The following is a 135467-nucleotide window of genomic DNA, read 5'->3' on the forward strand; positions in this document are numbered from 1 at the left end:
CTGCTTTATGGAGCTGGCCTGGATTATTTAGCTGGATGGAGTCCTGCCCAGAGGAACAGCTGAATGATGTCATGCAGCACACACACACACACACACACACACACACACACACACACACACACACACACACACACACACACACACACACACACACACACACACACACACACAGACGTTGTGTTTTTATCACTTGTGGGGACATTAAATAGACTTACATTCATTTCCTGGAGCCTTACCATAACCCTAACCCTAACCATAACCACCATTTGCCTGTTCCTAACCCTGTACCTACCCTAACCTTACCTAACCCGTAGCCCTGTCCTCAGTCTGCACCCTAAAATTTAATGATTTACATTAAGGGGACCTGCATTTTGTCCCCATAAGGGAGGTGAGTCCCCACAATGTGACTGTGTAAACAGATTTTTGTCCCCACAACATGATAAATACCAGGTCACACACACACACCCACACACCCACACACACACACACACACACACACACACACACACTGTTTGTCCACACAATCAAGCTGTGGACGTGCTGTGGAAGTGTTGTTCTGGTTTGCTCTGCAGTTTTTGAGTTGTTTGAGGGTTTTTACAGCGTGGGATGCTGGGTAATTGGGAAGGTGAGTAGAGAGAAGGTGGGTGGGGTATACTAATAAGGGCCTGGGTTGATTTCACAGAGGGTGGTGGTGGCGGGGGGAGGACGCTGGGGAGCAGATGTGTTTGGAGAGCGAGATGAGAGATGGAGGTGGGTGTTTTCAGGGGGCTCCGGGTTTGCCGGTAAGCTGACCTCACGGGGCATATGGTTGTGCAGATGTGTGTGTTGGGTGCTCACATGCATGTTTGTTTGTGCATGCGTGTTCCGTCTGCACAAATCAATGTCTGGCTTCACTCTTAATGGATAGAATCAGGTTCTCCCCTCCTCCCCGCTGCTCAGAGACGAGCACGTTAGCATGCAAGGCCCTCTCCTCTCTCCTCCATATAAGAACCTAAATATGGAAACAGTGATTGGAAATTGTTTAGACAACCTGAAATGGTTTATCCCGGGGCTGTGCACAGCTCGCAGATCAAAGCAGAGGAAACATGAATCATAGAGAGTTTCTGTACGGAAACAAACCCTTCGCCTTTCTTCCTTTTGACATACACACTGGCACAAATAAGAATGTTAAGGAAAACAAAGAGAAAGAGGCAAAGACGTGAGAAGAGCTGGCCTCTCTGAGTTCAGTGGTACTGACTTCTTTGTTTGATCATACCGTATGTAACATCACATTGCCTGCGACTAAATAGTCTCACATTAAAGAGCCCCCCACTTCTGAATTAACCAGCCGAGGAAAGTCTCAAGAGACGAAGCTCTTCGGAGATCACCTTTCTTTTCAACTCTTCACCTTTTCTTCTTTCTCCCCTCTCCATAAAGATCAACAGCAGCGATCACAGGTGCTGCCTGCTCGGCTCAGCGATAACTGATCCACTGCCTAAAGAGCATCACTCTCCTCCAGCCATGTCCGCTTACTCTCTCCGGGGACGGGCCAGGAGAAAAAGTGCACAGCACAGACTGAAAACTGCCGAATGATGGCATCGAGCTCCCGCAGACAATCCAAACTGGCTGAACTTTCTTGTTCTGCCTCAAAAAATACCTTTCCTTCCCTTTCTGCTCAGTGCAGCAGTTTAAGGCTTTGATTCTAAACCTTTTTTTTCCCCTCTTATGTCTCACCTTCACCTCTCTCACAGTAGTGCTGCGGTCCCATGCAGAGCCCCCCGGGCCTGTGTTCAGTCTGTCTGATCTCCTGCATCAGCTCTCAGTTTGACATTCATGGAGAATTAGTAGCAAGGGGGATTAATGGAATAAAGAGAAAATCTTATTTCTGCTTGAATTAAAAATGAAGTTCTGCACATCAGGCTGTGATAAACACATTTACCACTGTCCACTGACTGCTCTCACACTCCACCTCCTGTGTTTCTAAGCTTGCCGGATGGGCCCTCCACATTGCGTCCTTTCCTCCCCTCTTGTCAAACGGACAGAAGCAGCTGACTCACTCATTTCAGGGAAGTGAGGCTGCGTTGATGTCATCTTGACAGACAGAGCAGTCCAGTAAACACAGCAGGGATGGCGTCAGACATCGGACGCATCACTCTCGGCTGACAGAGGTGCGAGGTGATGTCAGCGTGTGATGAAATCATTATGTGGGCACATCTTCCAGCCTGTGATGTCAGCACGGCGCTGGCATGACTGAGCATTGTGTAGCTATTTCCTCTCTATTACTGAAAATGGGGTGAAACCTGGAAATACATGATGTAAATACCTTGCTTGCATTTTTCCCCATTACACATGGTGCCCTCTCACCATCAATTTGCTTTACTCACATATTTTAATTTCATCAGGGAGGGAAACACCATGGAAACGTTGTATTTTGGCCTTTTATTAACTTCAAATTATGATGATGACAGTCTTTTTCAGTTTATTTCTCATGACCACAATCTTTTCCCAAACAGAACCACAGTCCTGGTGTACATGAACGGTCTGGCAGAACCCCGTTTTGAGGTTGAATTGTGCAAAAATACATCTGGAAACCCATTTTGAATTAATAGCATTTGAATAAACTGTCAGGCTTAAAACTGCATCTATCAATTTTCCTATGAACAGTGGGTCACATGATTAGAGGTAATGTAAAAGGTGACAAACACAAGAGAATTTTCACCCAACTCTGCATTTGCCCACAGCTCTACAAAGCATTTTACCATCTTCTAGCTCCTTGCTTTGGTTTCATTTTTTTGTCTTCAACCATTCACATCATCCTCTTTGTCTGCAACACAGCAGGTGGCTGTTTTCAGCATGAACCCAGTGTACAGGTAATGTACAGTAGGTTTATCGAGTCAGACGGCAAACAGCTGACAGAACAATCAAGATATCACAAAACCAAAATAGAAGACTCTTAGAGATTTGTCAGTGTTTACCGCTTGTTGTGCTACGGAAGCCCTGAAAGGCCATGGATCAACATGTTTTTTTGCTCCGTTTTACCGTGATAACGAGATAATATTCCACCGTTTTATCATTATAACGACATAATATTCTACCGTTTTATCATTATAACGGGATAATATTCCACCATTTTATCATGATTTTATCATTATAACGAGTTAATTTTCCGGTGAGGTAGGATGTCAAATCAACCCGCCAAACCGGACGGTGCTCTGCTGCCCTGAACACCACCGACTGAAGCCAGGCCTGGACGTGCTCTCCTGCAGCTGCACACTCGGTAAGTTAAGCATGTTCATGTGTTTGTTTGTACTTTTGGCGGGTTGGTTTGACATCCTACCTCACCGGAAAATTAACTCGTTATAAGGATAAAACTGTGAAATATTATGTCGTTATCACAGTAAAACAGTGGAATATCATGTCATTATCACAGTAAAACGGTGGAATATTATGTCGTTATAACGATAAAACGGAGCGAAAAAATAATGTTGATCCATGGCCTTTCAGGGCTTCCATATTGTGCTGCCCTCAAGTGGCTAAAAAATCCAGTTAATGAAGATTTAGTGTAATTGGTCTGAAATTAAACAGGGGCTGCATCCAAAACATTTGTCAGTGTATAAGTCACGGCGTTCAGTTGCCTCTACGTATTGGAACTGAAGTATAGAAGCACAAATGCACTTTGTTGAAAAAGAGAAATGAGCACAGCGGTACATCTATAATCTCAATACATTTTAACAGCCCTCAAGAGAGCACAAGAACTCAAGAACTTCCTCAAGTGATACACACAGTGCAGAGAGAAAGAGGGAGGTAGGCAGCCAAGAAAAGAAAAAGAAAAAAAAAGGGGCTTTAATTGGTGGCTTCAATGCAAAGTTCACACTCACCACTGCAGAGATTTAGGGTTCACTTCCTGGTACTTTCAGCTGGTAAAACACTGCAAAAGAAGTGGGCATTCCCACGGAAAACACACTGAATACTGAGATACTATTATCCAGCTACAAATCAATTAATTACAACCATAGCACTTTTTTTTAGCATCAACTGCATGAAGCAGCCTCTTCCAACGAAGGTGAAATAAATCAAACATGGCGTCTGTGTGAATAAGGTGAGCAGGTGAACAGTGCACCCTCTCTTCATATTTACTACTGAAATCAGGTTGCACCTCTCAGACAAGCCCTCTCTGTGATCAGCACCTCAGACCATATCATGTGTCGTCTTAAATATACCTCTGCGGATGGTTCATTTCATGGTCACTTGAACATACAAGGCAAGCAGGATTTAGCGCCTGATTGTGTCACTTCCCGTGTTGCTCAAGTGAAGCAGTTTGAGCTCTAACCGGCTTAGCATGGGGAAGAATTTCTCCTTTGTGTCCTCACGGCGGTGGCTTGATGTGGCTGAGCCTCACGAAGTCTTGGCCCTGACCCTTGGCAGGTGTGCGGACCACCCCCACCCCCTTCCCCCGACACTCACACACACCTACACACATACTGTACATACTCATGGAGGTTCTCAGGTTCCCCTGAAATGAGAGACCGGCAAAGGATCTATCAACAGAAAAATCACGAGGTAATGACATACTTAACTCCTTGGTGTGTATGTGCATATGTGTTCTTGTATGTGTGTGATGGCATATTTGCGTGTGTGCTCGCTCATGTTCGCATGTGCACAAAATGCGGGCAGGGCAGCCCCCTCCCTCACAGCTCTCCTCAGCCACTCGGCAACTTTTACCTCGCCTCATTTGCTTCATGGTGAAGGGGCTGATTAAATATTTAAAGTATGGAGTAGTTTCCTTTGGCATCAGGTGTAACTCACTCCTGTAATCTCAGATAGCCTGGTGCATGGCGCAGTAATTATAGTCGAGTTAACCGTGTGAGGCAGAGAGGGTCCACGACAGGCGAGGCTTTGTTGTTTATGTCTGCTTACAAGTTTATAGGCCTGTTTTCGCTTTCACTCGCTCCCGTATGCAGACAAGTGGCCTTTTTGCATCCATTGTTGTAAGAATTATGATATTGTTCTGTTTCCAGATGCAAGAGTTAGAATAATAGTGGCGTGGGCATTATGAAAACATTGGATTCGGTGTATTTTTCACTTCACCACAACTGATAATATGTGAAGATTCCAAGGAGGCAGCATTTATTAAGGGTTTACGAGTTCTAACTATGGCTATTGGTGGTTAATAAATCATAACTAATGCCTTATACATCAATTATAAGCTATTAACAGGCATCGCCTTGTGGGAGCATTAATGACATGCCTGTCTGACTCATTGGTTTGCATGATATTTTGTCCATAGAAAAAGTTGTTAATACTTGTGATGGCTTTTGACCTCAATGCTCTGCAATCTTTTTCCGGACAGTGAGCAGTGAGCCACTGAAGTAGTCTTCCTAACAAGTTAAAGAGCTAAAAGACAGCACACGTGTCCTGGTGAAGGAGGATGAACAGCAATTTAGAAGAACACCAACTTAAAAAGCTTATAAAGGGGGTCTAGTTAGAAGGTGTCAGATAGCGTTTTGTACTATGAAACCTTTTCTAAGCCCAGAGGGTGAAACACGCATCCTTATGGATGCTCAAAATAAAGCTGCTTTTCTAGAAAAGCTACATTAGGGAGGTAAGAAGTTGTAAAAAAAGAAAAAAAATAGTAAAAAGTAATTGATACAATCCTATAATCCAACAGAAAAGGAGTGAAAAAAGTTAAGGCCCAGGTGAGATGCACTGTTACATAAAAGTACTTTTCCCTCAACTTCTACCCTGTGCTGTGAAGCCTCGTGGACAGCCTCCTTTAATCTTCGAAAACAATACACTTCCAACTGTGAAGCACGACCGAAAAGCCTTTAGAAGAAGAACAATAGATGGCAGTGTTATGCACCTCCAAATGTCTGAGCCAAAGCTCTGCTGAACAGACAATTCAGGAGCTGTAAGAAAGTCACAGTGGGCGGCTGGTTGAACATCAAAGCATACAGTCACAAAGACACAGTGAAGAGGATATATGCCTAAATGTCTGTTTTGTACGTGGAGTGAATTGTGACTTTAATCCATTTAGGTGCGTACCTCCTCCAAAAAAGATCCCTTGAATGTAAGATGAGTAATAAAGCAAAAGGAGCCACATCCATGCTTTACCTTAATCCCACACACTCTCATTTTTGTCACTAATCTGACAGATTTACACACTTTTATTACCTGAATGTGCCGCCCTCTACATATTTCACCTCATGGAGAATCCTGTTGGAAAATGTTTAAATTGTAGGAGCATTTCTTCAAGGTTTTTGAGAACACGTTATCTCAGACAACAGCTGAATAGGCTGTGCGGAAAAAGGTGAAACGCTACCTCATGTAAAAGCAAAAGGCCTTTTAACTTTTAGCTGCTGCCAGCTGTTCAGCTGCAATCCTAAATAAAGTTTCTTGGATGCATTTATTATTCCATCAGGACTTGAAATACAAGGCCCGTAATTACCCTTCAGAGGAGCTAATGTTGTAAGTTTAGGTAAGATGACAGTAATAACCTGCTAATGCATGAGCCTCACAGACTTTATACTCATGAGGAGCAGAAAAAGGGAGAGTGACAAATTGCAGTTACTCATGTCATGTTCATAAACCTACTCCTGCAGGCATTTAGGTTTAAATATTGCTCTTTTTCCATTACAAAACGTAGAAGGTCTCTCTCTCTCTCTCCGCTGTTCTTGTTCTGCAAACTGCTTTGTTAATCTGTACTGTTGCCAGGGATATTTATGAGTTTTTGGCTAGTGATTCAGTCAAATAAACAAACTTCTTCACTGTTTCCACAGCAGGGAGAGTGCGGCTCCACAGTGACTGTTAAGATCAATGAGAGTTTCAACTTCTGACTAAATGCAGGGCCTCGTCCTGTTGAGATGTGCTGCGGGGCCCCTCCGAAACACGGCTCGTGTGGTCGCATTTGGAAACAGCCTAATTTCTTACATGTGTCTGCGAGGGTGTGAATTCACAAACTGTGATTCTCGTTGGCTTGTCTGCTGCAGCTTTTATCATGCGGATTGATGAACTGATTTTAAGGGAATGAATCTGTCGAGCTCAGGCACTTCGGTGATGTAAGTGTTTGACTCCAGTTCTTTCCAGCGGGAACAATGAAGAAGCTCTCCTTCAGCGTCTTAGTTGCACCCTCACTTTCTGCATCGCCTCGAATGCACTCCGAGTTGTATTTTCACAAGTGTACCAAAAGATGATAGAAAATCTCCCAGGTTGTATTGAGTGGGTGGAGGTGAGTTTTCGTGAAACGGCTGTGTGAGAGGTGCTTGTTTTCCCACAAGTCTTCAGGGGATTCCCCTCTCCTCTCTCTGCTGTAAACCAGCATCACCGAACCGCTGATGGACGTCTCTGTTTGGCAGGTGCTCATATACTTGGCGCCTACTGTTGCCCACAGCGATGAGGCTGTCAGGGCAGAATGCTTCCAAGAGTGCAGGGGAACATTATATTTCACATTATCTCAGAACAATAGGCCATTTCCTGCTCGCTGCAGGCCAGAGAGGCTGATCAGGGCCTGCCAAGCTCCAGGAAGGGAGCACAGACTGCAGGAGAGGTTGGCGTCTAAAGGGGGGAACTGTATGAAGTTGATGAATTGTTAGGTAGGTGGTTCCAGAGTGGGTGCGAGCTGAACTAACCTGCCAGTTAGTGTGAGCAAGAACAGTCACAGAGTGTATTTCAGGTATGATTTGAACAGAAACGTGTCTTCAACTTTACAGCCAGTATGACTTTTTATTGAATTCTTTTTTTTTAGCCCTGCTGGAGACATGGCTCTATGGATTGAAGTGTCAGTCTGTCAGTAGATCCGTCTGTCAGTCCACCACTCTAGACTGAAATGTCTATCATTTGATTGAATAAATTGCCATTACATTTGGTGCAAACATCCCTGGGACCCAGAGGACGAACCCTAGTGATCCCCTGATTTCGCCCTCTCGTGCCACCACCGAAACATCTCAGCGCTCTTGATGGACTGGCAGACAGTTCGTACAGACATTCGCAGCTCTCAGGCGATGAATCCTAATGCCTTCAGTGATCCCCTGACATTTGCGGTGTTGAGTGAAATATCTCAACAACTGTTGGATGGATTGCCATGAAATTTATTCATTCACGTTGCTCTCAGGATGAATTGTAGCAAGTTTGGCGAGCCCAGAACTTTTCATCCAGTGCCATCATCTGGTCAAAGTTTTGATTTCTTATGTTCTTTGGCTCAAAGAACTGAAGTCTAATGACATTCCCATCAGCCTCAGCTGACCTTTAGCGATGATTGTTATCATATTATAAACTAAGATGTTAATCTCAGTAAACATTACCTACTAAACATCAGTATGTTAACATCACCACTGTGGGCATGTCAGCATGCTTCACATTTAGCTCAAAGCCCCACGTTACCTGAGTGCAGCCTAACGGAGCCAATAGCCTGCCAGTAGACTGTATAACAAAGTCATTTTTGGAGCTGCTGGGCTAGTTGGTAAATTTCACACATTTCAACTCGCTGTAGTCACATGGAAAACAATTGGCAGGTCAGTCGAGGTCACTGGCTCACCCTCTACTCCACCCAGATCCATCCAACCATTTAGCGCAGGCGCCAAATGCTTCGCAACCTCTGGAAATACCTTTTCACTGAGTGCTCTTTCTCTCTCTCACACCCCTTTCTTTGCGTTGCGTAACTGCTCTTGTGTTGTATTATTGAAACGTTTGGCTCTGATTAGTGCAGCAGATGAAACGGCTAAATGCTAATGTGTGATTTCCCAGGGGGCCACCCGGCTTCATGGGCTGCAGGTGTTTGCAGGGGAGGAGGAGGAGGAGGGCTTTTAAAGTGCATCAATGCCAATTACGCCCTGCATTGTTTGTACTTTCTGTTACTCATCGGGGCAGGTAAACACTCCAGGTTTGCTTCCTAAGTATTTTCGTGGTGCCTGTGGAAGCCCGGTACAGTTGGTACTGTGTCCAATCCCTCCTCCCCCTGCCCATGGTGTATGAGCTGTTAAAATCACTCAGGCAATAAATATGAGAAATGCTGGGAGCTCCAGAACCTCTCCTTGGCTGTACTCTAGCGAATAACATGGTATTGATTATCTTGATGGGCACGAACCCTCCCACATATCAGCCCTAGGTCATAGATCTATTGTTTTCTTCTCAATAAGATCTGTGATACCTGAGCATTTATTTCAACAGCTGAGCATTGCAGGTCTAAGGTGATTCTGCTTTGCATTTATGTTGAAAGATGTTTTTATAGCTCTGGCTCAGGAGGAGCGTTGAAGGCTTCCAGCTGTCTGATATCCTGCGAGCAAACTCAGCTGCCTTCAAGATCATGCATTCAGAGCCCAAGGTGAGTAACTCTCTTTTACTGTCCCGTTTCACCCCACCACTCCTCTTTTCAATCCCTCCATCTTCATCCTTTTGGGATGGACTGTTCTTTTTTTTCTGCTGTGCTGAGCAGACAGGCAGCAGCGCTCAGCCTCCCGGCTTTCCTTCTCTTCTCCTCCATTTAATTTTTTTCTACAGTACATCGCCACAGATTTATCACCTCATGCCGTTTTCCTCCCGAAAATGTCGGAAAAGGATAGGAATTATTCCTGGGTTCTGACAGGGGGGCCTCAGGGTGGTGGGGATAGGTGGGGAGGTGTGTTGTGAAGCAAGAAGGGAAGGAACGAAGGAAAGCGGAGGCTTGAGACGGGGTCTGAAAAATGTGACTCATGTAAACGCTGCCGAGGAGAAAAGGGGATGAGTATAATTGATTCTGACGACCTGAGTCGGATGGCGGTCTTCCCCAGGGGGGAGACGGTGAGCGGATCCCAGCCAGAGTCACCGCTGTGGGGGAAGGGACAGGGGATGAGACAGGGATGGAGGTGGAGGTGTGGAGCATATCTCTCTCTCTGTTTCACACACACACACACACACACACACACACACACACACACACACACACACGCACCCATACTCAACTCACTTACCATGTAATCCAACACATCCCCTTGCCATCAGGCTTTGGACAAAATGTACTGAATCTAGGCCGCCCCTGTTGATCTAGTCAATCTGTAGTTAACTGCATATGACATTACATATGCATGAGCTAATTAACCTATCAAATCAGTGACAAGAATTTCCCCACTTGTCTCTTTCTTGTCTTAATTGCAGGTGGGGGTGACAAGAAACAATGGGTGGATGAGGCTCCGGCTCTTAAATCAAAACCTCTCTTTCTCTTTCTCTTGCACACACACACACTTGCACACAATCCTGTGCAGAAGAACCCTCATCCTCTTATTAGCCCACGCCCACGGCTCCCTGGAGCCAGACTAAATAAATAAATTACAGATTCAGATGCCTGCTTACTTGCTAACCTTGTTAGCTTTTGCGCTACAGCAAACAGAAACCTTGCTTGTTTGTGTTTGTGTGAGAGCAGTATGATTGTATTGATGACTATTATATCTGTGCCTGTATACTCATATTCAGGGTCCATTCGTCCTCCAGCAGGCCTGATTCATTAACCTTATGTGTAAGACTGCTCAGTAAATGTAGGTTACTGCTCAGGCAGACATAATTCCCCAAAGGCGAAGAGCGGCATTAGCATCCGGTTATCTCGCCACATTCCCTGGAGCTAAGATGACTCCAGAAAGATGCTCTCTGTCTCGTTTGAATTCTGCCGGACACCCACACACACACTCATACAGTATGCTACCACACACACCGGTAGCAGAAATAGAAGCTGATGTGAGAGCAAAGAATGAGGACAAGATAGGGGTAAAATAGGCCCATCATGACAGCACGCTGACAACTTTTTCTGCTCATTTTCATCAGCTCCTGGTACGCTCGTGCCGATGTTTCGATCTCAAGGTGAGCTGTGCTTGATTTTATTTACTCATCAGTCAAGGAGAAACACGGGATGGGGCAGATTCAGGCCTTTATCCTGGCAGATCCGAGCCCTTACGCTGAGCGGATGGAGGCTCAGGGAGTTATACGAGAAGAGAGGAGAGGATTGGAACAGATGGCAGGAGTCCCCCTGGGCGAACGGCGCCTACCCTGCTGAACACTGGGAGCTCTTGACCATCTGGACCAAAAGGCAATGAGCAGCACCCCGTAGCGGATTCCCCATTGAAACAACGTGGTAGAGGAGAGGCAGGCTCACTCGGAGCAATGTCACCAACATACTGTCCGTCAACTCCATGTTGTTTGAATAAAGTGTCCTACATACACACTGAGTGATCAGATCTGTTGCTCTTCCTGTACAGGAATAAATGAAGTGCATTCTGGGTTGGAGGCTGCAATAAAACGCATTTGGCAATAATTTCAACCCATCAACTGCTTACTTATCCCAACACAGAGAAAGCTTGTCTTGAAGTCCACATAGTCTCAGTGTTTACATGCCCAGTCTTGGAGTGAAAAATCTTCTATTTCTAAAGCAGGAGAGATGTAAGGAGGGTGGAGACCTCTTCGATGCTCTTTGAGCTGTCCATCATTCCATGTCAGGTCTTGCTGGAATGTATGAAGTTAAAGCAGTTGGTAAAACTTGCTCCTTTGGCAGAAATAAGGTCTCCTACAAATCAAAAGCATATTTTTGATTTGGCTTGGGTAGCCGTGCAGTCGTCTCTCATGCTGAAGAGCATGGGACTATTGGATCCAGACTGGGAACGGAGCAGGAGGGAAAGATTCAGTATGTATTTAGTTAACGGTACTTGATGTGAACCAGTGAATTGTTCAAAATCTGACCTTCACATGGAATTTTTAGTCTTAAGGGGGCTTAGTTTACCATCCAAATATCCCTGCCACTCACTGACATACGCTGACATTCAACGTAACGACAAATTGTTGGTAGCAAGTAGTGTCAAAATGTCAATTTCCAAATGTTTGATCCGACCTGCCCCCTAGTGGATTTACTTTTGAAACGGCACTTAGACTGTCTTCAGCCTCTGTAATATGACATGCAGTATTTCTGAGCTACATGGAATATATGGGTACAGGATAATTATGAGAATTATTGAAATCAGTTTGTTCAGGTTTCATTGGATGACTCAAAAGTGGTCGAGTTCTAGCAAATACAGAGCAATACAGAGCAAGTAGAGGACCATTGCCTGCCACTTGGCAGTCTGTCCAATCAGGAGGAAGACAGGGAAGAGGGAGGAATTAAAAAATGGGACCTCAAGCACATTCTCCGTAAATGTCAACAAGTTTTTGCTAGCTGACATCACCTACCCACAAGCTATCATTGCAGTTTTATATGATGGCTGGGATAAGCTGGTCCCCCAAATTGCATCTCATTGGATACATCTATGCATATGCCCCCAAGTTCAGGATGAGCCATCAAATATATGAGAAAAGAGAGCTTGTCTATGGCTTGCATATGGTAAGTATATTCTCAGACTTTGGTCCCTTGTAAGGTTATGGACTTTTATACATTTTATTACATTAAATTATTATTTCCAAATTGCATCTAATCATAATTCAACATTTCACTGACATGAGCAAAGTTCCATCATCTGGGGATCTTGATGCTTGTTTCTGAGACCAATCGGAGAGGCCCTCATCCTCCAGAAGTGGCTCTTTATCCTTTTCCTCTTCATGAAACTGACACAAGCACTGAATCTGAATCCCAATCAGCCCATCCAGCAGAGTGTTGCAGTGATGTACCTGCGCCTGCTTATCCTCCTGAGGTGTCTCCTTCCCTGCTCCATTTAGAGCCACAGCCCTGCTCGGATCGATGCCTTTCTCCAGCCGCCCGTCATCAATTATTCACCTGATCAGCCCTGCTGCTCATTAGATGACTAATCTGGGAGGGTGAGGAGAGATGGGACGCTTTGAAACCTGAGACCGAGAGGCAGCAGGGAAGGGAAGGGCGGATCACATCTCCAGATCGAGAGAGCGATGGAGGGAGAGTTCATAGATGTGGGATTACCGATTTGTACATCTAAGTCCCGACATCCAGGAGGGTTTATAAATCTTTGATGAAACCATAGAATCACTTTGATGAATGTGCACACGTATCACCAACATATTGCACGTGCCGACAGCAGCTTCACAGATGTTAGCGTATTAAGACAGACTGGCAACAGAGCGTCAACAGTGAGATGTGAGAAGGTGGGAGTGGAGCTTCCGTCAGCCCAAAGATTGCATGTTGCACTCACATTACACCCCACCTAAGTTGTTCTCGAGAACATCTGTGGTCAGTGTGGGTCACATTTTTACTGTCCTATAAATCTCCCCCGGCATTCTTCCAGTGACGCCAGTTTTGTTATTCCACGTCTCCCTGCATGTTGTTTAGCGGTCTTGTTTCCTCCCTGCTAAGGTCTGTGCATCAGGGTCAAATGAAAGAGAGACAACATGCTCAGAAGCAAAACGGGTTTACACGCTGAGTACATTTTCATCTGGCATAGATCAACAAGTCCAACATCTCTCTCTGAATGAGAAGAAAAAAAAAGCAGTGCAACTGTTCGTCCCTCACTTTTCCTACTCAATCTCAACACTTCCAGGGCCACGGATGTGTTGAAGAGGGTGCAGCTCAGAGACCCAAAGAAAGAAAGAACAAGAGAAAAAAGAAAGAGAGCAGCCCCCAGTTCTCCTTCTTTCCCACTGATCATGTACAAGCGGGGGGGTGGCTTTGATCTCCCCTGTCCCCCTGAGAGCCACAGTGAGGTAGGAGTGCAGTGTGACGGCTGTGGTACACGTTAGCTCTGATTAAAGGGAAATATGCATCACCGTATAGCGCTTTCCTTTTTATCTGCGCCTGCGATGTGGTGCGATGGCGACGCTAGATTGGGCCCCGATATGTACTGATGTCGCAGCTTTATCTGTGTTCCACCGGAGCTGAAAGCCACCTGAAGTTGAGTCACTCTCATTTGAAACCTTTGAGTCCTCATAAAGAGTTTGAAGAACTTGAGGAGTTGTCGTAAACGTAGCTGAGGTTGTTTTGTGTCAGGGAGTTGTTCTCTCGCTGTTTGGCTGTTTGAGTAGCAGTAGAAATCACACCAGCAGTGGCCTTTGACCTTTGATACAGGGTCATGTGCCTCCAAATCAATTAGAGCTGTGGACTTGCATTCCACACTGGCGTGGCAATGACTACCAGGGCTGGGCCTGCGGCAGAACAGAGAGCACTTGGTCCTGACATCAACGACTAAAAGAAAAAGCATTCTCTAACATGGTCCTTCAAATGTTTGTCCCCGTTGTCAGTGAAGTTGATAAGAGTGGTTTAGTGTGTTTTTTCCAAATGCATTTTGCAAAGCAGAAAAAAGACAAGCAGAGGGAAAAATGGAGACCAGCACTGCTGTCATCCCCCTTCATTAAATATGAAGCCCTCACAAGCAGACAGCTATTGTTTTAATGCTCCTGTCAGAACATGCAAACCTTACCTTTCTTCTTGGTCTCTCAACCAACTACCATGTTGCATTGTAAGGCCGGTTTTTGTAGAGTGGATCATGTGTGGTCTATTTAAAACATTGTAAAGGAGACGTATTGATGTGCATTAAAACCAAAGGGTAGAACATTTGCACACATATCTGTAGGTTTGATTATGCTGAGGCAGACAGATGGGAGGTCTGTTGGTGGGGGAGCACAGAGGTAAGGCATATATAGGCTCTTAAAGCCTTTGGGCTAACCCACTTATATGCTGCACACTTGCACACCTTTCCAGAGTGAAACATCAATTAATCCTATTCTTTCAGTCTCATCTGATAAATACACAGTGACGCTGCCTTCCTGTCTGCCTCAGCGCTGCACTCAGTGTGCTGTATTTGCTACAGTGGGTGCAGCGGTCACATCTGCAGGGTATTAAGCATGTACAGTATGTGGATGGCTTTATTCTGTATTTCTGCTTTTTACTAGACCTGAAAAGATTCATAGGCTGCTATTTGTTCTAGTAACTTATTTATCAAACCTTTTTATAGTTCCAGCTTTTGAAAAGTGAGGATTTCTTGCAGCTTTCCCTTTTCAGTGCCATCATTTATCCAATACTTCATGACAAAACACTGGCAAAAATGACATTCTCATCAGCATCAGCTGGACTTACTGTCAATGCTAATTAGCAGATGTTAGCATGCTAATATGTTCAACTAAGATGGTGAACATGGTGGACATCATGTTAGCATGCCTTAAATATCCAACTTTTCTAGACCCATAACACTGTGGAAACATGCGTAATGGCCTTCTAAGACCGATATTTGAGTGTCCCTGTTCTAAGAAAGCACAGCAGTCACAAAGTCCTCAACAAAGCATATCTTTATTTTCATAAACATCAGATTCTTCAGGTACACAAACAGTCACAAGCACAAACAGTTTCAGTCTTTTTTTCTTTTCTTTTTTCTTTTTTTGGACACAGTTAACATATTAAGTGAGCCAAACACATTATATCACCAAATGTGGGATTTTTTCACTTTCTGACTTGTGCTGACAGTCATGTTTGTTTCTCATCTGAGGAAAGAAGAGTCTGAGCCTTAATTCTGTCACTTCCTGGTTTGTGTTGAGGGCTTGAAAACAAAGGACAGTTCACTGATGAACACCTGAACAAGGCAGTCAATGAACTGTAGTTCTGAATAATTTACCCACTCGGTGCACATCAGTGCTTTGCCCTTCATTCAAAGCCCTGTGTTTTGTGTCAGAAACTTAAGGACAGCTCTACATGGCTTTTGTTGGTTGGTTTGTTTGTTTGTTTGCCAGTGTGGCAACGATATATTCATCTCATTTCCTTCCTCCACTGTGACAGAACAAAGCAGCTGATTCACTAGTTACTCTATGTAAATATATATATATTTTTTCTCAATATATCTATATATTCTATCTATAGAATTAGTCTATATAGCATACATATACTTTTGGTAGGGTTTTTAAAACATTCAGGTACATTCACTTGACCCTGTGATGTTTTTTTTTTGTCCATATGAAAGATAACCACAGACAAATGTTAGCAGAGCTACCCGCCATGTAGAAATGTAGCCTCCCCATCAAGAAACAAGACATTAGGCATCGCCCAAATTAGAAGAAGCAAACAAACAAGTGTCTCAGCGCTGGTTCCTCGAGGACCAACAATGAGCGGAAATACTAAAAGACCTCTGTATTAATCTAGAGTATAAAATAGCATATTTTTCTGGACTTGACAACAGTTTATATTAACTCTAATAATAGAGTCTGGGTGCACACAATTCCACAGGTGCGTACATGAGCTGGCAACAACAGGTAGGCAATTTGATGGTTTCCTTCGCGTATTTACTAAGTCAACAAAAGGTATTCTGTCAGTGGTTAAAATGCTTAAATGCAAAACTCACTTCTACAATCACTAGTGTGAAAAGACCCTTGGCATATCACAGAATACACATATAGGCATTAATCAACAAGTCAAGGAGATAGAACTTGGCCTACAGAGGACCACACTGACGATAAGCCACATTACGCATGAACACCGATTTTCTCAGAAGGCCACAAAGATGTCACTTGGGTGCTGGTTAGGAAAGTGTTCCTTCATGGGTCCAGGTTTCACAGAGGACCCTAATACTGCCCTTAATCAGACTCTCAAAGTTCAAGTCAGGAAAATCTGAAAATATTAATATTCTATTACAGGAGCAATATTTCATCACATATTTGTGTTCACATACTGATTTCTTGTAACATGTAATAATCCAAGGCTAATAGATAAATTGTCAGCCAGTGTGATAGTAGACAGTGTGCCCTTGTTATGAGATTTACATTTCTCAGCACTGGAAAGGGTCAGTCCACACAAATTGAAAAACATATTTTCTCACTTTCCAATGGTAAATAGTGGTATATAGCCATGCAGATTTGGTCATTTCAGTCTAGATTTCGTAGTTGAGATTTCTATCTTTATCACTATGAAATGGAGCTGAATGGAATTTTTCTTGTGGTGCGCACAATATTAAACTAGAACAGTGTGCTCAGTAAAGTGCAGATCAATGGCTTTTGTTTTTCAAGAAAAAAAGTTGTGGTTCTGTGCTTAGGAGTAGGGGTAAAAGAAATAAATTTGCAACATCCAACCTACCACTATTTTATTGGCTTCAGATGAGGCTTTACATTCACTCAGTTCTCCCTTCATATTAAATACGCCAACAATGCTTCAGCGTGTGTGTTTACAATAGATGCTACTAGCCACAGTAGCTGCAAAATGTGCTAACGCCAAATTCAACAGGCTAACCAGCAAAGAAAACAGAAAAACAACATAAAAATCACAAAACTGCCAGTTTCTAAGTTTGAAGATGGGAACGATCCATCCTTGAGCTTCAGTTCTGAAGTGAATCTTACTTTGCAATGGCCCTCAAGGTAGTGTTAAGTAAAATAATGAGTGCATACATGTAGCCTAAGAGTTTTTCAGCTATTGTTGTGCAGACATTTCCATCAAGTTAATCACTTCCTTGGTTGATGGGAGTAGATAAAGTGTTGGTTCTTGTAACCAACAACAGAGAAATTGCTGTGGTTGCTTGTAATGTTACCTTCCACATCTATATGTTAAAAGAGTTACTGTTAAAGCACACAGTAAAGCTCATTATATTTAATAATGGCAAAACTTTTATCACAGTAATGACGGTATTGCAAAATCTATGAACATACAGTAACACTGGTGACAGTGATGAAACCAGTATACTGCCCACCCCTTCTTAGGGGTTAAGACAGCAGCCATGAACTGGAATGTTTCCAGGTTGAAATTTGGCTTATCACTCCCTCCCTTATGACCTGTCCTCTGGATAATCCATAGAATAACAGGGGCAATGCTAGATGTTGTTAAACTTTTAAAATGTAATTTTTCATTGGGGGGGACAGAAACCTCAGCGCAGATATTTCAGAAACTGAGCACATAAACCCAAAATGATCTGCATGGCTAGATATCACAAGAGGTAAGTGTTTGGGTGAAATGACCTTTTAACAGTTTTACTGTGTCAGCTGGGTTATAAATGACCCTTTTAATAACATTTAAATAAGATGTAGAAAAAAATCCAACAGGATATTAAATACATACCTCCAAACAAAACAAAGTCCAAAAACAGAACAGTGCAATGAAAATAACAACATGAAAAATAATATTTTCTATAAAATTGGATTCTCTGACCAAGAGAGAATATACCTTATGAACTGTAACACAAAGATCAATTTTCACCATTGGCTTGATGTTCTTTTCCTTTTTTTTTCTTTTGGACCACATCAAATGCTTCAACTGGTGAAAGATGAAACTAGTGCTAGAGAACATAAGAGAAACTCTCCATCCCTGTGCTGCTGATTATTAGAATTGAGTGTGTATGAGGAGGAGCCACAGTGAAGGGCTCCACGCCCATGCAAGGGCTAGGCTGGATAGTGTGGGCTTGGAGCAGGTGTGTCCAAATCCTCGTCCGCCTCACCCTCTTCCTGGCCAGAGTACGAGCTCAGGGCGTCCCACAACAGGTTGGGCTGCTCACAGTGGTGGCGACTCCTCCAGTGCTCCATAACTCTCTCTTTAGTGTCCAACACCTCGCTGCAAAGCACACAGTTAAAGGCTGCACCTGCTGCAAGGACCCCAAGACCTCCACCGCTATCTGGTGATGAGAGGTTCCCGCTGTCCTCCCCCTCCCTCTCACGGTGGTGGGACATGATGTGCCTCTTAAGCTTGGAGAAGGAGAGGAACTCCTCATCACAGCTACCGCACTTGACCAGGTTACGCTTCTCATTGAGCTGCCACCAATAGTGAGCAGCATGTTTTACCAACTCATTCTCAGCCTCACGTCCGGCTCGTGGGTTTTGGCCATCTTGAAGTCTTACCTGGACCTCCTCCCCATGCACATACAGCAAATGCATCTTCATGTCGGCGAAAGTTGGAGTGATGGCCTGGCAGCGGCCACATTTAATCTGCAGCTCCACAGGGTCTTCACGATCCTGCTCATCTGACAACTCTGAGGAGTTGGCCCTGGTGAGGAAAAGAATGAATAATATTTAGAACTTTGTTTTAACTGTTTGGAAAAAGCTGACTAGTAAGGCAATTGGTCAGTGGCTTAAGCCACTTAATCTATACTGTATGTTGGCATGTGAGCATAAAACCTGCAATAAGAGTATGGTCATGAAGTAGGTGGACATGTGTTCATGAGTTATCTTGATTGATAATAACCTCACCCCTCTACAGACACATTGTCCTCATGATGGCTGATGGATGGCTCCACGGTCAGCACCACTTTGTGGACCTCTCTCAGATGACTGAAGTAAACCCCCACATATCCAAAGGCCTTCTTGCAGAACTCACAGCCTAGAGAGCGACGTGGGCGTACCTCAGAGTGGTGAAGCTTCATGTGGGTGCTCAGGCTGCCAGAGTGAGCGTACGCTTTACGGCAGACTGGGCAGACGTAGGGCCGACTGTTGGTGTGACTGTTCATGTGGCTCTGGAGGTGATGCTTGAACTGGAAACAGCGGCTGCAGGTGGGGCAACGGTGAAGTGGACGGCTGCCTATGAACACTCTTTGATGGGAAGCACCTCTCAGGTGGAGGGTTACTGGGGCTGGCTGGGAAGGACAGTCCAGGGCCTTGGTTGTGGTCGTGGTGGGGACCTGATGACCAAGTACAAGCTCTTGTTCTTGGCCATCTGGGGTAATGGCAGGCAAACTAACCAGTTGAGGAACTGTCTCCATAACCAACATGGGTTTGGGTCGGATGCTGCGATACTTCTTTGAAATGTCAACTTCCTTTTGTTTGGAGCCTGGAACACCTGCTGGCTGTTTCTCAGGGACCCTTCTACGGAAGAAAGACAAGGACCTCTTCTTTCTGGCCTCAAATGCCAAGATATCTTCCATTGTTTTTCTCTTCCTTCCCCTCTTCTTGCCAGGTGGTTTCTGGAGGGTTCCCAACACAGGCATGAGTGTGGTCTTGGCCTGGGGCTGTAGAGTGGAGTTTGGCACCTGGTTGTTACCCAAGGCTTCAGTTGTATCAAGGGTTTTGGATGAAGAGTCTAAGGGGCTGCTGAGTCCTGTCTGACAAGAGAAACCCTTCTTTTCTGGGGACAAATTGCTGAGCTTAGTTGCTGGGATGAGGGTGCTCTTGATTTTAGAGTAGGGCAGGATGGGCAGTTTACCCTTAGGTGGAGATGGGATAATCTGGACTGTTTTGCTGAAGATGGCTGGGGACAGGACAGTGATACTGCTCTGGGGCTGGGCTGCAGCAGGCTTAGACTGGCACAGCCTCACTGCAGTCTTACTTTCGTCTGGAGTTTTGCCATGGGAGCTTTTGACAGCAGCAGAGGGGTACTGGAGTTTCTGAATAAGGCCAGTTGTTGCAGGTCGTTCAGAGCCATCTGGTGCTCGCTCTAGCTGAGATCCTGGGTACAGGACAGCATTGTCTGGGAGTAGGGCAGTGACAGAGATGTCAGAGGAGGCTGGGTCAATCAGAATTACCTGCTCAGAAGGCTCCTCTTTGGGCACTAGGGTGTCCTTTGTGTGCTTGGACTCCTGTTGTTTTTTCTTCATCACTGTTGGTGCCCCACATTCCACTGACTTGGTCTGTGCTGTCACAGCAACCTTAGAGACGGTTTTCGCCCTGGCAGCTAGTGGTGGTGATTTGACCTTATCTGTCATTCCCTTGCTCCTCACTGACTGGTATCGGGGAATGGGCAACTTGAGGTTCTTTGGAATTGACTGGGATTGTTGCTGTTGTTGCTGTGGTGTCTGAGAGGAGACAGACGGGGGCAGTGCCACCAGAGAGAAAGTGCCATCCTGACCAGCTATTTGCATCAGTGCATAGTTTTGGGTGGGAACAATAATGGACTTGGGGCTGGAGGCGGTGTTAGCCTCAGGGAGGGCAGAGGGAGGCTGGCAGGACAGGACCGCAGGGGAGGGGGAGGGCACCACAGCTGGGGCCTTAGGGGCGATGCTCCGGAACTGAAGGCTCTTCATCTGAAGGGCTGGACTCACTGGCTACCAACTGAAACAGAATCAGAAGAGAAACAGTTTGATTACTTAATGCTGTGAGACTATCACACTGGCTATCCTTGAAAACTTGAACTTGCCCTTTCACCCCTCCAACCTCAAGTTTCCATATGAACAATCCATCCTACCATTTTCTATATCGCCGATCCCTTTCGGGGTTGCGAGGCTGGAGCCTATCCCAGCTGCAACGGACGAGAGGCGGGGTCCACCCTTGACCGGTCGCCAGTCGATCGCAGGGCAATTAACCTAATGAGCATGTTTTGGTCTGTGGGAGGAAGCCGGAGTGCCCAGAGAGAACCCATGCGTGCATGGCAAGAACATGCAAACTTCTGGTGACCTTCTTGCTGTGAGGCACACACACTACCTGCTGCCCCACCGTGCAGCCCCATATAAACAATAACTCTTAAAATCGCAACACCATGCATGACTGCATGACCCTTTAATCAAACAAAACTTAATAGGAATAATTCAGATGACTACATTACTTCCTGTGGTCTCTTCTGAAAGCTGCCAAGATCATAAGTATAAATGTGACCTCACTACACAAGGCCTCGGTTTTTCACGGTGCCATTGCTGTGCAACTCTAGCAGGAAAGAAGTAAACATACACCATCAAAAACACAGGCATCTGCACAAGTGTGACAAGCTGTCCTATTACCCTTGTCTCTCTGGTCACACACAGCAGACTCACGCTCCCCCAGGCTAAGGACAGACTGCCCCCTTTGATTTGGGCTCAGCATGCAGCCATAGTACATGCTGGGGCTCTGCGGGGGGGTTCCTTATACCACCCCCAACACACACCCCCACCACAACCCACTTCCTGGAAGGATCAGCCAGTAGAGCGTGAAAGCTGCCCAACGGCAGGATCTTTACCAGATGAAGAGGGACTCCCTTCTCATCCCCCCCTCCACTGTCCAGCACTGCAACCTGGCCAAAGGCAAAGAGGATGCCCCTGAAAAAAGCCCTGGATTTACTTTATCATCCCTTATTCACAAACAACGTTTCATGGTTATCCAATGGGGATAAGGTTGTTCCAGTCTGTGGATCACCATTCTGACTGCGCTGATTCAAAATACTGCTGAAGTTTATGGGGGAAACTACAACCCCAGAGTGAGGTTTTAAACAAGTCTATATTATCTAAATCTACCAGACAGTTTCCATCCATCAATCAAAAGCCACAGGTATGGCTTCAAAAACAAAGTTAAAATTCCCTTCATTTATATCAATACTGTATCTTCATATCAAAAGGCGGGAGAGATTACAGTGGAATGCTTCAAAGGGCCTAATTGTAAACAGACTCTGAAGTTTGAATTTCACATTATGACCTGACTTTCAAAAGCAGCATCTTGTAGAGGTACCAGAGTTCCAACTCCACTCTGTAATACTAATCAGCGTAAAGTGCAACAATCAGGTGTCACAAAAGGCAAATATTCAAGAACATAATTTCTCAATATAAAAAAAACGCTCAGTATTCATTTTCAAAGCAGTCTGGGCAAGAAGCTTTATATACTCAAAAAGAAAGAGAAGAAAAGAAAAACTGCAAAGGGCATATTGTTTAACAGCTGGAAGTGTTTCTGTGTGGAGAGATTATTTATACAGTACCCCTACCGCATTACGACTCCATAAAACTGGAGATATTCCTTCTCTGTGTGGATAGTTGACTCCAGTTTGACTGTGACTTTGGCTGAACACCGAGTGGAATAAAACCGTGGGATGTGTGTTCCTCTGGGCATTTTATGTGGCTATAGAAAGTGGGAGAACGGGATAGAAGCTATGCTTGGCGAGTCTACCATGTGAAAGTTTACAGATGGACATGAGGGAGAAAAAAAGGTGTGTATCAACAGCTGGAGAAGCAGCCAGCAGGCCTATAATCCTTTTGTCACAGATGATTCAGCAGACATCACCTGACACCAAGTGACTCCACGCAAAAACAAGTTCAGCTTTACTTTATCTGTTTGTCTCATTCCACCTGGAAAACTATGAATAGCACTGGATCAGCACAGTCATCCATGTCTTTGAGCCATCTGAACTTTTAAGAAAATCAGTGATGTTAGACAATAAGAGCGCACTGGATTTATCACCATCATCCTGAGAGTTTTGCTCATTCATATGCAAATGTGTTCAGCAAAGTGAACCAACATATAATGTCTGATCATGTACACCAAAGATCCTCAACTGCACTGTGGAGGCTGGACTTTCAAATAAAACAAAATCAAATGTATCTAGTCCTAATTATCCTATTACTGTTTAATATCTTCTCTTTCTAAAAAAAATGTATTATTTTTACTGGCCCATATCAGTGTGAACAGACTCCTAAAAACATGGAAAATCCATAATGATGGCAACATACTTAATGAGAAAATGTTCTCAGACCTCCGCCAAGGAGGCAGTGAGGCTCAATATAAAACCCACAGTTCAACTACCAACTGTTCAGGATCCCAGGAAGCGAAAATACTCAGTTTGACAATGAGAAGTGACACACCTTTTTGCATTGTGAATGTATCCTTGTATCCTTATATATGCATATGGCACTGTGACAAAAAGCAAGGAGGGCTGTCAATCAACCTATGTAGGGTAGTGAAAATAATTTGAAAGCTTCACTGAAACATGTAAACAAGACAAAAAGTCTACAGGAGGTCGCCGTACCGGTGAAACTAGTGTTGTCAAAAATACACTCCAATGTCAACATCAGTGAAGCGTTAAACTGGATGGCCCAGTAAACTGTTGTTGATAAGTATGTTGTCTTGTTGGCTCAACAGACATTTGCAAATCTCAAAGCTAAACTAATCCTCCTCACAGCTGTCAGGCCTGAGGAATCTCCGACAGCTGAGTTTCAGTTGATTGACTATGGTGAGAAGTTAATTAATGTAGATGCTGTTGTGCTTAAGACTAATATTCAGATTATTCACATAAAAAGTAAGAAAGAGGTGAGCCATTCCTTAAGCGCCCTACTAATAAGGATAAAAATAAGAAGATGCTGACCAGTCCTCTAACTTCTACATCTATAGGACAGTCCAAAACAGGCCTTATGAGGGAGCACTCTAACCTTTTCAGAACCATGGCAATGCCATTCTGTTCATTTACTACAAAATGGTGCTTTCAAGGTCAGGATGAGATTTTCAAATTGGTACAGGAGAGGGTTGGACAATGGTAAGAAAAGCTGCTAAGACCAAACATATCTATAATGCAGTAGTACAGCTCTGCATTGATCTCTAGTAGTTCAACACACACTCATACTCTCTGCGCTCTGCTACAGGAAGTACACTGATGCAACAGGTGAGTGTGTGTGATGATGATACAGCCGAAGGCCATATCTATTTATTTACTATACAGAAGCAATGACAAAGTCTCTTTTACTGGTATAGGCTGACCAATTTTACTATTTGAAAAAGCACTCAAGGCCACTCATTTCTTTCTATTATTCCACTCTACAGTATGAATCATGGACACTCCTCTCAGCGTGCGCTTCCATCTGCATAATCAGCATGTTAACAACTCTCTCCTGCAGGTCTGCCACATGGGAAAAGGTAGAGAAAACAGGAAGACAACAGAGGATGGAGGAAGAGAAGAGAAGGGGAGGGTTTATTCACTTGTTGATGTACCAAATGTACCAAGTGTCAGTCAACTTGCCCGGTCATCATCGTTCTCCATTCTCCTGAGGTGGTTCTCGTGGCGTTTAAGGACAATCAGAGACAAAGGAAAGAGAGAACTGCCTTGAACAAAGGCCAGAGAGCTACAGATGCTTAAGAGCCTGACCTGTAAAGCTGCATGTGATCATGATGAGTTTGACCCAGCTGTGAGAACAGCAGAGACACTGCGGTCAAAGGCAGAAACAATACAAAGGCTAGAACTGTCAAGACAGTGCTATCACTCCATTAATTCATTCCAATTGTTTTTTAAATCCATTTTCAATGCAGGGACAGTTGTTTCATTCAAAGAAAACAGGCTGCAGTAGTTGAAGAAATTATAATTTCCCTCAAGTTAAGGAAACATAAGAGATGTTTGTGCCATTTTCTGTATTTGTCAAAGCTACACAAAGCCTTTTCCCCATGCTCCCCGAGTCCTTTAAATGCAAACTCCGGGCATGTTGTTATACGTCTTCTGCCAGGTTTCTCCCATCTTTGTGGAGGACTTCTGAAACCCGTTGTTCTTCTTCAATTCTGTCATCAAGGCCCTTCATGCCTGGTTATGCCCACACTTATAGTATGTGATCAAAGGCACATTCAAAGCTTTAGAATTGGTTTTAGAACTATGCCAAGATAAAGGCATCAACATAATTTAACTGCACAGGTCTATGGAGAGCTCCTTGGACTTCATGATTTTTGGTCCAACAAGCACTGTGCATTTACCAAATCATATTCAATCAATTGAATTTGCCTCCAGTCAAATTCCACGATGTTAGGATATAGAGTCAGGATAATAAAAGAAAGGATGCACACCTCAGAGTGCCATATCAATGGGAGATCTCGTGTTTTGATTTTGAATGTGTTTGCAAACAATTCTAAAACATGTTTTTACTTTTAAATTATGGGGTATTGCGTGTAAACTAGTGCTGTCAATCAATTAAAGTATTTAATCGCGATTAATCTCATGAATGTCATAGTTAACTTGTGATTAATCGCAAATTAATCGCACATTTTTATCTATTCTAAATGTCCCATTAATTATCATTTTAATACTGTTATCAACATGGAAAAGTGGATGGGCTTGCTTAGCGCAAATGTTTTTTATTGAAAACAATGTGTAGTGTTATATTTCACATTAACATTCTCACTTTGAGCAGTCATTCACATTTGAATGAATCAAATCTCACACAATTTAACACTGTCAATAAACAGATGACAAAAAAATAAATTCTTAAATAAAATACAAAAAAGCCCCTTCAACAACTCTTTCTAAGGGATCAAAACAGGGTGATACAAAATAAAGTTACAAAGTGCACATCGTTGTAAACTAGGACTCAGGCTACAGTGCAGTTAAACCATGGCTGAAACTTTCCTTTCTTAAGTTTCCTTTGAACATAATAGCATCCATATGCCTCTGTCGAAAGCCATCCATTGTCGCCTGGTTTTGACAAGGAGGCGGTGGAGAATTCGCATTCGCTGTGTGTTTGGCCATCAAGTGGTATTTCAGACTGGATGTGCTACAGTGACAACACACAGAGATAACTTTGGTCATGTCAGTCGACCCATCTGGCCACTTTTCAAAACTAAACTTTACATCCAGAATCTTGTTCGCATCCAATTAGGCATTTCGTGCTTGACATCCACACAAACCGGTAGCCTACTCCTTTATAGCTAGCGAGCAGACAAGACTAAACACGTGCATGGGGCATGCCTATTGTTTTGTTTCCGGTTTACAATCGGATCCTGTAGTTTTTCTAACATTACTAGCAGTGGCTACAGCTTATAAAAAACTACAAGTTCACTAGGTCACAAAGAGCGTTAATCTCGCGCTAAAAAAATGACGCCGTTAAAATTGATTTGCGTTAACGTGTTAATAACACGTTAATAGCGCGATATTTTTGACAGCACTAGTGTAAACTAATGAAAAAGTACATCAAATGCAAAAGTGATGAGGTTTGAATACTGCAAATCACCTAGACAAAGCTGGCCAACATGGCTGAAGGCACGCATTAGCCTATTAACCGATGTATTGTCTCAGTGCCTGAAAATGCCCCAAACTGCAAGCCTGTGTCTCACTAATTGTTCATCAGATCTGACTGGCCTTGTCACAATTCTAAGGGGCATTACACAGCAGAGCAAGGGGAGAAATGCACAGAGAGGTCACAGACGCTACTCAATCTGCTGCTGGATTTGAAACGCCAACCGCTCTAATCTAACTGGAGTCAGAGGTCAGGGTTAGGGTGACACAAAAACCTGGTTTCTGGAGAGAATCTGAGAGACTGACAGAGAAAGAGAAGAAAAAAAAGGTGGGGGTGATCCACAGAGACAGATTATCAGGTAAAGCCAGAAGGGTGAGAGGTGAGAATCTGCTGTTTATGCTGGAAACAGGTCAGGGTTGAGCAGGAGGGCAGCGTGGGGACGGGCCAGGCATCCACCTGGAATGGAATGAAATGGTGTGACGTGGACTGCACAAGCTACACACACTCAAACTTCAGCTAGCAGCCTCAAACCTGGACCTGGGTCACATGTAGAGGTGGTCCAGCCAAGACCGATTGGCTAACCAGCCAAAACAACCTGCCTATTGTTAGCCAGTAATGCAGTTTAGTGAGAGGTTAAAGCGCTGCTCTGTGAAATGTCAAAACAAGGAGAGTGCTGTGTTTTGGTAGCATCCCCGATGCATTCTCTGATTCTGTTTTGTCTCACTTTTGGCCAGCTACTGTTTAAGCTGCAGCTGAGTACAGCATTTGACTCCCAGTCTACGAAGACTGTCCAGGATCCAAAAATAAGACAACCTAAGATGGATTTTAAAAAAAGTTAAGCTACTGAAAATGTCAGAGTGTGGACAGTGTTTGTTGATAGGATACAACACGGAAAGAGAGGTAGCTTCTTTTTCCTCTTGTGGTGAGTTTTAAAATATCAAATCTGAGGTGTTCTGAGGAAAGCAGAGCAGGGAGCAGAGTAGTGTGAGGTTTGTTATCTCCCTCGTAGGTGAGAGCAATGCTCATCTGGGACTCACAGATAGAGCCTGTAGATGGAGGGGGTCTGGAATGAAGTGTGTGTGTGTGTGTGTGTGTGTGTGTGTGTGCGTGTGTGTGTGTGTGTGCGTGCGTGCGTGCGCGCGTGCATGCGTGCGTGTGTGTGTGTGTGTGTGTATGTGTGAGGGAGGGGGGGTGAAAACCCAGCAGAGGCCAAGCTCCCCCAGGTTTTAGCCCAGATGAAAGGCCAGGATCTAGCTAGATAAGAGGGCAGATCATGGGGGGTCGGGGCCAGCCGGCTGTGAGAAGCCATGTCCAGCGGCCATCTTTCACCAACCTCCAGCATGTGGGATTAGTGAACCCGAGAGAAGCAGTTAAAAAAAATTTAAATTCACTCTCGCCTTTTTCGGGCCATTGTTAAAACAAAATAAAAGGACCAGTCCCTGAATCCTACAGTCAGAGAGGAAATTAGATCATTCCATTTCTTTCTTTCTCCTGAGTGACCATAAGCGTCATCTGTGCTCGATTGCTTCTTCCTGCATGCATGCTAACTGTTCATCTTGCTCTCCAGGCTAAGGTGTGTGTATGTGTGTGTGTGCGCAGGGGAGCTAGGGTCTGGAGCGAAGGCAGTCATGAGGAAAATGAAATCAGTGTTTGCAGAGGTCCTTGTTTCATCTCGGAGCTCCGCTGAATGAGAGGGCCAAGGAGCGGGAGAGAAGACGCACACAGAGACAGAGACACACACACACACACACACACACGCACACACGCACACACGCACACACGCACACACGCACACACGCACACACGCACACACACACACACACACACACACACACACACACACACACACACACACACACACACACACACACACGCACACACAGCTGCTTCTTTTATCTTTTCACTGGACAACAAGCAGTGAAAGGTGTTGCAGGAGAGAACATTACAGCGCCATATGGTATTCATGCCATGCGCGCAAACACACAACCGTATGTCATCCACTGTCACCTGAGCAATCAATGCAAGGGAGAAATCCATTCCAATTAGGATCCCGCTGCTCCGCCCTGCATGTGGATGTAGATGAATCAATATAGAAATCCCATTGCTAACCCACCGTTCCTCTTAGAGAACAGGCTGAGCTGAGAACTCTGGATGTTTCACTTTGATTGACTTGCATCTCAAAAATAAGAACATTCTCTGATCACTTTCATTTCTATGTGAACTGTTTTCTAAGTATAAATCTTTCAGGGTAGGGCCCTACACGGTGTAAGGATTTCAGAATTGGTGGTCACTACAGACAAGCTGGACCCTCATTAAAAACGAGGCACTGCCCTTTGAAGGCAGGATGCTGTAAACCCCTGACAACCAATGACCTTTGACCCGACGTCCAACAAGGCCATGTGTCATCCCCGGGAAGCTGCAACGTCTTCAATCATCCGTGCTTGCAGATGAACCAAATGAGCATAAGAGGGCACACACAAACACACCCTCACAGATGACATGGCTGCTGGCTCAGAGCTGAGTGGCATCGACGTGGAGTGGAGGTGACAGCAATGTGTCCGGGTGCATGTGTGCGTGTGGAGGTGTGTGTTCAAGGGCTCAAGTGTTAACGTGCTCCCCCCTCAGGCAGCCAGCACTGTGCTGGCCATCCAGACTTTGCTCAACACTAAACCTTTACCTGACCTTTCCCTCTGCCGTGACATTTGGACCCTCGTGAATAGGTCAAACAGCACTAAAGAGTGGTGGAAAAATGGAAGGGAGATGGAGGAGAAAATAACTAAGAGAGGGGTAAGGGCTGTCAGTGCAGGCAGGCGACAACGGTGTGTGTGTTTGGGAACGTGGAAGGAAGCATTTGAGTTAAGATTTTACTCTGCTTGACCACATGAAGTCATGGTGGGTTAGTTGTTTGGTTGTGAACAGCAGAGGGCCATCATTCAGTGTGACAGCACATGAGGACGGTCAATTTAATATGCTACTCTGCTGAATTCAAGTCTGTGAAAATGCACAGGCAGTGTCAGATGCTGTGTTTCAGGAAGTACATTTTGCTGAGTGACCAACAGGAAAAGGGAGGAAATGACGACATGCGACAGAAGAAGACAGGCTACGTGAAAAAGCAGATAACAGTAATTCGTGACAGACAAGGACATAGAAGGTCCTTGTGTGCTGTACCGATGCAGATACAAACATGGTGAACTCAAAAAGGAGGACACAGTCGATGCAACAGGACACAAACTGTTCTAGTGTGCAAGTACAAAAGTAAAGTAAATACATGGCACTGGTCCACATAATAATATATTTCAACCAGCAGACTTCCACAGCGTGGACCTTAATATCAAGACAGTGTTCAATCCCAGCTGGACAGGAAAGTACAGAATACAAATTGTGTGTGCACGCCGGCTGAGTCCAACTGTCAGTCATCAAAACAAAGCCAGAAGCAAGGAGCTTCATCAGACTATAGACCAGTGTGTTCTAAATGTGGAGAGGCACGCACAGGTCTATGGAAAGCCACAATTATGTAATTGTGGAGGTTTGCAGTGGTGTGCACAAGAACGCATGGAGTAGGCATGTGATAATGAGCCATTCGCAGTTTCACCGTACTGGCCGTGTATACTTAGAGCTCGGCCTCGCTGTGCTTCAGACAGATTACTTTCCATTTGGAAAGTGGGGGTGTCATCTGAGATGTTTTGTAACTTTCCATAGGAGACAATCCAACACTCACACAGAGGTACAGGGGTATGGAAGTGGACATGGACATGAGACTTAAGACGTATCAGGTAGAATGACCACAACAGGCTGAACACTGCACACAAGATTTGTGCAGTCAGACATCTACAGTAGACCTTTGATTTAATCAGGTGATTTCTGAAACCTCCACTGCCTGCAGAGGCCAACCCCAGGTCCATTTCAATCCAGCTCCGTCCTCCTGTCCTCTCCCTCTGTCCTTTATTTATCAATCTGCTCCTCCATCCCCGCTGACAGACGTGCAGTGCACAAACAAGTAGAAAACCTGTTCAGACGCACAAATACTCTCACAGGTGACGACTGCAAAGACTCTTTTGCTCACGGTGGCCCTTGCAAGGAAAAGTGATGCTGCTGCAACCTCGACTGGGACACTAAGAAAACACCTGCGTTCCCGGTCCCACCTTAATGATCACTCATCGCAATGGGAGAACTTTAATGGGGGCCCTGGAAGGAAGGAAGCTGCCAGCTTGCTAATTTTAGGCACTCTGCATCTGAGATGAAACGCTGGAAAAGGCAGCGAGGAGGCGTGGAGAGGCGGGAAAGTTCTCTGTCTCTGACTTTCTCGACTTTCTGCATCATGTCTTTTTCTAACTATCATTACCCCCTGCATCCGCTATAAGAGAGAGTCTCATAGCTCTTTGATTCTGTGAATCATTTCTCCCTCTCTTCCTGTTCCCAGCCCTCCCTCTCTCTCTTCCTCTTCCTGGCTTTCTCCGTCTCTTTCTCCCTTTTTCCGACTCTCTCTTTCATTCTCACCTCCCTCCCCTTTCTGTCGGTACCTGAGTAAATAAACAGTGTTGTGTGGGATGCTAATTAGAGCAAGTTCAGGGACGTGACGAGCCCAGAGACAGATAAACAGCAAGGTGGGGAGGAGAAGAGATGAGACGGAGGGGGTGGGGGTGGAGGTAACCCACCCCAAGGGCAACACAACACAGACACAAACATGTCAGCTTAGCGGTGAAGGACAGACAAGACCGGTTTTGGCTTTCAACCCAACTTAGGGTGGCTTTGAAGCGAAGGGCGGTAGCATGGTAGAGGACTTTGAAGGAGCTGCCATGGAGTGAAGGGCACTCCAGAGAGAGAAAGGGGCACGTGATGGAGCTTCAGCCATGATGAGATGAGCAAGAGGGAACATCATGCAAACTTCTTTAATGACGCACTCCTAGAGACCCGGTGTGAGATCAAAAGAATATGCAGATGATCCCAACCGTTCTTCTCGTGTTGAGGTGAGCTCGGGCTTCTGAAAGCAGGTCAATGTGAGACAGCTTGTTTTTGTAAGGTGGCCTTTCTGCAGGGAATACGCTGCTGGATGTGCAGGTGAAAAGGTGATGCTACAAAGGCAAGGTGAACACAAACAAATACGCCCGGTTGTAGCTTGTGTCTCTATACTGTCAAAGCAAAAACATAATTTCATTGGACAGGCAGCCGGCTGACTTTGAAATTTAATTGTATTATCTTTTGAATCACTTCTGCTGGGGCCGGAACAAGCGGCTCGGTGGTTAAACATGGCTTCCAACACATCTCACCACTTTGTAACTTTTCCCTGTCTGCTAACAGCATCACCTACTGAGCAGCGCCGGAATTCAGCTCCAGGAGCTCGTACCCAAAGTCGGTGGAGAAGAGTGGAGACAAAAGCAGAATTTGTGAGTGATTACAGTTCACGTGGTGAAGAAGGGACACTAGCTGTTTTTCAGACTTGTTTCTCTAAAGACTTGACTTCAGATTTGAAAGCCCAAACATTCAAAAGTCAAGTTGGGCCTGATGAATTCCCTGAACAGCATGGCGACATTCCCTCAACATTTAATCATGAGGTTATACCTTAAAAACAAACAAACACCTCATAAGGCTCCCAGCAGTGTAAAAAAAAAAAAAAAAAAAAAAGCAGTTTTAACACAGGTTTGAAATGAAAAATGATGAATACTTTGTCTTTTATTGAATGAATGAACTGAAATTTAATGGAGTGCCTTTAAACTTGACTTCAGCTTGCTCCAAAAGGAGCATTCAGGGTGAAATCAGTCCGGCGCTGAAGCAATGCAAACTGCTCTGTCGCTTCAGGTACCAGTGAGACATGAAATAAAATCCAGGAAGTCCAGTTTAACTTTTCTGTGAATCTGAGGGCTACTGCACAGCGGGCATAATAGAATTTTACAACTCTGGACAGCTATCAATGCCCCAATTATTTCATCTTTTGTCATGACGATCATGAAGTACACAGTATAAATATGCCATTCACGTTAAAATGTAATGCACTTGGAATGTGCACCATAGCAGTGCCTTGCCAGATGCAGTAATGTGTGTTGAGCCTGGTTCAACTTCTGTGCTCAAATCTTCTGCGTATATCTCAAAATCAACCTTCTTAACTCAGTGAACTATGAATCCAGTCACTCTATTACACTATCAACTAGTGCTGGTTATTTGTTATTAGTAGTAGTTATTTCCCTTTTTACTTCTTTCCTCTCAAACAAAAGACTCCATGCCCCCCAAATTAGAAACCAATACCAGCCTCCCCCAGCTGTCTAATTACTGTCGGTGCACACTTTTAACGATTTTTGAAAACTGTTTATTGTTATCTCTAATCATTTCCATTCTTCTTATCATTTGTGCAGATCTTCAGTGCCCTGAGCTGCTCCAGTGGTGAGGCTCGGTGGCCAACAGTGCTGCGCTCATATGAACAGCTCCCAGGGGTGACCGTGTTTAACAGTGAATGGAAAGCAGGGCTTTACTGAAAAAAAAACAGCATGAATGCTTTTTTTCCTACCTAAATAAAGTCTTCAGAAAAGAGCTTTTGTTTATCTTTCAAAGCTATTCTCATTCCTGAAGATTTGGGGGATCCTTCATGTCTGTCCGTCTTTGTCTAGAGTCCATAAATTGAGCATCTGCTAAGGTGTCTTTGTTGGTTTATTAAAACCGTAGGAAACAGTGTCTGGCAGGATCAAAGCCAGCCTTGGACTGTAATGATCACTGATGCTGCTGTTAAATTAACCAGATGTGAGTGCTGCTCACTCTAATGGGGGGATTTTGCTCCACGAGCAGAGGAGGTGAAGAGAGGCAGTGGACCAGGTACAAGAGAGGAGAGGTGCCCGTGGAACAGCTACCATCACAAGACATGATGTTAACACATAAGGTGAACATTGTCTTAAATGTTACTCAGAGATGTTTCACGATTAAAAGACATCTTATGATCCCAGATTACGGCCAGATTGGTAATGACAGGTGCAGGGGAAACCTTGCCGTTGCAAGGACTTGCGTAAGCTTTTAATCTGACGTTAAGTCCGGCGCAAACACTGATGATGAGACGGAGAGGGGAAAGTGGAAGGTAGAGAGGATCACAATATATCTGTGAGATTGCGGAGGAGAGGGGAAATGAAGGGAAATGTAATGACTGGATAGATGAGCTATTTTTATAATGAGGTCAGTGTGAGCTGTGGGATTTCATTCTCCTGGGAGACACACACACAGCGCACACACATACACACACACAGACACAAGGGAACTGTGGCGATGTATCACTCCTGCTGAGTGGGGCTGCCTCTGTCCACAGGAAGGAGAAGAAAAGGAGGAGGAGGAGGAGGACACGGAGGGGAGAAACAGACAAACCCAGATGTCAGAGAGAGAATCTTGAGGATTTTGGCAGTAACCTGATTGGTCAGAGCAGTCTCGTCCCCCCCCTCCAGGGCTGGAGCACAATGACTGATGCTTAATTATTGAACAGGATTGACATTCACTCGTCTTGCCTTTGTTTCCTAACAAACAAACATATTCCTCCCCTCCCATGACTCCCACTGTTTCTCAGTCAGCACGTTTTGAAAACATAATGACAGAAAACGCTGCGACAATTTTTTGCAGATGACACTTCACCCTCTCCCAGTTTCTTCCCCCTCAAGTTCAATTTCGGATTCAAGTGCATTTTTTTTTTCAAAAAATGAAAAAGAAATATTTTTTTCCTTCTCACTTTTTTATAACTATCTGTCTCAGTGCACTTTTTAGTTACTATTTAAGATGGTACAGAGTATGTAGTACCTTTAATTCACTTTCGTCATGCTTCACTTGTAGTGGCTCTTCATTATGTACAGTATGTAAGACTATAGTTTAAAAAAGTTCTGCTGCGGCACTTTAATTTCCCTGCATAGAACTTATAATAAGGTTCTATAAGATGTATTTTATCTCATTTTAAAAACTACTTATACAACCAAGAAGTGTTTACCGATTGGATGATCCTTCCTCCTCAGCTCCTCCCTCGCTCCTCCTCTTCCTAGGTGGTGCCCGCGATTTGGTCCTGCCCCCCCCTCTCCACACTCCCCCTGCAAAGACATCAAACATTCAAATAAATTGTAAAAAACAAAGAAAAACCATCATAAGGCAAATTCCATAACAGATCTGTTATGCAATTAATATGGAGCCTGAGAGAGTTAAATAAATAAATGAGACATTATGAATAATCATATGAATAAACCAAATAAAATTTTAAAAAATCTTTAAACTCTGGTATATTTCAATTAATGTTTAAATTCAAATCATTACTACAAAGGCTTAAGTCCTCTGTATGAAATGGTTCAGGCCAAATGGATCTCACTAGCTTGCTGGCAGTTAGTTCGTCTCCTGGGATGCTGAGGGCAGATGTGATTGGCTGAAAGGTGAGAGGGTGGGCACTGGTGGCAACTCCATGTTCATGAAACGTGACATTATGACAAGAATATCACTGTGAAAATGACATAAAAACAGACTTTTTCAGTTATTGGCTATTTATTGTTTTCTGAATATATAGACCTTTTTTTATAAAACATGATTATTTCTTAATGTCTTATTTATCTATTTAATATGAACCAACTTGGGGCTCCATAGATAAGGACCAAAGAGATGGCATCTGTAGTATTTTTCCATCAGATGAGCATTATTCCATAAATTCCTGGAAGCATTAAGAAACAGGTGAAGGGTCTCTCAAATGATCTGTCTATAGGGTTTGAAGTGTAACACGGTGCAACGACAGAGTACATTCAACAGCGACAAGATTTGCACACTAACACGGCTCAGCATGGCCCGTTTCACAAGCGCACACACAAACCATCTACAAACTCTCTCTTGTGCACCCCCTGCTCTTTCTAAATGCCTGTCGCTTTGGCCCTCCATTAAGCCAAGCGAGCGCTCGTTTAGCCAGTGTCTCGGCAGTTGGGAACGCAGGCTGCCCACTCAGTCAGATCCAGCCGTATTAAATAAATAAGGAGCGCTCTTCTGTGTAAATTATTCATTTAACACGCCTTATCCTCTTCCAACAACCTTGTTAGAGCAACTCAGGAGTGGAGAGGGGGCGGGGGGGGGGGCAAACGGAGGGGAAGCAGAGGGGAAGAGGCAGACACCGCGGCTCATGTGCGACTCAGCAGAACCTGTGGTGCATCTCTAAGCTCTCTGGGCGTTCAGTCGTGGGGGGGCTAATTCGCCCTGACACCTCCTTTGTTTCAGGGGGGAAAACAGCCACACACACACACAGCTCTGCGCTTGCTCACATGCACACACACTTGAGCACACACTGACATGCACAAACTTAGAGAGAAAGAGCATAAGAAAGGAATTTTTAGTGCATATTCATAGAATAATCATTCTACTTGTCTGGATAAATTATTGAGAAATGTGAGTCCGGGGCACGCGATGCTGGAATGCCGGAGCTGGTTTTTTTTGCGCTGCCTGAACTTCAGTCAGACAACACAGCAAGTCGTCCACTCTGAGCGAGCTGATTCTAATGAAGCGGGATGTGGACGGATGGAAAAATGCTTATTGCGGAGAAATATTCACCTGGAGAACAACTGCACAGAGCACCTAACGCTTGTAGAATGTAACTGTACTCATGGCATGACTTAGAAAAAACCGCGTGAATTAGGACGCAGAATAGAGCTGATTGGCTTGAGAAAAATATCCCATTGCAGTTATTTTGACAGATATTGTGATTTGAAACATGAGCCATGATTTCAGGGGGAATGGTCATTTTTGCATTTTACTTTCATTATGAAAAACATAAAAATGATGAGAATATAATTTCTCTGTCGCGCTTGCAGCTCTTGTGAATTGGTCATATTGCGATTTTGATCAAATTTCAATAGCCCTGGTGCACAACAATTAAAATGATTCTCCAGTTATATTATATACACACAACTTTTATTTAAATATTGAAGAGGGTCTTTACTTTCAAATCTGCCAGACATGTCAGAAACCAGACTGCTTTCAAATGAAACCTGAAAACTCCCATGATGCTCAAGTATTGAGCTCCAAAGTGCAGTGCAATTCAAGGTCAGCGCAAGTCTGAATTAACGTGATTTACCTGGAACTGCAACCTCGAGTGTGACCATGTGTCAGAGTGAAAGCAGTTTGTAGAGAGTAGCATTTAAATCTAAAAGAGAAATTGAGTTCCCTTTTCTCTAATACCACATATTAGACACGCAAAGCAAGCGAATGGGCAAAACACGGCTGAATTTCACTGGGAATTTCAAGGGTTCAGTCGCACATAGTCCCAGGATCACAGGCACAGACCGAACCTGCTCTCTCTCTCTGTCTCTCTCTCTCTGTCTGACTCCAGTGTTCAGCCCCAGAGCGGGAGGTTGTTATGTCAACTCTGACAGTGCTCATTACCAGCCTCTACGCTCTGAATTGGAGTTAACAGGCTTTGGCCCAGGCAGAGGCCAGCTAGACCCGACTGCTACAATGGGATCAGTGTGTGTGTGTGTGTGTGTGTGTGTGTGTGTGTGTGTGTGTGTGTGTGTGTGTGTGTGTGTGTGTGTGTGTGTGTGTGTGTGTGTGTGTGTGTGTGTGTGTGTGTGTGTGTGTGTGTGTGTGTGTGTGTGTGTGTGTGTGTGCATGTGCTCTGAGTTAATCACAAAATGCTCTTTCATTTCTAAATCACACCCGAGGCCACTGTACATTACAGAGGGACTGATACACAATGTACAATGACATCTACTGCTTATTTTCATTTTCACTCACAGGCTCCTCTGATCACAGCATCTTGCACCCAAAAAGCTTCCGTTGGAGTCCGTGCGTGCACCACCGTGGCTCGCATTTCTCGCTGAATTGTTATTATGTTAGGATTAGCTGGAAGTGATCGCACGCTGGGCAGTTTGTGCCTCAGCCGATAAACACAAATACTTCTATGATCAGTAACGTGTGCCTCAAAGTGACGCACATTCTCCTCATAACGTAATGTGATTTTGAAGTCTTAACTCGATCACCTCATGGAACTTGCATGTCGCTCCTATGCAAGCTTACAATCTCACAGCTTCATCGCAAGGGAATTTTTTTAAAGTCACCTATAGGAAAGTAATAGCAGCAGTCAAGACCTGCAGCTGATAAAAAAAAAAAGATAAAACATGCAATCTACACCACTGCAGTGAAAAGAAAAAGCACAAGGGGCTGAGTTTGGAGGCTTAAGAAAAACCAAAAGACTGCACAGCCTTTTATAATACTTTAAGACAGGATTTCACTGCTCTCTTCAGTTACCACGGCACCACTAGATTCACCCTCTGTCGGGTCGTGAACTTAACACCGCTGAAGTTAAAAAGCTGCAGAAGCTACAGAGGCGGTTTACAGCTGCTTCGCAGAGTGAAGCTCCAGCCACACTACCTCTGACCTCTGTCATGATGTCACTGTCCTCTGAACAAGATGTCCTGTCCGAGCCGTCCAGCACACCTCCCGACGAGGTCTTCACCTTGTTTTTCGAGGCGACCACGTGGCTGAATTGAATGAACTGTGCTCTTTACGTTTGCACTTTCCTGAGTAAAGTTCTAGCTTATCTTCTTGAGAATTATACACACGAAGAAAACAACTTGGTGTTTACTTACTGACTCAACTGCTTCATTTATTCTGCTCTCCATAGTGCTATATGACAGTAAATCTGTGGGCTGTGATCAAACACTAAATACAGCATTAATAAATTGTAGACATTTGTGTAATTTGACAGCCTACACAGACTGACATATGATGTGCATGTCTTGCGGGAGGTGTGAATTTCTACATCTATTAAAAAGACGGCATGTGCTCGCCGAGAGACATATGACGGATATCAAGTGGACTTTTGTGAACTGTTTGTTAGTCACTATATATCTGACAGTTTCTAAACAGCTTAATTATAAAACTGAGAAAATGTGCATGACAGTGGTTTCGGCATTAGCAGCTACTTGATCCTGTAGTATTGCTGTCAGAAGTAAAAAAAATAAATAGCAAAATTAAACGTCCTCTAGTTTCTCTCCAGAGACAGAATGGAACTGTCATCTTGTCTCCTGCTGCTATCAGGTGTCTCCACAGGCCTTCTGCCCCTCCTCTCTCAGGCCAGTAACTACGTAGCGCTGTCAATGAGGACGCTTGTGATTAAGGCTTTCCACTTCAAACAGGCCTGATGTTTACACAGGCCCTGATATGGCGGATGGGATAAAGAGCAGGTAGAGCTCTGTGTTTGTGTCGGTGCGCGTGCATTTGTGTGCGCCTGAATGGGAGGGTGAATGTCATTACGCCCAGGCTGTGTGGACATACAATCATAATGACACGCTGAATGCCATCCTGCATATTACAGCTGCTTCTTCCTCACGCGCTTACTCCTCCACCACCTACGCAGGCCTAAAGAAACCACATTGTGTTGCGCTGACATATGTTGCCTTACATTCAGGGGTTCGGTCTTTAGGCAGGAGGTGGTGGGAGGATGGATTTATTTCTTCAAGGCTTACTCAACTTTGGTGGTTTTGCAACAGGCGCTGGAAACAATATTGACGAAACCTTTTCAAAAGCCCAATTTCCATTCTATCTGTTCTACGGTCAGTGTGGACCAGGCCAAGCCCTTTACGTTAACTTTGCAAACAGGCTGCTTTTCTCATATTTTTTAATCTCTCGGCAGAACGAGAAGGACAAAAGTGTGAGGTGTCCCACAGCTGCAGCACTGCAACCTAAATTAGCCCAGACCACATGAAAAGCTGTCGTCTCTATTCCCGGCCGGGGCGGGAAAATTACAGCCCTGCTCTCTCTACTCTAGCATTAAACCTCAATTAGTGCACAAGTACACCAATGATGTCATCACCGAGGGACCCAAGAGCCCTGAAAATAAGGGGTGCCTTGCTTTACAGAGACAGACACTCCACCTCAAACTTTCAGGTCCTCTCGGAGTAGCTCGGCAGCTGAGGAAAGTTGTTTATTCCATTTTACTGGCAAGAAGTAAGGTGTTCTTTTGATAGGGCCTGAAAAAACAAAAGCACAAGAAACCTGTGGCCTGGTTTGGCTAAATTTACCAGGAATTTTAATCCGGAGTCGTGACTGGAGTTTTCCCAAGAGAACGGAGGTCAGTAAGGTAGGACAAGAAAAACTCCTGTTTGACCTCCAGTGACCTGGCAGGAGAGAGAGGAGGAAGATGAGGAGGTGGAGGGTGACGGGGCCTGGCTCTTATCCAAACACTGAGAGTGTTTCTGCGGCCCATTTGGCAGAAAAGCACTTATATCATACAACAAACTCACATAATCATATGCTAATGAAATTTCCCTCGTTGCTGCAGACATTGAGCTAAACCTGCAAAGTCTCATTTTACTACAATTTGTTTTCATGGATTTGGCCACCATCCTTTAGAGGATAAAGGATGAGTACTGAAGAAGCATTAAAAAATGTGTTTCATACTTTGCGAGGTTGCCTTGTCAGTGTAGGAATACTAAAAGGAGACCATTTCTAAATGAGAAAAAAAACAGTATTTTGAGGTCATCTGTCTATACTGCGGAAACCGAGGAGTGAGATAAGCATTGCAATAAACATGGTTTGGTGTCATTTTTGGTCTTCCGCTCCACACACAGTGGGCAGTAAAGCAGAAGCATGACAAAAATGGTTTAAAGTGTGGTTACATTTTTTGCAACATAAATTTGCAGCTATAAGACGTGTTTGACTGCTCTGCCCACAGACAACTCCAAGTGCCAGATTCATCTGCAGCTGCTAGATTTTACATTGCCACACGGAGCTTGTTAGGCTAACAAAGCATTGTTATAACCAAGCTAAAAACAGGAGTTAACAGAGTGCTCAGGATGCTCCAATCTAACTTTTTCTATGGCGATACAGATTCTGTTACAGTGACAGACAGCACAGATCTGATAGCCGTGCACTCTTTTCCTGGATGTATCGATGACAAATGATAAGCTTTCCTCAGTACAATGTCAGCGTAACCAATAGGAATGATGGCCTTACACACTAATATGAGACTCAAGTTGCAATAAAGCAGAATTATCCTTTAACAGTGCTCTAGGTTTCCAACAAAAACACAAAACCCTGGACACAGCACTCCCTGGTCGGTTATTCTGTCTAATGTAGTCCCTCTAGCTGCAGGGTCACTGTTCCTTCATGTCGTACAAAGGAGGGAGCACCTTCAACACAGCTCAGCATGGGAACGCTCCCAGGCACCACCTCGTACCTTTCTCCTCTTTGTAACAGAGAGAGCCGTTCCCCACGCTCTGTGAATTATGCATCGAACCTCCCAGCAACTTCTCACCAGTTGTTCAAGCAAGCTGCCCGAGGACCACGAGTCCTCTTCAGTGTACCTCCACCTGAAGAGGCGGACTGCTCTCACATCTTCAAAGAGAAGTCAATCACGCCATAGATTGTTAGTACCACCCAGTGGGTTTACAAAACTTTTACTTGGTCTCTCACAGGTGCAGTGAAAGGGGATGGGGCCCACATTTCTCAGAAAGTGGAACACATTTTTTTTTTAGAGCCAAGCTCTGACAAAAACTTCGAGCAGGGGTGGGTGGGGGAGGTGAGGGAGGGGTTGGTTGAGATCAAAAGCCTGCAAGTTCCTGGCGAGCGGACCCAATCAGCCAAGAGGGCCAAGGAGAGGAGGAGAGACAAGCGCTTCCTTTTTAAATTGATCCCACTGAGACCCTCAAGGTTCCCCTCGCAGGACTCACAGAAAAGCGATAAAAATCTGGCCCTGTGGATCTGACGAGGAACTGGGAGGGAAGAAGGAGAAGAAGAAAGATGGTTTCGGGGGGAGAGAAACAGAAAGAACAGAGGGGAACTGTGGGGGGAGAGGAGCCGGTCGAGGCAGATCAAGGGGAGACAAGGGAGACAAGAGGGGTGGGCTCATTCTCCGTGGGTGCATCCAGGCAGCGCTACGTGCCAGCAAAGAGCCAGAGCAGGGAGGACTGGTGCTATCAGCTATCAAACCCATGTTACACGTCTGATGATGTGCTCAACCAATCAACCATGGCTGTATCTTTATCCTGCCCAGGTCCTGGCAGCTGAAATGCTGGATCGTTTGGTGCTGGCCTGAGATCAGACTCTGGATGAGGCTGGTGTCGTTATCCACAGCATGTTGGGGCCTCAAAGGAACAAGCACTATCAGAGCAACCCAGAGACCCCACAGCCTGCCAGACACACCGCAGACCTGCCCAGTCGACTCCGGGAGCACACCAACACACAGCGAGCTGGTGTGTGCGTGTGTGTGTGTGTGTGTGTGTGTGTGTGTGTGTGTGTGTGTGTGTGTGTGTGTGTGTGTGTCCTCCAATTCCATGGATGTATTTTATACAGTATAATATGAAGCCACTATCACCAGGGCTCCACAGTCATCAAAGAGGAAAATTCAACAATACATTCACTCTTGTGCTGTCAAATGTCACAACTGAAGCCAGTTGAAAAAATAAAGATCCGCACATGGTATTTATTCATTGAGTGACATCTGAAAGTGCATTTTCTCTTTTCAGTCACCGTGGATCCAACGGTAGTCTTAATCTTACAAATTCCCAAATGTTCATGAAGTCTTTTTGATTTTTCAAAACAGGGCTGAACAACTTCGACAGCCTCGTCTTGTCGACTGGTGTTCTCTCTAATACATTAAAGGGGTGAACAACACTTTTCTGCAAAGGGAGCTGTGTATATCAATAACAGTTGTAATACACTGATACACTTTCGATATGACACATTACATTTCAGAAATTCAATTACAAAAAGGGACAACATTTTCCATTTTTATGAAAGAACAACATCCAGCATTCACACTTTTCACAGGGCGGTCTTAGAAGGTCAGAGGTGCAATGCCACTGTTTGTCCTCAGCCTGTCATGGTAGTCCTTGACAGGTATGTCACTGCAAGGCCTTGCTGATAAAACCATGTGAGGGCTCTTCACAGGTTAGGGCAGAATGTCTCATTAAGATGGATCACTTTACTGGCAGTGCAGACTGAAAGCAGCACAGTGTTTCTGGTACTTGTGAGACAATGAAAAAAGATTTGGGTTTGAGTAATAGAGCCATGATGGTTTATCAGATGCTAATGCACATATTTGATTTGCCAAAACAGTGCATCGTTAATGAGGTTACATCGTGTTGGGGTCTTTTTTTCTGTGTACAATTAACTCGAAAAGAACTAGAACAACAGAGCTTGGGTAGCTTCATTGGGCAGCATCCTGCATGAAGCTACGATGGCAAGGTATTTGTACCACATTCACCTTTGGACAGCTATTCACACTTTACGTGGTCAGACACGTGTTACAAACTAGACCATCTCAAGCATGCCGAACTAGCAAGAGGGAGCGAGAGGAGGAGGAGGCAGGTGGGAGGTGAAACGAGAGGGAACTGCTACATCAAGAACAGCAGGCAGCATTCCTCCACACCTCTGGTAGTGAGGTAAGTGAAGAAAGACTAAAAAAAAAACCCCCCAAAAAAACCATTCGTTTTGCATTGTAGCACTTGGTCAAGAGGAGGACTGGCAGGCAGCAGCATTGTAATCCTGCACTATGATCTGAATGACTGGATATTAACTTAATGCATGAACAAAGTATTTGATTATTTGATACTCTGCTAGCAGCACGACTTAGCTCTGTGACTGCTGCAGACTACAATAAACCAACTTAACTGTGACGGAGAGCCAGTGCTGAGCATGAATAACTTACAGCCTCATAAATAAGCAGATCTCTACTAATATCATTAAAGTGGCCCTGGGGCTGACACGCCCCCATATCCCTGTGCAACACCTCCACCAACCACCACCCTCCTCTGCCAATGACAAATGCCCGGAAATCACCTAACTATTCAACATCAATATTTTGACATTTCATTCAGCTGACTCTTCAGACGGAGACATTTATTCAACTAGCTGAATAAAAATTGGCAGGAGGGGTGAATTTACGTGACCGGGGCTCAGTTGCCACAGGTAACCTTTTTGGAGGGACTTACTGTGGCAAATTGATTGCTGAGAGCGCAGACTCATCATGAGTGCTAATTTTCAGCAGCAGCGCACAGCGGAGCGGGGAAATAAGAGGCTCTATTTATAACAGAAGGAAACGGGAGAGGGGGATTAGCTTGTCATTAGAATAAAGAGCACAGAAGAAGAATCAATTTCAGGGTTTAGAAAGCTGACAAACACAGTTCGCTTATTCTTTCTCTCACTCCCTCTCTGTCTCTGGCTCTCAGCTCACCTTTCGACTGAACAGCCCACGACCCACAAGATATGGAGGTGAGTTTTTTGAAGAGGCAACCGACCATCATCGACACCACTAAATCTCTGTGACATGATCCACATTGTTTGCAAATTTGAGAGACTCAATGCATAGTCATTATGAGAGGCACTAATTCATTCATTCATGTAGAGAAGATGAAGCCCTGAATCTGTCAGAATGAGAAACTTTAAAATGCTAAAGACAGCAACGCTGACTGGCTTTACTGACAGTTCACACAGGCGGGAACAGCAGCAACTACTCCTGAAACTAATTCTTTAGATGAAATGGCATTTAATAAAAAGCCTGCAAGCATGACTCCTCAGAACTGATATGGCAGGAAGTGAAAGAAAAGCAGTGAACCGCTCGTACTGAACGTGATAATGGCACTTGTTTAGAGGTGGGTGGTGCATGTGTATCAAAACAACAATTGAATTGAAAACAATTAACCACATTCTTCAATGTAAAATTAGATATTGTGTTTCAAGTGAATGATTTCATGTGAAATCTATGTTAGTCACCAACTAAAACAAGTGCATGTCTTTTGAAGTTTTGTTGTTTGTCTCAAGGCAAAGGCAATTTTCCACTTTGTGGACAACAATGTTCTAACTGACTTGCCTGTGGGTGTTGCAGGGATGGGTGAGACTTTTCTAAAAGAAGATTTTACACTGAGGTGAGGCTCTATGGGTCTATTCCAGTCTCTGAACTCTACCTTTGGGATGAAAAAAAGTCCTTCATTTGGTTTTAATGATGGTGGTGGAGAAAGTTGTCTATATGTCGCTCCAACAGCTCACACAGGTGTTCAGTTGGGTTGAGTCCTGCTGACTGTGAACACCACAGCATATGATTCACATCATTTTCGTGCTCATCAAAGCATTTAGAAAGCCCCTGTGTGGGCTGTGGATGGGGGAAATGTCATCCGGGATGAGTCCACTTCAGTCAGGTTTTTCCTTTAGTTTGTCACCCGTCTGTATGCTGCAAATGTGCTCCTTTTCAGTAATAGCTGAGTGTGAGTTTGATATTCTAATTTTCATCATAGGCAGTCCACCAGGTCTCGTTCCAGGTGTGCATAATGGAAAGGTCCCTGGAAAAATCAGGTTTCCCAGCATGCCTTTGGGAACTAGACCAGGAAGGAAGCTTGGGGCTGATGATCAGGCAGACAGGCAACCCAACCTGGTCATCCTACCAACCCTCACCCCGTGACCCGGGCCATCATGTCCCCGCTGTCTAACCTGGACAAATTGTGGGGACAGGAACCACACAGGAAACGGTGTAACTCGACACGAACAGGAACTCATGCGGGGGGGGTGGTGAAAACAAAATACCACAAAGTAAACTTTTCCACCAACGCCATATTACAGCTAAGGCGAGCTTAGCAGGGCGGAGGCACTAGCACATTTCTCTTTTCAGCCCAGGTTAGGCCCACATAGAGGAGCTAAGCTGGCTGTAGGAGGCAGCAGTGGAGGGATTTATCATTCATAAGGGATTGCTCAAGCAGGCATCAAAAGCAGGGATGAACTGAAGACAACCTCCCAGTGTCGCCTGTAGATGCTGCCAAGACTCTTCATATTACTGATACAGTAGCAGGAAAACATATTCAATTAATACACTAGAGCAGACAGCAATACTGGACTCTCCAATCCAATCCGCTTATGGAGCATCTAATAGCATACGAGGAGGAAGGATATTGTGCTAATTTGTCTTGTCTGTGGAGCACTCTGACAGGCCCATTGATGCTGACATCTCTTTAACATGAGGTTAGTGGGTGTTTGGCCTCCCCTCCAGTCGTTTGTGAGCTGCAGAGCCTGGAAATGATTAGGCCTGGGAGGGCAATTAGCCTGAGCATCGCTGGGCTAAATATAGTCCGGCTTGGCCCAGCTCTGCTCCTGGGTCATATCCACACCGCAGCCTCCACGCAGGCATGTTAGTTCAATCTGGATGCCGTTTGTTTTATGACTGATGCGAAGGCTCCGCTGACTCAGACGAGATAACATAACTCAGCCGTCGATCAGGTGTCTCGGGGGGGAAGGAAGTGAGTGGGAAGGAGTCGTGGAAGAAAAACTAAAGGGATGACGTTTGAAAGGGAAGCACATGTTAACCTCAATATCCAGAAAATATGAGCTGGAGAAGCATGTTCCTAAAGTTGACTGACTCATCTTTATTTATTCCATCACACTTTATATGTGTCTACCCGCTGTGTCCTGCTTTTCACGATCAAACCTTCAGCTTGAATGCAGCCTTCTTTCACAAGAAACATGGTCTCAAACAAACCATGGTTGGGAAAACATGCTTTCCCACAGCCTTACACAAACTAAACGGAATGCAAAGAAAGAATGCTTTCCCATCGCACGGCTCCCTGCCCCTCCAGTCCCCATATCTCCCACCCCCTGTGAGAGATTTTATCCTTAAAAACAGGAGGTTCGCCCACTCGTTCACCTGGGACAGCTCTTGGATGGCGGAGGCAAGCTAGAAGGTTATAGGAGCCTGGGAATGTTTAACATCAAGAAAGCAATCAGAACATAGACGGCGCTCTGGGAATTAGACAGGAAACATGGAGAGTAACCCCTTCCTGCCTGAGAGGAAAGAAAAGAGGAAGTGATTTGGGTTATGTGGCGAACTTCTACTGTAACCTGAAAGCACGCGTGTCGGCATTACAGGAATACTAGGTTTTCAGAAAAGCTAAATTTAGCCAATTCACATCAAGACTTTTTTAAGAACTTGAAAAGAACCAGTTTCACTTCTCTTGGAAGTAACACTTTTCAGCTGATCTCTACCTACATCTGTGTTGAGAAAGGTGACGTGTGAGAGACCCAAATGTGATACAAGAAAAGCACTGAAAGAAAAGGCAGTGGCCTCAAACTCAACATCGCCTCAGCTTGAATTTCCCCATCACTGGCTTGACCCGGTGTGTCTTTCGGCAGTGTATACAGACGGAGGTGAAACACAAGTGGAAATGCTCTGGCGCTACACTGAGCTCAGCACAAATTGCACAAGACAGCTCAGGAAACAGGGGTTGGCTTTGTACCCGAAGCAGAGAACACTTATCAAGCAGTAAGTCGCACTGTAAGAGGCCTATTCCTACGCTGTCCTGTGACCGAGCTGAGCAAAAAGAGTTACACACAAAGACATGTACACAAGAGTTTACAGCCACATCAGGGGACCATGTGATGCTATGCTCTTTGTAAAGGAAACCACACTGTAAGACAGACAAAAGTTGAGGTCCAGACTTTGAGCAGTCGTCGTTGTTTACGTGCACTTACATAAGTAGCCGGGCACATGCATACTTAAAAAAGCCAATTAGGTTTTAAGTATGCACGGACATAACAAAAGGCTTCAGACAGAGAAGAAAAATGCTGTGACAGCAGAGTGGCTGGATGAGATTAGAGATAATTAGAAACAGGAAAGCATCAAGCACTCAAAATAATTCCAACAAATAATTCTGATGCATTAAAAACTCAGGCTCACACAAAGCAGCCTCTACAAGTTGAAATAAAAGTGTTCCAAGTAGCACTTATAGAGTGAATATAACCAAGTCGTGGTTCCAGTAAGGAGTGGTGCATGTACACATATCTGGAACACCCAGGTTACTACAGAAGGCCTAAACACCAATTTCCACCTTGAATTTAGTGAAGTGGTGCATGGTTTCCCACAGAAAAGGCCCCCGCCTCACCTGAAGCACAGACCACCTCGTCTAATGTCAGGATTCTTACATTTTTAGGAAATATAAGGCTCATTAAGCTTCTGGGAAAACTCAATCATACAGCAAATGCTGCATATTTAATGAGGCAATTGCTTAAATTGTCATCTCGTAACCACCAGTCTAGTAACGAGATGAGCTGCATCAGAATCTGCCTGATTCAGCTCAGCAGGTGACTGACCAATTGATCACGTCATGCATTGTCTTCGCAATAAGTAATCAAAGCAGCCCTTCCAATTGTCAGGAAAAAAGAATAGCATAGTAATCCTACTGCACTGCACTAACTGAAACGTACATTTTTTACAAGTGGCTTCTGTGTACCACAGACTGTTTACATGGCCTGAGAGAGCGCTGCAGCACTTCCTCAGTCTCATTAAGAGCTATACGGACGAAGCAGCTCAAAGAAAAGATGCAGCATTTAAAAAGTCAACACTGTAGATGACAACACCCCCTAAACCAGAAAAAGCCTACCAGAAAAAGCCCACTGGACTTAATCCAGGCCATAAATCACATCCACTGTGCACCCACTATATGAAATTCCCTGTAAGCCCTAACATTATAGCCATGCCCACAGATATCCTTGCATCTTGTCGCAGCAGAAGAAAATACATCCATCATTAAGAGAGGTTATTTTGGCAGTGTGCAGTGATGATAAAACTGTGGACATGCACAGTGCCCTGTACATAAACTGTTTGTTAATCTATCATTTGCCACAAGAGGAATGAGATAACAATATGGTGTGGCTTACAGTCGCTGTGGAAAGATCGAAGTGTGTCCTTGGAGTGACATTATTTATTGAAATAAATTCACTCAAGCTGAAATATGTATAGCGAATGCATTATGAACAGTGCTTCTGATGGAGCAGAGAGGGCTTTAACTCACCATAACATTGGCTTGCTCCTTTCAACAGATGTCCCTTGTGTGACACACGTCGGGGATAATAGAGAGGAAAGGGTCTGAATGCTTTAATTTACCCTTTTCATGAATGGAAGGGATTTCCTTTTGATGGCCTATTTGAATGTATAGACAATTTAGAGTCCTTCTCCGAGCAGCGATTCTGATCTTAATTACTTTGTTAATTAGCTGTGATTCACAGGGAGAAGCCTTGCCCTATCCAAAGTCCCTCTGCATTGCTGAGGGGGCTCCTCAAAAGCCCTCACATCCTCGCTCCCGTTTTAGAGCACCACTCCTGCACTTGTGACACTGATTTGCAAGTCTGCCTTTGCTGAAGGTGGGCTTTTTTCCTTAAATGTCAGCAAACCCCATAGAGCTCCAGTTCTCGAATTCTACTGCCGGAGGAAAGCAGACCAAAACGCCCCCCCGGTCCACGTCGACTTACATCACACGGATGCATTCCACAGATTTATGTTTATCGTTTTCCAATGAAAGAGGGACAGCCGCTGCAACATCCTGCATGCTCCTCTCGCCCGTGTGATAAATATGGCTCCCTCGCTCTGGGTGCCTCGACTTGGCGGATCGATGGAGCATTTAGCTAATCGCAAAAGAAAGCCACAGGAGGAAGAGTAAAAAGGATTGTCATAAGCAGCAGGCGTTGAGTGAACTCGCTGGACAAACAATGATGCTTTTCATTTGCTTGTAATGCTTACTTACTGCACTGCCTCACAGGAAGTTATCACTCATGAAGGTGGATCGAGCTCTTTTCTTGTGCTTCATCCTGATTACACGCCACCTACAGCAGTTGGTATCTTGAACAAGCAGTGCAGAACTTGAACACAAGTAGGTGTTTTGGCATGCAGACGAGCCTGAGAGAACAGCAGGCCAACAGAAAGGAAAGGTAAGGTCCAGCTGAGGCAGCTGCTTGCTATTACTCCACCTCACTGCAACCCACCCCTCCGACCCCCACCAGCAGGAAATAAGCAATCATTTAGTACTGACAGGTACATGCTGAACCACTGCTATCTCTGCTCTCAAACCAACCAAATCATGGATTACAGCAGTTTAGAATTAACCTTAAGCCTCTCAAGCATCTTTGCCAAGGTTAGTCAGTTTCATACCATTCACACACGTGGGTATATGTGAGGGAGATTTTACTTTCAACAGCAAAGAGAGTATCAGCTCACACAAGCAAAAATATCAGATGTACAAACCATTCCTCTGCGTGGAGCTCCCTCAGAGACAGAAAAAACAGAGCAGCAAACAAAGAAAAGTCTCTCCTTAAACCCTCCTCAAACATTTGAGGTGCTTTTCTGCTCGTGAAAAGCAGCAATTTAGAGGTCTCTGGTGAGCTGTAGAGGCCTTAGTGTGTCCAACTGGATCTGGAGTGTAGCAGCAGACCTGCCTTAACGCACTGCCAGGTCACCTTTGCTGTGTGAAAAAGGCAATACGAGGCCAATACAGCTTCTTGTAGCTTGTAGCACATAAACAAGGTGGCAGTGCGAGCTTAATGGTGAAGAATGTCCAATATACAGTTAGTGCCACCTCCCTTAGTATTTTTACTGCTCAAGCACTGTGCTCAGCTTGTTGCGACATTTATCTACACCTGAGTGCTACAACTATATCCCACTGTAAATAATACAACATTATTTGATAGTGGTTCAGTAGCTAATGGTTAACAAGCCACGCAAACTTAACTTCTATCTTCAAGAGATCTGAAGCCAGCTGATCATCTATGGAAGACACAGTGGTGAGATCGCCTTTGAATAAAGATACTGTATAATTCATTCAGTCTGCCATCAAGACAAATGCTACCCTGGTACTGTACAAAACTGTGGAAGTGTGCAGCAAGCAGGTACTGAGGGACGGTCGCTGCCACAATTCAGGGGTAGCATGAGGGCCTTGTGATTAATGCAATCATGCCACAGTCCAGAGAGCAAACAGAGCCCATATCTGTCAAAGTGTTACTGCACAACATACTTTGTAACTGCTCCAGAGATATGGAATAAAGTAGGAATTAAGAGCACGGCTGCTTAAAATTACAGAGGAAGCACTGCATTAAGGATTGTTGCTAGTTTCATGAAAACATTGTCTTCAGTCATTTGGAAATGTACGTAGCAAAGTGCTCTCTAATTTAGTTCATTAATCTACTAAATTAGAGGGGCCCTAAACACATTCAAATGTGTTTTCCTCTCATCTCACCAAGCTTCAAACACATCCAGATACATCACTTTGATGTCACTTACTGAGGTTTGAAGATACAAACTGTAGCTCATTCCAGTACAATTGCACTCATGAGCAAATGTGTTTGCGTGCTGAAATCACTGAAAGAAATGCATCTGAAATCTGGTCGTTTCAGGCACCACAATCCACATGCCTCTGAGAAGTGACTGGGTTTATACATGCAAACTGTGTCAAATCACACTCTCAGCACTCTGGGTAAGAAGAAGAAGAATACCATTTGACTATATCAGCTCACAAAGACGGCTGCCATGAGACTGTGCTGTTCAATAGCCTGGAATTATAACATGACACCCATATGCCTGGTCTATGACAGCACACAGTGTTTACAGAGCATCTGTTTTGTTCTCAGTGTGCTTCGGTGCCCTTCAAATAAATGTGCCAAAATTAACTAGAAATATATTAGTAGGGCCCTTTGATTTCTGCAATGCAGAGAGAGAGAGAGAGAGAGAGAGAGAGAGAGAGAGAGAGAGAGAGAGAGGTGAGGCAGCACACAAGCAAGAACTCATCACTTCAACAAATTCTCAGAAGCACAACCACATCAGCAGATGCCAGACACGAGCTCATCGATTAAGAAAAACAGTGCAATATTGCGTTACGTCAAAGTCGTTCATCCTGACTATATTTTCTTATTCTTATGTCTGACTATTATCTTTCTTATAAAATGGAACCTGGAAGAATTATTTGGTTTTCATGTTCCCAAACCACAAAACACACACTCTGCATATTGACAGACCAACTGCGACTAAATCACAGTTAAACCAATCCATTGTGAAAACTTCTATTTGTAGCTCTAATAATAACAAACAGCCTACAGTCTCACTATACTTGCAGCGACAGCATTTGTGGTTACATCCACCAAAAGAACACTCCAGACGGGAGATGTGGGCCTGATAATATTAGACTCACTCCTCTGGGCAAAGATATCATATGTCCTCCCTTGCCCTTAAATAGCCCTACCCTTGTCCTAAATATCCCCAAATTATTATTCTTTCCAATGAAATAAATCTCATCTAACATTAGTATGGCAAATGAGACTGTGCCAAGGCAGTGTTAGGGCCAAATAAAATGCCCACATAGAGACAGGAGTAAACATGTAGTCAGCTCTGTTTTGTCTGTGACAGGCCTACAGGCCCTCAGGCTCAGGAGCCGTTTCTCCCTCTACAAACAGCTCTGTTCTCCAGCCCCAGATGTCTCATTACTGTAAAACAAGCAGAGAGATGAGCGACATACAAGCCACTGGCCCACAACGCTGCCTCCCTTTCAATTAGAAAGGATTAGCCTAGCCTGAGCGGGCCTTCCTGTGTGATATGTTACCTTGCATCACACAGGACAGCCATATGTCAGACCTAAATAAATTACTGAGGAGCTGAAAGCTTGGCGATGGCCGAAAGGGAGTTATGGCTCCACTAGAGTGCACAACAGGCGTAATAGGAGGAGGATGCTGTAGCCTCTATAAAATTTTACACTCTTTGAGAGGGCATGGGCAAAGACACAGGTATACACTGTCCCTCACTGACTCTCGTAAATTAGACCTATAGGATCCCACAATTCCTCAGTAGATTTAGTAGTTTTACTCAGCATGCATTAATCAAGCGATAAGGCCAAGCCAGGGAAAAAATTCTGCAGTGTCATGCTCTGGCTAAGCCAACTGGACAGATCCCATCCAATGCCATGACACGTACTATAGGAAGAGAGACCAACCTTAAGAGAGTAGCAAGGGCTCATACCACCGCCTGCATCACTCACTTTTATGGGAATAGGGCGGCGGGGGGTTTAACAAGAGGTTTTACTTGTCAAGGGAAGCGACATTACATAAGCATAAAACGATGAGGTCCACAAATCACCACAGTTGACTTGTGACGTATGGTAGGACCGGGCGTGTTGTACAGCTGGCAACGCTGCTAGTAAACTCTTGTGTTTGTGGGTGTAAGGCTCAGGGTAAAAACAGCAAAGGCATTTCTAATATAAGCCGTCTGCCCTACAGTCAGACGAAGGCAGCACTTATGCTGGAGTTTCCTTAACCCCACAAGAAATTGAAAATACAGCTCTGAAAGTGCAGCTAACCCGGCCGCTTGCTCGTCTGCATCATTTTCCAGCGAGCCTGTGCCATTGCTGGAGCGACTCCAGTGACCAGGGGCGTCTGTGGTTGAACCGTGCTAGTCCGCAGGTCCGGAGAGGCAGGCAGCGAGCAGGCAGGCAGGCTCCGCTATGCCTGACATGGAGCACCCTCGCAGGGGGAACGACTGAGTAATGGCAGGGTAACTTGATCCAGGGTTGGGAGGGAGTGGGAGCAAACCTGACGCCTAAATCATAGCTGTGGGATGGAGAGAGGGAGACACACAAATGTGTTTGCAAGAAAGATACGCAGAGGGATGAGAGGCTGAGGAGACGGTGGGTGGGACGAGCAGGGAAACGAGCAGCGGTTAGACAAGATATTTGGGAAGCGGCCAAATGACAGGGGATGAAAGTAGACGCCTCTCTGCTGCCTTTTATGCACGTGCCATCGCTGGGGTAGGAGGGACCACAGAGGAATGACAAGGCGTGGGTTTGGGTTTCAAATTCATAAGTCTGTCTCAGACAGAATAAACACGCGTAGGCCCAAAATGACTTATATTTTCCCTTGTGTCTGAAGCTAACTGACAAATTTAGGCTGGCAGACATAAATAAATGTATACGTCTTTATATAGGCTGAAACCTTTAACCAGGCCTTAACCTGTCCTACAGCTCCATCGCTGAATAGGGGATCACTTTATTACATCTAGAGCCTCAGTGTAATGAACACCGCAGCTGAGTTTTACACAGTTGTTATTTCAAAACAGAGAACTTATTGAGGACCTTGGCACTGTGAGGCTCCCGGAACTCCAGGGACCCGACATGTTTGTGCTGCTTTAATCGAAAATGTGTTAACATGCACCAACAGATAACAACATTACTGACGTGACAGGGGCCTTTAATTTGGGTCCAGGCTAATGATTTCACAATTACTTTATTAATTTAATCATTTGTTTAAAAAAGAACAGAGAAACATCTTCAATTTTGCTTATTTTGCCTGACAAACAATCCAAAACTCAAAGACATTCAGTTTACTATCATTTAACTCAAAGAAAAGCAGCAAATCTTCACACTGGAGAAGCAAATGTTAGGCATTTTTGCTTTCAACATGTCAACTGACTAATTATTTTAGCTCTCGTAAAAACAGGAAATTATAGGCAAAACATTGTTGCTTATTTAAACGGATGCTAAATTGAAAAACGTGCATTACACAAAGTGAATATCGACACGTATATTCCCTGTAGAGAAAAACAGACCATTAAAGAAATACCCAGCAAGAAAATACAAAAATACCTGTACAAAAATAGCAAATGATAAAAACCCCCTGATTGCAATAACTGTCATCGCAGAGCGAAGCCACTTTTTCATGATAGTGGAAGAACACAACTTCCTTTTTTAAGCTTTTATTCACTGAGCACAAGCGGTGTTTAACAGGAACACCCTGCACTTTGACTTCCTTAAAACAGGCCTGTACAACCACAGTCTGTTTTTGGCCACTGGAACAGTTCACGGTTGAGGGCCTTGCTCAAGGGCACTTCTGCAGGAGTAATAATGGAGGGGCAGATTCACCCTACCCAAAACCGGCCTTCACCGAACTCGTATTCATGACATCATTTCTTTTATAAGCGACTTGCAATGTATCATAAATATAACATTACACAACAAAAAAATGACTGATTTGAAAACTCCCAGGCAGTTGCCATGCCAATGACCATACAGGTCTGATGCTGCAGTGCCGCCTTGTTCCCTCTCATGATGTCACCTCGCGACGACAATTTTTTCTAATCACGCGCACAGCGGAGAAAATGGCTTGCTAGAAGTGGAACATAGCCAGGAACTATGCTAATGCTCAAAGGAGCAGCCTAATATAATAATATGCCTTAGCTGCCTGCAGCCTACAAATCCTGTAAAAGTCAGTCATTAAGCTTCACATGTAATTTTCATTAACTTTTCTTGGAAACAAGACTCGAGCAAGACCAACAATTTAGCAGAGAAAGAAATGTTCACCAGGCTATTACTGAACCACATCCTCCCTTTTCCATCCACAATATGGTCTCCATTCATTATTCAGACTGGAGATGCACTTTCCTTGTTCTTCAGCTCTCCACTCATGTCATCTTTGGGCAGCACTTAACAGACGGGATACATATCTGCTGCTTATAATTCAGGTATAACTAAAAAAGACAACTTCAACGGTTTTATTCAATTTGGCTTAATAGGCTGATGGACTTCCTAATTTTTCATCAGAACGTGAGGTTTTCCTCCAATGCCTATACAAAAGGAGTCCGTCTTTGAATGCCTCACTGAAGTAGCCTGCTTCTTAATGTTTTCAGAGGAGAGCTGCATTTTAATTCACTCTTGCGGTGCCTATATTCCTCCCATAATGCAGAGATGCCATAATCGAAAAAGTAGGCCAAGCCTTGAAGCAAAACTCGGAAAAACACAATCAGCTACCAGCTCCGCAGCGTCCAATCTGCAAGCCACCGCTGAATGCAGAGCGGCTGGCTGAATGTTTGCCTGTATTATCATACCTCTCGTGCACAATGTCAACAAGATTTGGGAAGGCTCTGGACTTCTTTGTTATTACCCACAACTTAGACTGTTACTTCAAAACCTGCCTATGAACGGTGCCGGAGCAGAAAAAAATCTTGTGTGTTATGGTAACGTGATCTTGGTTATGATTGAGCGGAAATGTTAGACAAGCATCTAAGTTTCCTCTGCCTGCTTCCACCATCCTCATCTAGCCACATGTGAAACCACACTGGAACTGCTCGCCCAGCCAAAGTAAACGCTCCAGTCGTTTGCTTGGCCTGTGTTTACACTGGATGCCAGGTTTGCATGCCAGCCCCTTACTCATTTTCTGGTGATAAATGATATCACACGGTGTAACTCTTCTTTCATAATCATTGTATGCGATGAACCTTAAAGTGTGAGACATTTCCCACAGCGAGCTGCGAGATAAAGGAGGCAGTCGCAGTCAAACTCTGCTCTGTGTGTGTGTGCGTGTGTGTGTGTAGGAAGGGAGGGTGTTCCTCACACTGACTCATCTATAGGCCGCAGAGCTGCTCTGAGTCTGCAGAAAATATTCACACACACAAAAAGTGTGTAGGCTAACCAATTTTCTAAGTGAGCAGTGAGTTGCTCTGAAATGAGCAATGAATGGAAAGGCAATGTAATTTACCAGATGAACTGGAGCCAGAATTAAAGTTGATTTATGAGCATATGATTAGCTGTACAACTGGCTGTGTCGCATATTCTAGCTTGAATACTGAACCTTGAATGAACTGTATGGCCTGTTTACCCGAATCTGCTTAACCGGAGTGACCTGCTCTTACGTAACATGAGATGTACAGAGTTCGGACCAGGCAAACAGAAAGCAGTCAGTTAAGGTAGACGGCATGAAAGGGTCAGTTCACCAAGTTGAGGAAAAAAAGATGTTGCTTCTCTTTAGCGGTGTATACATAGCCATGCAAATATTTTCGGTTTCATTTGCTCAGATTTTAAAATACCCCCCTCTGAGGTTTCCACCACAGCCACAACTTACTTCTTTTGGAAATCCACAGGAGGCTGTCCTTCAAACAGTCCCTTCCACTCTCAGAAAAGTTTGTCCACAAATTAAAGCTTGACTTATTAGATTTTTAGACTGATACTGATATCTATATCTGGGAGCTCATTCATTCTATAATCATCTAATGTAAGTTTTTAAGATAAACAGACAATCTTGATATGGATTTCTTGTTTTTTTTAAGAAATGTGACAACAAAAAACACTAAGTGGCACATTTAACAATGGATTTTTTTTCTTTTCAGTGCTCTCTGGTGATGTGTTGATTTTTTGCTGTAGAATGTACACTTCCTCTAAAATCCCCAAATTCACAAAACATATACAGAGTATATGACTAGGGCTGCAACTAAGCATCATTTAATGTTGTCTATAGAATCAGAATCAGCAAAACGATTCAGCTGATCTAAAAAAAAAAACATCTATTGCTCTTTACGTTTCTCACTCTATTGTAAAGTTAGTAATGTGTCCATGTTGGGATGTTGCAGGAATTGCGACTGGCTGGTCAGTAGGCAGGCTGTTGGTAGGTTATGATGTGATCCTCTGAAGTTAACCTCTGGGGCAGGTTGGCTATGTAGCATCTGTTAGCATGGTGATGTACCCTGGTCAAAAATGAGTCAGCTTCTTGATTTAAAAACCTGAATTGAGTCAAAGACCGCTGGCTGGACCGCTGGTCTCACTAACAAGCCTCTGGACACTGTCTCTAGGAAAAACTTTTCCTGTTAAATTGGACTCTTTTTTTAATATTTTCAGTACCACAAACTTACTATTTAATCATTATTCAATTCACCTGGACCAATAAAACTGGTGAACTGATTCTTTACTTTTGGAGTTTGCCTGATGTTTTTAATAAGTCTACAAATCACAACAAACAGAATTCAAACTTTCCCACCAATGACAACAACCACAGTCAAACTGGAGAGTAAGGTGGTAGGAAAGGTTTTTTTTTTTTTCGTAAGTGCTATTTGTATAATAATCAAAAGTCAGTGTGGAATATGTGTTGGCTGTGTCGTAGGAGTTTCTGTTATGAGTGTGAAAGTTCTACCAAATGTAAAAAGAACAAAATACTGCTGAGGCAGCAATTTTTCTACAAAATAAAAGGTGTTTCCAGTGAAAGCATTTTTCTCTAAAGATTCTGATCATTTTTCCTTGACATGAGTCAGACCTTTGTTTAACTCAACTGATACTGTCAGAGTCTGAGACATACAAAACTGAGTTACATCAGAGTGATGCTAAACCCCTCTAGCAAGGCACTGAAGGCCCACTTGCTCAGAAAATACAGAAAATCGTGTTTGTATTGGGACCATCCCAGCTCTAAATGTTAACTGTAGAAGTGAAGCCATAGCTGAAAAGAAAACACTGTTTTCAGTCAACTTTTCCGGCATCGAGAGCTAAGACGTGCAGAGTTTGCTGACCTCTACGACATCTTTTATGTGACAAAAACTGGGCTGCTGCTGATAGGGAAAATTAAATAAAGTGTTGTATCTGGAAAAGAAAACCCAGAACACCCTCTGGAACATACTGTATACCACAGTGAGAGATTTCCAGTTCCAAAAAGATGGATCTTACAGAGGGGAATTTTCTCCCTCACTGAAAATCCATCTTCATGTCACCAAGGCAGACCATATGCCTCTTTTTTGAACATTTTCGAGTTTTATAATCTAAATCTTCACACACCTCAAACAGACACCAGTCACACAAGCTGCTCACTGACACTAGATCAGCACTCCACATACAAAGCCACGTGAAATCATGGTCTCACAGCTTTCTGACAGTATGAAACAGGAGGCCTGAAAGATGACTCTGACCTTTGACCTCCCTGAGCAGAAGTCCAAGAAATCTATTGAGAAATACAGAAATATAAAGAATTTTCCTAAATGCATCACAAACTGCAGACTGTTTCCAGCCAAAGTCCTCCATTGCTTCATCACCGGAATGCACTCATTTTCTTATGGCATTAACTGACACTGAGTATTGATTTTCCTTTTCAGTTTGCAGTCTGTATATTGGTTGGAATTATTTTTAGCTTTTAGATTGACAGTGACTTAGACTGACAACTATTAAAGTGGTAAGGACCCTTTAGTAGTAGATGATATTAATAAAATCTTGTGTGAAAAATGTGTCATTTTGTACCATAATGCAGTAACTATTCAACGCTTGGTTAATACAGGGAATTAAATACATGAAAGATCAAGGCACTTCTTCAGACTGAGCTGACTGACAGTCAGAGCTATTAAACACACCACAGTCTAAGCAACTCTCACAGCTGACACATTTCCATCATCTTACTCTATATGTCAGCAAAATGCCAACACCATGGGCCCATCCACATTAACTTAATGGTGAATTAATGTAGCAATGCAGTCAAATAAGGGTCAATCAATACTGGCTGTACTTTGTAAGGTGGTAAGAGTCTCATGTGTTAATTCATCCCAAAATATTTCTTTCTACTCTAACTGGGCACCAACATCTTCACTGCAGTTGGCATGTGTTCATATATCCACAGCATAACAAACTTCCTGCTCTGACGTTTTACCATCGCACGATTGCACAGGTGGACAACCAGCACTGCGGACACACAGAAGGCGAGTTGAATTAAGAAGTGAGGCTGTTCACAGGACAGTAACAGTCAGTCCAGTGTCTGTTGGCACATCTGTCTGTGTTCACCTCACTGCAGGGAATCCTGGCCTGATGACGTATGTCCGCGACGCACAGCTGCAGGGTTAGCCACAGGCCTGCTCTGCATTAGCTACACACACACTGTGTGACATCTGCAAGACGTTCATCTATCCGTTCCTAGTTGTATGTGCACTTTTGCGTAAAATCAACACTTTGGGAACACTGGTGTTTGAGTTTGGAGCTGTTACTCATAATGTAAATAACAGAGCAAAGCCTGAGCTCCTTACTGCTGCATGTACAGGCTACCGTGATAACATTGCAAACGAGCCTGGTTGGGCTTCATTTTCTCTCCCGAAAAGCAGCGGGCTGGGTGGAAATGTTGGAATTACTGTAAACATGTCTCACCTGGATCCCCAGTTATATGGAGGAGGCGCCTTCAAACTACAGACGGGCTCATTTTTCGTAAATACCTGGTAAAACCGTCGATCCTCATAAGTGTTTCTTTCCAGCCATTTTGAGCCAAACCGTTCTCTTGATCCGGCGGGTGGACCGATTATGACCGAGTTATAAATTACTCATTTTCTCGGCTTATGGTTACCAAAATATTGAATTACAGTCAAGCAGAAGTCAAATTTGTGTATCAGTGAGCATTCTGTCTTCAAGTCGGTTGAGGAAGTGATGTCTTGCCGTCATTCATTTACTCAAAAATCCCCGTATAGGCAAAAATGGTACGGCCCGAAAGGGACCTACTTTGCTGTGCTCGGTCAATGCAGCCAATCAGCGGCTGTGTAGTAACCTGTAGCTGTACAGCACAGTGCTGTCACTGCTACAGCTGAGTGTGTGAGAAACATCAGAGTGTTGTGCTAAATGTCACTTTAGACACTGTTACAACTATGTCACGTTGTCGTGATATCGCGGGAACACACACATACGTACATACCCAGCCAGAACGAAATTATCATCCACGCCAGTGATTTTGGCTCGACAACGGCAGGATTATACAAACATGCAATAACGGGAGGTATTCAGTTGCTTTATTTCATAGCAATACCACAGTGTAAAATTAAAGGGGCACCCTATGGGCGTGCAGTATTAAATTGATGGAATATCTCTTTAAGAAAGTATCAGAAAATGTCAAAAGTAAACTCATTATAAGTCATTATGCAGACTAAATGGCTACTGTCAGCTTAACATTTATTCTATGCTATGTTCTTTTTGTTTGTTTTTTTAATACTGATGCATCACTATAAACCAGTTTTTAATGGTTGTAGCTAAATCTTTCCTGATGCTGATGCTGATTCTGATACTGACTGTCAGTCCAATACAAGTGCCCTCTCTTTTTCACACTTTCTTTTTCTGCGTATCATTGTATTGAAATCATTGGTTTAATTTTAATGTAAGGACTGCTGTAGCACTAAAAACTGAAGCGAATTGCAAGCCTGACTAGAGGAAACAGAGATTTATAATGACAGACTGAAAAAACTGTATTTCATGTAAAGTGATTAATGTCACAGCTCTCCTTAACAAGGTCAGCATCAGTGTTAACACCAAATTGCATGCATTAGATCTGTGCATCCGTAATTTTAAGCATTTTATTTACTGCTGGTCATTTAATTTCCTCTATAACAATCAAGGCCCCAGACCTGAACGGGCACCAAAAGCCCACATCAGTTGCTGATTGTATTGTTATTTCATGGATTTGTATTATTATGTGGAACAAATTGATAGAAAGACTTGAGGCAGTGCTGACTACTTTCAATCCAAAGCTAGACATACCTGTTTACCATTACTTTTAATTCATTTTCTTTTAAATCAAATGTATTTATTTCATTGTTTTTTTATTTTTAAATTTCAATTTATTTCTTTATTTTTGCTTTTGCTCCATGTGCATTTGCTTGTTTTCTCTTACTATTTTATCATTTGTTTCTTATGCCTTTGCATGTGCACTCTGTAAAGCACTTCGGTTTGCCTTTGGGTATGAAATGTGCTACATAAATAAATTTGCCTTGAGTGCCTTGCCTATTATGTAGATAGACAGCCTTACTTGTCCCAGGAGGGAAAGTTGTTTTCAAAGCCTACACATGTTCATGTCTCACATGAAAAGCATACAGATGCACAAGACTTACTGGATGTCTGACATGTGGTCATGTACACCCATATATTGTACATTCATGTTCCTATATGTATCCTTTTCCATATAGGTGCTTATACCAACACACGAACTTCATTCCTTCATTTATGCACACATAGCATGTTAGTATTAGTACAGTAAGGTACAGATACACTACAAAGAGGGTGTTGTTGAAGGTCAGATGGCCCATCAGCTAATGTCAGTGGTAAAGTCCAACATTTCCCTCAGAAATGCAGTTCAGTAAAATTATAAAGTAGCATGAAACTGAAATACTAAAGTTAAGTCAAATACAAGTTGTTACTGCTGCCGCAGCGTCAGTTCCTGCTGAGGCTGTGCCATGTTTCCACTCATATTTCCTTCTTATTGCAATAATAAAGAAGAATGTCATTTCGAGTCCTAATGACAACAATTTGTCCTCCTTGTTTGTTTTTGTTCATGCCTCAGTCAGCTGTTAGAATCCTAATGAAGTTCACAATAGTTATTAGTAATGCATTACAGGATGAATCCGTTATGACACAAATGCATGCTCAGAAACACACACGTTCAGACATACATGTGAACTGACACACACATACACACGCGCCCTTTCTACTGGTATTTCACACCACGTTCTTGGTGCAATGAAGCATGGTGTTGTTAGTTTTGCAATTTGAGTCACCTGGGGCTACACATGTCCTGTTCTGTTAACCACTGTCACAGGCCTCCATGTATAGTCTGTGGCAGGTGGCAATGTTTTCTGCCTGTTTGTGTGTGTGTGTGTGTGTGTGTGTGTGTGTGTGTGTGTGTGTGTGTGTGTGTGTGTGTGTGTGTGTGTGGATGACAGACAGACAGAAACAGAAAAAGTCGTATTCAGTTTCATTCTGCTTAGGATTTCTGTGTGTCTTTTTCTGTCTCTCAGTTAGTGTCTTTCACACATACACACACACACACACACACACACACACACACACACACACACACAGAGTGAGAGGCAGCAGCAGTGACAGAAGCTCTGAGAACAAAGACATGTAATCAGGAACTTCAGTACAGGTGTTATGACTGCTGCTTTTCTGAAAGGCTCTGTTTCATGCTGATAGTGCTCAGCGAGTGATATCAATATTTCTCATCTCACAAAACAGGATATGAAAGAGCGTTGCCTTTTTCTGTTACCCTTGATGAAACGCCGAGGTACCACTCACAAGCATGTGCGCCTTATGACTGTAACACTTGAATGAATCCTCAGGTATGGCTCTGAAACGTGTTTAAACATTCAGAATCCTGCACTTCTTCAGTAATGCGTGGCTGTGGATGGAGCTCTGGACAATAAGAGCTTTTATTCAACAACACATAGAGGTCTTAACTATAGAAAAAAGTAGTTGTGGCATCCCGACTTTGTGATCAATACAAGGATCTTTAGCTCAGGCCCAAATAGAATTAAGAATTGCTTTAGGATAATGACAGTATCGACCAGCGCTCAGCAAAGCGTTTCAAGCTGTGGCAGGTTAATTCCCATCCATGAAGGTGTACAGGGAGTCAGTCTGAGTCAGGTTTGATGGTCAAAGTAATTCTCACTCCTGTGGTGCTGCTGTAGCACCATGCAGCACCTACTTTCTTTCTGTATCACACAGCCATTTTAAGCCACTGTGCTGCCATATAATTTACAACCCATTCTTTGGAAACTCAGACATTTGAGAGCCTCTATGCCATCACAGGCACAGAGAAGATTTGGCAAAAGCTACGCTTACACAGACCACACGAGTGAAATTCAGCTACTGCAAGGTTATGGAATAATTTATACTCTCCATTGGCATGTGCCTACATATCTGTAAAGCCAAAAGTCCTCGGGCGACTCATGGATGACATGTCATGAATTACAGGTCAGTATGAGTTATAGCCAGATCAGGCTACAAAGCATTAAGGCTGACACTGTAATATAACATAATAACACAATTACAGCTTAGAAAAACGGTTAGGCAAACAATCATAGGAAAGAATTAGCTCTTTTTGCATGTTAAAAAAAACAGTTCCTCCAAGGATACAAAGAATTCTGGCAAAATGAAAAAATAAGTAGTATAAGTTCTCCCTCGTCTTTTTGAGCTGATGTGTCTTTTAAAGAAGGTCCTTTGAGCGAGCATTCCTTGTTGCGTATTCCCTCTGTGAATAAAAGTAATTTACCTTGCTCATTATGTGAGACATTGAGGTGTTTTGATGTTTGGAGATGAAAATGCTTCGAGATGAAATATTCATTTTTTTAGTTGGCTTAATTATGTATGTGTCCACTGTCAAGTTGAAAACTGCTGCTCCTGTGAGGGATGTTTCAAGCGTACCTTTTTGCCATTGGCACAGAATACATTACCTCCTTATTACAGGGATTGCCTGGCGCACACGCGTATGCAACCTTATGGAAATATTAAATGAAGAGGCTGCACACCTCAGTGGACACACTGAATAAGCATGAGCGTCTCTTGTTCGTGACTCATAATGTGAAGGTTGTGGTGATTGTTTTTGACTCATTTACTGCGTCATGCGTTGTTTTACTTAAGACTTTGTTCTTTCCATATAGACAAAGAATATACCTGTACGCTTTGTTCTTTGATTTAAAATAACCTTTTTCCAACAGTTATATAACGAGTCAGTGCTCTGGATTATGAGCAGATGGTAGGGGTGCCTTAGGTGTAATTTGTCTGGCATCAGGAAAGTCACATTCCTGTGTGTGTGTGTGTGGCTTTATGGTCATGTGAGGAATCAGTATGTCAAGCTGGGTTATATTCAAAAGGGCCGTGTCAAAGGAATAGGTCAACATTAAGGGAAATTCTTAAGATGAGAGTGAGATGAGACGATCGATACCACGCTCATAACTGCACAGTACATATGAAGCTGCAGCTGGTAGCCAGTTAGCTTAGCTTAGCATGTGAAAAAAAAGGGACAAGCACAATTATATTCCAATTTTTGTACAGATTAAACAAATTTACATGTTAATTGGTGAGTTCATAGGTGAATTGTGTTACCTTTGGACAAAGATAACTATAACTATAACTAACTATTAAAAAACATGTGTAGCTAGCTGTTTCCCCTGATTCCAGTACTTATGCTAAGCTAAGATAAGCATGTTCTGACTTTAGCTCCATACTTAAAGGAATAATTTGACATTTCGGGGAATACAATTTGCTTTCTTGCTGAGAGTCAGATGTCGGTTAAAAATGAAGCCAGTCATCAATTAGCTTAGGACAAAGACTAGAATCAGGGGGAAACAACTAGCTTGGCTCTGTCCCAACGTAAATAAAATCTACCAGCCGCTCAAAAACTCGCAAATTCAAACATAGTATGTGTGAAAAGAACTGTTTGTGGTTTTTCTAGGGATAACACGCCGGGCACAGCGACTTACTGAGACCTCTGCAGATTGTCTGGCAACCTCACAATGATGATAGACAAGAAATAGTCCAGCACATAACCCCCCTTTAATACTATGTTAACCACCTCCTGGCTATAGTTTCATATTTACAGTGCTGACATGTGAATCATATAAATCTTCTATCGAGCTCTCACCAAGAAGAGAATACTCATATTTCCTAACATGCCAAGCCATTCATTAAGCACTCAAACATGAGATTTATATAAATCTTCTTGTCTCATTCTCAGAAAGAAAAAAGATCCCTTTAAGTAGCTAATCTCAGGGCACACGGGGCAGAGAAAGAGAATTATGGAAAAAGCGAGTCATCTGCAAAAGGAAGGAAGGCAAAAATCATATTTAACATTTTCTTCCTCCTTGTTGGATAATCTGGTTGTTTTCAGCGTGTGTGTCCCGACGTCATGCACTCGTATTTGTATGTTAGCTTTCCAACAGCCTGGCTTTGTTACTCTTTGGACCTCTGCTCCCTTCCAAGGCATGAAGTCCTCTCGCTCTTTCCAGAGTTGTAAAACATGAAAATGAAACACTAGTCTATCTCACTTTCAGTTTTGTCCAGATGTCACATTGATGTGTGATTCTCCCCACATGTTTCTAATAGGGACTTTTGCTGCACGCTTGGCTTGCACCTTTGGGGTTGAATACTCAAGAGGTGATCAGGCCTGAACGGCTCAAATACACGTGTACAAATCTGCACACATGCATGCCCAAGTGAGACAAGAAAATGCCCACACACAAGCATCTCTTACACCTGATGAGCTAGATCACACTGAGGGATTTGGTTCAGTTCCTTGCGAACATCTTTCTAATCATCTCTATTTTCTTTATTTTCATTTTCTTCAGCTAAGATGCACAGGTTTTTAGGCCTACAGTATAAGCTTTATGCCATACTTCAAACATAATACTGTCCTTTTAAATACAGCCAGGAAAAGCTTGAAAAGAATTCAGTGTTTAAACCAAATCTTGCGATGCATCACTGATAATTTCCATAATATTCCTGCAAGAATCCCACTTGATGTCTTTAAACCTTCCCGCAACAGATTACTGAACATACCCACTGCCGAGTGAGTCTCCCCTTCCTGAACACTTCATTACAAACACTAAATGAGGACTATCTCTGTACATGTTTATTTCCAAAGCCTTACTGGCTGTTATGTTATTATTGCAGTCATTTCCTGTGCTGGAATTTCATTTTGGGGTTCCCTTTTCGCTCCTAAAACTTACTAGCAACCTGTCACCCTTTCAGCACCTCTCGCTGGCTCTTGTAAAGGTGTGGGTGGCCATGGTTGGACCCTGAAGTGGCCGCACGGACGCTGAGCTGTGAAATTACATTAAGCCGCCAACCTAAGGCCCATGGCAATCCTCCCTTAATGAAAACTGTTTCACAGCGCAGGCTGCTCGGAGCACCGGAGACAATCTGTTTGACAACCGGGGCTTAATATGGAGAGGTTGAGTAAAGGGACACCATAGTAATTGGCTGGCATTTTGGATGTTCATTTATAGCGCTCCGCCGCTATTCATGTACAGAGAAAAATGTTCTGATGTGCTATGAGTGCGTGTGGGAAAAGAGTAGGTGTGTGGTATTCATATTCATCCAGTGAAAATCGCAGTGGCCTATCACAGATCGAAACATAAGCACATACACAAACCACCCACACACGATTCACTCATAGAGCCCCACCATTGTACCTATATACACCACACAGTCTCAGATGTGTTTCCCTGTAATGGAAAGGTGATGTACACACAAATACACTCACAGGCAACCTAGTGTTCATTATAAGGTCACATCACTCATCTCGAGCTCTGTCATATTTTTTGAGCTGCCACAAGTAGTTGTCGTGAAGTGAAGAAGAAGATCAAGTCAAAACCTCGAGTGGTATCTATCCATGCAGATATTTTTGGTTTAATTTGCTCAGCGTCTGCTGATTTAATCTCTCAGATTTCTGCCTGCACTCCAGCACAGTGGAGGTGAAGGAAATGATGTTTGTGGTGCTCATACTGTAGCATTGAACAAAAGCACTTAAAGCTGCACTGATCTTTTGTTTGTTTCACCAATAGTGAAATAAATAAATGGAAGGTAACAGTGGCAGCTTGAAGTGACACGCCCATGTAGAATGATTTCCCAGTTCTACTGAGCTTTCTTGCTTCTTTCAGCTCATTGTTTTGGTTTTATGGCCCACAACTTTAGTGGTCTAGTTCAACCTCATTGCTCTCATTAACCTTGATTACAGCCTGAGCAGGAAGTTGTTTTCAGCAAAGAAGCGCTGATAAACCCACTGCACGCTACCTCTCCAGCTCCAAACAGCCAACAAACAATGTTTGCAATTAGCTAATGGACATGGTGGAGCATGAAGCCAATAAACAGACAGATATTTCCCTCAGGAGTTGGTAGAGACCAAAAATAGAGCTAAAAGGAGAGTGTATATTGGACTTAGATTCATCGGGCAATGAGAAACACCACTCCAAATAGATGCTAATGCTCCATGTCTGATAGATGTGTAAATATGCAATTGCATATTGCATTTTGCATTTAGCATAACGACTTTAAAGGATCAGTGTGGAGGAATAAGTGGCATCTGACACCTTACCGGCACTCCTCATATCACTCACCTCATCCCTTCCCTTCCAAGCATGTAGGAGAACCTAAGGTGAGCGCAAGACTTGCAAAAAACATGAAAGGCGCTCTCTAAAGCCAGTGTTTGGTTTGTCTGTTCTGGGCTACTGGTGCTGCAACATCACATACTCTGCTGAAGAGGACCCGCTCCCTCTGTAGATATAAATAGCTTATTCTAAAGTTACGAAGACACAACTCTTAGTTTCAGGTGATTATGCACTAATGGAAACATACTTATGAATATTCTACTCCATTTCTGCCATGTTCTGCCAGTAGATGCTCCTAAATCTTATACACCGGCTCCTTCAAGGTGATAACATGTCACTGTGCTGTTTTGTCCTTGTTCTGCTTCCCCAAGTGGCCAAAAGATCAATTAATGCATCTTGAAAAAAGCCAATAACAACAAGTCTTTAGAGAAACAGTGGCCCCATAATAATCCACAGTGCATGCTGTGAACGTGTTGATGCCTTTGATAGACAGTGTTTCTAATGAGCAGTTTCACAGTGAGGACTCAGGACCTCAGAGACAGATATCACTAGACTTGCATGCAAAACAAAAAATACCTGCACGGTTAGACCTCACTAGTTGAAAATGTGCTTTTTTTTTAATTTGGGAGACAGCAAACCTTCTATATAAATATACAAAATGACCCCCACAATGTATTTAAATTGCTTACAGGTGGGAATTGGGCAAACCATTAAAGACAGAAGTGCAAAAGAGTCTGCATGACGCTGCATCACCTGATTAATAGCATCATCAAGCCACTGCAGTACACCTCAGTTCACACATATTATTTCAGTGTACACTGGTTTTAACTGTGAGAGAAGATGCTTCCAAAAATAACGCCTTGATAGACTGAGTTTGACATCTTTGCAGGGCGCACAAACGCTGTTCCAGCCGCAAGGACAAATGAACAGTAAAATGCAACAGGCGCTCCAATAAATACAGTATAAATTTACTCTGGGCTTTCCAGAGGATGGCTGTCTCCTTTTGACAGTCACAAGAGGAGGGAGAAGACTAGGGCAAGCCTGTCTGGAGCACTGAGGTTGTGTGTGTGGACTCATGTGTATGTGCATGCATGTGTTAGGATAACTTCACACACACGTCCAGCTAGCCAAAACAAGTATATATCTTGGCCTGCCGTGGAGACAGGCAGCGTTACGTTCACCCGCAGGTCAGGAGCTCTCAGCCCTGTGGCCACCCACCCCTGTGGAATCATGGGAGTGGGGGAATTTGAGTTTGTTTGTGTAACTCTGAGTGTCAGAGGGGGCTTCTTCACCCCCCGTTGTATGCCAGTCCTCCCCGAGAGTTATTATCTAATCTGGATTTTTCACTCATAAAGTGAAGAAAGAAAGCGAGAGAGGAAATCACATTTTCCCTCCAGTTGTGCCTCAGATTAAAAGTGATCAACGTCAATCATGCAAATGAAAATACATTCATTTGTAATGGGGAGTCCTGCTCAGAAAATAACCCTGATGATGTCACCAGGGTTGTCTTGGGTTGGCCTTGAGACTTCTGACATCAGCACACAATGGTCGCAGTGGTCATACCATCATGATTTAACAAGAAGCCTTGCAGCATTTCAAACTCAAGTGAAAGTCAAAGCCTTACATTGAAAATGTCACTAAAGTGAAAGTACATATTATCAGCAGTATCAAAACTGAATGTATTCAATGCAGAAAAATGGCCCCTGTGATTGGATTACTGTTACTGATTGAGTTATGTGTCAGCAGCATTTGCATCACACTCTATGAGCTTATTATGGGTTTTAAGTGTAAAGTCTACATAAAATAACAACCAACTGCAGCTTAGAGGAGTGTGTGCATTGTACTCAAGTACAAGTACTGTACCTCAAACTTGTATTTAAGTTCAGTAACTGAGTATATGGACTGAATTGCATTGCACAACCATATTCCTCCACACTTACAGTGTGAAATGCACAATTTCTGTTAAAAACAATTAGTCTCTTAGTCCATGCCCAACATCATCAACAGTCATTTTTTCAGAATTTGGAGTGCTCCCTCCAGAGCCACAAAAGATATTATTCAGCCACTCTAATCTGCTGATTAGTACTCCTCATAACAAGTAAATGGAACTGTGTGTGGAGTGCCCCTTTAGTAGAGGAGCAGTATTAGCAAGCTACTCCTGATGTCTGAGTGAGTGTTTTGGCTCTGTCCTGTTCACCTTTTCCCCTAACTCAGATGTTTGGGGTGTGGCAAGTGTGTCAGCTACTTCCTGTCTTGAGAAAAATCCATAGAAGAAGACGGAAGAGCGTTGTGAATACTTTGGCTTGGCGGAGGAAAACCAAGAGATTGACATCTAGTCTTCAAAACATTGTATTGTTGGGTTTCTGACTCTGACAGCATGCATTCAACTACTGTTGAATACCTCAGCTGATATTTGTTTCAGGAGTCTCCCCACGGGGGCTGACCTGACCTCTCGATGGAGACATGAGAAAACTCTCAGGCTTGCAATAGGAGCTGTTTATTTGCTGCGAGCCAGATTGTTAAAAGCAACAGAATTTATAAATCAAAAGCTGGTTTTCCCTTCAAACCCTGTTTCCACTCTCACAGCTCTTTTTAGTGCAGCGTGGCGCTTCACTTTCAGGCTGAAATTGAGCTTTTCTCTTCTCCAAAGTATCAGTTGCAATGAAGGCTCCACTTGAGCACTTTTGAGTACTTTTTATGTATGTGTGTGTGTGTGTGTGTGTGTGTGTGTGTGTGTGTGTGTGTGTGTGTGTGTAGGTGTCTGCGTGTCTTTTAGCTGGATAACTGCCTTGACTGCAGCTGAGCAGAGTGCCATGGCGGTGATAGTGTAGTGCTGTGTGGGGGTAGCTGGTCTGTGGAACGGGGAAGAGGAGGAGGAGGAGGACCTCACATTTAGCTGCCATCTCTTGGGAGAGATTAAGCAGTTTAGTCTTTGCTGTGTCTCTCTCTATCACTGCCACTGCCTCCTGCTTCTCCTCTCTATTTGGAGCAGGGCAGGGTGTACCTTTTCCCCTCATCCTCCTTTTGCACTTTCTGTTCCTCTCTTCTACTCTCGTTTCCTCTGTTCCTCCGCTTGCTCTCTCTCTTTCCATCCATCCAGCCTGCTTCTGACACTCTGAGCTCTTTTGCTTTCCCCTACTGTTTCTATTTTACACTCTCTTGCCTTCTCCCTTTTATCTTACCCACCCTTCTGACAACTAGACATCCAGCTGATTCTCTTAGCTGACAGCCCAGATGGCGCAGAGCTTGTGGGGTTGTGGCTGGATGTACGGGACAAAGCTGCCCCCCCACACACACACCCCCACCCCCGCCGTCCCCCTTTCAGCCATCCCACTGAGCTGATCCCCTGGTCCTGCGTGGAGCACCATGGAGCTCAACCACTACTCACATTAATCTCCTAAACGATCCTGGACCTAAGAGGATCAATACTCATTTTCAGGGAGCAGCATGATCCCTTAATGTAGTGGAGGATGGCTGCTTATCCCTCACTCTCTCCCCCCTCCTCACCTCAGTTTCAACTCCCCATAGGAAGAGCAGGAGTCAGCCTTTGATTGTATTTCATGGCCCATTTTAGTTAAGACAAGATCTCGATTTTATTGCCGATGTCATTATTCAGGTGGCTAACACCTGTATGTCGTCTTTGGGGGATATTTGCAGGGCTGCCGTGGAATAAGCTGCCTCTCTCTTTATTAGCTGAGGTATACATTTTAGTGTGAGGTGGCAGTTGTTATGAAATTAGATCAATGTCTTGTAATTGACTTATCTGACCCCGCATTCATCCAAATCAAAGAGGGGCCATCAGGAAGACGGTGTGTGTGCAAGCAGCTCTGTGCAGTTCTCATTCACCGGTGTGTGAATTTGCTCCAGTACAAAATACAGTGATATGCCAGAGAAAATAAATCACCCTGTTTTACTCCAGTTCCTCTGAAACACATCAGAGATGTCCTCGGGCTATTTTGTATTAGTAGTGGTCGTATAGTTGTTATTCTTTGTTTTCCACAGACGCTGAAAAATGACTTCATGCTAATAGCGATGCAATCCAAGGAAAATGGGAAAGATCTGACTTTCCATTGGATAACAAGCATCCTATTTTTCCAGGCTCACTGTGTAGGGAACACCGCTACGGCTGCACGGCTAGCGTAGCGTCTCATCATTGATCTTTGCTGATGTAGACTGTTTCTGGGGCCTTTTTCATCAGGGAAGGCAGAGAGAGCCTGGGCACCCTCCCCTCATTGTGTCCCTCACAGGCAGGCTGTCTATTGGTGGAAGAGGCCACCTGGAACAAGTTTGGAGGTGTTGTTTATGCTAAAGCTATTATTCTCTGTCTGGGAAGCCTGCCCTGGGAGTTGGACTGTTCTGCTGCTACTGAATTATTCAGCCCAGAGATCTGCCATCCTATGTATACAAGCTGTCACACATAGCTGAATGATATGCTGATTGTCAAGCAATGGGGAGTTTGTTAAGGCTATACGCCTGTGACATGCAGTCATTTTTTGTATATGGTTATATGATGACATCTTGGGATTGCAATTTTGTAATTACAAACTGCCATGACCTCATTAAACAGCCTGTCTTGACAATACAGGACACCCAACTTGAGGCAAAACTGGGTTACACAGTCTGCCACAATAGACTGAATGATGACATCTCACATACCAGAGGTCCAAGCACCACAAACCCGACAGTCATCTGCTTCAAGAATAGCCATAGCCTCGCAGCATCTGCCGCACCTCTGACCTGTAATTGCATGTCATGGGACCTCAAACATCATTTCATTCTGAGCTGAGTTTATAAACTTCATCTTTCCTGTCACTACAAGTCTCCAGAAGAATTCACCTCAAACATGTGATCCTGGATTTTTCTTTTCAATTTACACAGAGCCTTGTGTGATAAGTGGTGTGTGTGTGTGTGTGTGTGTGTGTGTGTGTGTGTGTGTGTGTGTGTGTGTGTGTGTGTGTTGCACAGTAGGACAGCAATGCACCAGACAGAGCGCGTGTGTGTTCGGGAGAGGAAGAGGTCATGAGACTGTCATCACTGATTCAATCCTCCACCTAAAGAAAGACCCCGCTGTTCTCCAGAGCCAAGCTCACTGCAGTGGTGATGAGGAGGACACAGGCAAACCTCCACACATGCATACACACACATACACACACTCACATGTTTGATACATTGGTCAGTAGGTCAAAGCTGGGTGGCAAAATGTCACATAGAAGGTGGTTCTCATAACATAATGTGTGCTGATTATGGCACAAAATAATGAATCTTCGACCAATTCCTTATATGTGTGTGTGTGTGTGTGTGTGTGTGTGTGTGTGTGTAAGAGGAAGAAAGTGATAGATAAATAAAGAAATAAATAAAATAAATGCAAAATAAATACATATTTCTCTCTAAATAATACTAAAATTTCCAACCTGCATTGTGTTCAGGTTAAATGCATGAAGTACAGGAGGTAGTTTAGGATGTTATAAACAATGCAAACTAACATAATCCTCAGACTATCACCTTGCCTTACACCTTTTCACTAAAGACAGAAAGAAATGGCTGCATGCTCACACCAGCTCTCATTGTGAAGGCTGGCCAGGTACAGCGTGCATGCTCTCATCTCTCACTTCCAGTACTTACTATGAATGGTCGCCTCCTGGCAGCGTGGGTCGGGGAGGTGCGGGAAGGTGATGTCGTAAAGCTGAGTGTCGTAAACCAGGTGCGGAGAAGGGGAGGTGAAAGGGAGGGAGAAGGAGGAGGAGGGGGAGAGGGGGTGAGAGAGGAGGTGACTCTCCGGCAGCATTTAGACACAACGAAAGGATCATGGCGGATGGCCCCAGGTGTAAGCGCAGAAAGCAGGCGAACCCGAGGAGGAACAACGGTGAGTAAAAGTACTTCCGACGCGGAGCTTTTCTTTCGGGGAAGCGGTCTAGAGGCTGTTCTGTCTCTTGGTAATTTCAGCGAAAAGTTTGGCAGCCCATAAGTCCGGCTTTTAGTAACTGAAAGTGCTGGGAAGTAGCAAGTGAGCGCTGTATTGCAGCCCTATGTGGTGTACCGTTATACCTGCGTCGCGTCTCTCCCTCCGCCTAGCGGTCCGCTGCACCGGAGACCGTTATACGCACCTCACCCTGTAATGAGTGGACCCGCTTTTGTCTCCACTTTAAACCTCTTTCTTCATTTTAAAACACTTTCACCCTCTTTACACACTCTACATTCATTGATTTACTCTCATTCTGTCGAGTTTGAGCCCACCACCAAACTCGGACCTGCCTCTGTGGGAAGCAGGCTACCTGATTGTTATTGCGGACCTCGACAGATTGTTTGTCTCTAACATTTTCGGTTGGGAAAAAAATAGATTTAACTGTTCTTTGTTCAAAACCTTGTTGACATCAGTTGTATTTCTGAAATACACAACTGTTTTTCTTCTTCTTCTTCTTCTTTTGCTCACACGGAGCAGGTAGCGATAGGACACTGTTGCTGCACTACATGAGCTGATTCAGTCCTGCTTGCTGTGAGCTTCAGATTAGCTTTATGTTATCGACCACATCGTTACAGTGTTTTATGGCAAAAAAAATAAAAGAAGAAATGCGCCTTGTTGTGTTGAAGCACGTTCTGACCAGTCCTTTTTTCCTCATCTTTCAACTTATTACAGTGTTTTACTTCAGTGCCACTCATATCGCTCAAGTAAAAATGTTGTAACAAGGGTGTTTGACAGTAAAGTAACAGCAGAAAGCTTGATAGAAACATGGATGGGCTAACGGAGGTTCCGGAGAACGAGGAATATCTCACGCGCTGCTTGTGTGAGCAGAGCGAGCGCAGCCCATATAAGGACAGCGGATCCTCTCCAGTCGCGCGCTGGGAATCCTGATTTCTTGTACGACCGAGGACGCGAGCGAACCTCTAAACACACTTCTTGTGTTTTCCGTAATTGCTTATTTTAATACATTTATATCAATCGTACAAGTGGATACTTAATCTGCGTTTGGATATTGGAAGCTCTACGGGTTTTCAGCCACCTTACTGTGGTGTGAACATATTGTTTACGGTTAAAAAGTAGCGTAAAGGGCTCTCATCGTCGTGCGATCTTAGTCGATTTATGTCCTGTTTGTGTTAGATACGTAAATCTGAATTTGGCTTAATTTTAATGTAAATGTAAAGCACTTTGGTGACTTGTTAACGGCTGTTTTTCCTGCTACATCTTTCTCTGTATTTCCGTCATGGGTTGCTGTGAATCTGTTGACCGATTCAATTTAGGCTACAAATTATTTTATTGTAAAATCAAGCCTTTATTATTATTATTATTATTATTATTATTATTATTATTATTATTATTATTATTATTATTATTATTATCATTATTATTATTATTTTGTATTTTTTGTCGCGAGTGTGACATGTGTTGTCGATCAAGTCATGCTCATGTGTTGTGCCACCCAGTGTAGCTTAAAGGAACTGGGTTAATGCAGGAAATGCAGTGTTGTTTCGTCAAAACAAACCAGTATAATCAGATATGGGATGGGCGAACTCGCTTAGAGAGAGCCGCTTCTTTCTGTTGGGCTGAAAGCAGTAATTCGTGCGGGCATGAAGGCAGCGGGGTTTTCTTGTGCGAGTTTCCTGTGGTGTGGATACCTGATGGAAAGATTGGCATTTTTTTTAATTGATGGTTGCTGTCGATGTTTTCCACTGTCATGTCGGTTTGTTATGGGGTGTGATCAACTATTCATTCCGTCCCTGGAGCGTGTGTGCCCGTTCAAAGTGTGGACACACCTCAGACAACGGTCCTGCTGTCAAGGTGTGGATGTCTCTCTGTCTTGGGAGAGAAGGGGAGTTTGCTCCGCAGAGGCTTCAGGATGTCTGCCTGTCATTTGTTGCTTTTTTCCTTCAACTTAACAGGGTTTTATGAAGCATTTCTCAATAAGGGCACAGCCCTTTTGGTGTCTGAAGTCACATCCTTAACCAAACAGATGTGATCCCTGTTACTTTGCCTCATTTGCATTTGCTTCAAAGAGCCATCAAGGTCTGCTTTTAAGTCCTCACTTCCACCTTCTGACAAGGCTGCTGATCTGTCATGTAAATCACCGTCTCTGCCATCTGAAGGGAATTCCTCAGTAAACCCAAATTGAAACTTGTGTCGTTAGATTTTTACAACAAGTTGCCAATTTAATATGCTGTCTCTGAACCAGCTCCAGCCGAGTGGCTACTTTTTATGATTAAAAAAAAAAAAAGTTTCAATAACCATTGTGTGGGTTCTTATAATTAAGCAAGCCCTCAAGTTGTGCCCAGCTTGTTATGGTCCATGGCTTTGCCAGGTCCCTGGCAAACAGGGGCAGCTGAGATCAAGGTGAGCTCCATTCCCCGCTGTAAACAGAGAGGTGTTAACAGCCTGCAGGACGACAGGTGTTTGCAATCGGCGGGATACTACGGCTTCCTTTGTCGCTTCTCCCCAGTCAGCCCCCCTCAGGAATAGCAGCCGTTCCCTGCAACGGTAATTTAACACAGCAATTTGGGAATTGAGGAATGCGCCCGGTGTTAACATTCTTTGCAAAAATAAACAGGGCCGTGCTGTGACAGCTTTGTGCCCATGCTCAAGAGCTCTCCAGAACAGTGTTTCAGATACACCTTACAGTGAGTGTACATACAGGTAGCTAGGATTTCTATTTATTTGACACTATCATATGGGTCATTTATCTCATCCCCTAATCTGTTTTTCTCTCTCCTGTCTACCTTCATTCCCCCCTTTCCTCCCCTCTCTCTCTCTGAGACATACTCACACTCACTCACACACACTTGCACCTTGATGAATCATCCATCACATAAGGAAAATGAGGTTGCGGGCTTGGCACTTGGCAACAAGTCATGTAATGTTGAGGAGCATGTTTATTGGCCCGGTAAAACTATACTTAAACTATACTTAGTGCCCGGGACTTGCTCACCCTGTCTAGAAACTATTGAATACAACCACATGCTGTAAGTTTTGGGGTAGAACAATGCGGAAAACAATGGTTTAGGTACAGCGACAGTTTGTTTGGTGAAACATGCAATGTTTTGGGCTATCGTGGAGGCTCGGGAGGAGGTGGGGATTGGCTCTGCAGCTCCGCATGCCACTTCAGTGTTTTAAAAGACATCTGTTTACATTTAAAAGGTCCTCCCCTGTTGTGTGAAGAGTTTAGCAGAGGAGGAAATTTTTCATTTATCTCACTGCTTTTCACCAACTTCCTCAGCAGCTTCATTTGAAAGTGCCAAGTAAGAAGAAAATCCCCCCCCACCCCCCCACCGCCTCTGCTCTCTCTTTCTCTGTCCCCTCTTCCTCCTCCCTCCAGAGCTTGTCCTTTATTTCGGGGGGCTGAGACACAGTAGCCAGGGGTGCTGTTGATTGCCCCCTGACCTAGGCACCCATGCGTGCGTAGAGTATGACTTCACTTTCCCCCCCTGTGCCATTGTGTGGTTTCCAGCATGTCCAATTGTGTTTGTGTTTAAGTCTGTTCAATAAAAGGAGAAAAGAGGAGGAGGAGGTGGGGGAGTGTTGGAGCTGCAGCTTTTTCTCCGCTCCATCCACTCCTCTCTGACCCCTTAAACTGTGGGCTCCGTGTCCCCTGTGGAGTCGAAAGGGGGGATGGAGAGAATTGGTGAGAAGTGGCTGAAGTGACTAAAGAAGTTTACAACAGGTGGCAACTGAGGGGCTGGTGCTGGCAGATGAAAAGCACGACACACATGACACCTATCTCCCAGACCTGTATGTGTTGTGCTTGGAACATTCATCAGCATAAACAACGTGCAGGCCCTTGTTTCATTTGTCCATCTGGAAAAAAAAAAGTTTTTTCTCATCCCTCGATATGTCCATCAGGGTGGGAAAAGGCCTGTCCTCATCTGACCATTCAGTGGAATTAAAATTATGTGATGTACGACCACACTCCCACCTCTGTTAAGGCAGCTTAATGATTAGCTGCTCCCATGGAGGCTGAGAGCATTAGCCTATAAAAAGGTGCTCTCTCTTCATAAAGAATGAGTTTTAAACCCAGAGTCAGTTTCAGTAACCCCCTTAACTGTGCTTGGATGTGCTTTATTGGGGTTTGTGTGGCTGAATGCTTAAATGAACCATTGTGTGTTCAGGCTTTAGTGAGAAAGCCTGAGGAGAAAGAGCCTAGTTACCTTTGCAGTTTGCCTGCTCTACCTCATACACTTTCAGTGGCGAAAGAAAAGGCCCATTCAGCGGGCCCGGCATGGGGAGGGAGAGCCCTTTTCACACTCGGCTTGTGGGAAACTTCTCCTCCATACTGTGCATGCCATTTGCATATGACCCATTCTTTTCCCAAAGGTCCCCGTGAGGGAGGAATCCGTGGAACGTTCACAGAATTCATCAAATCCCTCTCTCACGCAGCCCTCGGGCCCTCAAGGGCCTGCTTTGCAGCTCTCTGTTTGACATTTTTGTCTTGGAAATGTAGCTTACGTCTGCATCATGCTTGCTCGCCTTAACGTTAACGCCAACGCATCCCCGTGGCATTTCTGTCCCGTGTATTTTAAAGTGGCAATGTGTGCCACCCAGTGTGCTGTTTTTAATGTCAGGGTAAAGGCTTAATTTGGCACAGCAGGCAGGAGCTTCCCCAAATCCCCAGCGTGGGCCATGAGGGGTCCATCTGCATGACAGGACAATGTGATGGGGGCCGTGTGCCTTGGAGGCTCCCGAACTGATGATGACACAGCCATCGGCAAATACTCTGCCTGAAAGGACAAAAATATTGTGGATAGGGGGTAACACAAGGGTGAGGCGGTGGGAGCTTGTAGCGCTGCGTCAGCTCACTGAACTGAACAAAAACACAACCGTTGCTCCGGAGCAAAATGTGGCCTCTCAGAATAGCAGCCCAGGCTGCTTCTCACCAGCGTGAAGCATCATTTAGGCGCTGTAGTGACCAGAACTGCTGCCTTGATGCGACAACATGTGGAACAGCATCCATACTGGCCTGCTTGTTGTCGTTGAGTCTCCTGCGCTGGTTTGCAGCTCTGACAGCCTTGACCCTAAACAATGTCACAGACAGCGGTGCAGGCGAGCATTTGCTGCAGCGCAGGGTAGGGAGGAGAGCTCAGTTAAGTGTATCATGTAAGCTAACTGAGCAGAAAAGCCTCCTCTCCTGACTCCAGAGCAGTGAGTCATGGGCAGACAGGTGTGTTTGCAAAATGACTTCAAAGTCTGCAACTATGTTTCTCTTTTCTTTTCTTTTCTTTTCTTTTCTTTTCTTTTCTTTTCTTTTCTTTTCTTTTCTTTTCTTTTCTTTTCTTTTCTTTCACCTTTACTGTTCCCTCTTGGTCCCTCTCCTTCGCAGCCCCTCCCTACAAGTGTGGGGGTGAGAGGTAATATTCTCTAGTAGTGTGTATACTTGGGGGAGAGATTACGTCTAAATTGCCATCCTGGTGGAGGTAAATATTGTGTACGGTGTGCCCAGCGCTCTCTGTTGATGTGTGTTTTTAATCATGTATTTGGTGGCTGCTCTTCAGGTCCACAGTGAGTCCCTTTGGGTCTGTCTGCAGATCCCTCCTTGCCCCCCCCCCTCCATCATCACCACCACCACCTCTTTCTTTCCCTTCCCGCCCATCTATCCCCTCCCCTCCTTGTGGTCCTCAGTGGAGCGGTTAATGAAAAAGACTGGACTGACACAATAGGCAGAAGGCGGGCCCAGTCAGGGGCTCTTACGCCAGCTTGTGTTTGTGGCAAAAACTCATCAGGGCAAACCTCTGCTGTAGCTTCATTTCAGACCACCTGACTGTTAGTTTGGACGTCTTTTGTCTTTTTTATTACCGTGTCTTTTTTGACATAAATGTTCGGTGTCTAGTCACTTTTAAATGTGCTTAACCTTATTATAGTCCCACAGTGTCTCTGTCTACAGGGATGAAATTAGATGACATCAGATGAGGAGTGATCCGCTGCCATGTGCTGTGCTTTGAACACAGCCTAGTGGCTGGCTTCTTGCCAGCCCGTTATGATGACCGTATTGATTTTCCTCTCCGTAGCACACAGAACTGATAATGACCCCCCTGAGGGGTTAGGCATTCATATTCACATACTGATTCCAGTTGCACAGCCTGGCTGTGATGTGACTAACAAATTGAGTGTCCCTCTGTCCCCCAAGCCTCTGCATTGAGCTAGCTAGGCTAGGCTAGCCCTGTGACAACTCCAGCAAAAAAAAAAAAAACCTTAGTCACCCTGTTTGTTAGTCAGAGAGAAGGCCGGCTGCTATGTTGAATGTCAACATGGATAAACATCCACACAGGATTAATGAGAGGAGAATGGCCAGCCTGAAAACAGAGGGGAGGGCAGAGTAGAGGGAGGCATGGAGCATCCACATCGCCCCATTTAACTCATGAGTGTTTTGTTGAGCTCCCCATGACCCCACTAGTGTGACCTGACCGAAGGAGGCAGCCAGGCCTAGACGCACTCATCAGCTGTTACAAGAAAGGAGCTACAGTATGTCTTTGTGAAAGAAAATACAAAACAGTGCATGTGAAGAAAAAGCGAAAGGCATCAGAATAGCCTTATATGCAGCCTGGACTACACTGATACTGTGCCTTCAGAGCAGATCAGAACGATGACAAATAAAACTATCCTAACTTTAGAAATGTACTGTATTTCTTAATCGTGTTCTGTTTTCATAATTTTATGTCTTTCTTTTTTGTATACACTTTCATTGAGTTCCTCCGTGAAGAGACTCAACAGAGCTGGCACCTGTTTGAGAAATACCCACCCCTGCATGATGAATTAATCTACATCAGTGTTTCATAAGCTGTTTATTCCCTTCATACATCCCTCATATCTTCCCACTTCTACCACCTGAGTGTCACCATTCTTTCCGAGGTATTGCTTAAACACATTGTGTTGCATTTAACCTTCTGGACCTGATGTTCAGTACAGTAGGGTTAGAGTTGGATTGTGCTTTTGCTCTTGTTGACCAAACTGTAAATTCAGGCTGTCCACCCCGCCAGCACCTGTCATACACGATCGACAGCCCTCCAGAGCAAAGTACATAGTGCAGTTTTTTTCTCTATGACTCTGGGAACTGGAATTAAGCTAGTGACCTTTGACCTGTCTCATCCCACCTGTCCTGGTCCAGCTCACCGCTACCAGCATTCAGGTGTTTACAGTCAAAACATGCGGGGGCCTCCCCGAGCACGTTCCATAAATACATGTGTGGGTGGACGGTTATGTGTGTGTAGCGCGTAGTGAAGGGAAGGCAGCAGATACCCTCGGATCTCCATAGTCAGGCGATCTGTCCTCTTACTCATGCTGACAGGGCCCTCCCCTCTCTAGTTACACTGGCGCCGGTGCTTTTGCCTGCAAGTCATTGAAGCATGGCCTTTAATTGATCAGGTTTGGAGTTGTACGACACCATTAATTAGTGCTTGCTCATCGCTTGTTTGTTTGTTTTGTCCTATTGTTCCTATCATGCACTCATCATTAATTGTATGATCTGTCCGCTGCATGCCAGTGCTCTTACAGCATCAACAAAGCCGCACGCTATCGCCCCACCATCAGGTCCTTGCCTCCACTTTCCGTCTATTACCCTCTAATGCTCTTTTTCTCATAAGGTGTCACGCTCTCTGACTCCTTCAGTCCTATGTATTCTTTCCTTTTTTGCCCTCTCTCTGTCTCCCATTCCCCCTCTCTGGCAGCTGCCTTGGCTCTGATTCTACAACACCAGCAGGTGCTGTAGGCATGCAGCAACTCAGCTATACGGCACTCATAAATAACACCTGACAAAAGTATGAGAGAGCCAGGGCTACAGCCAGAGTGAGGGAGAGAGGCAGAGATTGAAAGTTTCCTCTGGCAGGAGAACAGGGTGTGGCTCACAGTCAAACGCTGGCCTTCTGAGGAAGGACATGTTCAGAATAAAGAGAGAAAATGTGAGAGCCGCAGAGAAAGGAGGAGGAATGTGAGCTTTTATCGTTATGAATGTGTGAAGTTTGTGCTTCTCCTCAATGCAAACTTTTCAATAAATCCCTTTCATGCAAATTTATAGTAAATGCATCTTTTTATACACAAGGCCACCGCTAAGTGACTGGTTAAGGGGGAACTTGAATTTGAAGGAAGGCAGCATTATCTTTTCTGTAATTAGGATGTTAGAGCTCGGAACAATGTTAATTGTGCTCTAAAAGCAAATGAAGAGGTCAGGAAAGAAATTATATGCACACTTTTCTAATCATCATCAGTAATGAACCAGCACTCGGAATAAATGAACCCATAAATCAGCCCTGATCGAGGACTATTAATGAACATGGCTCAAAATCAAATCCGGGCTGTCTCTTTGTCATTTTATGCTCTTCAAAACCACCAACGCCAGACACACATCCTGTCTCATCAGAAGCTATCGATCAGCTTCTTAGGGCGAAGGTTAGCTTGTCATTTTCTCTTGCCTCACCGCGAACAAAACCAGGAAGTGTGTGAGAGATTACGGCCCAGGATGCAACCTGAAAGCCCTTTATCTCTGTGAAAACAAGAGGCTTCCTGTGGCCCTGCTCCCATCCAGGCCGCCCCCTCCACCCCCCGCGCCTTCACCTCCCCGGCCCCCAGCACCTGTGGCAGCCTATTTAAGGCTCATCATCAGGGGCTGCGGAGACCACAAGCCAGGGCAGAAAACATGAAAGCCTGGAAAAAGAATCAACACCATTGCTGGGCTGTAGACCCGTCTGTTTCCCACCACACAGAGGGCAAAGAAAACAGCATCTCTTTTCAGACACATTTAAAAGATTTGACTCTGTAAATTGAAGGCTGAGCCTGGAACGAAAGGTCTTTTTATTCCTCTAAAGCACCTTGCTGTCTTGTGAGACTTGGAAATAGGGCTGAAGAAGACTGCGGCTGTGTCAGCCCAATGACTCCCACTGCTTCCAGTCACTTCTGACTTGCCCATAAAGAGCAAGGAGTGCGTGGACGCAGTGTGACACATAGGCCTGAAGAGAAAATAGTCCTCTTCTGCGCCTGTCATGTCAGTGTCATCCTTTTGAAGAAGTTCATGACTTGAATTAGCCACATTTGTGTGTCTCTTCTGTTCAGTGGTAGTGAAAGATTCCTCCTTCAGCATAAGATAGCACCTCTCATCTGGTGTTTTTGATGAGTAAGCAATAGCACGTCAAATCTCGTTGGTCACCTAATGTTGTGTTGTTAACCCAAAACCTCAGCCATAGAAAGCACTCCCTTGCTCCTTTGAGTTGCTGCCACAGCTGGCAAGGGTGGTTTGTCTTGACAGTAGCCTGCGTTGAATTTCAATGACCCCCGTCCTCCCCCTGGTCTTATTATGCCATCGCTGCTAACTGGCTCCTATTCACTGCAGTGTCCTGACTTCCCAGAGGGGCCTAGATAAACAAGGGCTATTCAGTCACTGAAAAGCCCACCCCCTGCCAGCCTTGGTCTTTCCTTGTTTCAGTGCCAGGCTGCAACGCGTCTCACTCGCCACCGACGCCAGCAGCAGCGGGCACCACGCCATCGATTCTTCTGCACCACACAGCACACTTTTAGAGGGATTAAACTTAGACTTAACTGCTATGACTGATAAATGGCTGCCGCTAATGTTACGTATGAATGATGAGGGCGGCTGCAGCGGCACAGGGACGGGGTATCTGTGTGCCTCTCTGCGTGGGTGTGAATGTTTCTGTGTTAATGTGTGCTGTGTGTGAAAGAGGCAGCAGTTATCTGTAGGTGTGGTGTGGTGTGGTGTGATGTTGCAGGCCAAGCGAACTTCCTGTTGTTATAGTCCATCAGGGAGATCAGGGGTGGGGGATGCTCCCATGAGACTACCCCGTGAGAGTCACATGGCCTGGCTGCAATGCATTTAAAGGCCATGTTTTTTGTGTCCTTCTGTGTGTGTGTGTGTGTGTGTGTGTGTGTGTGTGTGTGTGTGTGGCTCATGTGTTTTTGGTGAGTGCATTCCTGACCTCCACCTGAATTCTGACCTGAGTGTGAACTGTCTCGGAGGGTCTTCTCTCCTTTTTTGTTTCATTTTATGCCCTTCCCTCAATCCTTCCTCCCAATCGACACATCTCAGAGGAAAGCCTCACATCTCCCTGGGGTGCCCCTCTCCGTCTCCCTCTATCTCCTCTCACCAGATGTTTAAAAGCTGTTTGTTTGCTTACCTGATGGGAGTCACTTTGATTGATGCCTACCATAAAACTGGGCCTGTGCTCTGATGCTACATACCTCTGTATTACAGGGAGGGAATTTTAGAGAGAAATCATAAGACTAGGCCAGTTTAATTGCATCAGCAGTTGTCTACAGCCCTTGAAGGGGAAATGATTACAGACGTCATCGTGATCGCTGGCGACTGTATGCCATTGGTAAGCAAGAGGGACGGTGTCCCTTAGGCTGTAATGGCCCTCCTGTCCAGCCCACCTCCATCATTCCCCGACTCACCAGCTAATTTAAAGCAGTGCCCTTCTAATCGAATGGCTGTCTGATAAATCTATTGAATCAGGACAGATGTCCGGTGGGGTGTGGCAGTGACACAGCGTCTAGACGGGCTGAGAGGTAAGCAGACGACCCCAACGTGATTCAGATCCAAAGGAATCTCACCCATGTGCTCTCCTTTTACTCTGCCGGTCACATCTGCTGATGTGGAGCTGCACTTTAACCAGAGTATGTGGGGGTCAACTCCTCGGGAGGACGGCGAGACATTTTCAGGCCAATGTGAATTATTATGGACACACGTAATGATTCCAAAGTACAGCATCAGAAATAACATTAGAGCTGATTGAAGTGTGCATTATGGTAACAAGGTAGCAGGCTTATATTTGGGTCAGGCTTTATCTGGCCCGCTTCTTAGGAATGGGCTGAGGCCCACGGCTGAATTCCACCTGATAATTATATTGCCCCGTGACAGATAACATTAATGTAAAGCTGTTTATTGTTGATGATGAGTCTATTGAACCCAGGCACGCTCTTTCGCTTGTCCTTGGGGAGCTTATCCCTCAGGCAGGGCTGGCTGTGTTTTTATTAAAACCCAGGTTTAAATGGACCAGGTCTTCTGATCGACAAGCAGATTAACCAAGTAATAAAACATACATCATGATATATAGAGGCCCCCCCTGAGACTCTGGCTATTAATATACAAATATGGAGGATTACTGTCTGCTTGTCTCCATTGCCGTGGAGAGGGGATTAGGGTCCTGGTCCAGACAGATTGGATTTAATGTGTGTGTAAGACTAAACGATTGGTGTACTACAAAGCCCTCATGCATGCACAGACTGATCTCTGCTCCCTGGCTGAGATGTCATCCTGTTGTGTTTGTGGATCAGTTACATTCATTACATCTGCGGGTCAGTTCTGACTTTCTAAGAAACGTCTTATCATTTTAATCTTCTATGTGGACGTAGGCTGCCGTACCACCTAGTTAGTCATCTGCAATTTAACATTTCTGTGCTCCACTGCCTGCACTAACCCTGTTTCTAGTATTATATAACGCTTGTTTGCTTGGCCAAACATGCAGGTATGCAAGAACAAATTTGATGACCACTTTCTAACATTTTTGTGCTTTCCTGGCATTTTTTCTGTTGTGATGACTTGACAAAATGGACAATTCTGGATGCTTGAAAAACCAAATGGTATCACAATGGATATTCATCATAAACTGCCAGTAACCCACAAGCATGTCCACCTGTCACATGTTGAGGATGGATGAAGTGCTCATAAATGTCCATGTACTGCAGATTTTCATGTGCAAGAACAGATAATGTTCACACCTGCTCTCGCACTCTGCAACATTCAGTCAAGTTTGACCCAGACCAAGGTACCAGAATGATGCACAGCCTTTTAAAAAAGGCCTGTAATTTGCCTGGCGCCTTACATACCTTTGCTGTTGAGAGTACCATCGACTCTCAGTCTGAAACTGTTTATGAACTTCTCGGTGACATTGAAGTCTGAAACAGATCGATGTAGACCAAACAAAACAGGAGAATGCGGGCAAACATGCACACAAACACACAGAAAAGAAGACAGAGAATCATAGCACTCTCTTAACTCGCCATCAACAATTTCATAGTCTATAGCATGTGTGACATTAGGAAATTACTCCCAGTCTGGCATACATATTGTTCACTCTAGCAACTAATATGACTGCATTTCAGCCTGATGCACTACTGAATTGACCAATTACTAGATAATGCACAAATATATGGCTTCAAAAGCACAGACTTTGATTAAAACAGTAATCACTGAATATGTGTCTTAGTAGTTGTAGCGGTAAGCCCTTCCTTTAAGACATCCCTCTCTCAATTCCTAGTCATGGGTGAGAGAGTATGAGCTGGGAAGCCCAGGAGTCATCATCCTCACATGCTCCAAAAGTTGTATTTGAGGTCCCTCTTTCCTAATCCCATCTCCCTCAGCCCTGTCACCTTATGGGAATTCCGATAAAGACAAACTTAGGTCTTTAAGGAAAGATGGATGAAAAGGAAGCACAGGCATTGCTAACGACTGTAAAATTCTCAGTGGCATACAAGTGATTAAATTGAATCTGGCTATAATCACTAAAAAGTGAAAACATGTGTAGTAGCCTTTCCCACAGATGTCCTACTGATAGCACCAGGTGTGTGTCCTTTACCTGTTTTAACATGCGGCCCACACAGAAACACACGCGCACACACACACACACACCCCAGGTTGTTTATCCCCAAGGGCGCCCAGCTAAAGGAGAGAGAGCCCCTTAATCATGTCCCTGTCCCACATCCTCGTTATCAGCCACGATTAATGAGCTCTCCATTAATGAATAAAAAAAAAAAAAAAAAGCAGGAGGTGCCAACCCCTTCTGTAGGAAAGAGACGCAAGGGGTGTGTGTGTGTGTGTGTGTGTGTGTGTGTGTGTGTGTGTGTGTGTGTGTGTGTGTGTGTGTGTGTGTTCATGTAAGGGGGGCTGATCATAAATGTTCCCCAGGTACAATGACATCACCCTCCAAGGTAGATATGATAGCTGTCACAGCTCACCTTTTTCAGGCATGACAGGGTGCACGCTGTGTGTGTGTGTGTGTATGTGTGTGTGTGTGTGTGTGTGTATGTGTGTGTGTGTGTGTGTGTGTGTGTGTGTGTGTGTGTGTGTGTGTGTGTGTGTGTGTGTGTATTTACATGTGGCCTCACACTCAATACTGTGTTTTGATTGATCAAATCCAACCTCATGGGTCTAATCTGTTTTGCCTTTGTATAGCTGTCTTCCTCTTTTGTCTATGGTCGCTATATGGCGTCAGGAGGGCGAGAGGGAGGGAGGCGAGGGGTAAGGAGTGCTTGATGAGACAGTGGAAGAGGAGGAGGAGGAGGAGGAGGAGAGGGCGGCAGGTGCAACGGACACCCGGCGCAATCACCGGCACTCGGCAAAAGCGGCGACAGGAAATCAAGGTTGTCTTGGCAACCTGGCACTATCGATTAAGCGCGGCCGTCTCCGAGCTTGCATCAGAGTCCCGATGGAAATGTTGCTGCGTTGGGTTTCAGGAGGGGAGAAGGAGGAGGAGGAGGGGTAGGAGTTGATGATGGACTAAGAGCAGGAGGAAAAGGAGTAGCAGGTGAGGAGAGGAGGGACGGAGAGTGATGAGTATAGGTGATTGCACCTCACTCAGAAGTGTCTCACACTCCATCGCTCTGTCCTCTTTATCTGGACATCCAGCTCAGCTCCATGTTCCTCTGAAGCTCCTCTCCATTTACGAACACAGAATATTTCTCATCGTGAAGTCATTTCCATGGTTGAGGCCTTCTCAGAAGCCTGCAAACATTTAGCACGCCTGTGTCCCTCCGTCTCCTCCTTTGTCCTCCCTCCCTGCGTCTGTCTCTATATATGGGTCTATGCGAGCACAGTTCTCTCAGTTTTTCCAGGCCATTAGTTCACATTGTGCCGTTTGATTTAAAGGCCCTGTGGCACACACGAAGAGTTTGCTTTTCCGTCTCTACAGGGCGAGCAGGTTGCTGTGCAAACCCCTGCCTGCACACAGTGATTTCACCATAATTGTACACTGAGGTGGTGATGTTGCATAAGCCCTGCGCAGAAGTAATCGATTGGCAGTATTGACTTGTTAGGAGGAGTATTTTTGGCTGATACTGCACTCAGTTGGTGTATCTTAGACAGACCATGTCTCTTTCACACTTGCCCTCCCTCTTCTTTCTTTCTTTCTCTCTTCTGACAGAAGGTGAAATAGCCCCGTCCCAAATCCCTAGCAGATGTGTCCCCTCTGTCTCTCTCTCTCTATCTTATGCACACAGGTTCAGAAACAGGTGGACATTGAGAGAGATGGAAACAAGTGTCTTTCCTCCGTTGTTTTCAATTGCGTTTTTTATTTCAATAGAGTTTTTCTGTCAGGTCTCGTCCTGTCCGTCACCCAAGGGAAATGTATTTTCCCATTAAACGTTTGTTAAATCGGGAAGCTGTGTTGCTTGAGGAGCTTTACTGCTATCTCCATATTGGAAGGACAACAGAACAAAACTCTCCCTGTCTCCATCCCTCGCTCTCACTCGCTTCCTCCTACCCCCCATGGTCAGTTGAGCACAGAGCAGTCCTCTGTCCTGCCATCATGTGGGTTTTACAGCCTGGTTAACCCGTAGCTATCTGCTGAGCCAGGCTCCACTTTGTTTCACACAGTGTTTCATTCTGGAACTCATTTTTGCTCAGGCACTTAAAGGAATAGTTCTGTATTTCTGGGAAATACTCTGTTTGCTCCCTTGCTGAGTTGAGAATGAGACTACTCTACTACTTGTGTCTGTGAGCTAAATAATGCTGCAGCTAGCAGCCAGTTGGCGTAGCTTAGCATAAAGACTGAAAGCACGGTGAAACAGCTAGCCTGGACTATTTATTTCCTAGAGTCTCTACTGGAAAGTCACTGAATCTGGCCCATGAAGTGTTCATTAGTGAGCATAAGAGGGGCAGATTTTGTTGCCTTCAGACAGACCCTGTTGTTTCTAGTCTTCTCTGCTAAGCTAAGCTAACCAGCTGCTGGTTGTAACCCCATATTTGCTTTACAGATCTAAGAGTGGTGTCAATATTCTGAAATTCTTGGCAAGAAATTAAATATACGCATTTTCCAAGATGTCAAACTATTGCTGTTACAATGGTTGTTATTTGGTCTCATATAACCACCCAGAAATCTGGTTCCTTCTTACAAGTGGAGACATGTTTCACAGCTTGCCCGTCTGCTCCGTCAGCACAAACAGCTCTGACAGTCTGACCAGTACCACCCACTGTATCATGGCGAGATTAAAATGATGTCCAAGCCCATCAGAGTTAATTCCTACTCTTGATAATTTAGTGCATGGAATCCAGAGATATATCAGCTTGGTAAACAACTCTCTTGTCAGCACTTCCTGACTCTGAATAATTGCCACTCAAAAATCAACACTTAGTCATATTGGAAAAATTAGCTCAGTCCTTGTCACAGTTCACTAACACACTTTGAGTGTTTGAAAGTTCAGTCTGTCTGAACTCGATGACTTGTCAAGAAAACTTTAAGACATGCCAACCTTGAACTCCAAATACAAATATATAAGAACAATCCTCTTGAGGTGGACACAACATTTTTCCTACATTAATGAGTAGTGTCCAGCATCACAATTCAACACATGCAGGGCTGAGTGGGGTTACAAACTAGGTTATTAGAACAGTGACCAAGTTTATACAGATTAAATGCAATCAGACTTGAATTGAACACATTAAAAAGGTGAGAATACAATAAAACCAAACACAACAAAATGCTTTGTGGCCCAGAGTAATGTCTTAAAAGGCTGCAGGGGCGCCTAACATCCCAACTCCCCTCTCATCTCTCTTTATTTGGGGCTATTCTGGGCTGAACTAATGTGGCGGCGGTGCTGCGTGCTGAGTGAGTCAGCGGTCATTAGGGCGTGCAGACAGCACTCTGCCGGAGGCCACAGGAGCCAGTCAGTCTAATGATGAGGCAAGTGAAGTGCCAGGGACCTGAGAGCTCAGGACGTCCTATACCTCCATCCAATTAGCCTCCCCCAGCCCTGCCCATAGTCACCGTTACTTGTACCATGCAGGACAGCTGAGAGACGGACGTCCCATTTATGTTTCCTCATTGCTTCTTTGCTGTGTCCGAGTGACAGGTCCCTGATTGATGCTGTGACGTTCCTCGTGTATGCATTTCCTTAAATCTGATTATTTCCTATCTGTATGCACATATTCCTTTGTTAGCCAGAGCAAGATAGCAGCAAGTCATGCTTGTATGTGTCTGCCTGTGCTATCTGTTGTAACTATCATGTAACTGACTTGAGCCACAAGAGAGAGAGGCTCAGCCACAGCGCTCGGATCCAGTCATCCTCCCCTGGGAGAGGCTGACTGAACAGGAATGTAAACATGGCAGCTAAATAAACTGCTGTGTGGGGCAGGGAGAAAGAGAGAGAGAGAGAGAGAGAGAGAGAGAGAGAGAGAGAGAGAGAGAGAGAGAGAAGAAGGCAGAGAGGGAGGAGAGAGAGAGAGAGAGAGAGAGAGAAAGAGAAAGAGACAGCACAAGCAGAGGTCGGAATCACTCAGAGAAAAAGGACAGACTATTACAGGGGAGATCTTTGAGTGGTTGTAATCAAAGAATTTAACCTGGGAGGGGAGATGACATCCACCGTGCATCAAGGCTTACAAGGACAGCTCAGCATTCCTCTCCTTTTAACACCTTATCTCAACCTCTCACTCTAAAATAAGATGCACTCACACCATGTCACATGGCAACAGCCATCACCCACAGCTCCTCAAATACTCCCCAGACTTTGAAAGCTTGAAAGTGCAGGAAGCTGCGTTCAATCTGGTCTGGTTCTTTTTTCCCTTTTTTGTGGGAAAAGTGCTATACAGTTGGGGATAGCTGTCACTGTCAGCAAACAGTACTTAACGCTTTGTTCCTCGTCTGTGTGATCTGAGGAGTGACTCTTCTGTTGTACTGCTATAATGGTACAAAGCCAGTGATAAAGATGTTTTTCATATTTCTGAAATGTTTATGGTTTGGCCTTCACAACAGCTACAGTGCTCTTTCCACTGGTCCCAGTTCAGGGAGAAAAGCATCTTGAAAATGTCTCTCTGTCTGTGGCTTCTGCAGGCTCCCTTCGACTCCACCCCCAGTAGTCGTCTAATCCTTCAGACTTGTTTTGATGTGGTGACCTGACTGTTGAGCACAGGTGCTGCCAGCTGCTGCCATGAGGTCTTTCTACTAGCTGTAACCCAGGGCAGGTGGCAGCCATTATGACTCTGTCTGAGGTATCAGACTGGCAGGTTTAGCCATCACCGTCCAACAGCCTGTTCTGCTCTCTCAGCCCACCGATGGATGACTGTTGACATAGCCGATTAGGCTGCATCGCCATGTCCCACTACCACCTGTCCCTTCCTACCTTCTCCCCAAAACTACTGGCTTTTTCTGAAAGGGACTGCTTTAGATCCCTCTTTCCAGGTCCCTGTTCTTCCCTGTGTTGCTTTTTCCCTCTTTCAATGCCTTTCATTTTCTCCCAAGGTGGATCAAAGAGAAGAGGTCTGTGGAGGCGTATGGAACCAGACTCAGTGTCAACAAGGAGCTTTCTCTGCTGTCTCTGCCTCCCTGCTAAGTTAGAGTTCACTGTGGAAAAAAATCCCCTTACAATTTCTGAATGCTGCATGCAGCATTTAGTTACAGCAGTCACTAAAAACTTTGCATCTCTTTGCCAAAACGTACTCTCAGTATATCTAATCTATCATTCACCTGGTTTGTGATGCGTCCTGATGGTCTACCTGATGTGTTCCCACTCTTTGTCCTCTCATTTGTCCTCTCATTATCTCTCCATCCTTCCATCCTTGCCTCCAACACCGGGCTCTGGGCCAAAGGTGCTAAACAGCGTCTTAACCTGGTGTCTGAGCCTCGACTCATCCTTTATTCATTCCCATTAAAGGAGCATGAGAGTTGTTCTCTGCCTGTAGTTGCTGCTGTTCCCCCTCCATTAGAAAGACAAACGGCCGCAGTGCGAGTGTACCTGCCTAGTCTTCCGTACATAACTAATAGGTGGGTGTGAATGAAATATGCATGCTGGGTTTCTCTTGATACCTGTGAGTCCAGGTTGTGACAAAGACAGACCATCGAGGCTGGATGAAGACACGAATACAGTACAGGTGTACGTGTTAGGGTTACGGTTGAATTTAAAAGTTGGAGAGCCTTGAGTAGCCTTTTTCTGATGTCTGAACATTTTCTCAATTTATTTTTTAGCTCCTAGTAATGTTTCTGGATAGACCAGTGAGAATTCAGCCCACTCTGTATTCAGTTCAGATCCGTGTTCCAATAGTTCTACATTTGTAATTGTTTTCTGGTTTATTAAATTTGGTCTCATGTTACTTTCAAAGTGGCATAAAAAGGTGGTAAAAACCTTGAAAACCTCATTTGAGGAAGCTTACAATCATGTTTATACAGTAAAACAGAGGCATAAAGGCACAAAAACAATACCATGACACTCCATAGAGAACTCATATGCCTCCACCAGTGCCATTTAGCTGGCAGTGTGCCAAAATCCTCCCCAGGATACAAGCCCCTAGGCTCTCTTATATAGTACTTCATGCAGAGTGCACGCGCACACGCATCCACAGACCTAACAATATCAGCATCTCCCACCTTTACAACCTTGTTTCCCTGTGAAGAGTCTGTTTGAAAAAAAAAGGAGAGATAAAGAGAGGAGGACAGCAGACGATGGGAGGAGAGGAGCGAGATAAAGGTTAAGAATGGCGATGAAAATGGAGAAAAGTGCTACGCCAGCGACTCTGGCAGGGAGACAGACAGGAGTGAGCATTTCTGCCCCGCTGGTGGAATTTTGAGGGTGTGGGGAGGGGTGTGTGTGTGTGTGTGTGTGTGTGTGTGTGTGTGTGTGTGTGTGTGTGTGTGTGTGTGTGTGTGTGTGTGTGTGTGCGGGGCAGGTAAATTGAATATCAGCATATCCTGTGGACTGTAAGCCTCACCCTCACTCTTTCTCCCTTAACCCTCGCTGGGCTGCACTCGCTGCATCTCAATCAGTTTACATAAATGGTACCATTGGTCGGAGACCTGTGGAAACAAAGATCAGTGGTGCCTTTAAGGAACTGGGATTCTTTTGTTTGTTTGTGCATCTTTGCATGTGTGTGCAGATGTGTTTGGGTTGGAGTGTGAGGAATGTGTGTCATGGGTGCAGTAGTGTGTGCGTGCACAAAATGTGAAGTTTTGTTGCGTTCAGCAGAAGTGGGCGGGGGATTGGGTGCGCACCTGAGCAGTAATCCAGCCAGTTAGTTTTGCAGGAGCCATTTATAATGAGCGGAGGCATTAAAGAGAGGTGGATGAGGAGGTCAGGATTTTCCTTTAATCCTCACAGTGCTGCTGGCACAGGCGAGTGACGGGGGCAGAGAGGCAGCAAGCTGCACCACTGTGACGGTATGTTTTGGGAAGGTTGAGGCTGGCATAGTATGCATGATAAAAAAAAAGCTAGACAGTTATCACAGTCAGTTAACACGGCAGTGGGGTTACGTGGCATACATACTGTAGCTACACAAATATAAACGTGTGCATTTAGAAGCAGAGACCAGATGTATAGTAACCCTCAGAGTGTGAAACAAGCTGGCATCTGCAGAAACATGTTGGCACACACCCAGGCATCTTTAAAAAAAAACAGTCCAGCTTGTCTTGATATCACCAAGCATCCCTTAGTCTCACGAAGACCTCTCTGATTCATGAAAACCTATTGTGTATAATGGTTTAGATCAGCCCCATGTGCACATACTACGTGCCCTAATCACAGCCCCATGGAAAAGGAACATTACAGTAAAGTAGCAGGTGCCTGTCCATGGCAGCGGCGCGTGGGCTGATTTGATGGTAATCTGTAATCTGTAATGCTTTGATGCCACTGCCGCGTTTATCAAACAGGTTTTGTTTGGCCAGGCTCGGAACGTTGGTCTTAACAGGTTGGAAATGCTGCACGATTAACCTTTGGTGGTTTTTCAGCGCCACTCTCTCTATCATCGCTGCTGATTTTATTCACGGGGGAGCAGGTTGATGCTTCTGTGGGCCGTGCATCTGTGCACAGGCATGTCAGCGCGTGAGTTTCAGTTGACAGATAAAAAGTTGTCACACTATGAAAAAAGTTGTATTGTAATGACTCTTTTAGGTTGGACTGATTGACTTTTCCGGTACTATTTATCTGTAGTACAGGATGCCCAGTCTGTGCTGTAACATCGTTAAACACTATGGCAGGCTGCCTTCTATACATTATACATGAGAATGCATTGTTGATTTAATTTAGGTATCCATTCAGGTATTCTTCCACCCCCCCATCTCTCTTTATCTGTCACTGTAATCCACTCTGTGCTGTGGTTTGTGTATTCACTATAGTGGTGTTATTAATCCAAATTTGTTGCTGGATCCACCGTGTTACTGTGTGTAGGCTGGAAATGCCGCAGACAGTGGAGCTGTTGGCGGTGACATGTGCAGCTCACATGGCGCCAACTGCTTTTATTGGACAATAATGGGAGGCTGCTGTGGATGACTTACAGGGACGCACCCGCAATCTTCCATATGGAGGGATTTTATTTGAACGCAACGCGCTTTGTGCACAACCCTGGAAGCTTTTGCTGTAATGCATGTGAACCACTGTATGATGTATTTTCTGGGCTCACACAGCAACACCTATAACTGTGAGTGGGTGCGCCTGTTGGGTGTATGATTGATTGTGTTTGTGCCTCACAGTGGAAGATTTTTAAAACATGCATCATAGGTGAAGCACTGTGGAACATTAGCGGTAATGCATTTGTTGGTTACTTTTTATGCTTGTGCGCTTGTAAGTCACACCCTGTAAGCCTTAATGATGCTTTAAAAGTCCCAGCTCTTGCATAAGATCAGGTCTCATGTCATGGCGAGCTGTTGGTTCTACCATATCGGGACAGAAATTCAGGTTATTGGTGTGTCCTGCATGCATGTCAGTTGGACTTTAAGATGTTCGTTGGAGAAGTTAAAACTCATCAGCTCATTACCTGGTCTTGGGATGAAGTGAGCCAGCGGATGAGTTAACAGTGTTAGGTATAAGATTAACTTAGACACGTACCTCGATGGCATTACTTCAGTGTGGAATTACGTATACATTCACACTGTACCTATGTTACACTGTATGTCAACGTACATTTATACATCTAACTAACTTGGCTAAATGAATATAAAAAGACTAAATGACTAACATAATGTGTAGACCAGGGTGCCACAGAAACCAAAAGCAGCTGCTTGTTTGGCCTGACGACTTTGTGAGCGAGTCACATGCTGTCTGGCATAATTCACAGCCAGGCTAGCTTCCTCTGACAGTAGTCACCATCCTGTCTCCTCTGTCAGGTACTGGAAGTGTTGTGTCAGCTCTGTGATAGCCCCTTCAACTTCCTTCTAGTCCTAAGATAAAACTTCCCCTTGCCTGCAAGTGCTTACTAGGAGAAGATGTGTGGAAATACCCTGCTGTCTGTCTGCGACGGACAACAGGGAGGTATTACAACGTGGTTAAGGTTAGTTATGCACTGATAAGTGCCAATTGTGGCTAGTTTTAAACAAGACCAACAGCAGTACCTCTACTACATGAGTATTTCTTGTTCCTTTGGAGAGCCAGCCACTCTCTCTGTTCACCCTTCTCTACTTTTTTCCTCCCTCTCTCTGTTGATGGCCTGTTAGAGCACCTGGGAGGAAGCAGCTGTATGTGGTGATTACAGTTCAGAGACTCCAAAATAACCTCTCCTCCTCCCTGCCTGCTCCCTCACTGCATTCTCTCCTTCTCGGCCGCCCTCTCCCAGCCTTCTTTTCTGTGAATCACCCCATCATCCGAATAACAAATGTAAGAAGGTCAGCATATAAGAAACAAAAGAGCCAAAATGCTCTAAGTTGCCTCCATTCTTTAATGTGTGTTTGTGTGTAGCCATGTAAATAAAGTGACTGATACACACCGCCTGGCTCATCAATATGGGGAATGGTGGGCTCAGCTCACACAGATGAACACAGGATGAATAATGTTAGCTGAGAATTGCTGCATATGACCACCCCTCTCTCCACCCACCTCCACTGTGTGTGTGTGCATGTGTTTACTGTGCTAAAGCTCCCATCAATCACACGCCCAGGACCTTTCAGCAAGCTACACACACACACTAAGACACTAAAGCATACACACTCCTGCTGAGTTTATTAAAAGCCAGAGTGTTATCACTGATCTGGCTGACAACAGCTGCACACCGGTACACACAAACACACACATACAGTCAGCTTTAACACAACCATCAACACAAGTCACACTCGTGTTGGTGCTGTGGTGTGACAAGAAGAGCTAGTCCTTGCACAGAACTGTCTTTCTTTCCTCTTCCCCTCGGCTACAGAGCACATCACCACAGTCGAACAGGAAGGCCAGTGTTCAGGGTCACACACTGCCCAGTGGAATTCCCCCCGAACCACAGGGAGCTCACACAGACAAATCACGGCTCGGTTTGACCCGCTTCAGCCACCGTAGTGTCAGGAAAACAAAGGGCGAGCTCTGTCCATGCTGGTTTTACCCCAGCTGTCTTAGCTGCCCTTACAACTGTATAGCTGTGGTGAGTCATTATGTGGATGCAGGTCAGGAAACGCGCCAAGAACTGACGACAACAGTGATGTGACTGGTTATAACAGCACTGATGTTTAGGACTACAGGGTGTCCTTGGTGAGACATTGTTACAGTATATAACATTAGAATTGTAGACCACAAAGGGAAAGATTGTTCTGATCAAAAGTTCCACTTTCTTCACAGTTATCAAGTGCAGAGATACACAACCATTAGCTTTATAGATGTTGTTTTGCTCCAAGGACAGAACTGTTATCAGATAGGCATCTTAAGTGTTCGTACTCAGGGATACTTGACATGAAAGACAGGAGGATCTATCCCAGAAAACATCTGGCTGTTCCCTGTTGAATGACTTCACATTGTGGGTGACATCACATGGGATAGTCCCGAGAGTTCTGTCCAATGATTGCAGTGTGCTTGGGTAATCGAGGTCCCACCCTGTTGGCCGTTGCATGCTAGAAACCCTGGTCTGGCCTCCATCTTTCAGCCTCAGGGAGCAGCAACCAGCATCTGACCAGAACAGAAAAGAACATGACTAAGCTGAATGAAGGACAAGACAGCTGTACGTAGCTCGCATACAGTCAGAAAAAAGGAACATCGTTATTCGGTTGGCAGTTGTACTGGTCCAACTATTCTCACACAATCAATCAATTCAGCGTCAGAGTCTGGCTGACTCACTTGTGTTCCCCTTCCACACTCAAAAGCAACAGTTCGTTTTTCTCCTGTTTACAATGCTGGAATACACTAAGTGAGGTGATATAACGCAAGAGTCCCACAACAGCAGTGTTTGACTCACTGCAGGTCCATTACCATAGATGGCAGAGGGGAGTGAGAGATCTGCGCCTATCGATTGCCCCAGCTGGACTGTCAATACTCCCCTTCGAATTCTGACACAGCAAACTAATGGTCTCCTGGGCTGGTGGCAACCAGACAAACGCCCACGCACCATCCCACCACCTCTGGGTGTAATGGACAAAAAAAGGCCCCATCAATACATCAATACTGGACGACCTGCATTTACCTGCTGCCTCAGCCATTTCACCAATCTGCACCGCATTGAGAGGGTGCATTAACAACGGCGCTGCTCACTCAGCCTGTGATTTTTCATCTGTCCGCCCCTGTTCTGCAAATCATAGTTTATGTGTTAGTCATAACAAGTACAGTCATGATGAAAGGAGAAGGTGTTGAGCTCAGAGACGGACATACTGGATTCATTTGACCCCCTCATACACACTTTAGGTGAGCTCTTGCAACATGTATACACACATGTACCCATTCTTTCTTGCCTGGTTTAACAAGACAGATTTTTGTAGCTGTCCATCCGACAGGCCGCCTGTAGTCCACCCTCATGGTCATTTAACAGCAGGGTAATGGTGTGAGCAGTACTGGTTGACTGCTCTTCAGCTCTAGTCGCCCTGGAGGCTTATGTTGTGGGGAGAGGGGGCTAACCCTTCCTGATCACACGGGGAAAAGCCACTTTGCCTGGGGAGAAGAGAAAGGATGTGGGGAGGGGGGATGTTGGTGGAGGACTGAGGTGACAAAAGAGCTTTTGTGGATGTAAGTTTACGGCATTAACCCCTTTCTCTCCCTGCCTCACATGAATAACAAGAAACCACTGTGACAAGTGAGCGATAGCCCCGGGCAGTGTGTTTGATTATGTGTTGTGTGTGTGTCAGGGGTTGTCCAGGACGTTTGGCCTCGGGTGTCTTGTGACAGAGTTGACATTCTGGAGAAATGAGAGAGTGGTCAGCTGTTGTCAAAATGCCACAAAGAGGAGGATTTTGTACAAAAAGGAAGAGCTCTCGCTGCACTTTTGCGTGTTAGTGTCAGAATTAGTGAAGCCACAGTAGGTTGTCAGCATGGATCTCGGCCGTGGCTTCACTGAGGTGTGCTGACCTGCTGACTGCTATAAATGGGGGAGTTGCAACGGTTGTATAATTAGATGTAACCAATAAACAAAAAGGCACTTCTAGGTTATTTCTGCACTTCCACCTGTCCATGAATGTGTGTACAAGCGTGTGCAAATGTGTGTGTGTTGCCCTACGGCCTGTCCCTTCACTGAGACGTCTGTCAGGCGGAGACACAGCGTCAACGCCTGACCTTTACTGAGGCGCAGGCGACCAGAGAATGCCCACACACCGGCGTACAGTAAATGCTGCCTGTTGACCTCACTCTTTTACTTTCTGCCTCTCTTTCCTCCTGTCACTTGCTTGTTGTCGCTCACCTTCATTTTATTATTCACTCGATTTTCCTCTCTGAACAGCTACCCTCGTTTCAACCTTTTCTGTCTCCTTTTCCTGGCCTCCACCTCTCCTGTGTTCTCTCCATCTTTCTTTCTCTCTGACATTGTGTGACACTCCCTCCCTGGGGCAGTCATCAGTTCAGATGAGCATTGTATGTGACAGGCCAGCTTTGTCTTTTTAAGCCATTAGCAGTTCCTCTCCTCCCACCTTGCCATCATTCCCCTCTGTTTACCTTTACTGCTCTCTTTTGTGTTTGCGTGCACATCTTTCGCCGCCGACTGGCAAGTTTTGCATTAATCTACATAACAAACACAGTCTCAACTCGAGTGAAGAACTGACAAGAGTAAATATGTGACAGCACTGATGACGGTGATGTTCAGTCTCCTTAATGAACTGAGGGGTTGGGTTGAATTTATTGATGCCAGCGATAATTCTGTGCAGTGAGGTGTATTTACAGGTAAGATTTAATGAGGTTTTCCAGTTGGAGAATTGTTTTGGCAGTGTACCTCCCTCTGTCCTCATAGGCTAGAGTAATTCTCCCAACTCTGCACTCCCCCGCAGTAAACTGTCAAGCCTAATACAGGCAGGAATGTCCAGTCACCTGCTCCTAAAATGCAACGGCCCTGTGCTACACTAACCTAATATAGACCTGCACGACACAAGCAGGTTGGATAACACTGTTGTTGCTCATTGCATATATTTAAACACACACCTCAATGCGTCCCAGGTCAGCTGTTAGGCCTGGTAGCGTCCAGCGTGTTAGCCGTCTGACCTACGCATACGTATGACAGAGCTCGGATCAAGATGTGAAATTGCATTCTGTTGTCTGACAACACGCAACAGGCTCAGCAGTTTGGCCTGCCACTTGTTGACGACAAATGATTATCACACCTCTGGATACATTTGCTCATTGCCCAGCCTTAATGCATGAGTGGATGATTTTCACGTGTGTGGGCTCAAACAGTAGCTGCTGACCCAGTCACTTTGCTGTCATTAGTGCTGAAGTGGTTGGATTAAAAGGAAACAAGCTATGTAATGAAGTTTGATGCTACTGATGTAACTGACTACATTTAAATAGGCTGAATACCTTTAGGCAGTTGCTCTAATAATACCCTCACAGAGCCTCCACTCAAAATGTCAACGCTAGACACAAACTGGCAAAATCAAAGGGGAAGAAGACCATTATACCACTGCGCAGCTTTCAAATCCTATCAGTGTGTAACTGCAGCCTGAATGGAGTCTGACAGCAGAGGTGACAGGGACATTTCATTTTGCCTGTGACACCCCAATGAGGTTTGACGGAGGCTGACGCAACATTAGCCAGGTTTGTGTTTGGTTGCCTGCCTGGTATTACAGAGGTTTTGCATTTAACTTGACACAGCCGCTAACAGAAGAGAAACAACTGTTTACCCAGGTGTGCGCTGATAGTTTCCTGGTGCCGGCTAAATATTTGCATTGCTGTTTTGGTGTTGTTTCTGTGAGGTGATTTCCAGTGCAGTCATCAGTGGATAAAATCGAGCTAAATATGCGCTCGATCTCAGGTAGTATAGTTTGTTACTTGGCATATAGCCTGATGGCTGAGAGCACTGACTGAGACAATGGAGGAAAGCAGTGACAGATCAAGTGTAAAAAACATTTAAATAGGAGCAGAGAGGTTAAAGAGAGAACAGAAGTAAGGTGGTTGTCGGAAGCGTGACTGCAGGTTTTCTGGACTTACCAGAATCTACAGCAGATGTTTCCTCTCTTCATCTCTCTTTTTTCCTCCCCCATGCTCACCCACCTCTTATCCACCTTCTACATCACTGCTTTTTCAGTCACCTGTCTGCAGTGTGTATAGTTGGACTGCTTGACTGGGTGGACATTCTCTCACCACAGACCTGCTGAGTGTTGGAGAACTGCAGCAGGCCATGGATGGGGGGGGGGGGGGGGGGTCCAGAGATATTGTAAGTGGGTAGCACAGGGTTTAGGTGTGTGGATGTGTTTGTGGGAGTTGTGTTTTTCGGATGTTTTTTTGTTTGGTGAATTTGGACATTGGCTAATAGCTCAACATGGCTTTCTCTGAAGGATATGCAGCCAAGTGGTCATGCGACCACCGAGAGTGATTGAAAGCCCTCTACATGCCAAGCATGCCTTTAAACGGCTTAACGTACAGAGCACACACACACACTCTCTTTACTCTCACTTAGGTGTACCACTGTTATTACCGTGGATGGGGCTGTCTCACCTCCAACATAAACATAGGTTGGGAGACAAGTGTAAACTTGGTGGCCAGGGCATTGCTGTGGATTGTGTGTGTGTGTGTGTGTGTGTGTGTGTGTGTGTGAGAGAGAGAGCGTGTGTGGTGTGATCGCACCCTCGGGTCCATAGCAGCCCACCTGGCCTTATTTAGAAGAGCTGAGAGGAGCTAGAAGCAACTCTCATAGGACGCCCAGTGTAACAGAATGTGTGGCTCATCACTGTGCTCATTAGCCCCAGAGACAAATACCATAGCCTGTAACTTCCCCTCAGTAGAAATACAGTCTGTTATGTGGCTGTCATTTAGGTACTGTTAGGACTAACCCTGAGTAATAAAGGCACGTGGCAAGCAATATTAGGCAAGCTTTAATAATTTTCTTTTTTGAAAAGCATTGCACACTCTCTGAGGCGCAGTTAAGTCCTTTTCGCTTTTCCTAACGCTCATTAACACCCACTGACTTCCTTTACACTTCGAAGTGTCATCATGCAGATTAAGAGAACAATAGCCTCCATTAGCATTAGTGTTATCATGGAAAGTGCTCATCAGATGGGAGATGAGTGACCCGCAGAGGCCCATTAGCTCACATGCTAAAACCTTGATCAGCGTCATTAGGAAGTCAAGAGCCCATTGTCTTCCAGTTCACATTTCAAATGATTCCTGTAATCTACAGGTTGCTGAAGTGCGTTGACTTGGATGGGATAATCTTAACATATTATCACCGTTAGCCATGTATTGTGTTGTTATTTGCCTAGTTGAATTTTCTATCAATGGAACGTTTGACATCTAGAGTAGCACAAGTAAATACAGAAGTGCATGCAGTGACTAATTCTCTGGGTGGCTTGGCCTATTTTTACCTCAAGTCCATACTAATAGTTCTGCTTTCTGCTGTTCCAGCCTAACGTAGGTTAGTGAGCAAGAGTCATTTGATTTCGTTTGGGGAGTTTTTGGAGCTGAATGTTGTGCTGCGTATCTATGGAGAAACTGTTCAGGATATGAGTGGTCCTTGATGTGACTGGCCTCCTCTGGTATGGTTGGCAGACATGTGTGGTGGGAAGACTTGGCATTAGCTGCAAGGCAAGGCTAAACTTGCTGGGAAACAGTCTCTTAGGACCCCTAGTGCCCTCTACAGCTAATTGACTGTGTAAAGGGATACTGTTATGTGTCTACAGTTATATCTCTTAACTACGGGAAGCAAACAGCCTTTGCCTGACCTAAACGGCCTAGAAAGTATGAGGCAGCCTGCGAACAGGCTAACCATGAAAAATCCCCAATTCTTTTGTTTTGTTATCGGCACTTGAGTTGACCTTCCTGACTCTGTGGGAGCAAGGCTGTTGTTTTAACAAAACCAGCAGCGTTTACCTCAGCGCTGAATGAGGCGCCTCACCTTGAGACAGCATACTTGAGGTTTTGAATGGCACGGCTTTGTTTTACTTTGGTTTGAGCTGGGTTTTTTTGTAGTGGTTGGCTTCCCTGAGAAAATGGCATTGCAGAGCCGCAAGGGCAGACTCTGTGACGGCAGGGTCTGCTCTCTTTGAGGATGCCTGTGGTAGTTCCACTGCTGCCTGACTGGCCCTGAGCTCCAAATTAGATAAGTGGCGTACCTCAATGAGGGAGCCTGTACCGAGGCTAAATATAGGGACTGAAGAGAGGTAGAGGGCCAGACAAATAGTTGCTGCTGTTCATGATGAGTCAATCTGTCTAATCACAAGCAGAACAACAGCGGACCTCAGAATATGTGTCAGTCAGTTGACTGAAATTTGTAGCAGGGAGAGAGCAACCCTTTGATCTGTCTCTTTAAGAGCCAAACTCAGAGAAAAGTGTTTTGGTTGGACATTCCAGACATAACTCCTACACGTTCTGGTATGGGGCTGTTGGCCTGCACATACGACATATGGGTTTGGGGTTCCTACAGATGTATAGGTAATGAATCAAGATAAAAGCTGCTTCAGACAGTAATATGTTTGTTCATTGGCTGCGTATGTTTCTCTGCGTCCTCATCTAAAGCTCAGCTAATAAGCCAGTCACTGACACCTTGAGGGCCTCAAAGCACAGAGATAGCTCACTCCCACAGAGGTTGAGATACTGCCATTCCTCTCTCGCACACCTCAGTGTGCAAAAGCTCAAACCAAGCTTTCTGCTGTTGTACAAGTATGACTCTACACTCTATGACAGTGATTTAAAGAACCCGAAACGTGTGCTGTTCATTGACCAGCCAGGATCAGATATCTTGAACCTAAAATAAGTGCCAGCAAGTTTGCTCAATTACAGGACAGAATCTGCTAAATGAACCCGTGTCAAGGGGCACACTGAGCTTCATGTACTGTGCTGACAGATCAGTGACGATTCATCTGCTGAGGTGATAGCCTCCGATGAGATAACGTTGGGCCTGTTTTTGGAGTAACCCACCCAGTCACCCATTCCTTTGTCAGTAATTGATACAGCCTGGCAGGTGTCATAACAACACAGCCCTCTCTCCAGCAGGCATATTTAAGTGTGGCTGACATGGACTGTCTGGCACTGTCCTTCAATAGACTCTGGGAACTTTGCAAGGGGGAAAGAAGGTGATGAGTGATGGTGAGGGGGGAGAAATTCAAGCATTTTTGGCTTCAGTCATCTACTGAAGTGTTACTGGGGAATTCCAGCCATCAACAGCTACAGCACATATCTGTTGCATGTTTCAAAGATGTGTAGGTGAAGAGTTAATAACACACTGAGAGGCTTTCATTCCACATCAGCTTGTCTGCTAGCATCAATAACAGTTGGACTTGGGACCATGATGCATTAGGTTTTTCCTAGTAAAGGCCTGGCTTATCATGTCATGCAGATACATGTAATCAAGGCACGTTATGTTGAGGCTATGTTGAGCTTGCATTGATTGTGTCCTATTACCCAGAGCCATAGAATGTTTCTGTGTGGGTGGGTATAGTAAAGGCGTGATCTATGTAGCCAAGGGTTACAGACTAACTTAAAGCCCAAGCCATAGTCACAGGCTATTATTTTCTCAGGTGTTCAACGCACCGCAACCTATGGAGGAAAGTAAACTTTCAGAAGTAAGCTCTTCACCTCCTCCACCTACCAATGCTTTCTCTCTCAGCTGCGTAGGAGTCTTCCTCCTGTTGTGTGCTAGCATGCTAGCGCTAATGAGGCCAGCTGTCCAAACGCTCAGCCGGTCAGCCAGAAGGGACTGCAGCCTTTGTTGATGCTAGGTGTTACATCTCCTGTTGGAACACACATTTTTGTTTCAACACCGCCAACCATTTGGCACAGGAAGACCGTCTCTGTTCACCCCCCCACACCACCATCACCACCAATCCTTTACTCTTTCTCTCACCAACCTTTGCTGTACTTCGCAGCTCCAACTTTTATTGTCCTGCTGGCCGTTGCCATCTCCCATCTGCACACACACAGCACATTGATTTTCTCTCTACAGCTTTATATTTGATCATTTTCTCTTGACACTGCTGGCGGAGAGTGTTGCCTTTGTAATCGCTGACCTCAGCTCCACACCTGAGTGGCTATGGCCCTAAACAGCCTCTCAGACTTGTCCTAAAGCACCTTCTGTTTCAGAATGAAGTGTTGCACCCTGTTTGGGCTGCTGAATGGACAATACATCACCTGGCAGAGTCGCTCTGACAGAAAAGAGAGGTAGGAATGAAGGAAGGGAGGTGATGTAAGGCAGACAACAGAGAGAGGAACACATTTATACAGCCGACATAAATCCAATTAATAATCAGTTGATTTGAATGGGATCCCAGCTTTATGGCTCCCAATTGTTCTATTGGCTTGCCTGTTTTGAACCTTAAATAGTCTGTAGCACCTAGCCTGGATAGCGATCTGTGGACAAGGGATGTGTGTCACCCCTAACTGAGCTGAATGTACCTCTTGAGAAGTACAATATAGAAGCGGTCAAGTCATGATAAAGAAAAAAAAAGCTAATATAGTGGAGTGAGGAACAGTGTGAAGAGAGGAAGGAGGTTGAGAATGAAATAGCTCTCCTGATGAACCCCGATAGGATTTCGCAGCTGCGGCACAGCAGTGTTGACCCTGCGAACAACTCGCCAAATAACAGCGCTTCTCCCTCCTCCTCCACCACCTTTCATCCATCCGCCCCCACACCTCCTTCCTCCCGCCTCCCCCTCAGCCTGAACCCTGCACGTCTCTATGAGTTTGTGTGAATACCAACTGGTTGTAATGACCCACACAATGCGGAGAGAAAGGGAGAGACCTCACCAAAACAATTCTCATTGATTGAAACAGACAAAAAACATAAGCAGCCACTTCAGAAAGAGGTGGGCGAGTGGGGTGGGGGTGAGTTAAGATGGAGAGGAAAAAAATGTTCAGGTGCTTTGTACTGGCAGTGCATATTCAGAGAGTGAATGCAGGTGGTGTGTGTATGTGCATGCGCTGTGCACAGTGTGTATGATGTGAGATAAAGTAGCTGGAGAGGGAGTTTCAGTGCTGCAGCGCAGGCCCTCTGCTGACTGGGCTGCTCTCACTGGAGAATTGATTTGGCCTCCGAGAGGATCTGTAGCTCTCTCAGTGGAACGGAGGGATGGAGGGGAGGGGGGGGAGAAATGGAAGGAGAGTGGGTGGAAGTAACACAGGTGGAATTGAGAGATGGAGGAACTGGTTGGAAATGAAAAGAAGACACAGGAACACACACACTCATGCACTCACACACATCTGAAGCAGACAGTCGGTCAGGAAAATTTACTCCCCGTAATAACCCTCTCTGTAGGCTGGCTGTCTCTGTGTCTCCTGGCTCCTTCAGCCCATAACACAACCGACCAGGTCACACCGACTCCCACACAGCACACACACCACTTCAGCCTGCAATCTAATGATCTCACACACTGGGACTGAATGTGTGTCTGCAAGTGTCTTAGTGTGAATTTGCTCTGTTTCTCTGGAGTCTGTTGTTCCCGAGTTTGTTTTCACCATGGATTCATATATTTCTCAGATTTTCTTTTGCATATACTTTTACTACATGGAGGCATCAAAATCTTCCGTTGCAGTGTTTTTAATAGCCCTCAGTTCACTGTTGTTAGTACCCGACCTGTTTTATTCTCTCCTGCCTTAACAGCTCATTTTCCCCACAGGGATCATTTAAAGTTTCAACTCATCTACCGAAGTTAGGCCATGGTCTATTTAATTGGTGTTTCCAGCTCCCTAACCCCATCTCCTTCACCCATTCACTTTAATAGTTTTGACATTTAAATGACATAGTACATATACTTAACCTGTCCAACTCATGGCCTTTCACATTCAGTGCTCATAATGAAGAAGCACATACAGTACACCTCCCATTATCTTTATCAAGGAGAAAAATACTTAAAATGTGTAACCTGTTCACTCTCCTTTAAAGACTCATTTGAAAAATAGACGTAATCTGATCAGCCATTCTAACCTCTGTCCCCAATGTCTCCTTGTGCAGTGACTAACTACAGTAATGTGGTGGAGGCCGGCTCAGACTCAGATGACGAGGACAAGCTGCACATCGTGGAGGAGGAAGGCAGCCTGGCAGACGGGGCCGACTGCGACAGCACCCTGCCAGACGACGAGCACCCCAGAGAGCGCTGCTGGGACGGAGGTGAGACCAGGCGCACACTCATAATGCACGTTATTACACACATCCGTACTGAATCATGCAAATACACACCTCACATTCCTACCCACCATTTCCGCAATGTTCTGTGACTTCTGTTCCACTTTTCTGCGTTGCATAAAAGTTCAGCACAAGTGCTCATTTAATCTTATTTTCTGCTTTAAAATCTTTTCCTAGAATATCAAAAAATATGCCAGTGGGGGAAAAGAGCGCTCGATTCACCAATTGCCAGAACTGTCTTTAGACATTTGCCAGTTTATTAAGGCAAGGCAAAGTAAGGTCTTTCATGCCACTAGTATCACCCAAATTACACTGGCAAATGAAGCACTTAATTTCAAGTATGAGAACAAATGACTTCTTAAGATGTGTATTTTTATAGCAAGTGTCTCCTTTCACTGTCAGTCCTGGCATGGTTAGGCTGGCAAAGTGTCTTTGATATTTATTCCTATCTGCTCAGGATAAGAGCATTACTTTCTAATGCTTCTTGCACATACAATGCCCATGTGTCTTGCAGCCTCTTCGTGTTTTGTTACGACATCAGTCGTTTGACTGGTGCTGTCTCATTTTGACCTCAGCTGACGTGATGCAGGCTAAGTTAAGAAATGTCTCGCTGACATCTGTGCACAGTTAAGTACCAGGCTTTGTCTCATTGTGAAACACGGAGTGTAAGGAAACAGGTACTACACGTGGTGGCTTTCCAACTAAGGCAGGAAGCACGATATTAAACAAAGACAATGCCAACAGAGGGAGAGACCTTCAGGCACAGAAAATAACCTCACAGCCAGAGTCAGTGGAGAGCTTTATGGCACTGGTGGGCATTGGAGGGACCGCTGTGAACTTCTTTTTACCTCAAACCGTGTGGAAGTGACATCAGAGGTAGCCCACTGCCACAGGAAGGGCTGACGTCACACCCCCACCCTCCCCCCTTCCAAAACAATTGCAGGTGCTGAAGGATGTTGGTGTTCCAACCTGGGCCCAAGGCCTCTGTGTTGCTCTCCTGACCTCATGCTGCATGCGCATATAAATCTATGTGTCTGACAATGTTAATTTTCAGGCCCGTGCCAAGTACAGTATGTGCAACACTGTGACAAGCCCTTATGAAATGTAATTAGATATTCAGCCACAAGAATATTTATTTTAGGGTGTTGTTCCTAGCAGCTTTTGGCTGGATGTTTCATGGGTGAGAGATGTGTGAGAGCGAGGTGGACTTTGATTTAGCAAGAGGTCAAGTGAGCACAAGCGAAAATGTCCAGCGACCTATCACTTTCGGTTTAGGGAGGGATTTTTAGAAATTCCTCTCCTCTGAGTTGACTTCAGTTTCGACTCAGCCGGTTTCAGTTGCGGGGTTTCAGTTTGCACATACATGTGCATACTTTAAGCACAGACCTGTGCGCAGTGTGGCCACCTATTCCCCAGACTATGCTGTCATTTTCATCACTGCTCTCCAGCTGTACCTCCTTGCATAAAGGGAAAGTTGGAGGAAGAATAATGTCATTGGTTTTGGCCAGGGCTCGTGAACATTAAACACTTCAAAAGCATGAGTTACACTGAAACAGCTCAGCGAGCTGGCTGCGCTCCACAGTTATGCCTGATCAAGCAAATTTTCTTTTGCCTTCACTCATGTGCGCACACACTCACACACACACCTCTCTCTTTCTTGCTCTCTTACTGTCTCTCGCCCTCATCTCATACATCATACATACTTTGCTGTCACTCTGGATTGGACTGATGAAACACGGAGAAAGCCACAGTTCTTTAAACAAACACACTTCTCTCGTCTCTCATTCCTTCATCCCTCCCTCTGTTGGTTCCACCCCTAAGAACAGGTGGTGCAGCCTTGAAAAGTGACCACCACCCACTAATCTTCTCCTCAGCGTAGTCCAGTTTTCTTCAAATTAAAACCTTGACACCCCTTCTCCTGAGACTGCCGTGCTCCAAAACCAAAGGGCGGTTTTTCACTGCTTTGCCATCTCTCCTCTCCTTTTCTTTTTTTGTGCGCTCGCTCCCTCTCACTGTTTCTCTTGTTCTGAATCATTCCTCTTGATTATATGGTATCATGGGCCCCCTGCTCGCTGTCATTACTCATTCACTGCTAAATGATTATGTGGTGGTGGAAAAGCCTGGTGTTGGTGCAGTAAACTGCAGCCTGCTCCCCTCTAAGAACAGGCTGGCTAACTCCAGGGGAGGAAAAGGCAGTGAGTGTTGACCTGGGAGGGCTTCTCCTTTATATTTGATGAGTTGAAGAGCGTGATTACATCTCAGAGAATGGGCAGGGTGGAGCTGGAGGGCTTTGATATCGTGAGGCTGCAGTGGCACTTAATGAGAGTGAACGGCTGCATGGAAATATAGCATAAGGCCACTAGAAGATGAGCTGGTTGTTTGTTGAGTGTGTTTGATGGGCACTTGTGCTGCACTGTATTATTCCAACCAGCAGTAAAGTTGCAAGGCTCACACACAATGAGTGTTTCTTCACTGTTGGCCTCTGATGGCAGTGATGATATTTGACGTTCCTTATAATTGCTCTCAAATCCATTCGGTTCGTTTTGGCAGCAGAGACTCTGTGGACACACAGGAACACATACATTCCTGTGCGCCTTATGTCACGACGTGATGTTAAAACTGAGCCACCCCTCTGGACAGGAAAGGAAGAGTCTCCAGAGAGCTGGGAAGATTGTCCAGTGGAGACACGCAGCACAAATGCTTGATAGCACTAAGCCAAGGATAAGCAAATCATCCTCAACTTGGAAATATCTCACATCTCTCCTCTGACTTACCTTCTGTTGATGGGAGATAAGGCATAACATCGTAACTAATGATTGTGGAATATTTGAGCTGTTTGTGCGAATCCTTATCGCTGACATGTCTCTCCCATCCAAGATAGAATCTACAAACGGGTCTGGATGCACGACCACAGGAAGCAGTGGGGACAAAGGTTGGCCAGGGCAGGAAATGCATCATGGGATACTGTTGTATCATGTTGCAGAGATGTAGGCAGAGAGGGATGAGAACGAAACGAGGGAAAGAGGAGTGGAGAGAGTGGGTGGTCTAGTGATTTTGTTCTAAGATGTACCAAAGTTAGGTTACGCCGTAAAACAAATAAAGAACAAGCTACTTTTTTAGATCCAAACTGCAACAGAATGTCCTGCCACAACCTCGCAGGGGCTTCGTTCTGGGGTTTTTGAACTGATTTTCCACTTGTGCAGTGGTGCATTCACATCCCTGCGTCAGCACATAAATGGCCTGTGTGATGTTTCATGTCAGGGGAGCAGCCTGATAACGCGGGGCCGCCTCAGCGAGGCTGTGAACCCTTCTGGCCTCGCTCTGTACTTAACAAAGAGCCGAGAGAGGCAAACAGACGCACACACACTCACACACAAGGAGGGAAAACAACAGCTTGTCATACCTTTGCACCACAGACCCCCAACTGGGACTGTACTTCACACACATGCTCAACATTTAGTAGCCTAGAGGTGTGTTTGGGCGTTTGGATGCTGCCTTTGAGCAGGGGATGGAAGCACAGTCAGATCAGCACTTTCCCAAATGTTTTACAAGTTAAAAGTTAAAGCATGAAATATATAAGACTATCAATTGAAAGCATGTAGATGAGTAGGGAAATGCACTTGCTAGTTGTTTCTTCTTGTTATGCTAAGCTAAGCAAACCAGCTGTGAGCTTCAGCTTCATATTTAATATACAGATGTGAGGGTGGTATTGATTTTCTCAACTCTTGAAAAGAAAGTGAATAAGCTGTTTATCTATGATCCTAAGGAAATGTGGCAAACATCTCAAGGGGGGTGTTGATGCAGTTGAGGTCATGGGAGAAAAGCTGTGTGATATGTGGGGGTTAGCAGCCCCTAATGTGTTCCTGACCCACTGGTGTATGATGAGAATTCCACAATTCAGCGTTCTCAGCACCTGCTGCTGGCTTCTGCTTTACACACATGCACAAGTTCAAGCACACAGCCTCTCTCTCTGTATTATCTCTCACTGGTCTTTTACAGAGTGGGAGGTTCCTTCAAACGGTCTTCAATAACCATAGCAACAAATGACTGCACTCATATTGTTTCATGGCTTTTTGAGGTGCACCAGAGGAAGCCAGAGCCGGGCTGTATCTAAGAGTACTGGTATTCAGTGTGCGTCGGTGAGTCATGGAGCGCTACACCTGCTCCCATCTCCGAGGAGAACACAGCTGGGCTCGTCTTTCAACACACACACAATTCACAAAACACAATTCTCAAATCTCTTAAGCAGGGGGAGTGTTTAAATCAAGCCGTAAAACATCTGCCCAGTAAACACAAGCACAGTATCCACAGTAGCCTAACTTTGCTTTTAGCTGATAGCTCACCCTTGCAATTATTCCGTGTAATGATACACATAGGCACACTAACATATCCATTGAGGAATAATGCTCAGTTTAATCGCCGACACACTATACTTGGTTCCGGTATCCACTTCAGGAAGCTCTGGGAGAGCAGAGACGGAAACGGGGAAGGAAGCTTTCGTGCATCCTAAACTCCATCCTCAGGTTACACTTCCTATAAGCCACAGCTTGGTAATTAGTGCTCGTTAGACCAGCTAGCCGGGCTCATGTGATGTGGAGTTAAAAATGTGCTCGGCTCCCACATGCAGGCTCTCGTTTGCTGGGATATTAAACACAGTCTGAAGGCCAAGCCTCTCCAGAGAGCAGAGCGTGGTGTGTGTGTGTGCGAGCATGTGTGCATGCATCCGTTCCTGCGTGATATCTATCTGCCGCAATACACCAGAACAAGATTCATCACCTAATTACTAGTCCCAGTCTCAACAAGTACCTTACCTAACATTGTGAATAGAGGCTTACCATTCAGTTCTTACAAAGAGCTTGATGCTCATACAGTAGCCTGTGGCCTTTGATGCTAATTAGTTTTCTCATCCTATTGTGAACAACAGTATTCAGGGTGTTTGTGTTTTTTCTCATGGCGCTGTATGCATCATTCCAGGCTGGTGAACTTGTCATGATCAAGGGCTTGGACTGTCAGATCCGATTTAGCTATAGTGACACTGCGACATTATTGGTTTATCGCATTTCATATACAAAGGTTAAGGTTTCAGATGTACAGCCTGCATTGATAGAAAAACATGCAAGCCTTGAAATAATGAGGTAATCGATAATTTCTTTTGACTCTAATCAGTGTGTGTTTGTCGCTTCACAGTGAAGGAGGATTGTGTGTCAGACGGCGAGGATGACATGAGCACAGACGCTCTAGTGGAGGAGATGCTCCAGCAAGGAGACACAGCCGTCATCTACCCAGAGGCCCCAGAGGACGAGCCTCAGCGTCAGGGCACCCCTGATGCCAGCGTCCATGATGAGAACGGTACGGCACATCACCACTAGGCATTCACAGCCCATTCATGTCATACAAAAAAAACATGAAAACTCTTTTACCCAGATCATTTCTGTGCGTAAATCCCTTCCCAGTAAAATGATTATGTGCTTTGTGTATTCATTGCTTTGAGTGTCATTCATATCTTTATTAGTAGCACACACAAGCAAAGTGTAGTGTCCCTAAATCACACACGCACTGAAACACACACTGCTATTTCCAACCGAGAGCTCACAGTCACTGAGCTCGCACACTATTACTGCACCTACCCAGTAATTACTCGCCCCCCGGGGACGGCTCTACCTGCTCCCTGTCTCACCTCAGGTGTTAACTCCACCCCATTAACGCCACTCTCCGACATCATTACACACACTGCTATTTGTTAAGTGCAGCACACTGGGGCCTTTATTGCTCCCGGGCTTTTGGCTTTTACCTGCTACCACGGAGGGAAAAAAGAGAGGAGGGAGGGGAGGAAGAGAAACAGCATCACCTGAGCAAATTTGTCACGTATGTACGAGCTCTGACTCACAGTTACCTGGGCGATAATGTGTGTGTGCATTCCCATCCCAAGGCCCTCACCTGTCCCGCAGGGGAACTTAATACATCACCTGTTAACAAAGTAATGCTTTACCTGTGTGGGAGCCGGGCAATTGAGACCCTCTGTTAACCAGCTTGGATCTCAGCAGGCAGCTTTTGTTTACCAAGCTCACTTTTCCTTACATGTGTGGGTGTTTTTGAAAGGCTTCGAAAGCACAATAGGCAATCAAATGATGGAATTTCAAGCGCGTTAAAGCTGTAATCGCTGGGCTTTGTGTCAGCAAGAAGTACGAAAGCAAAAATAAAACCGAGTCGTGCCTTGGCAACACAGCGAGCTATTTTCATAATGACAGGAAGGCATTACGGTGGGTCGCGAATCAGCTTTTATCCATTTGGTTACCTGGGTGCTGTTTACCTGTGGGGGAGGATCTCTCAGACATTGGTGAGATAGCAGGGGAGTGTTACTGTGACAGGCCTTGTGTAACATCAAAGAGCCCTCTCTGTGGACCATGTGTTTTAACCCCCTGTTCTCCCCCCTCCTTCACTGTAACATATGTCATTACAACTCTCCTCGTGTGTTTTTTTCACCCAGGAACTCCTGATTCGTTCTCTCAGCTGCTCACCTGCCCGTACTGCGCACGTGGCTACAAGCGTTACAGCTCCCTGAAGGAGCACATCAAGTACCGGCACGAGAAAACCGAAGAGAGCTTCAGCTGCCCAGAGTGCAGCTACAGCTTTGCATACCGCGCTCAACTGGAGAGGCATATGACAGTCCACAAGGGCGGACGGGATCAGGTAAAAACTGACTGACAAACTAGTCAGGACTGGATACTGACAAAACATTCTGCTGAGAGAGAAAAATCTCCCATTCCACTATCTTCTAATGTTCAAAAGACTTTCAATTATTTTTTTCCTTCTTCTGTCTTTTTTGATTTTTTTATCCTCTTAGTGCTATAAGTTGTAAGTAGAAATCCAGTTTTAACAAACTTCCTTTTATTGGATTCAAATGTTTAATGCAGCCAGATGATTTGTGAATCCTTGAATTCTCTTTGAAGAGCATACCACTGCTCTGGTATTATAATGAATAAGTATACTCATTAACATGAACAATTTGCAGTGCTGAAACCTTGTAGTGAAAAACTTAGACTATAATCACAATTGTGCATATTTTTAAAAAGATTTCTTTATTTATATTCTCTGCTTCAGTGTAATATTCGAATATTGGCATGCATCAGTCTACATTTTCTTCAGTGTGACTGGATTAATCATAATTGGTTTCAGTAGCATACTACCTCTGTAGTGCTGTAGTAATTCTTAATTATGCAGACATAGAAGGTTAGTCCTGTTTCTTTAGCTGCTCGCTTCCAAACATGATAAATAAACATGAGCTTTTGCCCCCGATTGATTAATGACATTGTGACATGAATTAGTAGCAGTTCAAAGGTTGTGTTTTCATTGTGTATCTCACTCCATGTCCCCTCTCCCCTCATCTGACAGAGACACATCACACAGTCGGGAGGCAATCGTAAATTCAAGTGCACTGAATGTGGCAAAGCATTTAAATACAAGCATCATCTGAAGGAGCACCTACGCATCCACAGCGGTGAGTGGACAACCCCTGTCACCATGGCAGCGTTCTGTGTGTGTGTGCGTGCACGTGAGATGCTGTAGTGTGCACATCATTGCCGTGATTCTCTGCTGGCCACAGATGTTTGAATGTCCACTGGACTAATATTTATGTTTTATTTATGTTTGAGCCAGTTGCCTGTATTTAGATATCCTTCATCGTATTTCAGTCTATTGTGTGCTCTTCCTTAATGTGCTATAATTGTGTTTCTTTTGGCATTATGGGACAGCAATTAGAGAAGGGCATTTCCCAATGGTGCCATTACATCAGCGTTTAAGCATCATTGAAATGCATTAGAGCTTTTTCCTGCCGTACTGCTCATAGCCTAGCTTTCTCATTTAGCTTGATTCACTAATGGAAATCTGTCTCCCCCCCACCCTCCTTTCTATCTGTTTCTCTGTCATACATGTTATGGTTTTATTCAGGAGAGAAACCCTATGAGTGCTCCAACTGCAAGAAGCGGTTCTCCCACTCAGGCTCATACAGCTCCCACATCAGCAGTAAGAAATGCATCAGCGTCATCTCAGTTAACGGCAGACCACGCTTAGGGAACGCCAAAAGCCAGACCCAGGGTCCATCACCGGTGCTGCCCACGTCGCCCTCAGTCCTCCGCACCCAGATTAGAGAGAAGCTGGAGCACAGCAAGCCCCTGCAGGAGCAGCTGCCCCTCAACCAGATCAAGACTGAGCCTGTGGACTACGAGTACAAGCCGACGGTGATAACATCCCCAACTGTGACCGGCATGAACGGTGGGATTTTCAATGGTGCTGCGGCTCCTCTGCAGGGCACAGTACAGGCCGTGGTCCTGCCCACCGTGGGGCTTGTGTCGCCCATCAGTATCAACCTGGCAGACCTGCAGAATGCTCTTAAAGTGGCAGTGGACGGTAACGTCATTCGCCAGGTACTGGAAAGCAATGCCAAAGGCCAGGGACAGGTGAACTCGGGTTTAACCACTGGAACTCTCCATGCCCCGCAGCAGCAACTCATCTCAGCCATCAGTCTGCCTATTGTAGGCCAGGATGGAAATGCAAAAATCATTATAAACTACAGTTTGGACCCCAACCAGGGCCAGCTCACAGCGCAAAACCTGAAGAAAGAGCCTGAGCCTAACTCACCATCTCAGACCACCACTGACACCTTCAAGTCCCAGAAACTCCCAGAAGATCTGACCATCAAAGGCACCAGGCCCAAAGAGACTGAAGAAAAAGAGGAAAAGACCACTAAAACTTGTCTCCTGTGTGATAACTGTCCCGGCGGGCTGGAAGCGCTCCATGCCCTCAAGCACTGCAAGACAGATGGTCTCAGGCTGAACGGAGCAGGCCTAGATAAGTCTGAGTCTGCTGTTGCTGCCCTGCTGTCAGAGGGAGGACTCTGCCACCAGCCCAAAAACCTCTTGTCCCTGCTCAAGGCCTACTTTGCCTTAAATGCAGAGCCCACCAAGGATGAGCTGGCCAAGATCTCTGACTCGGTCAGCCTGCCGATCCATGTGGTTAAGAAGTGGTTTGACAAAATGCAGGAGGGCCAGATATCACTGGGTGCCCCAACACCTCCCTCAGAGGAAGAGGACACCTGTGAAGCTAACAGCGTGGTGTCTCTGGTCCCAGGGAACGACACGGCCAATATGAGCCCATCTGTGACCCAAGATAGCCCGACAGAAGCCACCCCAGCAGAGGTCAACGGCACTGACAGGTCACCAGCCTCCCCCTCGCCACTAAACCTGACAGCTGGGGGTCCAGTCCCAGCCCAGCCTCCCCAGAGCACTGAGGGACCCCTAGACCTGTCGCTGCCAAAGCCAGCCAGAGAGGAAGTGGAGAGAGTGGTGGCTAAAGGCCGCATTTACCCCTCCCCTTCCTCTGGCTCTACCAATGTGGATGAACCCCTAAACTTAACTTGCACAAAGAAAGAGGCATCGCCACTCTCAGCCATGGGCGCCAGCCCCATTGCAATGTACGCCAGCCAGACAAGTGCCAAACCCCTCGACATTGTGACCACAATGCAATGCCTAAGGGCACTTGCCACTAACAACAAACAGACTATCCTGATCCCCCAGCTGGCTTACACCTATACCACTACAGCAAACAGCCCTGCCGGGACCGAGACACAGGAAACCATCCACCTCAACGGACTGAAGGTACATCACCCAATTTTTGAAGTACACCTGTTTCTTAACGAGAAGATCAAAACCAGACTTCTTTGTTAAATTCATACACATACTAAAGCATAAAAACATGTTGTGGTTTTATGGGTGGTTTTGAGCTGGACTTTGTCACTGTGATAGTTTTCTCATCGCCGTCAGTTTACCTGCCAACTAGTGGATAATCCAAACAAGATGTAATGTGTTGATTAGTTACATTTAGAGGTGCTGGTAGGCAATTTTGTTGCCTTCAGACAGAGCCGGGCTAGCTGTTTCCAGTCTGAGTGACGGCTGATAGCTCTATAGTAATGCTCAGATATGAGAGTGGTAACTCAGGCCAAGAAAGCTTGGAAGCATATTTCCCATTTTAAACTATTGCTTTAGTCCATGTACTCCACAGTTACTGTGTGGCCAGCTGTACACAAGCGAGGAAAGTTATTTTTAAATTTTCACAGCTTTATTAGCTTCCAGAGTTAGTTTTTGTTCCTCTGGTTTCACTGGAGGTCAGCCACAGCAAACAGGTCTGACTCTAAAACTCTTAACATGCATTTGGAGAGGCGAGTGGATTGGTATCAAGTTGGCTTTTCACTTTTTGGAGTGATCAGTCAAACCCTTCAGTCCAGATCATTGCTTCTTATTGTTAAAAACCACCAGAACATGATAGATAGTGTGAAACCATCCAAAGTCTAATCAATAAGTCATATATAGAAATGTCAGAATTCACTGCTTTGTAAAAATGATAGCCCTTAATAGTTCTTCATTGTGCAGACACCTAATGGGCCTGTAATGATGGATGTAGATCTCACTGGGTGTGTGAGTGATCTTCCAGGGCTGTCACCAAGAGGACATGAGGCTGCACTTTACTGCAGAGCCCCTATTGATCTGCGGGAATCTGTTTAAACAGCACACCTCTGCTGCCTCATTGATTTATTGTTGTTGTATTATACTTTCGTGTTAAGTGGATTGGCATAGACCTGCCTTGTAAAAAAGAGCCCTGTGTATATATCTTTAATATTGCCCCACATCATCTTTCAGTGCATCAGTGGATGAGTTTTAGCAGCCCAGGGACAGGAAACAACTGTATGTGTGCTCAAAAGTGGTTGTGCTGTGGGCCAAGGCAAAGACTGGTTAGGCGTTTTTCGCTTTCTCATAACCTGAGAAGTCAGAGTGATGTTAATTTCACCTCCAGAGACAGCTATGAGTAGGATATGACACAGTGTCATTTCCTGTAGCGCACGCACACAAGTTGTTCTGAGTAATTCATTGTCTCTTTGCTGTAGAACACACAGGAAAAACCACACTTTGAAATTCCCACCAACACGTCTGTGATTTGTCATTTTCTCCAGGAGGAGAAGCAGGACACGGGCTCAGAGGGCGTGTCCACCGTGGAGGAGCAGAACGACTCCGACTCGGGCCCTCAGAGGAAGAAGATGAAGAAGACGGACAGCGGCATGTACGCCTGCGACCTGTGCGACAAGATCTTCCAGAAGAGCAGCTCGCTGCTGAGACACAAATACGAACACACAGGTAAACACAAAGTTCCCAGGCCTACACACAAACACAGCCAACAAAAAACAAAACTACCGGAACTTGTCTCAGCACCACTCACTGTTGGGTCCTGGGAAAGATGAGTCAGAGTGCGAGCGAACGGGGATTTTGAGCTACAGCGTAAAGAAGGGTGGACACCCCCATTCCAGCAGGTATTACTCAACACGCACAGAAGAGGTCTGAGAATTTCTTTCCGCCAACTCTCCACCTCTGCACTGCCAGCTTCTCATGTGAAGCACCAAATGTTGCAAGAAGCGAGCTCTGGTAGTGATTTGGATCGCTCCGAGATGATGATTCTGTGGCCAAGTGCAGGTCAGCGCTCTCAGAGACGTTTTTTTTTTTTTGTTTTTTTTTTTTTGCTTTATTGCTCTGATACCTGGCTTGCAACCACAGTTTTCAGCTCCAAATGACCTCATCCTAGGTGAAACTCGCTGTTCCCTGCCTGGATAAAGTTTCCTTGAAGGTTTTTCGAGCACGATTGTTGTGATTTTGTTGTATTGTTTTGAAATGTTCTCCTTGGATACATTGATGACAGACACTGTTATGGGCCTCTCAACCTTGTAGGGGGATTCACTGCGATTGCACTGCGGTGTTTATTGCCCCCCCCTTTTTTTTTTTTTTACTCAACAGCATTTGCGTTTTTCTTAAACAGAGATGCTGATGCATGTTTATTTTCTCTTGCTCTGCAGGGAAGCGACCTCACGAGTGTGGCATCTGCAGCAAGGCCTTCAAACACAAACACCACTTGATCGAACACATGAGGCTCCACTCGGGGGAGAAGCCGTACCAGTGCGACAAGTGCGGCAAGCGCTTCTCCCACTCGGGCTCCTACTCGCAGCACATGAACCACCGCTACTCCTACTGCAAGAAGGAGACGCAGAGCCAAGGCGGAGGCCGGGAGAGCCCCGAGGAGGACAGCGAGGCCCAGGCTGAGATGGAGGCCCTGGCCCGGGTGCAGGGGCGGCACCTGGCCCCCTCCCAGCTAGACTCGGACGAGCGAGGGAGCAGCACCAGAGAGGATGAGGAGAGCGAGGAGGAGGAGGAGGAGGAGGAAGGTGTAGTGGACATGGATGACATCCAGGTGGTGCAGATAGGTGATGAAGGAGGGGATGAGGAGGAGGAGGAGGCGGAAGAGAGGAATGAGGAGGAAATAGAGCGAGTACTGGTGGAGGGAGGAGAGGAGGAGAAGACAGAGATAGAGTTGAAGGAGGAAGGAGAGGAGGCTGACACAAGGCAGGAGGAGGAGCTCAGGAGCATTCAGGAAGAGGACGAAGTCAAGATGGAGGAAGAGGAGGCGATGGATACAGAAGAAGGGGTGACGGAAGAGGGGAAAGCAGAGGGGGAGGCCACAGAAGAGAGCGGAGGCGAAACAAACAGGAACGCTGTTTCTGAAGACTAGAACCAGACGCCGCAGGAGGAAGGAGATATAGACTAAAAGAGGAATCAGACTCCTCCATGAGACACAATCAGATTCCTCCTCTCACCCGGCAGAGGAAGAACACAGGAGGTGATGTCTGGTCACTCTGACAGTTCGTTTCAGTTCACTACTGTGTAGAAATCCAGGTGTGCCTGAAAAAAATACTCGTGACTTTTCCACAGGAGAACGATTTCTCACTGTTAGAAAAACCCATTTGTAAAGAAAACGATGAAGACAAACACAAATTTTAACAAACGAAGGAAATGCATTATACAGACTTTGGAAGCTAGAGCCGACACGTTTTAGATAATGTTTTATTACTAAAACACCTTGGGTCATTTCTTTTTATCAGTGTTACTAATTTTATCACTCATATTTTAACCTTTAAAAGATGTACAGTTGGGAGATATTTCTATACCTTTTTATTGCCAATGAACAAAAAAAAGTCAGTATTTTATTAAGTTGGAAGGAAAATAAGAAAAATCCTGTGCACTACAAGTGGCTTGGTTTACCTATAGATTGAACAGTTGAGTTGTGTTGTCTACCCTTCAGTATTACCGCACTAGATGTACCACACCATCACGCTAGCAGATGTTAGCATAACATGTCTCTTTGGTGTTCTTTTGATTGGATTGTGAGCCTTAAGAAGAAGAAGAAGAAGAAGAAGAACAACAACAACAACAACAACGGAGAGCAGACGGGTCTCTTCGGTCATTATTTGCTGAGTGTCCAAGTTTCTTTACAAATCAGTGTTTCATAAGAATAGCTTGACATTGTGGGAAATTTCACTTCTTTTGTTGGTGAGAGTCAGATATACAGCCAGCAGCTGCTCAGCTTAGCTTAGCATAGCATGAAGGACAGACAGGGGGAAACTGCTGCTGAATCCAAAGCTGCTAAAGCTAACAGTTATTTCCTGCTCACCTGCTGCTCCACACTGCAGTGCAGAAGGTGGCAGTAATGCATGCCAGACTATTTCTGACTTCCACACCGTGCCAGGCTAGCCGTTTCCTCCTGTAGCATTTATGCTAAACTCAGCTAACCACCTCCTGGCTGCAGCTTCACATTCACCGGACAGGTGTGAGATCGACCTTCCGTCTAACTCTCAGCGAGAAAGCAAATAGAAGTGTATTTTCCCAAAATGTTGAACTGTTGTTCAGAGCGAGCAGAAAGGGGATGTAGAAAACTGTCTGACCCTCCCTATACCTACCCCCCACTCCGAGCCATATGCAAAAAAAATCCAACTAAAACAAGAGAAACATGCATATCAAAAGTGCCATTGAATATTGCTGGTGAAGCTTAGCAGCTATGATCAGGTATTGCCGGGTCCCAGACAAACCAATTAAGCCGGAATACTGTTGACTTTGGCTCGCCACCACACCTGAGAGAGCAGAGTTAGCCTACCACGTAATCATGTATCATAGATTTTAGATAAATTGCTTTTATTTCTAATCTGAGCGGCTAAAAGAACTACAATGCACATGTTTTCTAATGGATGATGATGAAGTATGATTTCTAATTGTTAACTGTGTCCTGCCTTTTCAAAGCTTATTCAGTGCACTTGTTTAACACACCATGAAACGCTCAGATGTCTCTTCAGGTAACAAAATGTAGGCAAATATGAATCCCAGGAGTTTAATTCAATGATGTTTTTACCTGTCAGTATTATTTTTTTTTGTCTCTTATGTTGGTTGTATGTTCTGTTTCAGTGTGTGTACTGTATGTTTTCAGTAATGGCAGTATTATCCCCACCCCCAAGGAGATGGGTATGTCTGTTTAGTCATAGAGAACTTTTATATTTATGTGTCTTATTTTTTATATTTCTTTATGGTTATTTATTACACTATGTAGTGTACAATACTGTAGTTTGTATTAATACGATAATATATTTTAGTATGGAAAAAAAAGATTCAAAGGCAAATAACTACAAGCCTGGAAAAATGAGACTCCAGCATACTGAAGTATGTTTTTCGAACAAACAAAATGATGTTTTTCCTTGGGAAAAAAAGAAACTCGCACCCTGCAAGCCTGAAAATTGGAACCTGTGACCTCTCTGCATCCATTCTCATGTTAGTTTAGTTTTCTTCCCCCTCTCTAATATGAAGCTACTGAACTTTTGAAAACTAATAGTATGTCTAATAGCATGAGTGTGTGCCGTTTTGTTGAAGGATTGTCCTTAACCACACAACCTGTCCTTTTTGCCAAGCCAAAATAATATTGACGTATGTTCTTATGTTTTTATTTGTGCCAATTTGTTACTTTATATGTCAGTGTCAAGACCATGCCTACTTTTATATGCCCCTCCCCTTTAACACCCTCATCTTTTTTATAGTGATTGTTTTTTTGTTTGTTCTCTTTTTTTTTTTGTTCATTTTTTTATGACTCCCCATCTCACAATAAACTACATCAATTACAAGCTGCTGGGTTTGTCATGATGTTGTTATTGAGAGTTTTAAAATCACACAATATTATGCTCGCACCGTAATATTCAAGTAAATATTATCCCGTGAGGAGCTGCTTCAAAAGCGTCAAAAGAGAGGAAAAAAGTTTCAGAACTGAAATATTTAACCTGAATGTTCTGTACGTTGTTTCGCCAGCCTCATTTCAGGAGTTTTTCTCCAGCTGTAAACTATGGGTAAACACAAACACTCACATGGAGTCTAACAAGGAGTTAGACGTCTGCAGGCTCTGTAACGTCATCATAATGTTACTGTGCGAGATAGTGTAGATGTCTTTGTCAATGATTGTTTGATGAGCCAAACATATATTTGTTCATGCATATCTCTTATAAGATATAAAACATACAAACAGTATGTTTGGTCTAATAACTGCCTCTTTATGGGAAAGATGAGAAAAAAATAAAGTATAATAAAATAGCATAAGGTCAAAGTTTAAAAAAAAAAAAAAGGCCTTGCTTGATTTCACAGAGGTTTATACAATACTGCAGTCTGTGAGGCCCCAAACAATGATGAAATATAGAAGGCCCAAAGAAATCTTTTGACATTTTGTGAAAAGTGCTTTTTTGCTCATAGATCAATAGTAAATAGATCAATAGTTAAATATGAAGCTACAGCCAGCAGCCAGTTAGCTTAGCATAAAGACTGGAGAGCCTCCAGGAAGTGACTGCGCCTGGCCAAGAAACAATGCCTGACCTCCCCGTGATCAGAGCCAGGCAGCTGGTTAACTAAACTAGTGGTCAAGCTTTTCCCGGTAAGCTCAGCCAATCAGCTGCCAGCTTCTCATTTAGCATGAGCGGTGCATCAATCTCGTCATCTAACTCTCATTAAGAAAGCAAATACTGTCGAGCTGCTCTTTTAAACTAAACTCCGGTATTTGAATATGAATAAAGGAGGTGCACACAACCCTCACACATCAGTCAGACCCCCCTTACCCACCTCTGCCTAGCAGCCCAGCCCAAGGTCAACCCTATTGATCCAGATTGTGTTTCCAGGAGGGTCCACCGACCCCCCCCCCCCCCCCCCCCCCTCACCCCCTGCCCCTCCACCAGCATGAATTAGTAATGGAATGGACTAAAAATCCATAGTCTGTTGAGGAGCTGAAAATGATACAAAAGCTGCTGAACATATTTGATAGTTCTCTCCCTCTGTCTCCCTCATGGTTTGTGTCTTCCCAGAAGCACTGATTCATTCTGCTTCCAAAGGAGGGTTTTTGGGGGGCAGTTTCAGCAAAGTCCTTAAGTCTCAAGAAGGTGCTGCTGATATGGTGTCTTTGTTTTAAGGGAAAAGCAATAATTCAGCCTGCCTCTCTTAGTCTGTGGATGGAGCGGGAGCAGTCTATTGCACAACTGTAACTACCTGAGGTTGCGGGGGAGTGTGTTTATACGTGTGTGATGGGGGACTGTGTGACAGAGAAGGTTTGACCCTGCCATCATGTTGAGAGGGCCCCCAGAGACACTTGGAAGAGGGGGGTTGGCGGTGGAATAATGCTTTATAGGACAGCTCGCGCCATAACATTACTGTGTCAAACTGTTCCAACAGCATCTTGTAATTGTCCCTATTATAAATGTCTTTAGCAGTGGTCACAGCAGCGCCGAGGCACCGCTCTGAAACTCCAGAAAGGTCAAAGAGTGTGTAGCCTGTGGCTGCATGTTGAGGGTGCCGGGCTGTTTTACAGGCTTTCAGCACAATCCAGGACTTAAAGCCAAGATATTGCCATATGTTCTGCTGGGCTCAGCATTTCAAAGGAAAATTGAAAAGCTATAACTGCTAAGAGGATATGGAGTGCTCTTGCCAATAATGGTGCAAACGCCTGATGAAGTATCATGGCTGCCGGGACTCTGACACTGAGCCAAACCCAGGGGGCTGAAGCTCCCCGGGGAAATTTAGAGAAAAGCCAGGAGGAGGAGGAGGAAAGAAAAGCCTGCGCTCAGGAAATAGCAGTCACTTAAATATCATGTTCATTTACTCAACCACTAAATAGTAGAACGTACATAGATACATTATGTGTGTGTGTGTGTGTGTGTGTGTGTGTGTGTGTGTGTGTGTGTGTGTGTGTGTGTGTGTGTGTGTGTGTGTGTGTAAAGGGGCAGGTTAATATGCCACCTCATGTGACAAATTGCCGTTTCAGAGCTCCATTTTTAACACAGCGGTCAGCACAGGCTCATACATAACAGAAAATCGATTTATTTACCTACAGTATGTAACCATACAGGAAACCATCTGAAGCATAGTGCTGGTCTTTACAGTGCCAAGTGAACAATTACAGTCAAGTCACAATCAAAAAAGAAATTCCACATACATTTTAGAACTAAATCATCATGCAGCAAACTCAGTTTTTCTGGTGTTTGAATATTAGAACATTAGAGTGGATGGCATGACTTATATATAATAAGAAATGAAGCTTATTAGTAGTTTTAATCAAGGATGGAATGAAGAGGTTATTCTCAACAATCAGTGGCTTTCTTATTGATTTGATTTCTTATTGATTTGATTATTGATCAATGAAGACGTCCACAGCTCTAACACACAGCATATGCACGAATTCCTTTGATGTGTGGGCATGAATATAATGCATAACATGAGATAACAGAGCATAGCATAACAGAGCCTAAGATCATAAAACATAATATACCACCACATAACAGGAGACATAAGAATGCATGGCAAAACATATTATATTATGTTGATGTTGTATGCAGCAAAGAATAATTTTAAAAAGCATTACATAAAGCAGCATGTATGTGTATTATGCAATGAAAGCCTAACATAATATTTAAAAGCGTGTAACACAAGAAGTTATATTAAGTTTGATGTTATTTTATGCTTTTTTATGTCATGAAACAAAGCCTGATCTAACAAGACAAGCTTAACATCACATTGTTCTGCAACCCTCATAAAAGACGTTGAGTAAAAGAAGGATTTTTTTTTTTTAATTCTGTAACTTTGAACGGCGATTCTTCGTCTTTTGTCCTCCTGCTTCCTTTGATTTTAAGAATCTATCTGCAACAGATGCACGCATGCGTGCAAGTGTGTGTCCAACTGCAGTGGTCAAAGGACTCCAGGGTCAGCAACTGAGGAGGTCAGTGAGAACATCCTTGTTTGTGCGTGTGTGCGTGCGCGCACCAAAGGGTTGATTGGATTGTCATTGCGCTGTATTTAGCTCGTACCCTAAACATCTCCCTGGAGAATTACCCTTCAGCCACAGTAATATGAAACCAATCGTTAACCATGTTGAGATCCACTAAGGTTTTAGGTGTCCTTGTTTTGCAGGGAGTCATTATCCTGAATCCTGGTCACCTTTTACCAATCACTTCAATCACAGATGAAGCTTCACTTCTCCCAAGCACACACACACACACACACACAGCGAGAGAGAGAGACACACACACAAAGCCCTGTGCACACATCTTTCTTCTCTTGCCTTGCAGCTGAATCCTATTACAGTGTTTCTCAGAGATAAGCCCTGGTGAAATCTATCTATAAATGAAATTTATGCATCATCGTTTAAGCTTGTAATTGCTTGGAGACTCTATTCATTTTATTAGACAGCGTATCTTCTCCATTGCTGAAGTGAACGTGTTAGTAACTGTGTTATTTTGTCCCCCTTTGTGCAGTTAGGTTTGCTTTGTATTAAGGACAATGAGTTGATGCCTTTACGTGCAAACGCGCTCTCACTTTCTCCCTCCGTCACACACAAACACACACGCTCACACTGGCGTATATTTAGCATTAATGCTCAGGCACTTTCATGCTTTCTTTTCAGGGTGAGGTTCAGGGCTGACTTTCACCACTTCCCCTCCTCGTTACCACATCGGGACTCGAGTTGCGCTAGAAAAACACCAGCGCAACCACAATCACCTCACAACCTCTGCTTCCACACACACACACACAAACACACACACAGTGCAAACCAGCCAGTGTTTGCAGGTACGGCCGGCCCTCCCACACTGCTGGGACAACATGGAGCAGTTCTCAGTCATGACTAGAATAACAAGGAGCTGCAGAGAATTCAATTAAATGGTCTGCTCTTTGAAAAGCTACCACCCACCTGCCTGCACACAAACACACACACACTGCACTGTGCAGTAAGTAACACACCTCCACCCAACTACCCACTATTGAATGCTTTGGTCCTCCTACACACACAGGAAAGCATGCATGAACACACACACACAAATATCCATTACTCCTCTGTCCTGTGTCCTGCATGTGTGTGTGTGTGAGTGTGTGTGTGTGTGTGTGTGTGTGTGTGTGTGTGTGTGTGTGTGTGTGTGTGTGTGTGTGTGTGTGTGTGTGCGCGCGCTGTGTAATCCCATTGTCCCGGCCTCCTTAGAGAAGCCTGGACCTTCAAGTGCTGCCTCCAAAGTTGCCACCTGATTGGCTGCTGGAGGTCAGTGGATAAGCCCATAAAAAGGTGTGACATCTCTTTACACTCCCCTAAATGTTCACCTTTTTGTCCTCACAGGGCCCGTGTGCTACTAGGACTACATCTGAGCGTGTCGTTCGCTTAGTGACATCTGCTGAAGCGAATGAGACAAACCTCCCCTCTGCTGTGACCAAACTAAATATTCTGCTTCTCTCGTCCTGGCTGCTCTTATTCCCAGTCACTACAGAGGAGACGATGCCGCTGCTGCTCGTGATGTTGAGTCCTCATCTGCGACTTCCTCATGTGTTTCTGATGAAGAAAAGAGAAGAAAACAGCTTCACTTCTTCTTTTCATTATCGCCATTCTATCTAACAGACATCCTCCTCCTCCTGCTCAGCTGTTGGCTCAGAGGAGAACTGTTCATGTTTTGAAAAATGGATATTGAAACACTGAGATTCAGGAAGGCCTTTCTTAGAAAATATGCTCTGGCACACTGGAGATCCAGCAGCAGCCTTTTGTTTGGAAGTGAAGAACTGAACGACCTCAACGACTGAAGACAGCAACAACTGTCCAGCATCAAGGACGTCACTGAAATAATCTCTCCCAAGAAGAGTCCCTTCTAAGTCACCACCATCATACTCGACTCACAGTTTGAGCGTGCAGAGGTGTCGTTCTGTGCGGCTGTTTGCATTTCTATTTATAGGACTTCGGGTATAACAGCAAAGGTGATGAACAGTCTGCTGAATCGAAGACAGAAAAACCAACCAGCTTGATGCACAGGGCCACACATGGCACACTGAGGAGTGCACATTGGCTCCTTTGCAAGTTTCTATGGTCAACCATGGAGACATACACACCACTGAAGTTTAATTCTCATAAACCACAGGTTAGTGAAGAGACACTCTGACGCTCCGGTTAGACGCGTGGTCTTCTGTATACATTCAGCTAGTTGGTGAAATACCTTGAAAAATAATAAATGAACTGCCATGAAATTCATGACATTCATGGTCCGCTGAGTGATAAACAAATGCCAGTGACCACACAGCTGAATGTCCGATGATTGGTTTGGGGAAAGTTGGTCAGACGAAGCTTGTCTGCTGTCAGAAAGTAAACCCTCAATAAATCAGCTGCTTTTTGATTTGTTTATCCAGTCAGTTCAAGGCTGTTTTGCACAGCTGTGTGCCGTGCTCATCACGATGGTCTCACCATATTTCTGGCTATGTGTTTGTCTTGCAGCACATAATCACACTCCAGTTCTCAGTCCCAGTGTCGCGTCCTCGTTGCTATGAAGCTTTGCTGGAAGCAGCGTATTTAGGGATTAATTTATTGGTAAAGGGATAATTGTTTGGGAAATAGCATGAGATTTGAGAGTGAATAAAGGTAGATTGTACAGCAGCTCCAGCCCTGAAGTGAACCCTGTAGGAGGCAGCTTTGTTCTCTTTTTTGTTAACCTCTCTGCCTTAATTACACAACAGTTCCAGAACATCACCACTCACCTTTTTCCATTTTTAGGGTTTTTTTTTTTTTTCCAAAAAAGCTAAAATTCACCAAGAGTTGCTGGAAGCTTTGATGAGACCTAAATGAAAGAAATTAACAATAGGAAGTGAATTATGACGATATTAAATAAACACATACAGGCTTCAGATGATGGTGTAGAAACTCAACGTGTAGCTGGTTTTAAATAAAAAAACTATTAAATCACAATAGAACAGCTGAGGGAATTTTCCCATCTCCTTAAAGTGTCGGGTGGTTTCTGACCTCAGTTTTTCCAAAACCGCTGCTGCGGCCCTGCGTCTGAAGACAGAAGTGTTCTGCTGACCAGTAGGAGCTGAGAAAAGCCATGGAGCAAACATCCAGATGTGGAGGAGGGCTGTGAGTCACTCAGCACCCAACAGCTGAGCTCAGATAAACCAGCTCGCAGCCCTCTCACGCTCAGGTCACCTCACCACTGAGAGCTTTTCTGTCTGCACGTCTCTGCTATGCATTTTTTTTTGCAGCCCCCCTCGTCATCCACATTAGGAACATGTCCACTGCCTCCGTCCCCCTGTGCTGAAACCTTTGGTTCCTCCCCAGGTGTACGCTCCTCCACGGAGATGACCTTTAACCTTGGCCTTTGTCTGCCTCCTCTGGGAGACACCGGTGTGTGTGCGTGTGCACGTGTCACGTGAGCAGAGATTAAAAGAGGGGATGTACCGCACTTTAGCAACCTTGGTTATCCACCATGAGCTGAGCTTTTGTCCTGCATTTACCTCTCTGTACTTTCTCGCTCCCCTCCTCCTCCTCCTCCTCCTCCTCCTCCTCCTCCTCACACACATTTCACCCTCAAATATGTGGCTTTCCTGCCTCTCCTCCAGCGAATCGGGCCGAGAGGCTTGGACGGCACCTGTTGTTTCAAATCCAGCAATTATCAACAGTTTTGGTCTTCCTCCCCTCTGTTAACAGCAGAGACTCACAGCTCTGGCTGAGCTGCTGTTGTGTCTATAACACCAGCTCCAGAGGCTCCAGAGCTTTATACATAACAGTGTAAGAAGAACAGCGCAAATAATGAAAGCAGTCTCTGTTTGCTAATTACAGACAGAAACAATGAACAATGAAATGTGATCATTTCATATCATCGCTTTGCATGAATACCTTGCAACAACAACAAAAAAAGAAGTCAGAAACTAAGAGCCACAGTGGGATTTTGGCTTGATGATGATGTATTTTTAAGTGTTTTCTCAGTCCCGCTAAAAGATGGGAGAATTTTCTCATACAATAGATGAACCACATAGAGAAAAGTGGCGATTTGAGCCACCTCTTGTAAACAATAGTTGTTTGTTTGTCCTTCACTGTATTCCCACGGTGACGCAGAGGAGCACAAGTTATGAGGGGTAATTTAAGGAAGCTGTTTCTTCATTCCACATTTTCTTAATTTCAAAGGCTTTGTGTACTTTGTGTTGTGTTTTGTGTTTGTGTTGTGTTTCAGCATGAACAGACAAAAAATTAGAGGAAGCTCTTAGAATGAATTTTGCATTGAATTGCTGGATGGTCTTATTAAATATGGTAGGAGGCCTGGAGCAGCTCACCCCTATGAGCGATAATGATGATTATCTTTAGGATTCTACTTGATATTAGCAGTACTCATTACTGTTCATTGAAACTGACTACTTTATTTCGTTCCTCATTTTTATCCTGCAAAGACTCATTGATAGATGCTAACTCGCTGACTGCTACAGTACACCGGCACAACAATCTGAGCGTGGCTGAAATTAAATATGGAAATGAATTTGGGAACAACAATGGCATCTATTATGACAAAGGGTCAGTTTAATAGCTAAGTAACAGACAGCTGTAAGAGGATACATCACGAGATAAACCAATTTAAGTTCAAATGTTTCATAAATTGTCATGATAAGTTTTTTAGCCACATGGCGGCAGGACTGCATAACAAGCAAAAAAAGTTGTCTTGTCAAGCTGATATTACTAACATGTTATAAATCATATTGCCTGTGTACACATCCAGTAAACACAGATCAACAGTAGCATTCATTTGGAGACACGTTTCTAACTACCTGATGAATCTAAGTCCAATATTCACTCTCCTTTCTTTCAGCTCTGCGTTGGTCTCCACCTCGTCTTCGATAGAAATAGCTCTTTAGCTGCTCCACTGTGTTCACCAGCTAGTTGCTGACTGTGTGTCTGCTGCTCGGTGCTGCTTTTTGGTTGAAAATAGCTGCCTACAGTCCGGACGTGAGGTCGATGAGAGCAATGAACCTCTGCTCCGTAGGGCTGGGGTTGCCTGCAGAGTTGTTGGGTAATAACGTTCAGTGGGTTCATCACTACAACACGCACCTTTCACATTACACACTCATTTGAGGCATTGTTCATATCAAAATATTGATCAGTGCAGCTCTAAAGAACCACCAACTTCAGAAAGGAGAGAAGAAGCCCCTTTGGCAGGTGGTCTGTGAGGACGCATTAAAGAACGAAGCAGTCAGACTGTGTATTTCCAACGTAGCACATCAAGCTGAGGTGCCACTAACCTTTCAGTTTGAAGTTGCATGTCAGTGTTTTAAGGCAATTTCTGCTTCAGCTACACCTCCCCCTCATCCTGGGCAACTTGAAAGTGTTTATTTTAGAAATAATCTGAAGATTTCCGGTGATGCGCGACATCCTGAAATACATGTACAAATCTCACTTGGAGACATCGTCACCTTGCCCCGGGGATGCCAAAGTGGCTCATCTCACCCCCCCGTTCCTTCAAATGAAGCCAAAAGTGCCAACATTTCAGTCAGGAGGTTTTCACATATCAGTGGAGATTTGTTTCGTCTGCGTCACTGACAGCAGCTTACACAGATTCTGACAGTGATGTCTGCGTTGAAATTCACTGAAATGACAGAAATGAAAGCTAATTCCTATCATTGGCCAGAGTATCGATCATAGAGACGCACAGATTTGCTATTCTTATCATAACCTCTAAAATGACCCTTGAAATGAGGCTCCCAGTCAGAGGAAGGGCGATAGGGGGAAATGAAGGGAAAAGGAGGGTGGGTGGGTGAGGCGGGATGATGGGGAGGGATCCTAATCAGCGCAGGCAGCATCTATTCTCTCCTTCTGTCTCTGTCTGTCCCCATTTCCTCAAGCTCTTTTCATTAAGACACCAGAGGCCTCGCTTCTGCGCCGGCGTCCATCAGCAACCCCGACCTTTTGATCCCCACCCGGGCCTCTGTGTGAGGGCTAAGAGATGTGTCTGTTTCCTTTTTAGCTGGGGGCCCACCCCTCAGGGCACCGTCATGCCTTCTGTCCCCGTCATCATTCACTGGGTGTGTGCTGGGGGGCACCATGGGCAAAGGGGGACAGAACCAGTACACTGGATTAGTGTAGAAGATCTAGAAAAAGACGAGAAGTCACACTTTGTCCTCGGCGAAGGTGAGTGTGTGAGTGAGAAAAAACATGAGATGATATTAAATCCCAAGGAGTGTGTGTGTGTCATTTGTGTAATCCAACCCGCCTCTCCTGATGCCCCCACCTCCCACCTCAGGAAGGAGAACAGGTTGGAGCCCCATCTCTCTGTGCCAGATGGCTCCACATTGACAAATCAATTAGGCTCCACCTCATCACCAGGGGGACCGGGGCTACAAACCTGCCCGCCTCCACCCCCACCGCCCTGGGGTCCTCGGTCGACCACTCCTCCATCTCTCCTCGCCTTAATCACCCCCCTGATCCCCAGAAAGCTTTGCCTGGGTAAAGAGGGCAAGGAGGCAGGAAAAAAAAAAGATAAAACAAAGAGGCTGGCAGCACATGAATCACCTAGCATCAATATGGATGACTTCCATGCTAATGCAGAGGGGGCCGGAGAGGAACAGTGGCAAAAGCTTGATTTTGTGTGTGTGTGTGTGTGTGTGTGTGTGTGTGTGTGTGTGTGTGTGTGTGTGTGTGTGTGTGTGTGTGTGTTTACAAGCTCAGTCAGAGCAGATTTGCCATGTGCTGAAGAGCCAAGTGTCTCTAGTTGTTTTTCCTTCCCTGTGTGGAGGTGGGAGAGGAGGAGGAAGATGAGGAGGAGGAGGAGGGTGGACGTTTGGGGAAGTTAATCCAAGGAGAATAAACAGCGCAGCCTGGAGCAGGTATGCATCTGGGTCGCGGAGAAGAGGAGGATGAATCCGTGTTCTTCACTACACCCTAGTGGGAGAGGAGAGGCACAGCAGGGAGAAAGGTGGACAGAGACAGAGCTACTTTGCTGAACTTCCTGATGTATTTCATCGCCGCGGAGTGCAGATGAAAATGTGTGATCTGAAACAAAAATTCATCCAAATGTCAAAGATCTCTACAAGTGCAAACAAAATCAAAAGTTCCAAAAGTCAAAGACCATCCTTGAACAGAGACATGAGTTAGCATTCACCCCTCATGTCCCACAAAATGCTCTGCAAAGTACTAGAAAATAGGGTCAAGTACAAATAAAAAAGACAGTATAAAATATTTGTAGGCAAAGCAGATCATTTTTTTAAAAGTGTGTCTTGAGATTTGTTTTAAAGTGTCAACAGATGTAGAGTTCTGAAAGGCTCGGCCTGAACTCAGGTGCACTCCAGGTCGTCAGCATGCGGGCTAAGCTTGCTTGGTATTTTAATGTACTGTTGATTGACTGTGTTGTTCCACAGCATAATGCACAAAGGAAGTAAAGCAAATGCTCACAGCTGGAAAAAAAATATAAACTGCGGGAAGCGATGACTTCGCTCCAGGGATGTCTCAGAAAACAAAAATTATCTGTTGAACCTTACTGTCTCTCTGTTTACTGGCCGGATTGTACATCAGCTGCAGCATGCACATGTGCATTAAAGTGCACTCAGAGGGCGGATTTGGGACACTAAATCTTCAATTGGAAGGAGCAGACTTCCCTTTATGTACATCCAAGCGTTCCAGCCAAGAGCCTCTAATGGCCTTTTGCAGCAGTTGTTAACCTGCATTGATTATTTTGACCACTCAGGGGCAGTATGACAAGTTGTAAACAGGACTTTGATATACCATCACCCTACCAGGTCGAACCTGTTAGCAAACAGTTTCCTGTTTACACATTCAGCAGACTCAGAGCAACCTGATCACTCATGTGGAGTCATGTTTGTGTCCACCTGATGAATCTAAGTCCTATATTCACTCCCCTTTAGCTCTGCTTTGGTCTCCTCCAACTCCTCAGTGGCTCTTTAGCTGCTAAATGCTCCACTGTGGTCACCAGCTAGTTCATTTTGTCTGCTGTGAGTATGCATGCATTCATATACTTGAAGTATTGAAAGTAAAAGTAGCAAATAAAGATATTTATCACTGGATTACATGTAATTAGCATTTATAAACTGTTCAGTAGTTTAATCTAGAATAGCGCATCATATCATATGAACTGATCACATGTTTTTCTATGTAAAATGTTAATCTGCAAAGTAAGTTGCTGCCTCTGAAGTGTAGTGGAGTAGATGCATAAAGCTGAAAAAAAAAATGGAAATATTCAAGTACAGTACCTCAAATTTGTTCAGTACTTGAGTAAATGTGCTTGTGTTGCCATCAGCCTCTGCTGTTTGGTGCTGAGCAGTAGTGTACAAGTGGATTTTCAGGGTGTTTTTTTAGTGAAAAAAGCTGCTGTTGGAAACAGGGTCTATGAAAGTGGACCAAAACATTACAGTTACAGGACAGAAAAACCAAAACAACAGGCTGAAAGGTGCTAAAATGCTCTGTAAGGCAGAGAGGAACTGCAGCATTGTGTGATGATTCTCTGTGGTCTTGCCACTGTAGCTGACACCTTCTTACACACAGCCGCAGTGAGTTCATCCATTGTCGATAGAAAAACAGTGTAATTTGTAGCAGCTTTAAAGTTTCCAAAATGTTGAGCCTGTGAGTGCGGGATCTGAAACGTGACAGGTTTAAAAGCAACGAGAGAGAGAGATCTGGTTCTGACTGTGCTGGCAAATTTTTCCAAATGTGTCATGTGCATCACAAATGCTCCAAGTTGAGGCCCTGAGCTCTGTGATGAAGCAGTGAGGGGAAGGTGGGAGGCAGGTTTACGCGCTGGGAGGGGCAGTGGGGTGATGGAGAGATGTGTGGGTGCCCTCCTGGCTCGCCTCAATTTACTCATCCGATCTGGGGGCAGCGACGAGAGAGAAAGAGAGAGCTGATGCTGAGACCCCTGGGGAGAGATTAGCGCTGACAGCACAACAAAGAAGAATTATTCCACGGGCCCTCAGCTCTTCGACAAATTCAAATGTAATGTATGGCTTTAACTGCGCCAAGGAGGATCAACATAATATATGATCGACCCACTTTGCGGTGCGCTCCGTTGGCAGTGATGTAAAAGCGATTTATGCCCGTAAAAATGTGCAGGCTAATTAAGTAAGACGTTGGCACAGGAGCAAATCCAATGAGCTTATGAGAGAGCTGGCAAAGCGGTCCGGCCCTCCCTCTGAAAGGTCTACCTGCAGCGAGAGAAAGAAAACTTCTGCTCGACTTCAAATCTCAAACGTGCGCAATCCAGCGTCCACGTGTGAGGCTGTTGATCCTTTAATTCAATTCCTGTTTGTGATTTGCTTAGGGTCCCCCCCCCCCCACCTGGCAGCGTCAGGGGCCCAGGGCCCCAGTAATTACGGAGGGGCTTTCCTCCAATCAGACAGCTGTGTTGAAAAGGCTGTGGATGAAATGTCCTAATTACAGCCTCAGTGGAGAAAAGCTCCACCGGGGGAATACATACGCTGTTAGCTAACAGATTCTGGAGCCAACAGTGTTAATGAGACAGAAAGAAAAAAAAAAAAAAAACAGAGCCACCCCCTTTTTCACATTAATCAGAGCACCTAGTTCTTCCTGTCTCACTGTCAGCTCTTATCACGGCCAAGCCCAACCTCACATCTCCATCCCGGATGGAAGACCACTTCCCTGCTGCTCTTATTTCCAAAACAAGAAACCTCTGCTTTTGCAGCCGCCTGCACCCAGTCCCATCCATCAGTCTTAATCAAAAGAAACACACGGAGCACTTTCTGAGAGTAATCATCACTTAATGGCCCCAAAAGCCCCTACACGCCACCAACACATAATCCCCGGGTCTCCAGGGGAAGCGCGTGCGTGCAGAGGAAGGAGGGGCAGCGAGCCAGCTCAGCCCATTTCTCTAATGAGCTGCTGAATAGGCCGTGTCAGAGACCTACAGAGGCTAACTACCACCTAAGGCTCATGGTACTTCACTTCATGGAAAAGGCTGGCTTGATGTTAATATTCCAGCCTGGGGGAAGATGTTATAACCACCAGTTGACAAAGCCAAAGGAAAGAAACTGTTTTTTCTCAGCAACAGTGGGACTGCAGGGTTGACTGAAGTCCCCCCACACCTCCGCATACATCCAGCATGGCACTATTGTCTCTGTGTTCTCACTCTCTATCTACAGTTAATTTCCCCAGACCCCCATAGCAGCTGCTGCAGGTACACCTCAGAGAGGTGTAACGCGGGGCCTCATCTCAATTCTCCTGCACGTCCCCCTTTTTCTAACAGCCAACCTGTTTCAATACTCAGTCACAGCAGGGAGAAATAGCGTGTAGGACTGAGGCTGTCAAATCATCTCCAGCAGGTGAAGAGGAAAAGGACGTCAACTCAGGCTGTAGAGGAGCGTGTGTCTACAAGAACAGCAGCTGTAACTGTCCAAGGGTAAATAAATAGATATTGTGGAGAGGGGCCATTATCTGTCATGCAGCGCTCATACAGTCTTGCTTGTATTTATTGCGTACTTAATGGACTTGATTGTATTACTGAAGGTAAGGAGGGGGAAAAAAATCCATTGCCAGCAAGAAGGTACTTTCAGCATCCTGCAATTACCTTATGTAAATCCTGTCCTGGAATGTTGAGCCACTGCTATTTAAAATGCATTGAATTTCCATGGAAAATGATCCACTCCTGCCGCCTGAAGCTCATTAATAACAACGATGAGCCGGGCTGACATTTGGAATACTTACACGCTTACTTAGCATTGCCATGCATGCGAGAACACAGCCTCGTCTGCCATGCGCTGCAGCTATGACAGCACATTTGGAAAAAGGATGGCTTTGAATTAAAGGGCGCCAGCAAATGAGTTATTTCTGCAACTGGAACCAGTTCTTCTTCTTTTTCTTCTTCTTCTTCTTGCACATGATGTTGTGCTTGTGAGCACTCACACAATCTTTGATCATGCAGAAAGAGGCGTGCAGGAAGTGTGCAGCCTTTGCTGGAATGGCCTCATTCTGCTGAACTCTGCCATTATATTACATGACCACTGTACACTGCACAGGAGTTGATACTGGATTATAACAAGACTGACTGACACACACACACACACACACACAGTGAGTCCCAACAGCTCATCTGAGCCGCGAGTGCCCTCTGCAAATATGGCTCCAGCATCTGTTCCCTAAAGGTTGATGGCACATCAGCCCTTCAAAGCGAATGGGGGGGCCCAGGTGGGGCCCAGTCGCCATCAGAGACCAACAACAGAAGGTCAGTGCCGCACTACTGCCGCAACATCAGTCCAGCAGCGGTGCAGCAAAGGGCCTGAGAACGGTGAGATGGATGCACGGGAGCCAGTGGAACATTCATCCTGTCAGACGGCTTGTTTGGATTGGAGGCAGGCAGAGGCCCTGGGTGCTGAAGCTGTGCATTAGGCTGTAAAAGCTCTTCATGTGTCTAATGAAATATGACGTGAAGCCTCTCCCATAGAAACACGTCAAGACAAATGCCACATACAAGCCTGATTCCAAAGAAGCTGCGATGCCGTGCAGAACATGAATAAAACACAACATCATTACTTGCTAATCCTTTTTGATACACTCAATTGTAAACAGTGCAAAGACAATATATTTAATGTTTGATCACCAGCTGCATTGATTTTTTTGTAAATACATGCTTATTCTGAATTTGATGCCAGCAACACCTTTCCTGTTGGGACAGGAGCGACAGAGGACCGGGACTGTGCTCAGCACCGAACAGCAGTCAGAAAACGTTAATGCAAGATTTGAATCCGGATATTTGAAGTCCTCTAAAATGCTGTTCCTGCAACTGTTTCATAATCACAATCTAACAGCAGCATCCCCGGGATGAGCAGCCCTTTGCTCGCTGAGCTGTGAGTAAGAAGCAGTGGGTAAAGTACAGGGGTCTTCACC

At 44.8% G+C, this 135467-nt stretch overlaps 2 protein-coding genes across 5 annotated transcripts; one reads left to right on the forward strand and one right to left on the reverse strand.

Annotated features, from left to right (window-relative positions):
• Positions 1-15153: 15153 nt before the first annotated feature.
• znf438 (zinc finger protein 438) lies at positions 15154-72838 on the reverse strand. 2 transcript variants are annotated; one of them, XM_070986545.1, is made up of 4 exons: positions 59081-59220; positions 34384-34480; positions 19036-20829; positions 15154-18832 (listed from the first exon to the last, which is right to left on the reverse strand). In XM_070986545.1, exons 3-4 carry the CDS (start codon positions 20799-20801, stop codon positions 18235-18237), a joined length of 2364 nt encoding a protein of 787 aa, XP_070842646.1. In that variant the 5' UTR covers positions 20802-20829; positions 34384-34480; positions 59081-59220; the 3' UTR covers positions 15154-18234. The 2 variants fall into 2 exon arrangements, with proteins under 2 accessions (XP_070842646.1, XP_070842647.1); XM_070986546.1 differs by lacking the exon at positions 59081-59220 and adding an exon at positions 72418-72838 and having other exon boundaries at positions 18089-18832.
• On the forward strand, positions 72358-119275 carry zeb1b (zinc finger E-box binding homeobox 1b). Of its 3 annotated transcripts, none has more exons than XM_070986544.1 (8): positions 72358-72376; positions 105228-105383; positions 110586-110747; positions 111886-112088; positions 112791-112896; positions 113346-115051; positions 116401-116581; positions 117292-119275. In XM_070986544.1, exons 3-8 carry the CDS (start codon positions 110621-110623, stop codon positions 117999-118001), a joined length of 3033 nt encoding a protein of 1010 aa, XP_070842645.1. In that variant the 5' UTR covers positions 72358-72376; positions 105228-105383; positions 110586-110620; the 3' UTR covers positions 118002-119275. The 3 variants fall into 3 exon arrangements, with proteins under 3 accessions (XP_070842645.1, XP_070842643.1, XP_070842644.1); XM_070986542.1 differs by lacking the exon at positions 72358-72376 and adding an exon at positions 72488-72658; XM_070986543.1 differs by lacking the exon at positions 72358-72376 and adding an exon at positions 103313-103438.
• Positions 119276-135467: the final 16192 nt, after the last annotated feature.

This window comes from Chaetodon trifascialis, chromosome 18 (genome assembly GCF_039877785.1).
Source record: "Chaetodon trifascialis isolate fChaTrf1 chromosome 18, fChaTrf1.hap1, whole genome shotgun sequence".
In the NCBI taxonomy this organism is placed as follows: Eukaryota; Metazoa; Chordata; class Actinopteri; order Chaetodontiformes; family Chaetodontidae; genus Chaetodon; species Chaetodon trifascialis.

What these genes read in the sequence shown, in the direction of transcription:
- znf438 (XM_070986545.1), bottom strand. Translation starts at nt 20,801, where the DNA reads ATGAAGAGCCTTCAGTTCCGGAGCATCGCCCCTAAGGCCCCAGCTGTG. An exon ending in GACAATGTGTCTGTAGAGGG is followed by an intron (nt 18,833 to 19,035) that starts GTGAGGTTATTA and finishes TTTCCTCACCAG; the next exon opens with GGCCAACTCCTCAGAGTTGT.
- zeb1b (XM_070986542.1), top strand. Translation starts at nt 72,601, where the DNA reads ATGGCGGATGGCCCCAGGTGTAAGCGCAGAAAGCAGGCGAACCCGAGG. An exon ending in GAACCCGAGGAGGAACAACG is followed by an intron (nt 72,659 to 105,227) that starts GTGAGTAAAAGT and finishes CTCCTTGTGCAG; the next exon opens with TGACTAACTACAGTAATGTG. An exon ending in TCCACCTCAACGGACTGAAG is followed by an intron (nt 115,052 to 116,400) that starts GTACATCACCCA and finishes CATTTTCTCCAG; the next exon opens with GAGGAGAAGCAGGACACGGG.